This window comes from Carya illinoinensis, chromosome 1 (assembly GCF_018687715.1).
Source record: "Carya illinoinensis cultivar Pawnee chromosome 1, C.illinoinensisPawnee_v1, whole genome shotgun sequence".
Taxonomy (NCBI): Eukaryota; Viridiplantae; Streptophyta; class Magnoliopsida; order Fagales; family Juglandaceae; genus Carya; species Carya illinoinensis.
Genome location: NC_056752.1, coordinates 50248803 through 50388185, shown reverse-complemented (window position 1 = coordinate 50388185; position 139383 = coordinate 50248803). Strand labels below are relative to the sequence as shown.

The 139383-nt window shown below is 35.8% G+C and overlaps 15 protein-coding genes, 1 long non-coding RNA gene, 1 other non-coding gene and 1 pseudogene across 28 annotated transcripts in view; 11 read left to right on the top strand and 7 right to left on the bottom strand.

The window, feature by feature from the left end:
- Window positions 1–16965: 16965 nt before the first annotated feature.
- On the top strand, window positions 16966–18006 carry LOC122303285. Its single transcript, XR_006240646.1, has 3 exons — window positions 16966–17156; window positions 17401–17496; window positions 17950–18006. It is a non-coding gene; the product is annotated as an uncharacterized LOC122303285 (long non-coding RNA).
- Window positions 18007–24389: 6383 nt separating this feature from the next.
- Window positions 24390–28809, bottom strand: LOC122281677 (transcription factor bHLH87-like). 3 transcript variants are annotated; one of them, XM_043093410.1, is made up of 4 exons: window positions 28696–28809; window positions 28433–28535; window positions 26588–26766; window positions 24390–26440 (listed from the first exon to the last, which is right to left on the bottom strand). In XM_043093410.1, exon 4 carries the CDS (start codon window positions 26371–26373, stop codon window positions 25006–25008), a length of 1368 nt encoding a protein of 455 aa, XP_042949344.1. In that variant the 5' UTR covers window positions 26374–26440; window positions 26588–26766; window positions 28433–28535; window positions 28696–28809; the 3' UTR covers window positions 24390–25005. The 3 variants fall into 3 exon arrangements, with proteins under 3 accessions (XP_042949344.1, XP_042949352.1, XP_042949353.1); XM_043093418.1 differs by lacking the exon at window positions 28696–28809 and having other exon boundaries at window positions 28433–28640; XM_043093419.1 differs by lacking the exons at window positions 28433–28535; window positions 28696–28809 and adding an exon at window positions 27034–28416.
- A 4205-nt stretch (window positions 28810–33014) lies between these two features.
- LOC122281641 (protein EARLY FLOWERING 3-like) lies at window positions 33015–39505 on the top strand. Of its 2 annotated transcripts, XM_043093347.1 has the most exons (5): window positions 33015–34102; window positions 34649–35670; window positions 37073–37124; window positions 37248–38295; window positions 39366–39505. In XM_043093347.1, the coding sequence occupies exons 1-4, from the start codon at window positions 33878–33880 to the stop codon at window positions 38265–38267; spliced, it is 2319 nt and encodes a 772-aa protein (XP_042949281.1). In that variant the 5' UTR covers window positions 33015–33877; the 3' UTR covers window positions 38268–38295; window positions 39366–39505. The 2 variants fall into 2 exon arrangements, with proteins under 2 accessions (XP_042949281.1, XP_042949273.1); XM_043093339.1 differs by lacking the exon at window positions 39366–39505 and having other exon boundaries at window positions 33016–34102; window positions 37248–38422.
- LOC122300849 (putative F-box/LRR-repeat protein At5g02930) lies at window positions 38676–42151 on the top strand. Its single transcript, XM_043111775.1, is given in 5 exon segments — window positions 38676–38742; window positions 39366–39656; window positions 39659–40566; window positions 40693–40883; window positions 41661–42151. Coding segments are annotated over 4 exon segments (1428 nt in total). The 3' UTR covers window positions 40855–40883; window positions 41661–42151.
- Window positions 42152–45379: 3228 nt separating this feature from the next.
- On the top strand, window positions 45380–49039 carry LOC122300841 (protein FAR1-RELATED SEQUENCE 5-like). The gene is made up of 7 exons (XM_043111762.1): window positions 45380–45442; window positions 45540–45662; window positions 45784–45858; window positions 45939–48047; window positions 48135–48239; window positions 48318–48398; window positions 48959–49039. The coding sequence occupies exons 1-7, from the start codon at window positions 45380–45382 to the stop codon at window positions 49037–49039; spliced, it is 2637 nt and encodes an 878-aa protein (XP_042967696.1).
- A 3943-nt stretch (window positions 49040–52982) lies between these two features.
- Window positions 52983–56660, top strand: LOC122281657 (IAA-amino acid hydrolase ILR1-like 4). Its single transcript, XM_043093374.1, has 5 exons — window positions 52983–53593; window positions 53781–53906; window positions 54496–54810; window positions 55658–55786; window positions 56001–56660. The coding sequence occupies exons 1-5, from the start codon at window positions 53234–53236 to the stop codon at window positions 56406–56408; spliced, it is 1338 nt and encodes a 445-aa protein (XP_042949308.1). The 5' UTR covers window positions 52983–53233; the 3' UTR covers window positions 56409–56660.
- A 505-nt stretch (window positions 56661–57165) lies between these two features.
- On the bottom strand, window positions 57166–61232 carry LOC122281668 (annotated as a pseudogene).
- Window positions 61233–66252: 5020 nt separating this feature from the next.
- Window positions 66253–70359, top strand: LOC122281652 (putative F-box/FBD/LRR-repeat protein At5g44950). The gene is made up of 5 exons (XM_043093360.1): window positions 66253–66271; window positions 66357–66432; window positions 67113–68562; window positions 68650–68823; window positions 69886–70359. The coding sequence occupies exons 3-5, from the start codon at window positions 67183–67185 to the stop codon at window positions 70135–70137; spliced, it is 1806 nt and encodes a 601-aa protein (XP_042949294.1). The 5' UTR covers window positions 66253–66271; window positions 66357–66432; window positions 67113–67182; the 3' UTR covers window positions 70138–70359.
- A 353-nt stretch (window positions 70360–70712) lies between these two features.
- LOC122281660 (jacalin-related lectin 19) lies at window positions 70713–72882 on the top strand. The gene is made up of 3 exons (XM_043093386.1): window positions 70713–70881; window positions 71396–71632; window positions 72379–72882. The coding sequence occupies exons 1-3, from the start codon at window positions 70879–70881 to the stop codon at window positions 72709–72711; spliced, it is 573 nt and encodes a 190-aa protein (XP_042949320.1). The 5' UTR covers window positions 70713–70878; the 3' UTR covers window positions 72712–72882.
- Window positions 72883–73718: 836 nt separating this feature from the next.
- On the top strand, window positions 73719–81469 carry LOC122281622 (anoctamin-like protein At1g73020). Of its 2 annotated transcripts, XM_043093301.1 has the most exons (16): window positions 73722–74909; window positions 75505–75574; window positions 75672–75787; window positions 76263–76389; window positions 76475–76575; window positions 76675–76766; window positions 76881–76985; window positions 77096–77365; window positions 78827–78959; window positions 79055–79168; window positions 79271–79338; window positions 79454–79584; window positions 80003–80085; window positions 80183–80290; window positions 80621–80779; window positions 80904–81469. In XM_043093301.1, the coding sequence occupies exons 1-16, from the start codon at window positions 74736–74738 to the stop codon at window positions 81039–81041; spliced, it is 1989 nt and encodes a 662-aa protein (XP_042949235.1). In that variant the 5' UTR covers window positions 73722–74735; the 3' UTR covers window positions 81042–81469. The 2 variants fall into 2 exon arrangements, 1 of the variants encoding a protein (XP_042949235.1); XR_006230268.1 differs by lacking the exon at window positions 80904–81469 and having other exon boundaries at window positions 73719–74909; window positions 80003–80104; window positions 80621–80759.
- Window positions 81470–86295: 4826 nt separating this feature from the next.
- On the bottom strand, window positions 86296–89016 carry LOC122281629 (60S ribosomal protein L28-2-like). Of its 2 annotated transcripts, none has more exons than XM_043093317.1 (4): window positions 88864–89016; window positions 88606–88771; window positions 87168–87331; window positions 86296–86727 (listed from the first exon to the last, which is right to left on the bottom strand). In XM_043093317.1, exons 2-4 carry the CDS (start codon window positions 88751–88753, stop codon window positions 86587–86589), a joined length of 453 nt encoding a protein of 150 aa, XP_042949251.1. In that variant the 5' UTR covers window positions 88754–88771; window positions 88864–89016; the 3' UTR covers window positions 86296–86586. The 2 variants fall into 2 exon arrangements, with proteins under 2 accessions (XP_042949251.1, XP_042949259.1); XM_043093325.1 differs by having other exon boundaries at window positions 88606–88761; window positions 88864–88997.
- Window positions 86916–87007, bottom strand: LOC122293847. Its single transcript, XR_006237373.1, has one exon. It is a non-coding gene; the product is annotated as a small nucleolar RNA R24 (small nucleolar RNA).
- Window positions 89017–92643: 3627 nt separating the features above from the next.
- LOC122281600 (uncharacterized protein At1g51745-like) lies at window positions 92644–98614 on the bottom strand. 5 transcript variants are annotated; one of them, XM_043093260.1, is made up of 6 exons: window positions 98498–98614; window positions 98314–98423; window positions 98173–98238; window positions 97663–98013; window positions 95318–96363; window positions 92644–94205 (listed from the first exon to the last, which is right to left on the bottom strand). In XM_043093260.1, the coding sequence occupies exons 4-6, from the start codon at window positions 97854–97856 to the stop codon at window positions 93097–93099; spliced, it is 2349 nt and encodes a 782-aa protein (XP_042949194.1). In that variant the 5' UTR covers window positions 97857–98013; window positions 98173–98238; window positions 98314–98423; window positions 98498–98614; the 3' UTR covers window positions 92644–93096. The 5 variants fall into 5 exon arrangements, with proteins under 5 accessions (XP_042949194.1, XP_042949184.1, XP_042949203.1 ...); XM_043093250.1 differs by having other exon boundaries at window positions 98173–98423; XM_043093269.1 differs by lacking the exon at window positions 98314–98423 and having other exon boundaries at window positions 98498–98593.
- Window positions 98615–102870: 4256 nt separating this feature from the next.
- On the top strand, window positions 102871–108567 carry LOC122281595 (RWD domain-containing protein 1). Of its 2 annotated transcripts, none has more exons than XM_043093236.1 (11): window positions 102871–103038; window positions 103261–103315; window positions 103420–103487; window positions 104341–104371; window positions 104520–104589; window positions 105159–105216; window positions 105849–105977; window positions 107635–107726; window positions 107910–107994; window positions 108173–108251; window positions 108398–108567. In XM_043093236.1, exons 2-11 carry the CDS (start codon window positions 103270–103272, stop codon window positions 108472–108474), a joined length of 735 nt encoding a protein of 244 aa, XP_042949170.1. In that variant the 5' UTR covers window positions 102871–103038; window positions 103261–103269; the 3' UTR covers window positions 108475–108567. The 2 variants fall into 2 exon arrangements, with proteins under 2 accessions (XP_042949170.1, XP_042949160.1); XM_043093226.1 differs by having other exon boundaries at window positions 102872–103038; window positions 103250–103315.
- A 539-nt stretch (window positions 108568–109106) lies between these two features.
- On the bottom strand, window positions 109107–125270 carry LOC122281582 (NADP-specific glutamate dehydrogenase-like). 2 transcript variants are annotated; one of them, XM_043093204.1, is made up of 16 exons: window positions 125011–125270; window positions 123484–124114; window positions 122229–122358; window positions 121917–122118; window positions 121402–121488; window positions 121249–121308; window positions 121073–121159; window positions 120684–120755; window positions 120447–120502; window positions 120060–120145; window positions 113783–113873; window positions 113534–113691; window positions 113350–113441; window positions 112076–112156; window positions 110554–110627; window positions 109107–109598 (listed from the first exon to the last, which is right to left on the bottom strand). In XM_043093204.1, exons 2-16 carry the CDS (start codon window positions 124043–124045, stop codon window positions 109523–109525), a joined length of 1914 nt encoding a protein of 637 aa, XP_042949138.1. In that variant the 5' UTR covers window positions 124046–124114; window positions 125011–125270; the 3' UTR covers window positions 109107–109522. The 2 variants fall into 2 exon arrangements, with proteins under 2 accessions (XP_042949138.1, XP_042949147.1); XM_043093213.1 differs by having other exon boundaries at window positions 123484–124101.
- Window positions 125271–127961: 2691 nt separating this feature from the next.
- On the top strand, window positions 127962–135837 carry LOC122281562 (ubiquitin carboxyl-terminal hydrolase 6-like). The gene is made up of 18 exons (XM_043093167.1): window positions 127962–128118; window positions 129573–129718; window positions 130020–130055; window positions 130147–130254; window positions 131217–131317; window positions 131443–131569; window positions 132115–132174; window positions 132289–132356; window positions 132632–132682; window positions 133141–133249; window positions 133500–133588; window positions 133997–134066; window positions 134298–134378; window positions 134495–134596; window positions 134687–134735; window positions 134859–134978; window positions 135074–135148; window positions 135448–135837. Exons 1-18 carry the CDS (start codon window positions 128109–128111, stop codon window positions 135501–135503), a joined length of 1458 nt encoding a protein of 485 aa, XP_042949101.1. The 5' UTR covers window positions 127962–128108; the 3' UTR covers window positions 135504–135837.
- Window positions 135838–135970: 133 nt separating this feature from the next.
- On the top strand, window positions 135971–139288 carry LOC122281568 (UPF0496 protein At3g49070). Its single transcript, XM_043093180.1, has 3 exons — window positions 135971–136211; window positions 136281–136357; window positions 136921–139288. The coding sequence occupies exons 2-3, from the start codon at window positions 136309–136311 to the stop codon at window positions 137916–137918; spliced, it is 1047 nt and encodes a 348-aa protein (XP_042949114.1). The 5' UTR covers window positions 135971–136211; window positions 136281–136308; the 3' UTR covers window positions 137919–139288.
- Window positions 139289–139297: 9 nt separating this feature from the next.
- LOC122281573 (dof zinc finger protein DOF3.1-like) overlaps window positions 139298–139383 on the bottom strand; it is a 4417-nt gene continuing 4331 nt past the window's right edge. Inside the window, exon 3 of the transcript XR_006230264.1 lies at window positions 139298–139383. This exon is cut by the window's right edge and continues 48 nt beyond it. The gene's annotated coding sequence lies outside the window, so the exon portion shown is untranslated.

Sequence of the window (139383 nt, the reverse complement as noted above, 5' to 3'; positions counted from 1 at the left end):
TAAGAAGACAAAATTAAAAATAGAAAAAAAAAAGGGGAAAATAATTTGGAAAGGGTATAATAGATTAATCACTTTCTAAATATTCATTGAAAATATTTATTGAGATTTTATAAACTAATTTGAGAATGTAAATATATATATATTGTGCTAGCTGGCAACTAATATATATTTTTTCTAATAAAGTGATTTCAAGAGAATGGTTGGGTAAGAGATTTCAAAAATCATGATGTGTTTATAAAAAATCGGTTGATCACTTGCAATCTCCTAACTTGAGAGTTTTTATAATTAGAGTATTGATTTGTGAATATCTGAAGACTCGTTATTTCTGGATCCATTTTTGAATGGTAGGGCAACGATGACACCGAAGTGCTTCTTTAGTACAACATTAAAGAAAAATAAAAAATGTATTTGGGAAATAAATAATAAAAATTTTATGTACAGTTACTTTTGCATACTCTTCTACACATTCTATTGGTATAATTGATTGTGTATTAAAAAAAATTGATCCAACTAACATATAAGTGAAATGTGAAAAGAGTACATAAAAATGATTGTATATAGTATTACTTAACAAATAAATATTTTCTATTCTTTTCCTCCAAAGGAGCGCATAAACCGGTCATTTTTATACAATTTAATAAATTGATTGTCAATTTATACCCGAAGGCCGGCCATGGTATTAATTGGTGTTATATCTTATTATGAAATGACAATCAGAAAGATATACTTCTTTGTCTTCATGAATTTGTCATAAATTAAGACATTTCTTGCGATAAAGATTCAGGTAAAATGCTCGAATTCTATGGCATTAAGAATCTATAACCTCAAAGAGCAATGATATTGGAGTAGCCATTTATTCTAGTTAATTATGTTTTAAGTTATTCTCATTTTTATAAACATTGGAATATACATTGAATAGATGAACTAGACTTTAACCATAGTGGTTCAACGGATATGTTGAGATTTGAGAAGCCTCTATTAGGAAAATAATATAATATTCTTATTTTCTTTCTTTGGTTTTCATTCTTTAATAGTATTTCCATTTTCTTGAGTGTCATTGGTAGTTTTAGGCACATTTTTATTTGTAGCACCTTTCTCATTCTCTTCCTCTATTTTTAGGCTGATTAATGGATTTTGTGTATTTTTATGCATAGATTGTTGGGAATTAAAAAATAAAAAATAAAAAAAAGGCATTAAAAAAGGAAAAAAAAGCATTAAATTTTTTTATAAGATATTAAAAAATAATAATATTTTTATTATTATAAAGAATGAGGTAGCTAATATAATATATAATTCAAATTTTGATTAATTTGCCAAAAAAAAAAAAAAAAGTAACTTATTAGCCAATCATTTCTTAAAATTATATCTCAACCAAAATTTTAAAATTCGTTCTATTCCAGTTGAAATGTCCGAAATTGAGGTATCGCAGATTTGCAAACCCTACATTTACTCCAAGTTGGTGGTGCCATTAGCCATTCATTTCGGCTCAACGGCATTGCAACTCAAAGCTTTGTCCACTCCAGTCACATATTCCTTTCCATTTAACTTAGATAGAAATTATAAATGCAGGATTTGAAAAATAGAAACATAGAAAGTATGTATACAAAATGGTAAAGGAAAATGGAGTACCTGAAATCGAAACTGCTTGAATCGATATCGGTTTGCAAAGGTTGAGTTTTGAATGTGAAAACCTAAAAGAAATTGAGTTATGAGGTGGAGAACTTGATGTGTGGTCTTTTTTTTTTTTTTTTTTTGGGGGGTGGGGGGGGGGGGGGGAGAAGAGGGGCAACGAATAAAAATTGCAGAGAAGGCCATTAGAGAGAAGTGAAATGTTTTGTAAAAAAAATAAATAAATTAATGATTAAGAAATTGATTTTAACTGTTTTGGTGTAATTTTTTTTTATTTTTTAAAAGTATTTAAATATATTAAAAAATATAAAAAAAACTTTTGTCTAGCGGATGCCCAGCTGTAAATGCTGGGCGGTACAGTAGCCCAACCCATGTTTTTTTTCCCTGTATATTTTTCTAAATCAGATATATAGGCTTGTTGTTGTAAAATAACATTGTAAAATTGTATGACCACCTTGAGCTAGCCGTCAAATGCACAGTGCATAGTGCCAGCATAGTACTGCATAGTAACTGGCATAGTAAATGGCCGACATCGCACAGTGTGCATAGTGCCAGCATAGTACTGCATAGTAACTGGCATAGTAAATGGCCGACATCGCACAGTGCGCATAGTGCCAGCATAGTACTGCATAGTAACTGGCATAGTAAATGGCCGACATCGCACAGTGCATAGTACCAGCATAGTACTGCATAGTAAATATGCACAGTACCAGCATAGTACTGCATAGTAACTTGCATAGTTCCCTTTGTACGCCTATATATATCGTTGAATTCTTTAAGAAATTCATAAGTTTCATAACTTCTCTGAGTTCTATCTCTCTCTCTCTCTCTCTCCTTTCGATAGTTTAATAACACGTTATCAGCACGAGAGTTCTGACGATTTTGAAGCTAATAGTCCTCTACTTCAAGTAAGTCTTTCAATATATTTTTTTATAGTTTTCAAAATGAATATGAAATATTAAACATACTTATGTTCTTGATTTATATATGTAGAAAATGTCAAATCTTACAAAATTGGAATTCGTTGCTCTTGACATTTCTGGGAAAAATTATTTATCTTGGATCCTTGATGCTGAGATCCATCTGGATGCAATGAACCTGGGAGATACAATTAAAGAAGGAAATCAAGGGTCCCTGCAGGACCGTGCTAAGGCAATGATTTTCCTTCGGCACCATCTTCATGAAGAATTAAAAACTGAGTATCTAACGGTGAAAAATCCACTTATTTTGTGGAATGATTTAAGGGAGAGATATGAACACCAGAAAACTGTAATCCTCCCAAAAGCTCGTCATGATTGGATGCACCTGAGGTTGCAAGACTTCAAGAGTGTTAGTGAGTATAACTCTGCACTCTTTAAAATTAGCTCGCTATTGAAATTATGTGGTGAAAAAGTCACTGATGATGACTTGTTAGAGAAGACATATACTACTTTTCATGCCTCGAATGTGCTCCTGCAGCAGCAGTATCGAGAGCGAAAGTTCAAGAAATATTCTGAACTTATATCTTGTCTTCTATTAGCTGAGCAGAATAATGAGCTTTTATTAAGAAATCACCAGTCACGTCCTACTGGTTCTATATCATTCCCTGAAGTGAATGGTACTAGATTTACATCATTCCCAGAAGCGAATGGTGCATCTTTTCAAAGAAAAAGAGGGCGTGGACGTGGTAAGAAAAACTATAGAAGTGGAGGTCCTAGAAGTGACCACACTAAAAGGGAAAATAATAGATATACACCGTACCACCAGAAGTGGTTCAACTCAGACAAGGGCAAAGGTCCTCAAAATAAATTTGTAAAGAAATATGAAGATGAATGCCATAGATGTGGTATGACTGGACATTGGTCTCGTACCTGTCGTACAGCTAAACACTTGGTTGACTTATACCAATCTTCCATAAAAGAAAAAACAAAGAAATTTGAAACAAATTTTGCTGAACCATCATATGCTTTAAATTCTATAGATGGAGAAGATATTACAAGTCTTGATGTTTCTGATTTCTTTGAGGATTCTAGTGGTAGAGTTGATCATGGAAGTGTTCCTTTTTAATTAATGTATTTCCTTTATATTATTGTAAAATATTTTTATTCTGTAATGTTTTTTTTAGTAATGAAAGTTTTATATATTTTGTAGAATCATGAGTCTTATTGATGAACTTTCTATCTCCGAGATGAATAATAAAGATGTATGTCTGGCTGACAGTGCTACAACTCATACAATTCTTAAGGATAAAAAATATTTTCAAAATCTAACATTGAGTAAAGCCTATGTTCATACCATCTCCGGTTCATCGAATCTAATTGAAGGCTCCGGAAGAGCTTATATTGTGTTGCCTAATGGCACCAAATTTTGCATTGATGATGCTCTATTTTCTTCACAATCCAGAAGAAATTTATTAAGTTTTAAAGATATACGTCGTAATGGTTGTCATATTGAAACCATTAACGAAGACGATAAAGAGCATCTTCTCATTACTAAAATAATTTCGAGCCAGAAGCTCGTATTAGAAAAACTGCCTGCCCTCTCATCTGGATTGTATTATACAAAAATGAGAACAATTGAATCACATGTTGTAATGCACCAGAAGTGCATTGATCCTAAAATATTTATGACTTGGCATGATCGCCTTGGACATCCGGGATCAATAATGATGAGACGAATAATTGATAATTCGTATGGGCATCCCCTAAAGAATCAGAAGATTATCTTACCCAATGAATATCCATGCTCTGCATGTTCTCAAGGTAAATTGATTATCAAACCATCTATCTCAAAGGTTGGTTTTGAATCTCCATCGTTTTTACAAAGGATTCATGGAGATATATGTGGGCCTATTCAACCATCAAGTGGACCGTTCAGATATTTTATGGTTTTAATTGATGCATCAAGTCGATGGTCACATGTTTGTTTACTTTCCACTAGAAATGCTGCATTTGCTAAACTTCTTGCACAAATAATTAAGCTACGAGCACAATTCCCTGATTATCCAATTAAAACTATTCGATTGGATAATGCAGGAGAATTTACATCTCAAGCTTTTGATAATTATTGCATGTCAATAGGAATAGATGTTGAACATCCAGTTGCCCACACACATACTCAAAATGGTTTAGCTGAATCATTGATTAAAAGGCTTCAGCTAATCGCTAGACCTTTACTCATGAAATCAAATCTTCCTATTTCTGCTTGGGGACATGCTATAATTCATGCAGCATCATTAATTCGAGTTAGACCATCAGCATATCACAAATATTCACCATTACAGCTTGCATTTGGTCAGCAACCAAATATCTCTCATCTTCGTACTTTTGGATGTACTGTATATGTTCCAATTGCACCTCCACAACGTACAAAGATGGGCCCTCAACGTAGACTTGGGATATATGTTGGGTTTGATTCTCCATCTATTATCAGATACCTTGAGCCTCTTACAGGGGATATGTTTAAGGCACGTTTTGAGGATTGTCATTTTGACGAATCCATTTTTCCAACAATGGGTAATGAGAAGTCGGTGCCTGAAGCACGACAAACATTGTGTAAAGAGAAGTCGGTGCCTGAAACACGACAAGAAATTACTTGGGAAAATAAAGCTCTTTCCCAATTTGATCCTCGTACAAAAGAATGTAATCTAGAGGTTCAAAAGATTATTCATTTGCAAAGTGTTGCAAACCAATTACCGGATGCATTTACTGACACTAAAGGTGTGGTAAAATCATATATTCCTGCTGTTAATGTTCCAGCAAGGATTGCAGTCCCTGAAGGACAAGTTGCCAAAATAGCAATAGGCGAGTCTAAGATACGCCTGAAGCGTGGACGGCCTATTGGTGCTAAGGACAAAATTCCTCGAAAGAAGAAAATACAAAATGAATTTGGTACTCCTGAAGAATCCATACCAACACAGGCCATAAGAGTAATTGATGCTCATGAAGAGAGTAAATCTCCTGAGAAAGAACCTCCTGAAGAGGTATTTCATGAAATGTCTTCCCTTGAAGAGGGACAGGTACCTGAAAATAACGAGATCTCGATACATTTCATGAATACAGGAGAAATTTTGAATAGAAATAAAACTGTTGTCGACAACATATTCTCATATAAAATGGCTCTTGACATTACCAGAAGTAATGAAGAAATTGAGCCAAGAACTGTCGAAGAATGTCGACATAGAGATGACTGGCCAAAATGGAAATCAGCTATTGAAGCTGAATTAAACTCGCTAGCAAAGCGAGAGGTCTTTGGACCAATTATACAAACACCAAAGGGTGTAATACCCGTTGGATATAAATGGGTATTTATACGTAAACGTAATGAAAGTAATGAAATTGTGCGATATAAAGCACGACTTGTTGCACAAGGTTTCCTGCAGAAACCGGGGATTGATTATGAGGAAACATACTCTCCTGTTATGGATGCAATCACATTCAGATATTTGATTAGTTTGGCAGTTATAAAAAGATTGGATATGCAGTTGATGGATGTGGTCACCGCATATTTATATGGATCATTAGATCATGACATATATATGAAAATCCCTGAAGGATATAAAATGCCTGAAGCTTCTAATCTGAGTACATCCAGAAGTATGTATTCTATTAAGCTTCAAAGATCTTTATATGGGTTAAAACAATCCGGACGCATGTGGTATAAACGCCTTAGCGAATATCTATTGAAAGAAGGATTTGAGAATAATCCAATATGCCCATGTGTTTTTATTAAGAAATCAGACTCCGGATTTGTTATTATTGCGGTTTATGTTGATGATCTAAATCTTGTTGGAACTCCTGAAGAGATCAGAAGAACTGCTACATATTTAAAGAATGAATTTGAAATGAAAGATCTTGGCAAAACGAAATTTTGTCTCGGCCTGCAGCTCGAGCATTTGCCAAATGGAATTCTCATTCATCAATCAAATTATACAGAGAAAGTCTTGAAACATTTTTACATGGACAAAGCTCATCCCCTGAGTACTCCAATGGTTGTTCGATCACTTGATGTGCAGAAGGATCCATTTCGTCCTTGTGAAGACAATGAAGAAATTCTTGGTTCTGAAATACCTTATCTCAGTGCAATTGGAGCCCTGATGTATCTTGCAAATTGCACTCGGCCTGATATTGCATTTTCAGTTAATTTACTTGCAAGATATAGTTCCGCACCAACTCGAAGACATTGGAATGGCATTAAACATATCCTTCGATACCTTCGAGGTACGGTTGATATGGGATTATTTTATCAATATGGTTCAAGTCCACAATTAGTTGGATATGCAGATGCAGGTTATCTTTCAGATCCACACAGAGGTAGATCTCAGACTGGATATGTATTTACTTATGGAAATTCTGCTATATCATGGAGATCTGTCAAACAAATACTATCTGCTACATCTTCAAATCACTCAGAGATCATTGCAATTCATGAAGCAAGTCGAGAATGCATTTGGTTAAGATCAATGATCCAACATATTCAAGAAAAGTGTGGTCTTCCAGTGATTAATGATAGTCCAACAACTTTATACGAAGATAATGCTGCTTGTATTGCTCAAATTAGAGGAGGATATATCAAAGGTGATAGAACCAAACATATTTCACCTAAATTCTTTTATACTCATGAACTTCAAGAAAAAGGTGAAATTAAAGTCAAGCAGATACGATCAAGTGATAATCTGGCAGATTTATTTACAAAAGCATTACCAACTGCAACATTTAAGAAGATTGTGCAGAACATTGGAATGCGGAGACTTGAAGACCTTTTATCATGCACTTTTCAGGGGGAGTAACGTCTTGAAGACTTATGCTGATTGTACTCTTTTTCCTTCGCTAAGGTTTTATCCCACTGGGTTTTCCTTCGCAAGGTTTTAATGAGGCAATCTTAAAGCATTTTACGGTATACATGAATATTGTACTCTTTTTCCTTCGCCATTGGTTTTTTCCCACAGGGTTTTTCCTTGGCAAGGTTTTAACGAGGCATATTCATTATAAGTGGTCATCCAAAGGGGGAGTGTTGTAAAATAACATTGTAAAATTGTATGACCACCTTGAGCTAGCCGTCAAATGCACAGTGCATAGTGCCAGCATAGTACTGCATAGTAACTGGCATAGTAAATGGCCGACATCGCACAGTGTGCATAGTGCCAGCATAGTACTGCATAGTAACTGGCATAGTAAATGGCCGACATCGCACAGTGCGCATAGTGCCAGCATAGTACTGCATAGTAACTAGCATAGTAAATGGCCGACATCGCACAGTGCATAGTACCAGCATAGTACTGCATAGTAAATATGCACAGTACCAGCATAGTACTGCATAGTAACTTGCATAGTTCCCTTTGTACGCCTATATATATCGTTGAATTCTTTAAGAAATTCATAAGTTTCATAACTTCTCTGAGTTCTATCTCTCTCTCTCTCTCTCTCCTTTTGATAGTTTAATAACACTTGTGACTTTTTTGGGAGACTGGATGGTGCAATTTATAAGAAGATCATGACAGTTCAAATGGTGCTTGAAGTATATCATACAGCGAATGCAATTTTTTTCCCTTTTATAATAAGGGTTGGCGTTTTGAGTTTGCTTAACCTCGTCTAGATTTGAAAAGTATGTAATTTTATTATTATAAAATTTTTAAATTTTTACATAAAATATAATAAATAATTTAATTTTTTTAAATTTTTAAATAATAATAATATTTTATTTAACTCCTTTCTTTAATATAAAACCATCACATTTCATCTCTAAATAGAAACCATAACTTATTTTTTCCAACATTAACCTTTACTCATATTTTTCAATCAGTTTCTCAATTACGTATAATTTTAAGATTTAAATTAATATTATTTTAACATATAATTTATATATTTAATATCTATATCAAAATAATAGAAATATTCTATTCTAACGACTAACACTTCAACTTCAACTTCAACGAATTTCAAACTTTTCATGGTAACAATATTAGTTCCTAAGAAGATGTGATATTTGCAAAGGGTAGGTAATGTGACGTCATTGACTCATCACTGTAATGTCATTTCCATCCAGCTGTTACTAGGTACCAATTAATTTCTTGCACAGAAGTCAATGTGCAGAGTTGAACAGACAGACAGGTATTCTGACCCACGACCCACAATTTGTCACATATTCTTAGACAAATACATCTATATTTTAATTAATTAAAATATATTATCTAGTTTCAGCGACGAAGGACAGTAAAATTGGATAATATAAATTTATAACTCCCTCAAAATATCTCCATGCCACTCGTCATTTCTTGCCACTTGGACGGCTATCTATTTTTCGCCTTAATATCTATTTTTTAATTGCTGAACATTGTCAGCTAGCGAACACTTCATCTTTGATGAGAAAGAAAATCATCTGTATTCTGATTACTAGTCAACAACAACTCACAACCTTCATCTTTCGGCTAAAAAATAACCTACGTACGTACCTAGAATGGCATATGCATATATGTTATGTTGTAAAGACTCATCTGTGTGAAAATATATATATGTATATATGCTTTGTATAGGATGCTAATAAATGGGTAAACCTGCAGATGTTCTTGAAAGTTCCATTCTTTTATCAGCACCTTGAGATATTCAATCATGGGATCAACTGGAGGAAGTTGTGGTTCTCCTGCTTGCTGGCCTTCGGGTACTCCTTTCTCTGCCTCTGCAGTGTGAAGGGGAACATAAGTCACATAACCTTCGGGAAATGACGGTGCAGGGGAAGCTGGAGATCACTGCCCCAAACAGAGGGGAGAAGATCTTTCTCAGTGACAATTGACAAACGACGAGACAATTTAACCAATTATATTGGCAGGGACAAACATGACATCTTTCCTTTGCTAGGACAATAGAATAAGAAACTCCCTATCGTGGTCTTGCGTTCCTAGTCTCTGCTTCCATAGGCAGGCATCGTTTGTCAGGTTTTAGCCGATAGAGAAAACGAGGAAGATCATCCCTACTGTAATAAATCGTGATGAACATACAAATGACTCAATGGGTTACCGCCATACACACAAATTCAAGTGCTATTCACGAGTTGAAATGATTTCAAGTATTTGTATCTTTCAATTATATTGTCACAGTGGGAGAACTTTATCTAGGGATGAAGAAATTAGTTTATTTGCGTTGTAAAGAATGCGAGAATATGATCTACAGATTGCTTTACATCCTTTAAATCAATGGTCCAGGGCTGTTTGCCCGACCCGACCCGAAAAGTGCACGTTCCAAACTGGCCCGAATAAATGGCCTGCAAGCAAACCCGATAATCCGAATAACCGATTTCAGTTCTCGGAAAAGAGAATTTCCAACCCGACCCGTTTTTATTTTATATTTTAAATACACCTTTCTGTAATGGCAGTCAGTGTAGACTGTGCAGTTAATGATCGACGTACAATTCATCTACATTTTTTTTTTTTTTTTTTGTCATCTTCTTTATTTTATATGGCCTAACGAGCAATAGTTGTCTAGTACTTGAGACTAGTACTTGAATTTGCTTTAAGTCACGTCGATGATTAATGTAAATTCATCTAATTTTTCTTTTTGTCATCTTCTTTATTTTATATTTACTTTTCTTCCAAGTGGTTATTACATAATATTCAAGAAGATCTCTTTAATATCAAGCATTCGGAGAGTAAGATCTGAAATTCAAATAAAACTCAAAAGAGGGATGTTACCTACAGTTCATAAATGTAAATAAAATGTAAATAGTGATACAGAATGAATAAAAAAAAATTATAAAAATAATTTTTTTTTTATGTGGATCTTATATTAATTTATTTTTTTTAAAATGACTATACGCCGTTTGCACAATCACGATTATAAATATCATTTTTCAAACTTAAAATATTGTTTACTTCTTTTTCCTTTATTATAATTAATAATTGTTCCATCATCTTCGAGTCGGCAGAGAAATATTGGAATAACTTTTATCTTGAAATTGGCATTTTCTTTATGTGATCACTTTGCTTTAAAATGAAATATTTTAATATTAATATCATTTTATATATCATTTTAAAATAATTGATATATAAATAAATTATATTATAAATATATATAAATTATATTTTAAAATAATAATTTATATATAAATAATTTATACATAAATACATATATATATAAATTACAAATAATTTGGTATGAATTGGAAGTCAAAAAATGAATTTATAGTTTGAAAAAAAATATATATAAAGGTCGAAATACCGGCTGGTACAGACCAAAATATTGGTAGGTATGACTGGTATTTGGAGTGATACAAAACAGGTTCAATACCTATACCGAACCAGTGGCCTGTACGGCATATTTTGGCCGTACTGGTCTGTAACAGCCCGCTAGAAATTCAATTGTGAAATTTCTATTAACTTTAGGAACCTCGTGAAAACCCCATAAGTTTTTACGAATCCATTAATCGTATAGGTTTTTGTCTAACTACATAGTTAGTGTTATTATTTACTATGGTATCAGAAGTGTGTTTTTGATTATTGGAGATAGTTAGAAGTGTCAAAATGTATTATGGTCTGTACCATTAGACTCGGAGGGTTATTTAAAATCTTATGGCGCAATAACATTTTTTCATATTTTCGGTCAAAACGTCTGTTCAAAACTGTAGATATTATTGGATAAAAAAAAATATCTTGAGGTAATTTTCATGAATATTATTGGGTAAAAATATTTTGAGTTGATTTTTATAGATATTATTAGATAAAAATATCTTAAGTTGATTTTTTGTAGATACTATTGGATAGAATATTATGAGATAATCTTTTATGGATATTTTGGGTAGGAGAAAACTACACTCAACTCTCAACTCCAGCCTCATCTCTTCCATATCTCATCCATAAGTATCTCCAGCCACCTCTCCCCATGAAATTATCTTCATTTACACTTTCCATTGAAAGAATATCAAACACTCTCTCTCGGACAGCTTTTAGGAGATCTTTTGCACACCAATTTCGAAGCTGTTGTAAGTGTTTTATCATAAAGTCTCTTTCATATAAGTTGTTCCTTTTTTAGTCTAGTTTACATGGATATCTTATTTGCCCCATTTGAAGATCATTTGGTCAGTCAAATATTATGTAAACTATAAAAAGGTCATTCTAGGAGATAAACTGGAGAATATGTTATAGTTTGGAGTTTTTGACCAAGCTAATGGATAGATATTGGTCCGAAATTTTTATGGAGTATTGTTAACATGTATATATGACTATTGGTTGAGGATTTTTGCATGATTAAAGGTTTTGATGAAAGATTTTCTTAGATTTAGAAACTTAGAAACTGGAAGAGGAAAAACAGTTTCTGTTTTGAGAAAGTTTAACTCTTTGGTGGTCTAAACCTATTCTAATGACTTTGAAAATTTTATTGGAGGACCTTAAACATCTTATATACATGTTATATTATTATTTTGAAGATATTTGATGTTAGTTTCAAAGATATGAAATTTTATGCAAAGAGATATTCAGATAAGCCAAAGTGTGGATATTCTTGGCTAAATTTATGTTTTGGTTAATTTCTAACCATGTGATCTTGAATTAGAAGCTTATATATGTTTTAGGACATCTTTTTAAACCATGTAATGGTTTGGTTTGAAGATCATATATTTATAAGTCATAGATCAAGAGATTTATCAAAACTAGTTGAGGAAAAAGTTTCTGTTTTTGGACTAAGTGTAAAACCAAAAACTTCAAATGTTATTTTGTGATTTTGGTGACTTTAGTTTGATGATTTAAAGCATGGTTGATGTTAGGATGATATTATGAATATGTTAGAAGTAAGATTTGATTTTTGAAATTCTTGGAGATGTTTTGATTTAAGGTCAAAACTTGTGATTCAAGTGCTTGGATCTTTTTACAAAAAATTTTGGTGTTGATTATTAGCTTTTTCTAAATGGATGTTTTAAGTATGGTTTTGAACTTAGGATTGGAAGTTGTTTGTTGCAAAATTTTGGTTTAAGCATGAGTTTTGAAGTTGGAAGGAATTGCAACAAAAATCAAGGGAAATGGCCTATGGATGTTTCGTCCATAGTGTGTTCTTCATAGTTGTGTTTTGTTTTAAATTTTTCTGAGTTGATATTTAAGTTTAGGACAAAATTTATATGAGGAATGTAAATTTTAGAAACTTTTGGAGTTAGTATGCAAAATCCTTAAGTTATGGGTAAAACGGTCATTTTCCCACATGTAGAGAGTAAAATGAAAATTTTACTCTTTAAGTTAGTATTTTCCATATTTCAAATATTTAGTGATTTAGTTCTAACTTTTAGAATCACTAATTACAGTTCCTCGTGATCGCACTTGAAGTTTTATAAAAAACGCGGAGATCGAGGTAAGTTAGCTTTTAACTTACTAGCAGTCTACTGTGTATGTGTGCTAAGTAAAGGAACTGCAGTGTATGTATGTATGTTATCATATATGTCATGTCATGCCAAGTTATCACGTAATTATCTATTATACATAATTTATTCTGTCATCAATTTTTATCTGTTACATAATATATTCTGTCATGTATTACTGTACATTACAAGTATGTCATGTTAAATATGCTGTCTATTATATGTTATGCCATGTTACGAAATGTTTCTATCTCAAGTTGGTCATGTATTTCAAGTTATGTTCAAATCACGTTATGTTACGTCAGGGCTCCAGTCCTTTCGTTTTCCAGTCACGTTTCATCTTGAGTACATTCAGTTTGTGTAGAATACATGGGGCCACAACAACTATGGAGTATGTATTTAACAGCATTGTGATGTGTAGAATACATGGGGCCACAACAACTGTGGAGTATGTATTTACACGTAGAATACATGGGGCCACAACAACTGTGGAGTATGTATTTTTCATGTTAATTCAAGTTTCAGAGTAAGTTCATACTAAGTTAAGTTTCAGATCAAGTTCATGTCAAGTCAAGTTCAGTTCATGTTTCAATTTAAGTTATGTCAATTATGCTATGTTGTACGCTAAGTTATGCTTTAATTATTTATGAATTTGATTATACATTTATGCTTTTACTGTCATCCATGCATCATTAGCATGTGTGGAAGGTTTTTGTTAACTTGTTGAGATTTGAAATCAAATCTCACTGTGGTAGTCCCAACTACCATTTCCCTCGAATGGTAGATCTTATTACAGGACCTGAAGGAGGATCAGGAGCTGACCAACTAGACACAGTCGATTGAACGACGGTGCGTCGTTAATGTTAATATAGTAGTTAAATTACTACTTGTACGATGGAGTTGCATCTCCAGTACTTTTGGATTATAACTATTTTGGACTAGTGTTGTGATTTTAGTTGTTCAATAGGTTTTTATGTATGGAGTATGTTTTAAGCATTTGAGATATTTTCAATTTGGTGCATAGTATTGCTAAAGAAAAAAAAAATTATCCGCTGCGAATATTGCATATTGTTAGATGCATGTTAAGAACATTGCATCTTATATGTCATGAACGAGGGCAGGTAACCTTTTGTTGCATGTCTCGACGTTTCAAATTTCCGTTCGATCCCAAATGGAATTTGGGGGCGTCACATGGTCGGTATGGTACGGTATTGAAAACCATGCTCTCATGTCCTTCTCTGGTGTTTTGGATGCAAATTTCGAAACTTTATTACACGAATTTGCATTAGACATTGTCTTTTACATTGAAAATTTTTCATTGCCTTCATTTTCCTTCAAAAGATTTTCGCAAGTATAATATTTAAATAATAAATTTCAGAAAACAAAAGTCCAGAAAAAGAAGACGGATGAAAAATCAAAAATCGGTTAATAACCCAATTGTTAAATGGAGGGGCGCCCACGTGGGGCAGACCCCTCCTTCACTCTGTCTAACGCATGGCTTTTAAGCCATGCATTTTTTGCTTATAACGCATAGCTTAAAGCCATGCGTTTCTATTAATTAAATGGCAGATTAAGGCTGGCCTTTAAGGCCAGCCGTGTAGGGGGCTATATAAAGTTTCTCTCTTTTGATTCTTGGGAATAATCGGTATTTAGTAAAAGACTCTCTCTCTTTTATTCTCTCTTAAAATAGTATTTAGATTGTGAATTTGTTAAAATGTTACTCTAATTTTATACTACGTAGTATGCTTTATCATTAAGTAAAAATTTTTGAGATTTGTCGATTTGAAAAATTTGTAAAATAATTTTATAAACTGAACTTGAGGTATTTTCTGTTATCCTTTCTAACACCGATTCCGAACCTTTTTATTAAAGAGAAATACTTTTTGCAGTTGGCTGTAAAAAAGTGAATTAATACGGGACCTACATGAAAAAAAATTTATTTTTATAACTTTTTTTTATTTATGTAAGTCCCCCTGATAGGGGTGTTCAAAATTCCGGGACTTCCGATTCCGACCGATTTCCGCTCCGATTCCGACTCCGGCGGAATCGGAATATTCGGTACTCGGGATCGGAATCGGAAGACTACCGATTCCGACTCGGAAGTCGGAATCGGAATCGGTACCCAGTTGGTTCCGAATTCCGAATTCCGACTTCCGACTTTTTAAAAAAAAATATTCCAGCTGCAAAACGACGTCGTTTTGCAGCTGGAATATTTGTACAAGTAAAACGGAACGGCGTCGTTCCATTTAAATGGGAACGACGCCGTTTTGAGGAACCACTTATGACTTACCTCAGCCGGACACAGCTCACGCCTCACAGACCTCCATTTTGCCGATCTCCATTAAACCATTTTGCTCCACAGAGGCACAGACCTCTCAGTGCTCTCACGCCGCACGCCACACGAAGCCGCCGCCCCCCACCGTGACTCCGTCCGCTGTAGACTGCCATCGCCGCCCCCCACCGTGACTCCGTCCGCCGAATCCGACCAGTTTTCTCCAAAAGGTAAAAACTGGTGACTTGTGTAAATTGTAATGTGTATTCCGAATTTAAAATTTTAAATGGATTAGATTGGATGTATGGAATTTTTCTGTGAATGCACTGAATGGTGAACTGAGTTGTGAAATGATTATGTATTGAGGAACTGTTTTTCATTTTTAGTATTTTATTTGTTTGTGATTTTGGCCATTGAAGGCAACCTATTTGTGGAAATGTCACAAAGAAACGGAATAGGCTTAATATGAAGAAATTTTACTGTGTGAATTGGAGCTTTGATAATACATTAGCTAAAAAATACTTTTACACAAAGAAACGATTTTTTTGATGTTAGATGTGGTCTCATTAGGAAATTTGAAGCGTGATAATGAAGGATATAAACATTGTGGCAATTATGTTCTTTTATAATTTTTTTCTAAACCCATGACTTATTTTTTTTCAATTTGTAATTAAAGAGTTGAAAATATTGAGAATTTGATCTCTAGATATCTTTTATAAAGGAAACGACGACAACCGTCATCAAATTGCAAGATTATTAATTTCAAGGAAAGTTACTTAACTCATAGCACATGAATGCTTCTCCAAATCCTATTGGTGTTAGTGTAAATTCCACAAGGAATATGTGGCTAACAGATTTGCATTGGTGTGAAACCCCCTCATGTGACATTCAAATGGGAATTAATGATGTTCTTGTGGATGGTCCATTGGAAGATTGTGAGGATCTTAATAATAAAATGTGTATATAAAGTGTGCATAGGGTATAAATGGTTTTGATTATTTCGACTGAGAGCAACATAATAGCAAAAAGGGGATAATTGAAAAGGCATGAGGTAGAAAAATCCTTAGGAAATTGGGTGTGTATTGCATGATGGATATGCTTAACCCCATAGTTGTTCGTGCTCAGCTGTGCTTATTAATTACAATCAGGCAGGCTAGGAGAATTGTCGAAAAGCCAACCCTTCCCCCTTGTTCATTTCAGAAACCCAGACTCATAAATGTGTTTTATGGTGGCTCAATTGAAGTATTATCGGCCTATTCTAATATACTTCAACCAACACCAAGTACCTTCTTCTCTGAATAATATGCCTATACCTATGCCTATGCTTGGTGTTGCTAGTTGCCACCTCATTTAAAGTGTGTTAGAATTTTCAGGTATCATGTTCTTTCCAGAGTTATGCTCCATGTTTTTCAAGGCCATATTAGGATTTTTCTTTTCTTTGAGAAATATTAGCTTGGTCAAGTGCATGGTAAAAAAAAAAATGGAAATCATGTTAATGTAAAAGAACGTACTTACATCTATTGCTTTTTCTATAATTGGTTGGACCTAGTGCCAGTCATTTCCGAGGTTGTTTTGATAAGACTTCCCCATTATTGTCTTTGCAAGATTTCTCTAGTTGTATATATTAATTGGTAAGTTGGTTAAATTATGCATTAAGATCAATAGTTTTTTCCTTTTTTATTCAAGTTCAATTGCAGTATGACAAATAGTTAGATAATGATTACTTGAGGATGGTGCTTATGTGCATTGGCATCTGCAGCTTTCACGTTTGAAAATCAGGACACGAAAGCCACATTCATTGCTGAAGCTTGTTTCCTGTGGAAAGTGTCTCTCAACTAAGTCTCCGAGATGATACAAAGAACAGAATTTTGGATGGCTTGGAAGGATAGATCGTGCCACCTCATTTGCATTATTAATGTGTAGAGAGGTTCCTACTGTTTACTAGGTCAGTTTCTTTGTCAAATCCGTTATCATTGAATAAAAGTATGATTTATAGGTGATGAGAAATTGTAGGAAATAAATTAGATCGTGCAGCTCTATTAAATATATAAATTTTTCTGATGAAGAAACGAGTTTTGTTCATTGAGAAGTTTAGAGCTTGAATACTATCTTTTTTTTTTGGAAAGGTGACTGTTGGAATGTTGTATTTGAGCGCCTTTTAATTTTTGATGCTTGATATATTCTGCCAGGTTTGGTCTTTGGTGAGGAGATTCGATCAACCACAGAAATACAAGCCATTTATCAGTAGGTGCATCAAGATAATTGGAGGGGATCACAGACTTAGGGTATTAAATCTCTCAATTTTCTTATTTAACTCTTTATTCACTTGCCAAAAAGAAGAAGGCTCTAGAGCAAATATGGACTCATATCATACAAATCAAGCTCTGGTGCTCGAATGTTGCTTACAAGTTTAAATAATGAGTTGAGAAAATTTTAAATCAAGGTTAGTTTTAAAAAACTGACAGTTCATGGATTTAGTTATAATTATACAAATTTCAATAGAGTTATGCTGATATGAATCAGTCAGCTCCATGGGCTAAGTTTGAGGATTCTACATGGAGGGCTATTATAACCTAGGATCTTAGTAGGATACGTTAGATCCAGTTTGCCGTCTAGCTTGATATTTTAGTTTGCCGTCTTACATTCAATCAAAACTTGTATTTTCATTGTTTTTTTGGGTATCTGAATGTAAGACGATAAACCATGCTTATTAATTTGGTTTTCTATATATGTGACAGATTTGAAGCTATGGAGGAAGAACCATATGGGACCCCAGAAGAGGATCAGGATGCCACAATGCCGTCTCGGGCGTCCCCAACACCGAGATCAAGACCCTATTCCAGAACACAAACTTCATGTGCAAGTAGTCGATTCCCAATGCCGGTAAATATAGAAGATGAAGATACATTTAATGAGGAGGCTGAGATGGGTATTGGGGATGAGCCGGATGTACCACCTCCATCCGCGAGTGCCAAGCCACCACGTCCACGATCAAATAAAAAAAGATCGTGGACGTGGGAACATTTCACCAAGGTTGACGGTGATCCCTCGGAACCGCACGCGGCGTGCAACCATTGTGGCCAAGAAGTTGGATGTCATTCAAAGAAACAAGGCACTACTGGATTGATATCACATCTAAATGGTTGCCAGAGGTATAAGATAGCGAAGGGATTGGCGGCCAAAGATCAGACAACGCTGAGTTATGAAACTTCTACTGCGACTGATGGTACGCAAGTTAAGAAAATGACCATCCCTCAATACAGTGAGAAGTTGTTGAGAGATGCGCTTGCCGAGATGATCATTGAAGATGAGATGCCTTTTATGACAGTTGAAAGAAGAGGGTTCCGAAAGTTTGTCAAGCTCATTGAGCCACGATTCCCAATGCCGTCACGGTATACAGTGATGCGGGATTGTATGAAAAGGCATTTAAAAGAGAAGGCTGAGATGAGGCAAATGTTTGTGAGGACTGGCCAGAGAGTCTCATTTACGACTGACACATGGACGTCTATACAGAATGTTTCATACATGTGTATTACAACACACTACATTGACAGTTCATGGATTTTAAAAAAACGGATTATTGGATTCAAAGAAATCAGTGATCATAAGGGTGCATCAATTGGGGCGGCAATGGATGATTGCTTGAAAGATTAGGGAATTCAGAAAGTTTTGTGCATTACAGTTGACAATGCTAGTGCCAATGATACTGCAATTGAATGGTTCAAGCGGAATACGAGAGTGAGAGATGATGTCATCCGGGACCATGAGTTTATCCATGTTCGTTGTTGTGCTCACATAATCAACCTGATTGTGACTGAGGGCTTAAAAGAGGTTGATGATTCCATTACAAAAGTCCGCAACATTGTGCGGTATGTGAGGGCTTCTCCCCAACGGCTGAAAAAATTCAGGGCAATAGAAGAACAACTTGGGATAAAACATTCACGGACGCTGTGCTTGGACGTTCCCACTCGATGGAACTCTACATATATGATGTTAGATGTGGCACAGAGGTACCAGAAAGTATTTGAGCGGATGGAGGTGGAAGATGGGGGCCTTAAGTATGCTTTGCTGGAGCCTGCCGGAAAGGGGCTCGGTCCGCCGGACACACATGATTGGACGAGTGTAGGATTTTTTGTTACATTTTTGCAGATTTTTTATGATATTACAATGAAAATATCTGGATCCGCATACACGACTGCAAACTTGTGGTTCAGTCAGATCTCGACACTACACCATCACTTGGAAGATGGTTGTGATGACCCTAGCGGACTTCTATCTGGTATGGCTCAGAGGATGCTGTCCAAATATAATAAATATTGGGGGCAAGTTGAGAAGATAAATAGATTACTCTTTGTGGCTGTGATCCTTGACCCCCGATTCAAGTTGGCCGTGATAGAATATTGGGCAAATTCCGTCCTTGGGGCAATGAAGGCTGCATCGTTTGTTACATCGCTTAAAACTGATCTCGATGACTTGTACTTCCATTACAAAAATAGTGGACAGCCTTCATCTTCAGCGGGTACCTCACACGTGACTCCGACACCTCCCTCTGATGACTTTAGCCCAGTAGGTGCATTGCCTCGACGCCGTCAGAATTACGACATCATGAATGAGTATCATCAGCTTGTTGCGTCGAAGAATATTATGGGGTGTACTTCAGAGGTTGAACGGTATTTTATGGAAGAGGTCGAGGCACCTAGTCCTGCATTTGAGATATGCATTTGGTGGAAGGCTAATTCCGTCAAGTATCCAGTCCTTTCCCGTATTGCCCGAGATGTGCTAGCTATTCCTATTACGACGGTTGCATCTGAGTCGGCGTTTAGCACTGGAGGTCGAGTGTTGGATGCTTTCCGGAGTTCTTTGTCATCGTCAACTGTGGAGGCTCTCGTTTGCACACAGAACTGGATCAGTGATACACCCCTTGGACTAGATAGCATTGGCATTGACGATGAGAGCTATAGGCTTGAAGATGGTAACCATATTTTACTTGTTTTTTTATTATTGATTATTTTAATTGTTTTTATGATTATACTAATTTATTTAATTTATATTTTTTTATCATTTCACAGATGTAATTGTGAACCCCAGTATAGTTGCTGATGACTGATGGAGTATGGATAAAGATAAGTTGATATCAGAATTAACTTATTCCGTCCTTGGTATTAATGGTAATTAAATTTTACTTTTAATTCCGTTTCAATTTTCTGAATCAATATTTGGTTACATTTATTGATTGAATTTTTTTTTATCTTAATTTCAGGTACTTCAAATGACCAACTACGATGCTGCAAATGATGTTTCTTTTTTGGTTGAATCAAAATGTTTGTTCTTATGGACTGTTTAATCAAACTTTGAACTCGGCTGTTATTTCTATTATTCATTGTTTATGATCTTCTGAATTATGTATAATATTAATACGCAGATCGGTATGCAAATTCATTTGTATGTAATAAAACTCATGAGCCGAAAATGCGAAGGGAGCTAGCTAGATCATGAGCCGCCTATATATATAGTATATACACACACACAGATATCTATATATATATAAGTACTATATCTCTCATAATGCAAGTTTGATTAATTAGTAAATTAATCATAAATTTAAATTAATATTATTTCAAGTTAAAATTTACTTTTTGATTAATCACATTAAACTAATACATAAATTAGTATATAATTAAATTTAAAATAAGATAAAACCTATCATACTAAAGAAGTCGGAATTCCGACTACCGATCGGAATTCGGAATTCCGACTGGAGTCGGAATTCCGCCTCATCGGAAGTCAGAATTCCGATCGGTAGTCGGAATTCCGACTTCCGAACAGAGGCGGACTCCGATTCCAGTCGGAATCGGAATCGGAGCTCGATTTCGATTCCGACAAAAGTCGGAATCGGAAGTCGGGGTTCCGATTCCGACTTAGTCGGAATCGGAGCACACCCCTACCCCCTGAATATAAAAAAAAAAATTATAATTTTTTTTTATTCATTCTGTACAGCCGACTGCACGCTGACTGTATTTACGGACTGTATGTAACGAAGTCCGCTGGGCTCGGTCTCTTTGACAACCTTCGATTCCAAGGCTGCAATCCACTTTCAGCATCAACTGCCTCAGAAATGAAAACAAATAATACGATAACATCCACATGAAAAACGGAGAAGATTCCACAATCAAAACATACTGGCAACTGCATGCGAGTGCCAATTGACCACCCATGCTTTAAGAGGCAAGCTTGCCAAGAATATAGGGCAGTTCACTTTCAGCGCAATGCGATAAATTAAAAGAGCTTTGTTACATACAGTCGACAAATGCAGTCGACGTGCAGTCGGCTGTACGAAATAAATTAAAATAAGTTATAAATTTTTTTTTTTTATATTCAGAGGGACCTACATAAATAAAAAAAGTTATAAAAATAAATTTTTTTTTTCATATAAGTCTCGTATTAATTTATTTTTTTACAATTAACTACACACTGACTGTAAAAAAATATTTCTCAAATTAAAAGGATGATAACTTTTTAGGGACTGTACGATATACAAGGTATGACTAGACTACTTTAAGCCCAAAACCCACCAAAATCAGGAAACGTTGCTTGCATGGGATCAAGCATTCCGACACAGTAGTTACGTAGTACCCAAACACGTGTATTCCTGGGTACTTTTTTTTACCCAAAATAAAAGAGGTATTCCTGGTTTCCTTGATCGAGAGTAAATACATATCTTTGCAAGCTTTGTAATTAAGAAAACTAGAACATGTAGTGAAGCCAGGGATCAATTTGTTCGAGAAATTCTATATTAAACATACGTGCATATATGTTTACGAATTCTGTTGTCGGGTAGTATATCAAACAGGCCTAACCGAGAAAAGTGAAGCTTATAGTTTAGGAGTTCTTCTTGAGATAATCACAGGTAGACCTCCATGGCAAGAAATTATGAGAGCTAAAAGTGATATTAAAAATAAGAAAATTCTTTAGTTATAAAGAGATTACATAAAAATAAATTTATAAATTAATGTGGTTTGATATGGTATATCAGATTATAAAATTATTTTTATTATAAAATAGATATAACAAATTTGATCATGAAATCACATTAGTTTGTGAGTTTATTTTATATAATCTCTTTATATTTGTAATAATTTTATTAAAAATATCATAAATTCAAGATTGCAGGAGATTACAACATTGGCTTTGCCTGGAGAGTTGTTGAAATAGCAACGATTCTTTTGTCTCAAACTTGCTCAAAAGGCCAAAGAAGAGTAAGGTAGCAAGGAGATTAAGGACTTGTTTGGTTATATAGATGAAATGAAATGAGATGAGATGAAAAATATGTGAATAATAATGAGATATTTTGTGAATAATAGTGAAATAGTTTAAGTTAAGATATTTTATGGGGTGTTGAAAAATTAGAGAGAAAAAATTAAATAAAAATACTATAAAGTTAAATATTATTAGAATATAATTTTTTAACATTATTTATGTTTTGAGATTTGAAAAAATTAAATTATTTTTGTGTTTTATTTGTAAGTTTGATAAATTTGTAATGATTTGATGAAAAAATTAAAACGTTGAAAAATTTAAAAAAAGAATATATTTATCATTCTCAGGCACCACATACCACACTCATTTTAATTTTTTTTTTTCCACATAACAAGTATATGTTTTATTAATGATAAGTAAAACAATTTAATTAGTTGAACAAGAATAAAATTAAAAAAAAATTAAAATATGTAAAATTTATGATTTGGGATAATGAGTACCATCTCTCAAATTTAAAATTTAAAATTATTTATATTTAAATATTGTCTGAATGTTGAAATGAGATGGATTAAAATCATCTATAAAACCAACCTGACCTAAAGGAGTACTGTTCGACCACAGCACGAGCGGAGGAGGGACATGAGAGTCAATCGAAAGATCCAATCCAAATGACAGACATACTAGGCCTTAAACATAAGTGAAACGTTGGGGCTGATAAAGAGTCCGACATTACTGCATAGTGGGCCTTGGGCCTTAACAAAAGAGAAACAAAAGTTAGAAGGAGCATGAGTGCAGAGAACTAGTTACAATTGCGAGAGGAGACTCAAGTGTGACTATCCAAGCTATCAACCAATCCTCCCCCGTCCAAGAATGGATACTGAGCCCTCTCATCAGTGATATTCATCATCAACTCCATTACTCCAGTCTTTAAGTCATTGACAGCGAGAAAAATTCATCGATCTTATAATCAATACACTCATAACTTAGCACAATGGGCGGCAACGTAAGCCTTTGTTAACATTCCTCTAATCCACATTCCCCCTTCTCTGTTGAGGTTTCATAGGTAAAAAGACCCTCCCCTCTTATCTGTATAATTATTCTTTCTTTTATGTCTTTTATTGTACCTCGGACTTTAGCTTTTATTTATAATATTACCATCTTGCAGGGAAAAAAAAAAGAAAATGCAGATAGCTGTAACCAATCACAATAAGACATCTGTAATGTGTACAGTTAGAGAGATGCCGTCTTCTAAATAAGAGCTACTTTGGGCAGCTCATGAGAAAATGTAGCTGTCCTGATCAGCAAGCAACTGATCTGCATGACAACTGTATATGTTACAAAGTCATATCTCTTCCACTTGCGAAAGCCAACAAAACATGAATGTGTAAGGTGTTTATAGCACACGCAAACTTCTTATCTTGAGGCCTTTTGTTGAATTATAGTAGAAAATCCAAGCGGGAGATCTGCTTTCTTTTCACAACAGATTCTAAATTTAGCAAACAATCCCAAAGACAATAACCTCTTTGATCCAAACAAAACCAAACTCTTTCCAGACCCAAAAAGACCCCCATTTTAAAGCTCAGACGTCATTATTTAGGGTTCATGCCTCAGAGACTGCAAAGAGTGCAGCAGAGGTAGGGGTTTTAGATGAAGAAAACATATACAAGTAATAACAAGTAATAACAAGGCTGTGAGATTTATGATCTCACAGAAAAACTACAAAATCTTTATTTTAATGAATAATATCATAGCCACCAGTTGGATAACCAATGGAAATTTTGGAGTTATTAAATGGAGAGAAGGCCAGGGCGGCCGGACAAAAAAGAAGCATAAACACGTGCTAAGCAATGAGGCTGGGGTGATTTTCAAGGGCACGCTTTGGGTTGAATCAAGGAGACAGGACCACTGCTGGGCCTCACAATTCTTAAGAAGAATGTCTTTTGCATTGATTAGCTAACAGATTACATTAGAATAACATAAATGTAATCAACAAAGTGAGCTTTAACTACATAGATCACATTAAAATAATTGATTATACAACAAAGTGACAATCACTTTCTTGCCCCTCAGCTTAATCATAAGCAGTATCATTGCTAAGCCTTTCTGTGCAGAAAAAGGGTCATGAATGGCTTGACTATGTTCACATGATTAATTGCCACTTCCACTATGATTATCTCTTCCTTCAAAAACAAAACATAATAACAGTGGAGGCAGGAAAACTACTAGGAAGAATGGCACAGCCAGAAAGCTCTCTCGCTGCTCTTGGGTGGCGGGTCTCTTGATGGAGATAATTAAAAAGCAGCCTGAGTTTTGAACTCTAGATCACAGATATATAATAATCAGAACTTTGATCATGTGGATCACATAGATTAGATTTTGTGTTTTTGAGTAGGAAATGGGATTTGGATGTTAATCAATGGTGCTGAAATGATGATGGATTTGATTAGGGGTCTTTGGTTAAATTTTCTTAATGTCCTTGAAGGGATTTGATAAATACCAATGATTTTTTTTTTCCCTCTTCTGGATAATAATATTTTTCAACTCTTTGGATGACGATGGATATGATTAGGGTTTTGGAGTGGGAAATAGGTTTGCATGGGAAAAGAGGGATTGAAAGAAAAGGCGAGGTCTGCAGGGGGGCAATTCATCGAGTCAAGTTTCTGGCCTAGATTTTCCAGTGCTTTGACTTGTGACCTGAGAAACTTGAGGTAGTTTGCAGCCTCATCAAGCATTGATGCAGTGTCCATCTTGTTCCCACCGGGAACCAGTTTCTGCAAAACCCTAATTCTCTCACTGATCCTCTCCCTCCTTTGCCTTGCAGCCACAGTTTGCGGATCCGATGATATTCGGACATTCTTCCTCTTGGGCTTCTCCACCACATCCAAACCCAAGTTCACTGGTCTAAAAGCCGCAGCCCGATAAATCATCTCCTTCATTTGTGCAATGGCCTCTGGATCAGGTTCCTCGACGGAAGAGGATACCGATGAACTTGACTGTTGGAAGTTGATGTTGGATGTGCTGGGACCCTTCTCTGATCTGGGCTTCTTGGGTTTTGCCGGATTCTCAGAAATGAGTTTAAAACCCCCTTCTGTAGTAGTAGAATCACTTTGAAGAAGATCAAAACTATAATTTGGACCAGCTTTGATCTCACTTTGATCATTGCTAATCTTTGTAGAACCATGCTTAGATTCTCGAAATTGTCCATGGTTTCCATAAAGATCCGAGGAACTTTGCGATACTCTCTTGTCAATCTCGTTTACAGGGCGGCGCATGTCTTCTTTTATTGCATTGGAAGCACCATTCTCGCACTCTCCTGATGAAACTGCACCAATAGAACGAAGGTTCCATAAATTTCTGCAGTCAGAGAAAATCGTGGAAATCCCCTCATCTTCGGCCGACGTGTCTGTGTTGCTAGTAGTAGCTGAGAGCAAGCAATCCAACGACTCAACAGAGCATGTCGGCACTGGAGGCCTTCCATTTTGTAAGCCATTGACCTCTTGGGATTGATTTGCCATGCTAAAATCGGCATTTAAACCGCTCGAAGGATTCATTGTACAAGGCCTTTTGATCATCAAAGCGGAAGGACATAATTCAGATGTTAAATCTTCTCCCCAATGTGTCCCAGCATCTGCTGCCAATCTCATAGCTTCTTGGCGGTCGGATAGGTTCATGTTCGACAAAAACTTCATTGAATCCGATATGAGAGTCGGTGGCCGAACCATTACGCTTGCTATTTCAGAATTTGTAAACACATGCGATGTTTGAGCCTCTTGGAGCGCCTGGATAGGATTGAAAACGCTGGAGTTTTCGCTGGACAAAACCAAGCTTTCTTGAACCCTGTGTTGATACCACGAGGATGGTGTGTTTGTAACAACTAGTGATCCATCCCAACCCAACGCGTCCATTGATAACAGAAATGTTCGAAATGAGAAAGATATCTTACAAAGTTAAAATGATGAAAAGTTCCAATACCTGTAAATCCATATCGTGGAGGAAATGAATATGAGACCAAATCAGAGATCGAAGTCTATCTATATTCTTCAAATATCGTTGCAATCGATCAGAAAGCATAATAAAGAAATTAATTTGAATTATAGCCTTTTGTAAGACATTACATACCAATTCCAGGTTCAGCTCCCTTCCAGACTGCAATCAAGGACAGGCCAACTGAACATAAAATATTTTTTCTGTCTGATGCCAATAAAAGAAAGAAATTGACCGAGCCTCAGCTTTATATCACCTTTTGCATAAGCCGGTTCTGGCACTAAGCACTTTCTTTAATCCAATACCACGAAAAACTGTTATCAGAAAAACAGAACAACCAATGCAAACGTCAGTTTAAGAACCCATAGTTTGTCCTGTACCATATATGGGGACTATCGGAAAGAAACTCGAAGGAACTGCTTCAAGAAACCATGTAAGAGAAAACAATGGAAAATAAAAGCATCCCATAAAGAAAAACAAGAGAATTAAGAGTTCCTATCACGGAATCGAGTTTCTCTGATTCAAGTTTTACTCAAAACAGAAGACTCAAAGGAAAGACAGCAAACGAAGATTTGTTTTACCTTGAGCTGCCATAGAGGACCAATATTGATACAGTGCTTTGTTTTATATATTGAATGGTATATATGCTTATATAGATGGGAAGAACAAATCATCCAATTTTATAATGCAACATATATTGGTAACAGTACTTAAACATGTTAAATATTAGAAAAGGAGAAGCCTAATAAAATATAGTTGCAACTGTTGAAAGAAGTGTAATGGGTTTGAAAAAGATAAGGCTTTTTAGTCAGTTTGGTGGGTGTGTAAGAGTATATTTTTGCAGACGGGGGGGAGCATGATATTTCAGAGAAGAATTTTAAAATATTAATTAGTTTGATTGTTTAATATATATTGGTATACGTATTCTTTAAGTGGGGGAAACTCTGACCTCCTTTTGTCGCTCATGGTATTCCATGCGCACTGTAAAGTTTCAATAAAACTGCAGTGAGAAAGAAAGCATCTTTTAACAGAACCACTTTCTTCATGAAAGGAATTCCCTTAATCATAGTTTTAATCATAGCCTTTACTGCTTCACTTTCTGCTACAGTACTGTTTACTCGATGAAGATGTGCATGGTACCAATCTCTTCCTAATACCTCATGATGGCATGTCTTGAACGACTTTTAGTTCATATATATAGACTGTATGGAGAGATGGGATGAGTTTAAATCTTATAATTAAACAATATATTACCTAAAAAGGCACAACAAATAATGAATATGGTGTGACAAGAATTAAAGTGAGCCATCTTTTGTTCGACTAAATATAGGCTTTGTGCCCAAAAAGTTACCATTAATAGGGTAGTGTGCTTGTCTGTTTCATGTGTATGCTTCGAAGTGGGGAAGTAGATACATGGCAGATCTTTTTTAAATTACAGACTTATCTCGTTAGAGAAATTCGAATTCTGCCATGTAATGGTTGCAGCCAATCTAAAGTCCTATAAAACAATGTCATCGAGGTCACCCTCGGGTTCCCCCGTCTAATATTTGTACCGAGAGCTTCTACTCATAAATAACAGCCATTCTTATCATGTCAATCGCCCGAATAGAGTGTCATGTGCATCGTTTTGCAATATATGGTTCTCTGATTTCCACCGCTAAACAGATTAAATAGGTAAGTAACATTGGAGATGATGAATACATGTTACAACCATTATAACATATAATATATGAAAACTGGAAGAGGATCTGCAGGTATGATTCTCAGGATCACCAATTTGAACATAAAACTCGAAGTGGGAGGTTTAGCATGATAAAAAAGATGTTTGACAGGCGAGCAAAGGTGGCAGGTAGAGAAGAAGATAGCATTATTAGCAGAGGCAAGTTGCTAACAGGATTTTGTCTCTTCAAAACCTTGGTTTTTCGTTTTCTTTCGACTTTATCATACCAAAAAGAGAGAGAGAGAAGTTCTGAGACATACCCACATGCGACCCATGATTACAGCTCACTAATGGGTTCCCCTGGAAATTTGCTTATATATAGCAATCTCTTATTGTCAACTCTCATGTTTTTCTTCACCACCTCTGCAGATCAAGATATAAATAAGGGAAACTCAGATTTCCTGCAAGAAATCCTCTGAAAATCCATTGAGAGAGAGAGAGAGAGAGAGAGAGAGAGAGCGGAATATAGGAAGTGAAAATTATAACAACAGATAAAAGAGCTTCTTAAGTTCATATTCCTAACCTTGACCACCTCTTCTTTCGTCTCTTTCTTGGCCAATTTGAGTATCCCAATTCGTATATCACAAAATATTGGGGGGGGGGGGGGGGGGAGAAAATAGAAGATTTCATAAAAGATAGTCAGGAGAAAATGGAGACCTGATTTATATAAAGACTAGTGTCGATAGAGACAACTTAACGATTGCGTTAAGAGTTGACTCAATGCTGGGCGATTTGTCTCCAAATTTTGACCCCATTCCTATTTAAGTTCGAATTAGAGATGTCAATAGGACTTCAGGTTGGAAAATAACACATGGACTTCTTTTTTTCTTAATTCTATTCCTGGATTATTCTACATGTATCTATTTTAGTACATGCTATATGTCTAATCACTCAGAAATTAAATTTGTATTTTATTTTTTCTTTTATTTTTTATTTTTGAACTCAAATGTGTATTTTATTGACCGTGCAAGAGTGTAATCTGTTCTTGATTTTTAAATTGGTGAATTGGGAGACACAGCATATCAGAGTAAAACAGGGCAATATATTTCTTCCAAAATTTCATAATAATTATTTTGTCAATAACTTTATAATTTGACATAACTTCATATAATATATTAAATATATTTTATAATAAAAATAATTTTATAATTAAAAAATTTATTAAATCTTAATAAACATGTTTGCATGAAGGAAGGTTAAAAAGGAAAAGGACAAAAAAATGAACAAGAAATATTTTTAACGATTTTCTCAATAAAAATAAAATAAAAAATCCCTTTCTCCTTATAATTTATTCAAATATTCAAAAACAAACTCCAGTGTCTGTGTGAATTTAACTCAAGCTTTGTCGTCAGAGAATTCCCAGGTGGAGTAGATGTGAATAGGTGAACAAAAATCAATGGGAAAGACTATTAGTTCAAATTTTAGTGGGCCCCTCTGTTGGGCCTTGTGGTGAAGAAGTGGTCCCCCCTCTCTCTCTCTCTCTTGAATGTCAAAATCGCAATTAATGCCATCTGCACCCTCCCGCGTTATTTTTGGCTGTTCTAACGAAAGAAAAGGGGACGTGCTCAAGTTGTCGGCTTATACAATTTCTCCTGCGATCGATTCGGTTCGGCTCGGCTCGGCGACCATCTCTAGTGTCTACTCACTTTGCCTCTTGTGGTCCCTTCTAACAGGCTAAAAACCTGAACGAACGTTTAGGGGCCCACCGTTTCCCCTTCTTTCTTCGTATTATTATTACGGCTGACACGTGAACTCAACGCTTCTATTCAGATGTGGCACTGCACTATTGGCTGGACAAGTGATAGGATAGCATCCTCCCACGTGGGAAGGCGAAACGGTGGAGCTGTAACTGGGACCATTGACTGGAAAGAAGTTCAAAACTCCGTTCAATTTAGCATTATCTTCCATGACTCCAATCAGGTTCTAGCCCTCTCATTTGATGTAGATGTTGATGTTGCACTCCATATTCATCCTTTATAGTTTTTTCTTTCTAGTTTCACTGTTTAAATGCAAAAAATAATTTATAATAAGTGTCGAAAATTACGTCAAATGACATCAGTTTAGAAATTAAATTTATAATTTTCTTTTATGTAATTTAATGATATTTTCCACTCATGAAAATATGTCCAACGTTCGAATTCTCTTTATATAAAACACAATAAAAGCAAACAATAATACGAGTTTCATGTTGGCATACCAAAAATGGATCGGGGCATTTGTTCATGTTATCGTCAAAAAACCATCCTCTATTATTATTATTGATAAATTGTGGGACCTAAACCTCGTATCAATTATAGTCCTTTTCACTCGGAGATAACATATGGAGGGAAGTAGTAGGACATTGGACTATGGTGATCCGATGGACCAATGTGTACACAGAAGATAACCACATTAAGGTAAAAGCATGGCCCAAGTGTCGGGATTAGCCTAACCAAAACATGGCCCATTGCCAACGCTAAAGAACAATATTATTAATGAATGCTATTTGACACCTTAAACTTGTAGAAGATAATAGATATGTCAAACGGGCATTGGGATGGTGTCGGCACAGACCAGATAGGGGGGACGGATGTGACCGGTGACCACCACACCCGAAGAGGAGGAATTTTACAGCGACAATGCCGACTTGTCTTGGTCGATGATGTCGATCACTGCCCACTTTGGATGGCAGTAAGGTTCCTCCAACGTATGTGCAGTGCATGCACACAAGTTTGTCACATTCAATAAATTAGCATCGCCTCAACAACTCAAAAGGCTTAAAGGCCCATTGAAATTATAAATTAAAATAAAATGAACCAACCCGTCTTTTTCCTTTCTTCGTTTGCTAGAACTTGGTATAAATAATGGTGGAACCCGACAAAAAAAGAAGAAAAGAGAAGGATAACCATCCCTGGACTTCACAAGCTGGCTTCCTTGGGGAATGATGCTGACTGCTGAGCTTCTCATCAGACACCAGGCCCACTGCCCTGATCCATCACTGGAGTCTAGAGCATAACATTATTTGGTTAGGATCTCGTTGATTCTATTTTGTCTCAGTCTATGCTCAGCCCATAATAAGAGTGGCTTTGCTCAGCCCACCCAACATAAAATTCCTTAATATCTAAATCACACCCATTAAGTCACTAGATTTCAGAAAAATAAAGTTTGTAGATTAACGTGATTTGTTAAAAAAAAAAAGTTAATAATTTTATATCACAACAAATAATAGTAATAAAAGTTGTAAGAAACCAGAAATCTGGCGGCCCATACCAAGGATTTTGTGTTAAGCAAGCCCACGGCTACGGATCAAAGAGGTCCAAGAAGATACAGGGGGTTGGGCGCCCACTATCACAAGCAAAAGCCACGTCCAAAAGGCTCAATAATCAACACCCAAAAGCAATAAACTTAAAAAGGAATACCGTAAACTGGTAAAAGGCACACGACCAAAACTCCACAATTATACACACCTTCTGGCTTCTGTACCGCAATATAACTTTGCAACTCCATCATTCATTAAACCGAAATTTATATTTTAAATCAAATTATATTACATGAATGATATGTAGCGTAAAAACTTTCAAATAATATTTGATTGGAGTCTTATTAGTTTTAGACAAACCCTCTCTCATTCTCACCTTATTTGCAAGAGTGGCTGGCATCTGAGCCACCATGGCTAGGCCCAACTTTCATCGGCTATATCTATTTCACTGGACCTATCTCTCTTCGACCCTTTGAAAGAGACGAATAGATAGTTTTATAGTGTAGATAAGTTAACACTTTCATTCTGTCGTTTAATGCTGTATTATTGTGATTATTTACATTATCATTGCTTATAATGATTGAGATTTTTGATTATACGAGAGTATCACATGTCTAAAATTATGTGATAATTATTTTATTCTTATCAAATAATATTTAAAGATAATAAATTCATGAGTCTGTTATTATTTTTATATATTTTTTATGTATTTTACTGATATGATTGGTCAAAGCAATTATTTATATTAAAAATAAAATGATGCAGCCACTCATATTAGTAAGGTAGAGAAGGATTACGTAAAAATGACTGCACATAAATTTTTTTTTGTGAATTCATATATCACCAATCAACAATTAAATTTTAAAAAAATATAGTAAACTAAGATTTATTTATTGATAATATACCACCAATTAAAATTTTATAACATAACTATTAATAAGTTCAATGTTTCCTTACCAATTTTATCTCTGTTTGCTTAAGTTTCTAATCCCCACCAACCCATACTCGGATACAAAATTGTACAGTGTCTTTTACCCAAAACGCCATGCAAATTGCATGTTAGTTTCAGTAATCACGTAAAAATTAAAATATTAGTTTCATAAGAACAATCCCAATAAAAAAATAAAAGAAAGCTTCGCTTTCATATCGAATCTACGGGGCTCTAACTTCAATCTGAGTCTTCCTGTAAGAGTTCGCCCATGATTGAAAGTGCGCCAAACCCTCGAATCTCTATGGTTGGACAGTTTCTGCGCCTGAGATTTTTCGTGGAAAAACAAAAGCAAAACGATTGGACAAATTTGGAGAGAAAAAAACAACGTGCGGTCGTAAAAAGCACACGACCACAGGGCCACAAACTCCATGTGAAGGGACTCTCAGTTTCTGCCCCATACTTCCAAGAATAGAGTTGTCTCTAGGATTTCAACCAGATCTTTACCGGCACATATTATTAATTATTGAACTCTTGAATTTTTAATTACCTGTGCACACAGTATCAATCATTTGATCTGAATAATTTTATCAAAGTTAATATCTTTATTTGTTTTTTAACGTACTTTTACTCTCCACAAAGCCTATCTGATAACCGCGAAGTAGATGAGTTGGCAGGATCTTGGGAGTTAAAAGGTAATGTAGGATTTTGTTGGAGATGGGGCATTTTCTAAAGGGACTTGCATTTCTATCCACTTGGGTCCCATATTGCCCACAACTCTCTTTGTTATTTTTGTTGGTTCTCCACCTTTTTCGTTTATGAGATCCTCTCTTGTGCAATTCCATGAAACCCTCTTCTCCCGCAGAATCTATCTTTCCCGTGTATATCTTTTTTATTCTCTCTCTCCTTTCCTGCTTTAACTTCGCTTTACCTCCTCATATTCCATGTTGGGTCGACAACTTTCGTGAGTCTATTGCTGTTCTTATCTGATTTTCAACTGAAGTTTGGTTTTTTTGGTCTCTCTTGAGATTGGTTTTGATTACTTGAAAACTTTTGCTTCATGTAGCAAACTGGTTTTTCGTTCTCTGTTCTCTTTTTGGTTTACAGCCAAAAATTTCTGATTTTGTGAAGTGGGTTGGTTTTGGGTTCTCTTGAATTTTTGTTTTCCCACTAATTCTTCACCATGCTCTTTCTGCTGCCAGTGGATTTTTCAATGACACTTTCTACTTCTTTGGGGTGTGTTGATATTGTGAAGTTGTGAATTCTTCAGATTGATTTATTTTGCTTCCCGGGGAGGTCAATTCTAGTTTTTATGGTTGAATTTATCCCAAAGACTTTGTTTTCTGAAGCAAGTTGATCCTTTGTACATGTGGAGCTGTACTTGGCTTACGAAACATTTAAAGTATGCACTCTGGGCAGGCAGGTTTTTCGGTTTGTGACTGTGGGCTTTTTGGGGGGAAAATGGAAATGGGATTTTGATGTGAAGTTGATGAATGCATTAGCTTTTCTCAGTGGGGATAGTGGCGAAGAAAGAGGAGGATGAGAGGGGGAAAATATGAGGAAAAGTTGACCAGTCCTATGTTTCCCAGGCTTCATGTAAATGATACAGAGAAAGGAGGGCCAAGAGCACCTCCAAGGAACAAAATGGCTCTCTATGAACAGCTCAGTATTCCTTCTCAAAGGTTGACTTCTGGATCAGCATCCGTGTTGCCTATCTGGCCCAGTAACAGCAGTAGCTTGACTCCTTCGATGTCATCGAGCCATGTGAGTTCATATAACTTATGCCTTTCTGTTCTTAGTATCAAGTCATAGTCTACGTAGACAATAGGTTTCCATCCTATAAAATGATCCAAATATACTTGTGGTTGTTTAGCATGTAATCAAGGGAAAGCCTTATTTTTTAGATCTATGCCGTTATATGTCATTTAATTCGAATGAAATCCATTCTGTCTGATTGAACTGACTTTTTAATACTGTTACTGATCTGCCCCTGCCTCATCTCTCTATGGGTATGTTTTCAGTCTTCTTCGTTGGTTGTTAATTGATTCAATTGACTTGGAAGAAATAGTGTCGTTTGATATTTCTGGTTGCTCATGGAGAATTATGGATTTATATTTTATCTTTCCTTCGTTTCTGCTCTGGGTTCTTCAAGGTGGCCTTGCATGTGGCATAATTCTATCATTTATCACTTTTGATTGAAAGTCTCACTGCCTTTCACTAAAATGAGTTTTACTGAAAACGGCTAGACGATTTTGCATATACATGAATACATTTACTTGTCTGATAATGCCAAGTGACTCATCATTGTAGGTTGGTGTCCACCAAAGGTGTATGTTAACTCCGTTCTGTAACTCCCCTTCACCTTCTCGTCTGGCCGAGAATCCTCATCCTTCTTCTCTCAGTGGGGGTAAGTTGAACACTGTGATGGCAAGTCATGAACAGAATTCCCTGAAACCTACATGTTTCCAAACTTTGGATGCCACGGAGCTATCATCATCATCAACTTCCAAATGTGAATCCTTTCGTCCATACAATTTTTCCTGCTTTAAGAAATTCTCCTCAAAGAAACTTGGAGGTGAAGATGATAGAGATCTAACGTCTGGGCTAGGTATAACTCCACATTGTGGCAACTGTCAGTACTGCAGAGATCAGGAAAAATTCCCTCCATTGAGCTTAAGCACTTCAGTGAAACTTCAAAATGCTTGTGAAAAGCAGATAAATGGAAATGGCACCATAGATTTAAAGTGGATGGGATTCAAGAGGAAGCAAGCTGGAGATAATACGAAGGTGTTTAAGGGCAATGTAGCCCCTTTGGAAAGGTCTGCTCCAATCACGTCAAGCAAAGATAAGAATTTGGTTGATACGTCTTCTATCCCATTGGCTAGAGTTAAAACTTCTGAATCATTAAAGAGAACACGAGAATCTTCCAATCAAGAAGACAGAAGCAGTTTGGTACATAACTTGAACAGGCTAAAAGATACAAACTCGCAGTTTCATAAAGCTTGTGTCGCTGTGCAAGACAGAACAGCCTCCGGAGATGACATTGTAAACCCTGGAATAGGCGTAGGTACAGAAAATGTTTCAGAGTTGAGAAGCAAATCATGCTCAAGTCCATCACGTGGAGATGAATGTAGAAGCATTAACGGGCTTGTAAATGGCAATGAGTGTTCTGAAGATAAGAAATGCAGGTCTACAAAAGTGGCGAGCATTCATGATAATGCCTCGGATACCTATGTGGTGGAATCTATGCCAAATTTGAATGTTTCCCCCGATGATGTTGTTGGAGTGATTGGTGAGAAACTATTCTGGAAAGCCAGAAGAGCTATCATCAAGTGAGTATCTCTTGCCTGGTGATTGCTATGTGCATTTACTTCTGCTTATCTGTATCCAGTTATTCATGGTATGGTTTGAAGAATTTGGTAAATGGTTGCCAACTCTTCTACAACTTGTAGGAAGTTTCATAATGGATGCATCATTTCATTCTGATATTTTTCCTGGTTTTCATAAAACTCTCTCTCTCTCTCTCTCTCTCTCTCTCTCTCTGTGCACAAATCATTGGACTTTCTTTCTGGTAAGTAAACCAGTGACATAATAGAATTACAAATAGCAGTAGTTCCAATTTTCTCCTTCTGGAAATGCGAGAAGTAGGAATCTTGGATTTAAGTCACATCACAACCATTAAATTTCTATTTTTCATTTGAGCTTCTTTGCTGTTCTCATTTGTGCAATTTACTAAGAATATTGTATAGGAGTCATATTTTATCGGTGAATTTGGTCAGGCTGCCGATCTTGCTTCCTTGATTCACATAAACACATTGGCTTTACACCTCCAAACTTAATAACAATGAAAAGATCTTAAAGAAATATACGCTAGGACGATGACTTATTTTGTAGATGTCTAAACATTGTGCCTCTTATCCTCTTATCCTTCAGGGTGTCAGCTGGGCTGATGTGAACCTCATATAAGCTCTTTCAATGTTGCAGGGAGGGATCTCTTCCCCAGTGGCAGCATGTCTTTTTCTCACTTTTTTTTGTTTTTAATAAGGGGGATCATCTGATGATTAATTAGCTGGATATGAACACTTACCTAGTACAGTTTAGCAAACGGTATCCTGCTCAGCAATTCCGGTGCTCTGCAGAACCTATTCATGGGCCAATAAAATGGTGTTTCTATCTAGTTCAACAAATATTTTATTCATGTTTCAGCCAGGTTCTGGGGATCCAAAAACATTGAAATGATCTAAAAGAGATAAATATTGTCATCCATCAATACCATAATTCATAATATATAAGAGCATTTTGAGTGGTCAGATAGTGACAATCTATCTTAAACCGTAGCCAGTGTTAAGCATATGGGTTTCTAAGGAGGGCTTAATCTTGTTCAAATTGCTATTTTCTCAATCATCAATCTAACACTAAAATTAGAAGTCAATTTTGGGATTTGCAGATTACAGCTTCTTGTTTTGGGCATTTGTCAGTCAAGATCATTCTTCAGCTCTTTTTAATCAGCGACGTTCCATTGCCTTTTTGCCTTTTGGATTAACAGTTGGCTTTCTATATTGGTTTTGCGAGACTAATCTCTCCTTGTTGGTGTTTTTGCCGTTCATTGTTGATCTTGATGAGACCATAAAGTTGATTCTGTCTAGTGTCACCTTTTCTATGTAGTTCCTTTCTAAATTTTTATGATTGCATGTTATTTAGTCTTTGATCCAACTTTTATGTTATTATTTTCAGTCAACAAAGAGTGTTCGCAGTGCAAGTGTTTGAGCTGCATAGACTGATAAAGGTAAGCTGGTCATTGCCCGGTCAAATTGCTTAGCTGTTTGTTCACTTCGATGCATTCGACTCTTACCCGGTTTATTCCATTCACTTTGTGGAAAAGATTCACATCTCTTTCAAATTGGTACAGGTACAAAAATTGATTGCTGGGTCGCCAGATCTATTGCTTGAAGATAACCTGTATTTGGGCAAAAAATCAATACAAGTATCTCCAGTTAAGAATTTGCCGTCTGCACATGTTCCAGAAGCACCTGCTCCCCTGATTGCTAGAGACAGCGATCATTCTCTGGAGTCAAACCCCAACATTGAATATGCAGACGAGAATGTAGTTAGAAAGTTTCCACTTCCTTCTATCAAAAATGATTCCAATAAAGGACTTGTTACCACACAATCTAATAATGGGTTTCATTCAGCAAATCCGCCTTTAGCTCCTGTGGCTACAAATACCAAGCCAGCCCCATGGTATTTCCACCCTCCGCCAGGAAATCAGTGGTTAGTTCCTGCCATGTCCCCATCCGAAGGACTTGTTTACAAGCCCTATACAGGGTCCAGTCTTCCAACTGCAGGTTTCATGGCACCAGCATATGGCAACTGTGGCCGCGTGAGTCCAGGAAGCGTAGACTTGTTAAACACTGTTTATGGTGTGCCAGTTTCTCGCCCAGGTTTTGGAATTCTCCCGGGTTCACCTCCTTTAGGCCAGTCATACTTTCCTCTGTATGGCATGCCACTTGTCAATCAATCTCTATCCAGTTCAGCTGTTGAGCAAATGAGCCCGCTTGCTGCAGCTCAGTCAAATGGGCAGAACAATCAGGCATCGGCTGGGGAAATAAACTTCACCATACCTCATCAAAGCTCATGCAACATGTCTGGCAATGTATCTCGGGTAATCTCAGGTCAAGTTGGGAAACTCCCTGCATCAAAAGAGAGTGAGTTACAGGGAAGTACAGCCAGTAGTCCTTCTGAGAGGGTTATAGGGAATGCACTTCCTCTCTTTCCTACGACGCCAACAGTTCAGGCTTCAGATAAAATTGCGCAAAATAGTGAGCAGCGGGCACAAGTGATAAAGGTTGTGCCTCGCAATCCTAGATCAGCAAGTGAATCAGCATTCCGCATATTTCGGTCAATACAGGAAGAAAGAAAACAATTATGACTAGTGTCTCGTACATGGCTATCAACTAGTAAGTAGTAACCACTGAGCCGTATTGAGCAGGACTTGAAAAAATTGTTATGCTCGTATTTGTATATGTAATCATTCTGTTTCTAATCAATGCTGCAAATATATATTTTTGAGAGATTGAAAAGCTATCAGTTTTCCAAGCGAATTTGAGTTAGCTTGATTAACCATTATTTCCCAAAGGTCTAACGTTGTCGTGTCATCTTACTATATCTTTTCGTAACTGTTGAATATCGTCGTCCCAGAAACATGTATTACCGTTACTTCGGACCAAGATATTTTCGAGTCCATTTTTGGCGCCTTCATCAAGCCTTGCTTAAAATAGTTTTTTAGGCAGTTTACTTCTTCGTCGGGTGACTTCCCTATAACAGATGCATCCCAGTAATGACCTCACTTCAAGATCTTTGTACAGATGAAATCTGCCTTTTCACACCCATCTTTCCCTTTTCAGGTTCAGGACGAATCTTAATCCGATATATTAATAATTATTTCCCAGATCATGGAATTGGAGGGTAGAAATATTGTAAATTGATCGAGTCAACCAACTCCTTTTAAGAGAGAGACCGGGATTGAGGTTGTTGACTTTTGAGAGGGCTACAGATTGATTCATTTTCTGCAGCTGCTTGTTAGATCATTCGAGTTCAAAGATCATTCACGAGTAGTTTTCTCGTACTTGCCTTGGGATAGTTAGAACTATCCCATCAATCTGTAAGATGAGAACTATGCTCCTTAATTCTCATTTCGCTCTTATAGATTGCATATTTATTTTCGAGTTGCGGATATATGTCTATTTTCATCTTTCCTTTCGACTATGAATTCTTTTTTCTGATAGTTTTTCGATTTCGATTTCGGTTCGTTAATTACTATCAAACAAACGCCACCCCCCAAAAATCAGAAATATTGGAATCTTTATATCCATTTGTAAGTTTGTCTTTCTAAACAAGCTTTATTATTATACCTAAATGTTTTGATCACTCAAGTCTACTTCCATTTGGCAGTCACCATTTGGTGCATTTGGAAAAGCTGTTTGAAACCCAATTCCTCTTTTTCCCCCTTTTCTTTTCTTGGTAGCAGGGCTATCCTCAGCTGCAGGTGATCACTTGGTGGGCAGAACTGACCCAATTGATCGGATATCAGAATTGCCGGAGCCCATTTTGCAACAGATTCTGTCCCTCCTCCCCATGAAACAAGGACTTCAAACCAGTGTATTATCCAAGAGATGGAGGCACGTGTGGACTAATTTCCCGGTTTTGGAATTTGACAGAACCTTCTTCGACTCAAAGTTTTCCATTCATTCCGACATTAGGGAGAGTATCCCAGAAAGACCAAGGAAAAGAGACGAACTATTTAATTTTGAGGACAAACTCTACTAATACACCGCAATTTCAAAGGCATAAGGAGGTTTACACTTGAAATATCCTTCCATGATCCGGAATTGGCGTATCTCTTTGACAGGTGGATTGGCTGTTTGTTAGAGAGTAATGTTTATGAGCTCAAACTTGGCATTCTTCTTTTGAGAAATGGAGAATGGTATAATCTACCCGGGGCTGTTCTAGCTGCAAAATCAGTAACTATGTTGACACTTTCTAACTGTAAGTTGAGGTTGCCCTACAGTGACATCAAGTTATTGTCTTTGAAAAAGCTGTCTCTAGTGGACGTTTATATCGAAGATGAGATTTTTCAAAACTTGGTCGCTAAATGTCCTATGATTGAGGAAATGAATTTGAGTGGTTGCTGTGGATTGAAAAGTTTTGAGGTTTTTGGTCTACTCAAACTTAAGTCAGTTGAGGTGAAAAACAGTCGTGAACTCGAGGAGGTTGAGATGCAAGCACTGATTCTTCAATCTTTTGAATACAGTGGGCGGTATAAGCCGTGTGAGATCAACTTGGCCCCATGTAAAAGTTTGAAAACTTTGAAATTATGTATGGCAGCCATAACAGACGAGTGGTTCCATGACCGTTTGTCTGAATTTCCACTCCTTGAGAACTTGGCCCTCAGTGATTGCAGAATGTTGGAAAGTATAAGAATCTCAAGTCGTCATCTTAAGAGATTGCTTTTACGTAGATGTGACTTCCTTATTGAAGTCGAGATTGATGCTCCTTGTCTGTGTTCATTCAAGTATAATGGTGATACAATACCCTTCTCATTAAATTCTCCAGCTCTCTTACAATCTGACGTCCATTTCTACCTCAAGGCTTGGTATGTTCAAATGATCGAATTTCTGTCCAAGTTTAATCATTCTAAAGTATTGACTTTGCAGAGTATCACAGGCAAGGTATGCCAAGATTAGTAATTTCATTCGTTTTGATTTAATTCCTTTCTATCCTTTTAAACGAGTTGTTTAATTTTGATATGTATTAAGATTCTAACATTTTCCTGTTGGTTTACCTTACTTGAGAAGAATATGGTTGTTCCAAACGAACTGAGGGAAAGCCTACTTCCCCCATTGTATAATGTCAAGCATTTGAAGCTGAAGATACATAAGCCTCTAATGAGTTGTGCAACAGAAGAACTTGGGAGAGCTTGCTTTGAATTTCTCCCCACCCAGAGACTTTATTCATAGAATCTGGTTTTGGCACAAAAACTTTTAAGGTATCAAACACTTTCATAAAGCCTGGCATTTAGCTTTGGATTCTTCTCCGCATTTTATTCTTTCTTCATACTAGGGAAAATAGGATCAATAAGCAACAAAATCATCAGTGTGATTAAAATCTCCTAGATTCAAATAAAGAATAATGGATACGAACTATTAACCCTTGTTCATCCTACTCTTGAACCATTATTGTATCCCCTGTTTCAACCCTTACAGCCACAATCTATAAGTTTAACGAGAACTAAAGGCACAACAATGATCTAAACGTTAAAACATCCAGACTTGCTCGTTCCAACAATGAGTTGTAAGCTATAGGAACTGATATATGAATGTTCATTTGCAAGTGATTAACTGTTTAGCACGCTTTGAAAATTGCATATATATATATATATATACTTGTTTCGGGAGGCTTTCTTTTGATTTTCTTTTTCGTTCTTTTGATTCACAGTGACGTTATTATCATTGCGAATTCCTATAATTTGTTGAGTATATGTTTGACCAACTATTTAAGACCACTTCATAGAACATGTGAGACTACTCACCATGGTAGATGCCAAAAAAATCACAGTGATCACGGCCACAGGTTTTATGTACTACCAATATCACTAGAACTTTTCCAAAACCTTGAAACAGATTGCTGAAGAAAAATATTGAATCCTTCAATTATTTTGACATTACTTTGCTATTTTTCTTTGAGGACAAATGGTTGGCATTAATGACTTGTTTGTTTATTTGCATCTTCCTCTTGCTCTTAATTTAAGTTCATATACAAGCAGGTGACAGAAAGAGGAGAGGACTCTTGCGGTTGCAGATCGGTTCCTATCATATATGGTGGAGGCACTGCTTACGGGAAATTGAGGTCGAGAATGTTAGCGAGGCTGAAGAAGGCAACAAGTTGACTAAGTTCTTTTGGGAAAATGCAAAGATATTGGAGAGGATAGATGGCCTAGACTGTGAGCTTTGAATCATTGAATCAATGGAGGCTGTGTTTCAGTGTTGGCCTTAGGTAATGAACTCGAAGCAGAATTTAGTGGACATTGCTAGAGTGTGGGATTCGCAGTGCCCGAAATGGTTATAAGGAAGGGAATGGGCCCTGTGGATTGCATGGGCGGGCTAAAACAGTTCGTGGGCTATCTTTGATGCTCTTATTTTGGTACATTTGAGGATGTTATATTAGTTAGTTTGATTATTATTTAATATTTTATTATTATTTATAAAATATTTGTGATCATTTCACTATTTAAATCACTTAAAACCTCACGTTCAACTTTTAATTTAATTTAAGAAATGATATTTATAATTATAAAATACATCGCTGTAATTTTTAAAAAATAAAAAATAAATTTAAATTTTTTATAAAATATAATTTTTTTAATAATAAATTCGACTTTTTTTATAAATATCTATCGTTACTGTTTAACTTTTGTGGCAAAACTGTCGTACGATTGGACGATGGAAATCCAGCCAGAAAGTAATTGTACCTTAAACAATTTTGTGAAGTTGTCTTGTCCCAATCTGTTACGGCTTTTTGTCACCGCCAACGCGAGCTTGGTTGTCACTGTTTTACACGTGGCATTAGTTTAACTTGTATGACCAGATAGAACTTCACAAACAGCTCATGCACGAGGCCCCGTGGATTTCATGTGTATGAACCATGGAGTAACAGATCAGGTGCGCGATCAACTTACTGGTTAGACAAGTTCCAAGACCTTTCTTTTCGTCATTTACGTAATTCTTAAGCCACCCATTAGTTAAGAAATTATTGGAAAATGGTTATAACTTACGACAATAACTATAAAATTCTATTTTTATTTTCTAAGAATTAATGAGATTTATTGTTAATATGAACCATCTCATCTCATTTTATATAATTATTATAATTTTTTTAAAATTTTTTATGTAAAATATAATAAATAATTTAATTTTTTTAAGTTTTAAAACAAAATTAAGATTAAATTATTATATTATAACATATTTATTTGACTTTCAATAAAATATTTTATCTTATTTAAACTATGTAATTAAAAAAAATCATTTTTTTATAAAAGATAATACATTATTTGTATTTAATATTATTTTAAAATATATAAAAAATAATATTTATAATCTTATAATGTGTAAGTCTCGTACACTATTTTTTTTTTAAAGTTGGTAAATAAAGGAAGCAAATGAAAAATTTATTTTTTTAATAATGAATTTTCTTAATTTAAATAGTAGTTCTGTTGATGAATTTTGGGTCTTTGTTTGCTCAAGAAAATCAATAGTAGTGTTGACCCAACCACATAGTAGTAGTTGGCTATTTGTGATTGTCATTCAATGTTACAACAATTGACTCTGGATATTTTGATTTAAATAAGAATCAATCAATTTTTAAATAAAATAATGGATGGTACTCGTTTGGATAAAATAAGAAGTATTTTGACTAATTCACTTGTCACACATAATATAAAATTGCAAACATATATTATTTTTATATTATACATTTCAATTAAAATGGAGAAGATCCATTCTTCTCCCTTTAAAGGATGCTATTCAATAATGTCTGCTTTAACGACTCTCCTTCTCTCTTAAGCGAACATTTGAATGTGGAGATACTTTTTATGGGTTGAAAGTAATTTCAACATGTTTTTCATCTTTCAAATAACAGTAGTGCTACGTACCCCCGGGGAATAACCCCGCCGCGGCCCCGGGGCTGACGTGGCTATCAAAATATTAATAAAAAAATAATAATTATTATTTAAAAAGAAAAAGAAAAAAAAAGGAAAGTAATGGAGAAAAGTAAACGGGAGGGGGGGGGGGGGGAAATTGATTTCAGTACAACTGCAGAAGCTCAAACTCGCGCAGAACTAAGGGAAACTTGCGCATAGCCTATACGTGGAAGCTGCAATCTCGCCAAGCAGCTTGAACTGACATTTTATCTTATTCTTCATCTGCATTTGTGGGTAAGAAAATATTTTTAACTGGATTTTTATGTTGTGCTTTCATCTGCATTTGTGGTTTCAGTATGTTGGTTTGTAACTGAGTTTTTAGTTGGGTTTTTAGCTCGATTTTTAGCTTGTTCTTCATCTGCATTTGTGGGTAGAGCAGCGTCTTTTTTACTGGGTTTTTATGTTGTTCTTTCATCTGCATTTGTGGGTTCACTACGTTGGTTTGAACTGAGTTTTTAGCTGGTCTTTAGCTGGGTTTTTAGCTTGTTCTTCATCTGCATTTGTGGGTAGAGCAGCGTGTTTTAACTGGATTTTTATGTTGTTCTTTCATCTGCCAATGAAAATAAGAGAATGATTTTTGCAGTAATTTTTATTTGTTCCGGGTTTGATATGGGTTTCTCATTTGTTTGTTTGTTTTTCCCCTTTTTTTTTTTGGGTATTTTTTATTGCTTTTGCTGTCATTTGATGACCAATTTCTCATGCCAAAACACTTTCTTTGTACATGCAAATGCTGGCTTTCATTTCTGTGCTATGGGAAAGATGTATGAATATTGACAATTTGTTTTGGAGGCACTCCCCTGATAATTTTTAATTTTTAAAAGTGTTTAAAGATGTTTGAAAAGTATTTAAAATAAATTTAAAACTCAAAAAGTGCATTTGCACTTATCGGTAAAGCCATCCCTTTTTGGATGCCCATGCCTATTTTCATTTTTGGAATGCCAAGAACTAATGTTTGGCATTACTCCAGGCAAAGATTAATGGAGTTAAGGGACGGTAGAGGTTAGCCTTTAAGACCAGTTGTTAGTTACCAAATGATGACTATTTAAAATCAATCCTCATTTCTATATTAATGATGATATTTAGTTCTTTGGAAAGTACATTCAAAGACAGATTCTTTGTGAAAAAACATCTAGGTTGTGGGGATTTTGATTGTCTCTAGTGTATCTATGTGGTACACTCAAGCACCATATAAAGCCGAACTAAGATCAATGGGAGATTTGTACGTTGGATTTACTTATGGAATAACTACAAAATATTTTTTAGGAGATGTAACATTGATATAGGAGCTAGATTTGTTGTTCCTAGCGAGATAAAGCCTCTGTTTTGTTCATGATATAAGCATGACTATTTTTTGTTGATGTGTATATTTATTGAAAGCTAGGCACTACTCATATTTCCGCTTATATTTACGCCCATGCGTTTCAGCCTCTCTTTGTTGAGGAGAATGATATATCACCACGTCTTTTTTTTACGTGTGAGATTTCTAATCATGCATATTTTTTCTAATCTCAATATTGTGTGTTAAAACTTGAGTACACGGGCTTTTAGATTTCAGGCAATTAATATTTGGAGTTCCACATGTTCATGGTCATTTTAACATTGTCGCATCTCTTTATGGTCAGTATTTATTTTTTGCTACTTCCATAAACATGTACTATGAAAATATCAGATTATTGACTGAAAATAGTAATTGAGGTTGTTACTTGTAGTTGCAATTAAAAAGTATTTCAGATTTCAAAGTTATGTTGAATTAATTAATTGGTGCCAGTTCTATTATATTTTAGGGCATGGAAAACGAGAATGAACAGCCAACTCCGCATACATTATCTAGCTCAAATCCCCCATCCGAGGTATGTATGTTATATAATAGAAAAAAGCAATTACGTTGGTACTGTTGATAAATTTTTCCCAAAATACACCTAAAACTTTATCTAATAACCCTGTTAGGCCATACCATCAACTAGTCAAAACATTCCAAATTACATGCCTGGTTACTTTGGACCAGTGCCTACGTGGTCACCAACTTTTCTACCATATCCGGGTGGTAATCAATATCCAATCAACATACAGGTACTGATAACTGATTAATCTGGATTTATTCTTAATACGTTGGCTTATTTTCAACATATGAAAAAATAATTCGTCGCCTAATTGCAGCATTTTAATTAATGCCTTTTATAATTTTTTGCAGAATGCTGGTTATTCATTTCAACATATCATGGAACATCCAACTCCTATCAGCACAAGCTCTGGCACGAGCAAAGCAGTTGGTTCAAATCCAGATAATAAAACTGATGGGGGGAATCTGAACAACCTTCTGGATCTGGTAGTGGTGAGAAATCTCAGAATGTCCAAGTGGTTGATGATGATTCGATTGAGGAGCCAAAAACGGAAATGGAGTTTAATTCCTTTGAAGAGCTATTAAGTTATTATAAGGAATATGGTAAAAAATGCGGCTTTGGTGTGATGACAAAACGGACTGAGAGGGAAGAAGATAATTCTGTTAGATACGTCACTCTTTCGTGTGCCCGTGGTGGGAAGGCCCGGAATAGGACGTTGAATATTGCTAAACCACGTCCGACAGGAAAGACGGAATGTAAGGCAAAGATTAATGCCTTAAGGCAAGATAGAGTGCTTCGGTTGACGACAGTACATAATATCCATAACCATGGCCTCAGTCCAAAGAAATCCCGCTTCTTTCGGTGTAATAGAAAAGTAAGTGATGCCGTAAAAAGGGTCCTAGATACAAATGATCAGGCTGGCATCCGAGCGAATAAGAGTTACGGATCTCTCGTTGTTGGCGCGGGTGGATTCGAGAATCTCCCATTTTTGGAAAAGGATTGTCGTAATTATATAGACAAGGCAAGACATCTACGACTTGGCGCCGGTGGTGCTGGAGCGCTCCGACAGTATTTTTTGCGGATGCAATACAAAAATCCTGGGTTCTTTTATATGATGGATATAGATGATGACGGGAGGTTAAAGAACGTCTTTTGGGCAGATCCCCGTAGTAGAGCAGCATACCAATATTTTGGTGATGTGGTCACATTTGACACCACATACCTAACGAATCGATATGGGATGCCTTTTGCACCATTCGTTGGTGTAAACCACCATGGACAATCAATTTTGTTGGGAGCAGGGTTGATTTCTAGCGAGGATACCGAGACTTTTGCGTGGTTATTCGAGACATGGTTGCAATGCATGGATGGTAACGCTCCGAAGGCTATTATCACTGATCAGGATAGAGCGATGAAAAATGCAATCGCAATTGTCTTTCCAAATACCCGGCATCGTTTTTGTCTTTGGCATATACTAAAGAAAGTTCCAGAAAAGCTTGGTTCATATGGTTCGTACAAAACGGGAATGAAAAATGCATTGATGAAATGTGTATATGACAGCCAACAGCCAGATGAGTTTGAAAAATGTTGGAATGAGTTGCTTACCACTTACAACTTGCATGAGAATGCGTGGTTGCATAGCCTATACGTTGAGCGTCAACATTGGGTGCCGGCTCTTTTGAAGGCATGTTTCTGGGCTGGAATGAGTACCACGCAGCGAAGCGAGAGTATGAATGCATTCTTTGACGGTTATGTACATTCTAGGACAAACTTAAAGGAGTTTGTTGACCAATTTGATAACGCGTTGAAGAAAAAAATTGAGAATGAAAATCTCGCGGACTTTCAGTCATTTAATGTCACTATCCCCTGCATATCTAGATCTCCGATTGAAAAGAGGTTCCAAGAGTTGTACACGATTGCTAAGTTCAAAGAAGTTCAGCAGCAAGTCAACGGTATCATTGACTTGAATCCGAAGTTACATAATTTTGTTGGTGCCGTAAAGACATATATGGTTGACGATGAAGTTTGTTTGGAAGATTTCACTAAGTTGGTTAAATATTTTGTGGACTTTAGTGAGATTGATGCAGTTGCAACGTGCTCTTGTGGATTATTTGAGATGAGGGAGATATTGTGTCGGCACATTTTGGCCGTGTTCAGGTGCAACGATATTAAATATTTGCCGGAAATGTACATTTTAGATCGATGGAGAAAGGATATTAAAAGGCGATACACTTTACTTAAAAGTAGCTATGACGAAGGGGAACGACGGCCAGATTCTAATAGATATTCAAGTCTGTTAAGTATCTGTTATCAGATGATTACCCATGCAGCAGGTTTGAGTAAGCATACTGAGGATGCGAGAGCTAAGTTACTCGTAATGATTGAGCTTTATCGTGCGAATGAAGAACCCCCATCGATGACTCAAGTTGGTTCCAATGTTGATAGTACGGCAAATGCCACTACGGTCGGTGGTGCTGGGGAAGTACACAGTCCACGTGTGGTTAAAGGAAAAGGCAGACCTCCATCTCTAAGAAGAGCATCCAGGATGGAGATAGAAATGCGGAAAGCCAAAGCAAAGACAAAGAAAGCACCAGCAAAAGGGAAGCGTAAAGAGGTGCATATATATATTAACTCCAATTAGAATTTCTTTTATAAATGAATTATCGTATTAAAATATTTTTTGATGTCTCGACATTTTTAGCGAGGAGGAGGAGACACCCAAGTCACGGAAAGAGAAGATACGCCAGCTGTGGAAGTATGTCGGAATTTGTTTGGCCCATCTCTGATGGATGTGTCTAACAAGCAGGTATGTTAACATTTTTACGTTATTATGGGTTCGATATTAATTATTTGGCTTTAGCATATTGAGTTTAAATATCAACAGCCAATTGGAGAAAGCGAAAGCGGTGCAAATGTCATTATTGGAACTCAGCCTCAAAAAATAATGATGCAGAGTCAGGAAAGCGTAAGTGATCTTAACTCATTTGCAATGTTTAATACTAATTCCTTGATCCAATATAATATTAATATAATGTTTAAATATATTAATGTTTAATATATTTAATAAGCGTAAGTGATTTGTGGTATTATTTAACTCCAATGTAAGTGATCTTAAATATATTAATGTTTAATACCACATTAATATATTTGTTGTTTAATATTTACAGATGCAAATTGACTTGGATGGCTCACAACCTTTGCAATGATCGGTTTATTGGTGTTTTAGATTCAGGAATTTGTGGTATTATTCTATGTTGGGTTGTATTGGAAAAAAATTGTCAACTATTGAGCTTTATTGTGTGTATTTCATTTTCGGAATTGTTGGAAAGAACTTGCACAATTTGTAGGATTGTTAAAATATACAGGTATTTGGATGGGTTTTAGGTTGTGAAATTTGATAAAAATCCGAATTTTGAGGTGTTGGAATGCATGTTACGTTCTTGAATGAAATTAGAAATCTCAGGTGTTATGCCTTTGTGAGGTGCTGGAATAAATGTTACGTTACTGTGAAATTTCAAATCTCAGGTGTTGTGCCTTTGTGAGGTGCTGGAATTCATGTTTTACGTTAGTGTGAAATTACGCTTATCAGGTGTTGTGCCAAAGTAGTTGGTGCTGGAAATTACCCTTGAAGAGGAGGAGAAAAGTTTTTGTATTTCCCTGTAAGTAATATTTGTGAAACAGAATTTTTGTATCAAGAGTTGTAAAAGGGGAATATTGTTCTTCATTCACTACTGACTCTATTTTGTACCAATATTACACATTGTAAAATAATCATTTGATTAGGTAATAGAGATATAAAACTGCTAAACAGAGTTTGGAAAAGTAGTTGTGTATCATGCTCCCATTGGAATGAGTAGTATTATCATATCAATTTTCTAACTACTTGTAGTTGTAATTGTTTATTATATGCTATGGGCAAACCCGAGCCATATCAACGTGTTCAGCATGAATGGTTTATGTTGTGACCTTACGCATTTGTAAGTCGGGCAAAAACACAACGGATCGTATTCAATTTTTCACTTGAATAAAAATTGTAAATACATCATTTGCCCAATGTTGATTACTTCAATAAGAGACAAGCTGCTGGAATACAGGTGGTTTCATTCCCAACCTATAAATACACCTAACCAGCCTTCAATCCATTTCTCACCAACTTTTAAAAAACACTAAATACAACATTTGATGACCAATACCAAATAAGAGAAGCTGCTCAACTACCAGTTCAATCCCACAAAATAAATACACCAGGTTACAGCCGATTCAATCCATTTCTCACTTGTCAAAAAACACTAAATACAACATTTGCTAATTCTCCAATACCAAAATAAGAGACAAGCTGCTAAATACCAGTCCAATTCCATAAAATAAATACACCTAAACAACAAAATAATACCACAAAATAATACACATGTACAACTTTAATGCCTAAACATAGAACTAGTAAGATGAAAGCTAAATTACTTATATAACACTAGGTAACATGCATGTAAAAAGGCAAAACAACAATAAATCCAAAGTAGGGAAGCTAAACGCCTTATTTTAGCCTCTTCTGTAGCATGCACCAACTCCCTTTGCATAACCTCCTCGCGATTATTGGATAGTACTATCTCCACCCTCTCAAGGCGATCCACTATCTTACGCAGCTCCATCTCTCTCTTTTCGAGAAGCTCAAGTATTTTCTCAACCTCTCTCTCTTTCTTTAACAGAGAGTTGGCCCTTTCTCGAACTTGTAACTCAGTCACTTCATTACCATCCAACCACTTGAAAAACTTACAATATGGTAAGCCCTAATAAGTCAAAAAAAATATGAGGTGCTGATGAACTGTTCATTATAAAGGAAATTATATATTGTGAAATTATGTTAGGCTTCTGATTAGTGTAGTTATCTGGGTATTGTATTTTGAACACCCTAAGAAAGGTCGTCTGGGATTTTTTGCAGTGGTTGACCATTTCAAAGTGGCTTCAAGCTCGCAGAAGCACAATGTTTTACCCAAAGTACGTTTGGGAAAAGATGAAGAAGATATTGATGAAGATGATGATGACATTCTGAGATGAACCCCCATCAAAATATTTGAATAACAGTTGCATAATGATGGAATAAAATTAAATAGCATTTTGGTTTGAATTAATTACTTTAATTGCTCTGCCCTGCCCTAGGAGATAAAATAGAATGCAACATTCAGTTAACCCCCCTAAGTTACAATCCCTAAGTTCTAACATTGTTTTTTTTTCTCATTTTCCCTATAATATCTGCATCTAATAAAAACTAAAGAAATCTAATGCAGTTGGTCAAGCCCAAAAACAGATTGTAAGGTACTTTGATGAATCCACAACCAAAAGATTCATCAAACAAAATAACCCCCTAAACCGAATCCAAATTCCACAAAATCTCCAAATCAAGTAATGAACACTTCAAATATCTCCATTTATTTAGAAAAGAAACCAAAAGTCAGTAAACTGGCATGCTAGCAGAACAATTTATGCAAATAATGTAGATAATAATAATTCATACAATGTATGCAAATACTGTATATAAAAATTTTGGTGTATACATGGGTACTAATGTATAAATGCCCTTTAATTGCCCTGACATATTGTAAAATATGCTTGTTACAACCCAAAGTACAACATGGCAGACCCATTTGAAATTGCAAATTACCGAAATAAACCAAAACATCAACATTCAAAATCTAATCTAAAAAGACCCAGATCAATTCAACATAGCAATATGATCCAAGCAATCCACCAAGCAATCCACCAACCAATCATACACGCACAACCCTTCATCAGTAAGCCAACCAATCCAGTTCTATTAAAAACAACCCCCCAACAGAACCCCACACACACACAAACACATTTTACCCAAAGTTGCTTAAAACTTTATTCCTCTCAATCCAAATGTCTTTAAAAAATTAATCTCAACAATCCAAACATCAAGGAGGATATTATATGTTCTTGTAATATCTAAAGGTAACAAGTCAACGATATGTCTGTAAATAAAATAGAAAATTGGCAGCCATGATACGCCTCCTTTCATTATAAAATTAACACCTACTTTGGGTAAAATGAAGATAGTCTAAAAGCACCCGAACAAAAAGAGAAATCTCAACCACTAATAACTTGAAATCCATTTTTTCCTTCAAGTTTCTAATTCAACAAATTCCAAGAAAATATTTGAAACTGAAAAAACATGGAAATTTCCGTAGCGCAAATCTAAGAAAAAAAAATTACACAAAACTAGTGTAATATGTCAGCAACCTAAAATCAGTGTACAGGTCGGTGCAGATCTAAGCATATAACTAGTACAATCGGGGGTTTAGCAGGAAACTTACCGTGACGTGGCCGTAGATCTAGACGTAAGGAGACTCGCTCGGTGCAATGGGGAAGACGAAGAGAAAGACAAGATCTGGGTACGGGTTCGTTTCGTGGGTTGATGGAGACAGATCGATGGAGAAGACGAAGAGAAAGACCAGATCTGGTTTAGGCTTCGTTTCGTGGGTTGATGGAGACAGATCGATGGAGAACACGATTTCTAGAAGAAGAAGAAGAAGAAATGTTGGTGAAGATGATTTCTAGGGATGGAGAAGGAGGAGAAGAAGAAGAAGAAGACGAAGAAGAAGAAGAAGAGTGTTTCGGATAAGAGATGAGAAAGGAAAGATGAGAGGGAGCATTTGTGGGTTAGGGTTAGGGTTCGGGTGAGATGAGAGGGGGGACGAGATAGAAACAAGGGTGGGATTTGTGTTTGTGGGAGAAGGCCACGGAGCAAAATTCAAAACAAAATGTAAACGGCGTCGTTTACATTTTGTTTGGCTACGTAGGACCCGAGGCCGCACCGGGGACAGACCCCGGTTGCATATAGAGTTTTCCTTCAAATAAGGAATATCTTGTTTAGCCAAAACTTTTGAAATGATATCCCTATTTTCATCATTTACTTTTACTTTTATTTTTACTTTTATGCACGTCTTGATTTTATTAATTTTTTAATATATAATAATTATTTTAATTAATTATATTAATAAAATATATAAAAAATCCATAAAAATAACTGTATATTATAAAACTCATTTTCCGTTTTACAGTGCAAAGACAATATTTTTGCGCACACTATTTTTTATAAAGCTTCGGCTGCTCGCTATCAAAGTGGGTCAAGTTGGCGCAATGGCAATCCAAGAGGGTTCCACTCGTAAGAGGTAATGTTATTCTCAACAAGACAAGTGCTTTTTTTTCCCCCCTTTTAACATTGATTTGTCACGTGACATTTGAACTTCCTCCAATCTTTTCAATTCCTTGACATTTTAAGATGATAGATATTTAAGACAAGCGAACCCACACTGAAATGGGATAACAACGTGGCTGTCATATCAACCAGATAAATAAATCTAAAAACGTTTCTGTTGTCACTGTTCTTTCATTTTTATTTTTTCAACTTACGTTTCAAACATTCCTGATTGCTGTTTTAATTTTTCGCACCCTGGAAGAAGGTACGTAATGGGGGAACCTTAAAAAAAACATGTTGAAATTAGAATTTAGCACGTGAATTGAACTGTGACTGATTGTTGCAGCCACCACCGCTTTAAAACCCACAAGGGTGGCCTGACCCGTCTTCTTTAGTTCTTACACATTGCAGCACGAGTCTTGCATTCTATTTCTGTAATTCCACATTTTCCTCATTATAAAACTGTGCTTCACTTTCGTGCTACTTCCTGTATAAGAAGTACTTCAAAAACCCACGCCACTTTATCGTAAACAAACATTTTTCTTCCTTGTACTTCCAAGCCCGAGCTCACTTGCAGAGAAATCATGGGTTTCTTCAAGTGGGTCTCCTTGATTTTCATTCTTAACTTGTTTGGTCCGAGGTCCGCTTTCTCAGATTCTTCTTCGACCTCAAATGGGCTATCAGAAATCCCCAAAAGGTTTCTCCAATATGCCAAGAAGCCGGAACTGTTTGATTGGATGGTGGGAATCAGAAGGAAAATACACGAAAACCCAGAATTGGGTTTTGAGGAGTTTGAGACTAGTAAGCTTATCAGAGCAGAATTGGATAAGATGGGTATTCCCTACAATTACCCAGTTGCAGTTACTGGTGTTATCGGCTTCATTGGGACTGGTGGAGCCCCTTTCGTGGCCATAAGGGCTGATATGGATGCTCTTGCTATGCAGGTTCGATTAGATTTTGATTATTCATTCAATATAAGCAGGATGTATGAGTATAGTTTATTGTTGTAAGATTGAGTGATTTGTTGATATTTGAATATGTAGATTGGGAATTTGGCAAGTAGGGATTATTCTGTGATATTCGAAAGATTTTGTTTTTGCTATTTGTGTTGACCGGGTCTTGAATTGATAGGAAATGGTGGAGTGGGAGCATAAGAGTAGAATTCCAGGGAAGATGCATGCTTGTGGGCATGATGCCCATGTTGCAATGCTTCTTGGTGCTGCAAAGATCCTTCAAGAGCATCGTGAAGAGTTAAAGGTCTGTTGGTCCATCTTTGCTTCTTAATTTCATATCATAACCAGTCAGGAGAAAAATGCCGATTTGCTCAAACACTTCTTAATGGATTCATTTATGTGTCCATGCATCGTTTTAGAGTATTAAACGAATCTCTTGCCCGGCGTGTATCCTGCCATGAGCGTTTTAAGATCTGTAGATGGTCCAGCTTTGCAGAGTATGAAGTTTTTTTCTAAGTTCTTATTTCAGAATTTTATATGGATTCGCGATCGGTTTTAAGACGCATCATTTTCCAATATGTATGGAGTTTATGACCAATTGCTAAGGGGAACAGTTGCAGTGAGATCATTGTTGGAGAGGGGCTCAAAAGTGCCGATAACAGTTGTAGCCATTAGAAAAGAATATCTAATTCTCCATTCAACAATAAAGTATAGTTTGTTACTTTCGTATGGATACCATCTGCAAACTTTCTCTCCTTCTTCTTCTACTTTGCGACCTAATTAGAGATTGAAAGCGCAACTAATAACCCAAAACAGTCACTTATTGCTCGGATGGTGAATTATGGTTCTTTATCCCCCTCTTATGCTTACCGATATCATACAAACACTTGCAGGGAACTGTTATACTTGTTTTCCAACCAGCCGAGGAAGGTGGTGGAGGGGCCATGAAAGTAATAGATGCTGGAGCATTAGAGAATGTAAATGCCATCTTTGGCTTGCATGTTGCACCTAATCTACCTGTTGGTGAAGCACACTCCAGAGCTGGTCCCATAGGGGCTGGGAGCGGCTTCTTTGAAGCTGTAATAAGTGGAAAAGGAGGCCATGCAGCCATTCCTCAACATTCAGTAGATCCAGTATTGGCAGCTTCTAATGTGATTGTTAGCTTACAACATATTGTTTCACGTGAAGCTGATCCACTGGACCCACAGGTACATCTGATATTTCTCACGTTACATCTATTTCTGATTATCTCTCATTTTTCCTTCTGTTCAAAGTCATAAAATCTTGGTGTATTTTGTAAAATAAAGATAAAAAGGGAAGTGGGGGAAGGGGTTGACATTGCATCCATTTTGTATATAACGTTATTGTTATTATTGGAAGATTAAAGTTGCTGAAAGTCTGAAACTCAATTAAAGGCCATTGGATAAATTTATTCCATTTTTATTCTTGAAAGTTGATCAAAGATTCATACCATATTGACATGCCTGCAGCAGTTGATGAATGGGTAATAACAGTAAAACTTATCAGGCAACATTATTTTCAAACATGAGATATGTAACCACAAATAAGTAATTGAAGACTCCAATGATATCGGTATATTATAAAAAAAATCGTTGAAATGCTTGTTGAAGAAAAAAAAAAGTGAGGGTCTTATATGCTACTTTAAGAGACAAATAATACTGGTATGGGAAATTAGGCCACTAGCTATTAAACTTACAGGCTGTCAAACTGGAGTTAATTCATGCATCTTAAAGGTTTGGACCCCATCTTTTGACTCAGCTTTCAAGGGTACTAACACTGGGTGATGGCTTTTTGTAACACAGCTGTATAATTACTTCGAATGAAAACATGTCTTCTGATCTCATTAACTCCTCATGCGGTCCATTATATTTAACCAAGTTGTTCCCCCTTCAATTAGCTCGGAGAGTCTCATTTTTGTGGATAATCCATGGCACTAGCTTCTTCTGTTACAAAGTTTTTGTGCATGTCACGCATCAAATTTCCACAAGATATATTGTTCTTATGATAATTTACAATTGTCCTATGTCTTTGCAGGTAGTTACTGTTGCGAGATTCCAAGGAGGTGGTGCATTCAATGTTATTCCGGATTCTGTAACAATTGGCGGCACCTTCCGCGCATTTTCAAAGGAAAGTTTTATGAGACTCCGGCACCGGATTAAGGAGGTACCGAAGTTGAATGATGTATCATCCCGTATATGGCAAAGTCTTATGTCACATTGGTTGGAATTGATAATGAAAAATTCATAGCTAATAAACTCTCAAGAAACAGTTTTTCATGCATATATCTCTAACTTGGTTACTTCCTCTGTAGCTTACTTCCCATGCAATGCGCCCTGCCGTCTCTTCGCTATAACAAACCGATTTGCTTCTTCAACAGGTTATCACAGGGCAGGCTGCCGTGCAGAGGTGTAATGCAACTGTGAATTTTTTCACAGAGGAGAAAAACTTCTTCCCTCCAACCGTAAACAATAAAGGTTTGCATGAGTACTTCTTAGATGTCGCTGGGGATATGCTTGGTACCCACAGAGTCAAGGACTTGAAACCGCTGATGGGGTCAGAGGATTTTGCATTTTACCAAGAGGTAATACCTGGATACTTCTTTTTACTCGGAATGGAGAATGGGACACGTGGACGGCTAGAATCATCACATTCACCATACTTCCGAATTAATGAAGATGCATTTCCATACGGTGCTGCTCTTCATGCATCATTGGCTGCTAGGTATCTGCTTGAATTCCAACAGGAGGTTTCCGTTTCAGACAGAAACTATCATGATGAGTTGTAAATGTTTGTTGACCATCTTGTTACCTGTTTGAATTCTATACGGGCCTTGGCACGACCAAATTTTCACCAGGCATTTTGTTTATATTTGTAACTGCTTCAGTTGTAGATGACATGTTTTGAAATCAGGTCATCTCCGTCAAATACTTTAGGTTCATTATGTCAGCACTTTTGATTTCATATGTTTAGCAAGAGTCATCAATATGTCAGCTTATCCATCCGGTTGAAAAAGAAATTGATATTTTGACATCTTCAATCGCAAGCATTTCACATCCTACAAGCATTCTTTTGACTTTCTTGAGTGTCTTTCAAAACTTTGAATAATGCAATTAGAGTTGTATTTTAAAAAGATACAAGTTATATATATATATATATATATATCATTCCACTGGCTACTTTGTATCTATTATTTGCATTGCTTACGAGTCATGAAATGTATCACAGACTCATTTTAAGTAAGTCTCACAAAACTTATTCAATCATTTCAATTCACTACTATTCATAAAGAACTTAGCTCAGTTCAACTTAACATCCAAACGCAGCATAAATGTTGTTCTTGCAGCCAACAAGATGGAAATGTGCATGAAAAGTACTTGTTAATGAATACTTTACAGATGCATTACCAATTATCTCACGTCAAGGAATACGTTTTAGATTCAAAATATGATGCGATCCCATGGCTAGAAAGGTCGTCAACTAATTCAAGCCAGTTGCTTCTTGTAATGAATAATCTGCATAGGTATGGTGCTACGAACTCCGAATTTAATAAATGAACTCATAACTAAAAATCTTCTTCAATTCGAACATATCTTAATAAAAAAAAGAAAGAAGAAGAAGCTCAAGACATGTTTTTAATGGATCTCGACACTTCCAAAAAATCTCATAAAAACCTTGCATCCAAAAATTCCACAGTTGACTGACAACTCAATAGACGTAATGTATATTATGCCTGAGATCTACTAAGATAATAATTTAGGTCATAACTAAACCTACACGCTCCAACAAACATTCACCAGAACATGCATCTCAAAAGCCGAGCATTTATCAGAAGCCTAGAAGTTTGGAGGAAAATTCCAATAGAGGATTCAAAGCACTTGGGGCAAACTTTCTTGCAAAAAGGAAACAAAGTGACGAGGGCTGGTTATTGTAAAGGCATGTCTCACTCTCAAAAATCTTGAAAAACTCCTCCTTGATATCTGCCTTGCCAAATGTAGCAGGGTGAGCACCACCTCTTGACCAGTCCACATAAGTAAGGCTCCTGTTTGCCAAAAGATGTGGAGTTTGGATGCTCAGCATTGTCTGGAAGTAGTGCTCATCCACATAGCATGCCAGTTGGCAAAAAGTTTTGAATTTAGGGTAGTAAGTGGTGTCTTCGATTATCTTAACTGCAAGTTCTCGATTTACTTCAAACCACTGATACCCTTTACGCCAGTCAGTGAGGTTGACCTCAGGTGCCATGTTCTCATCATAGCGCCCTCTCCCATAGGGTCCAGGTTCATCAATCAATCCCATAAAGCTATACCTGGATTTTTGATAAGTAGCAATAAACAATGCTGAAGTTGTGGAGAGGAATTCATGCCTCTGAAAGGAGGACAAACCATTCATTTGAGATATCAAGCAACGCATTAGCTAGGAGTCTCCTCTCAGCATCACACATACTCATTATTCCCCACTCTGCCAACTGCTCAGAAATACCACCACAGAAATATGAGTGGATTTAAGTTTCCAACAAGGAAAAACATGCTGATCCTTTCTGTTTTATTTTGCCATTTTTTCATGAAAGAAAACGTGCTGAATAAAAATGTGCTCAAGTAGCTATTGAGAAACTGGAAAATCTTTAATCTTGCTAATCATCTTTTGTCATTACGCCACGCGCATAATTGCCTCCCCCAGACATAAAAAGCATACAGACTCAGAAGCTTCACTAGAAACTGGATTGCTAAATTAATTTTGTCAATCAAACTGGACTTCAAAAGAAAATGCTCTAGTGAAATCAGCATAAACTGCTAAAATATGGGAATAGCATTGCAGAACAGTAAATAGCTAATGGTGTAAGATATCTGCTAGTTGGCGAATTCACCTGGAGAGAAGGCAATTTATAACTGAAATATTTTCTCCCCGTAAAAGTGCCATTTTCACCGGTGTTATTCAGTGGCAATAAGCGTCATCACAGCCTGGTGAATTCTTAAATGTAGAAGCAGATAGCCATGACAACGCATCATTGGAGATACACTTAAAACTAAGAGAAGGGGTAGGCTGGGAATGAATGGACAACCACTACAAGTATGCAGCATGGTCCACGACTTTTTATTAAGGTTACCAATTACCTCCCACTCAAATTGCTAAAACCACAGCAAATTATTATCAGATGCAACTAAATTCAAGGTTGGATGGACAAAACCTGCTCTGACATTTTATTCCATGAAATAAAACCATGATTAAAAGACACTGACACAAAGGAGCACAGTCCCTGCCTTATGCTCAAATTATATGCTTGTGCTGAGTACTGTTAGCTATTGCCAATTATCTAGCACTCCAAATCTTGGACCAACAACATAATTATTGTCAGGCCCAACTCAATGACGTCCACTCTAAATTGAAGGTTGGATTGATAAAACCTGCTCTGACATTTTACTCTATGAGGAACAAAACCATGTTTGTAAGACACTTGCACAAAAGAGTGGCCTCCACCATACGGTCAAATTATATGCTCTCACTAAAAAGACAAAAGATTGGATGTAAACAGGGAATCTCCTCCTTTACTAATTGAGAATGGTTATTCCAGATATTTGGGTAGATCAACTGCAAGGGCCCATTTTCAATTTGAGCCAGCTAAACCTTTCAACATTCAACTAGGCTAGGATCTTTCAAACTATATGACATCTATCAATTCACTGAGCACTAAATGCCCTTATCCGTGCAGTTGATAGTCTTCAACAACAATGCTGAAACATCTCAAACCAAATCTAAAATGGTCTTATCACCTATCAATGCTGTATTTAAAATTAACAACCATACAATCACTTTACCGTTGACCAAAATAAGAGAGAGAGACGTGTCCACTTGGAAGTAATATTAAGCACATACTTAGCAATTTATAAAGATGGAAGTCTCTAGCATTCATGCAGAAACAACGCAATTTCAACCAATTACACGCTTTCCTTCGTCCCAAAATTCTATAGCTGAAGGCTCCCTATACATCTCAGAGGATTATTTTTCATCAGCATCGGATCCATGTCAATTCAAAAATTATGAGGATGCTTAAGAGTCGTATACAGAGTTTTCAACACATGTTCCGTAGAAGAATAATTTTGATGGCAATTAAATAAAATGTTTTTTTTTATGAAAGAAATGTAGAAACTCATTGCAACCGATATATATTAAAAGCTGAAAGGTTATGATACCTGGCTTGGGATTTGTCTCCTGTAAAAAACGGATGGTGTAAAACTGGCATTGTAAGATGGCAATGAATGAACATAGATCGAGTAAAGATCCTCATTCCCCTTAAAGAACCGCTCCCAAAGAGGTGCCATTGGCAATTGCCCCTTTGTCAAGAACATGAAGGCAATCTTGGGAACTCTCTTGAATGGATAAGTCTTTATCCGAGGAACAGATGAAGCCCGCCACAACAGTTCGGTGTCATTCATGGTGTGCAACAGATTTGATGGAGGTCTGATCTAGCTCTCTATATTGGTCAGCCCTTCAAAGCAAGACTTGAGAGTGGACTCTGCAACCGGAGCAACAATCTGAACTTTGAAATATCGGAGCAACAATCTGAACTTTGAAACATCGAATCATATACACGCTAACGGTAGAAACCCCAAGACCCAGAACCAAAAATATCATGAAAAATTGGAGGGCTCTCGAAGGCAGAGTCCTAGATTGATTTGTTCTCACTGAACTGGCAGGGTCCTTGCCTTCCTCCAATGCCATCAACTTTGATTGCATCTTTACCTCGATTTCCAGTCAATTCCGGCCTCTGGGTATCATAATTTCACAAATCCGGTACATTAAATTTGAACATTTCTCCCATTGGCAATGATTAAGAAGTCTGGTTTGGGTTTTTGGTTTACATCTAGAATCAAACACGCGTATATAGTATCTTATAAATCACCAGGACCGAGATCAGTCCAAAGAGGCCAATAAAAACCCAACCCCTCACTATATGGGTACTTCCCAAAAAGGTGGCAGAGTCGATGCCAATGTGGGTGCTAACGGTGTGGGCTATATATAAGATTCGAGTTAACCCCAAAGACGTTTGAGAAATAAATATATTATCAGTTCACAGTCTTCGTCCTTGCAACAGCTTTCGTTGAATGTGGAATTAGTGTGAAGTGATCGGAGAGGTTAAAGGGATTTCGATATCCTTGTTTCTGTCCTTTACGTTGAGATGTTTCTTGAAAACAAAAGGAACTTGAAAATGTGAGGGGAATAGAGACAGAAGGGTGACAATAAGTAGGGTGGCCGTGGAAAAACCTAGTAATGGGATCGTGGTTTGCTCGCGGGTCTTGTCGGATCCTTCAAGATTGAGGAGCCTTGACAGGGTCGGTTCATGGTGTGTCCGCGGCCAAAGGCATTGCGTGCTTTTGCGATTTGTGGAGCGTGCACTTCTTGGCATTGGTTTACCGGCTGATAATGGGAGAGCCAGAGAGAGAAAATAACTAGGAGCCGGACGCGGTCAGAAGTACCGAGTGTCTTGTTCGAAGCTTTTATCCAACAGAGGCAATCTGAACCAGGATGCATCACGCATGCCCACTTTCCATCGTTTTAGCTGACTGAAAAGGTTTTCTTCGAGCTCAGTTGCGGAATTAGATTAGAAATTAAGGGGATGTTTTGGAATTTTAAAAAAATTGTATTATTTTTTATGTTTTATTTTAAAGTTTACAGGAAAGTTGTGAATTACAATGATTATAAAAATTAAAAATTTGCAATTAAAATGTGTTTAAAATTTAATGATATTTATAAAATAAACTTTTAAATAAGGGAAAAATATAGTTGCAAGTACAATTGGACACTAATCTGTGCACCAATGTGATGTGATTGATCAAAAAGTAAATTTTATTGAAAATAGTATTAATTTAAATTTTAAATATAAATAAATCAGTATTGATACATAGATTATTGCGTAACTGTGCTTGTATGTAGCAAAACTCTTTAAATGAGATAAAATGTTTGTGCTTCCATATAAACCCTAGGGAACTCGAACAACCTTCATGCATTGATTCACGAGGATAACCTGCTGTGCTGTAAAGTAAACTAGGATAATGATAACGAAAGGGAAAATTTTTCGTTTTAGAATGTAATAGTTTTTATTTAATTAGTCTTCTTAGTGAAAAATTTAAGAGATTAATTTATTTATAAGTAAAATAACATATCTAATAAAGTAATCACATGATATAATTTAATTTAAAAGACACAATTTAAAATTTAAATCTTACTAATCAAATTTTACTATTTTAGTGTGGTTTTTAAATAATTCTCATCACATTACAATATTTAACAAAAAATTGCAAGAAATAGTAATGAATAATAATACATACAGTCATGCAGTGTATAAGTATTATACAATTGTTTTGAAAAAGAGTATGATTTATTATTAAAAAATAAATTTTTTTATGTAAGTCTTATATTTATTTTTATTTTTTTAAATAATCTTACAGTACTTATATACTCACCACTATTATAATTACTGTTTATCTTTCTATAAAATGATTTAAAAATATAAATAGTATATTTACAAATTGAGATAATGAGGTACAATAAAATACTAGTAAGGGTAACGTGCTGTGCCCAATTGACAACAAAAAAATCATAATAAATTATAAATGAAAAGGAAAATATGGAAATTTAAATAAATTTAAAATATATCACAAATTTAAAACGTTGAACGAAACATAATAAAAAGAAAAAAAACTATGGACTTTACTTTGAAATCTTTATGATTGAACCATAAATATATCTTATTTTAATTCACCATTAAGAAAAATTATTTTTACATTTAATTAATATAATTTCAAATTCATCCTGTCAACAATAGACATGATAATCCTTATGGATATGAACTTCACCACATGCCAATATATATTTACAGAGTCTATTCTTGGTTGTTGGGTATATCCCTTGTCCACTAACCTTATTTTATATCTTTACAAAATTTTGTCAACTTTGAATTTTCTTTTGAGAATCCATTTATAACCAATAAATTTTTTATCTTTTGAAAGATCTGTTAACTCCCAAATATTATTTTTGTTTATCGATTCTATTTTATCTTTCAAGGCCTCAAGCTATTTATCAGAATTGATACTATTAATTGCCTCGAAAAAAATTTCAGGATTATTTTTTAAATTTTTCACAATGGTATTTAGTACATAATAATCTTGAAATAATATCAATGGTTATAAATTTTTTAACTCCCACTATTTGCAACATCAAGACCTAAAGATTGATTTTCATCTGACTTTCTTTTATTTTTTTTATTCTGTATCTAAATAATATCATAATTTTCATTGTCAAACTCTATGGAGACCTATTGATTCTCTAAATCATTTAATAAATCTATTTGATCAACTGGAGTAATAAGATTTGTATTTTTCAATAAAACAACATTTCTACTTTCTATCAATTTTCCACTTCTGTTTTCTACATACTTAATAAACCTACATTCCCAATTTTACTTTTCAATTTATCCCTTAGTGGTATTGGGAAAAGCACTTGTACCTTACAATTCCACATTTTGAGTTTACTTAAGTTTGATTTATGTCACGTCTATATCTTGTAAGGTGTAAAAAGTTTTGCTTTGGTTTTAACTCTATTTAATATATTTGTCATAGTCAATAATGTTTCACCTCAAAATATATGTTGGTAGATCAACATGCCATCATTGATCTCATCATATCCAATAAAGTTATATTTCTTCTTTTTGCAATACCATTTTATTGAGATTTATATGACATAGAATAAATGTGTCTTGTACTATTTAATTTGTAGAAATCATCAAAAGCTTCAAATTCACCTCATTTATTACTATTCAAATCTTTAATGGGTCTACCAAATTGGGTTTCTACTTTTATTTTATATTATTTAAAAATTTCAATTGTCTCAAATTTATGTTTGACTAAATAGATATACCCATATACTATTAGTCATCAATGATATTAATGAAGTATTACATTTCTCTATGGGTTTTAATTTTAAAAGGTTTAAAGACATTAGAATGTATAATTTCAAATCTTTGCAAATATCTTTTTTTTTTATAAGTAAGTAAATCTTTGCAGATATCATGGAACGGAAATTAATTTGATTCTTTTATACGGAAATTAATATCACATTTTGCAAATATGAAATTTGTTATTAATATGGTATATGTTATTAAAAAAATAAATTTGTTTAAAAAAATATTTACGTTTCGGATATATCTAAACAAGTAATAAAATAGAAATTATTGATAAATCAATAAAATAATATATAAATAATCAACACATAAGTAAATAAAATCTTTTAAAACATTAATTTTTCTTTAAGATTTTATTTCTATCAGATTTTATTTATTCGTTTAAAAATTAGATTAATTTTTTGTAAAATGTATTTAGAGCGCAGACGAAGCCAAAAAAAAAAAAAAAATTCAACCTACCCAATACCCATTACTTTCTACGATGCCGTTTAAAGGGTGGTAAACTAATTTTTTTTTTTTGCAATTCATTCTATGTCTTTCTGTGCTCTGCGCCGACTCATTCACCGCAACTTTTCTCACAAACGCCTCTCTCTCTCTCTCTCTATTTTTCTCTTAGTGCGGCCAACACCAACAACAGGTAAACGAAGTAAACAAAACGAAGACGATGGCTGTGTGAATTTTTTTTTTTTTTTAATTTCTTTGTTTATTTCTTACTTCCAAGCTGTATGGGTGTTCGAGTTGTGTTTTTTTCCTACTGACTGTTAAAAAGTCAATACCGTTTGCGTCGTCCTCTTCACTATTGGCAGTGTATTTTTCTTACTAACTGTTCCAAAGTTAGTAACGTTTGCATCGTCCTCTTCACCATCGGCAACCACAGACTGTTCCCAAGTTAGGATTTTTTTCTTTCCTACATGTAATCTGGATGTAAATCATGTATATAATACCACTACTGTTATTTGCGGCATGAGTTATTGATTTATAACTCTAGTTTTTCATAAAAACCTTCCGAAAACTAAGTTTTTTTTTTTTTTTAAAAATTTCTTCGTAAATCTGGAGAGCGTCGGGGTATTGGAGAAAGTTAAGAATTTTTTTTTTTTTAATTTGTTCATAAATCTGGAGCATTGAGGCATTGTTTTTGTGGGACGAGCGATTGATTTCTAAATCTTGTTTTTCGTAAAAACCTTCCGAAAACTAAGTTTTTTTTTTTAAATTTCTTCGTAAATCTGGAGAGCGTCGGGATATTGGTGTTTGTAAAATTGTTAGTTTTTCAGCTGCGTGTGAAATTTGTAATTCTGGATTTTTGTTGTCTTCATAAATCTGGAGTACCTTTGGGGAGATATGATTTTTAAAAAAAAAATTGAAAGTATAATTATTTATTAATATGTGTATTAATTTATTGTAATTGATTAAAAAATATATTTTATTTAAAACAGTACTAATTTAAATTTTAAGTAGAAAGAAATCAGTATTAATACGTAAATTAATATGCAACTTTACTTATATGTAATAATAATTTTTTTTTTAAATTTCTCCATAAATCTAAAGTGTTGTGGTGTTGTGAGGTACTAGTGTTGGTAAAATTGTTAGTTTTTCAATTGTATGTAGAAATTGCTGTTTTTCTTGTGGGTTTTTTTATTAGTCTTCGTAAATCTAGAGTGTTGCGAGGCATTCGTGTTTGTGAAATTTGTTCTTCTTTCTCGTGGTTTTTTTTTTTTTAGCTGTTAATTGTTGGGTTTTTGAGCTGTTAGTTGTTCTGAGCTGTTTGGTTTTGCTTGCATGCGAAATTGGTTGATCATTTGCCTCATGTGTGGTTGACTTGGGTAGTTGATGAACACATTTGTGATATTAACGTACACATTCAGCAGGCAGGACGGAAATGTAGAAAATAAAACAGGGGCAAAATTGGTAACAAAATTATTATACGAAAATACTGTTACTCCACTATTCACATTTATATATAGTAGAAATTTTATAATTTATTAATACCATTTTATAATATTAATTTTACAAGATTTCTTTCTACACCAAAACTTTCCCATTTCTGGCCGGGTAGGGTTTCTTCTTCCGAATGCTTGCGTAGCACGGTTTCAGTAGGTAGGATTGATAATATGTTACACGACTCGTTAATTCGATACAAATATGACACGATAATAGTGGATTAGAGTTTAATTTTAATAGGTTTGAATCAAAACAGGTTAATCTGTTAAAACTCGTACTTGACGGGTTGATAACAGGTCAATCTGTTATAACACGTTAAAAAATTTAAAATTATAGATATATCCTTATACCTAAAAGTAAAATTATTAGAATTTTAATTTTGATATTTTTATTATTTGGATTGTTATTTTAGACTTGTAGTTAATTTTATAATTTTTATAAATATTATAATTTTAATATTTATATTAATTTATATTAAATTTAATTAGGTCAAATAGATTAATTTTAAATATATTCAATTTATTTAAATAAATATTTTGAAACGAATCATATTATATTGTATTAACTTATTTTATAATATTTATTAAGAAGTCAAAATAAATTAATACGATACGATCTGTTTTATTAATCGATCGTGTTAGGATTTAAAATTTTTACACAATAAATTTAACAGATTAGATTAATATTTATTTATATAATATAATATACATAATGTAGGACGGCGCGAATACGTTAAGACGATTTGACACCATTTATCGGTAGGTACGTTCTTCTCCTGTTTATAGTTTCTGGTTTCGGCCACCATTATCTAATTTTTGAATTCTCTCGGTCTCTCACTTTCAGATTCATTTAGGGTGGAAAAGGAACTCCTTGTTGCGGATATTCATGCAAATACTCCCGTGTTTATAAATCTCAAAAGGTTAGTACCCCAGATTTATTTCGAGTAGAATAGGAAGGCCCTGTTATTGGTTTAGGTTTGTTTGTTTGTTTTTTTTGTTTTCTCCCGGGTTCGATTCTTGGTTTTATTTTGAGGCGGAGTGATCTTAAATCTGGGATGTTATTTGGGGCGGGTGGAACGGATGAATACGGTTGTGAAAATCCGTCTGCTCTGAGCGCATACGGGGCTGTAACTACGCCCTTAGGTGGGTAGCCGGGTGGAATCAGATTAAATTAAGGTGACTGGGCTGAGTCCGCCCTTTGGGGACGGTGCTATTGAATACGGTTGGTGTTTTTCCAGTGCTTTGTATCTGATTAAAGGGGCCAGAAGCATGTAAAAGTATAACGTATTTAAATTTGCTTTGAAATATTTGGGCAAGTGGGTCAATATTTGAGATTTATCACTAATTACGGTTAGGAACTAACGTGATATACACATATCTGTTTCTGAAACCAAGTTCAGACTAGCAACTTGTGTAAGATATTCTATATAAGCTCTATTTTATATGATTGGCTAACCATTTTACTGTGATAATTTTGAATGTGTGAATTGCAAAGTTCTTGGTGGTGATCATATTAGTTTGAAGACGGAATCCTCTCTTTAAAACAGATTGGGGATTATTTTTTCATGGAAATTGTTTTTTTTTTTTTTTTCTAATTTAGCATAAGACTGCTGCAAGCAAAGCACATTCTGGAAGTGGATAAGAAAGATCTTGGAGTCCTTCAGAAAAGTATGAGGAAGAATCTATCTACTGGGAAAGAGAAAAAAGAAACCATCGCTGTCAATCAGAGTACCAGCATAAATGTGGTCTCACAGGCACCTAGTGTACAAAGAAAGCGAAAGAGAACTAGTTTCAATAATGTTGATGGGAGTGTTGGCCCAAAAAAGAAGCATGGTAGAAAAGATTTAAACAACCTGCACCAAAGAGTTGAATCCATGAATCTGATCACCCAGTTGCCTGTTCACATCATCCATTACATCCTCTCTCTCCTTCGTAATACAAAAGATGCAGCTCGAACCAGTATCTTGTCCAAAAGGTGGAGAGAGCTATGGACTTCATTCTCCATTTTGAAATTTGACCAACACAAGATTCAAAAAGAGGGAAATCTGGATTTGAAGAATGAGAACTTCAAGGACTTCGTAGACAATTCACTGAAGAGACACCTCGAGCAAAAACTAAGTATATGTAAATTGGTTCTACGTATTACCTCTTATGATTTAGATCTGGCCCTTCATATGGATCAGTGGGTTAATTTGGCTGTCGAAAACCACCTGAAAGAGCTAGATCTCCACTTTTTCATCGAGAAAAACATACATTACACTTTGCCCCAGTCTGTTTTTGCTGCAAAGACATTAACTGGATTAAGGTTATATGGGTGTAAGTTGAAATCTTGTGGTTATATTAAGCTTCCACATCTGCAAAAACTTTATATGCGACAAGTCGTCATTGATCAACAGACAATCAGGAATATGATCTCTGGCTGCCCTTTGGTTGAGGATTTGAGATTCATACACTGCACAGGTTTGAAAGATCTGCAGGTTTCGGGTCTTCTAAAACTTGATAGGTTTGAGATGCACCATTTCCATGGAACAAGAAAGGTTGAAATTACTGCTCCAAATCTTTTAACATTTTGGTATTGTGGGAATATATCCACACGCTGTGAAATTGACTTGGTTGCTTGTGCATCTTTAAAAAGATTGACGTTGGAGGATGCCTACATGACAGACGAAGTTTTTCAAGATCGGTTTGCTAGTTTTCCTGTACTTGAAAAATTGGAGTTAAGCAAATGCCATCAATTGATGAATATAACGATTTCTAGTATACGGCTTAAACAACTGGTCTTGAGAGGATGCAAAAATCTGATGGGGACTGACATAGACACTCCAAATCTTTTTTCTTTTGAATATAAGGGTAATAAGATGCCCTTCGACTTTACAAATCCCTTGTGCCTAAAGCAAGCCAAACTATCTTTTGAACGAGTAGGAGTACAGAGAGCTAGCCTTGAATTCCAGCTTGGAATTAGCGATGCTATATGGTTTGATAGATTGAGACAATTTCTTAAAAAGCTCAAGCACTCCAACGGATTAAAATTGGTTGTCCGCTGCAAAAAGGTATTTTTCCTTTTAACTTCTGGAAAATTATGATTATTTATGTACTTACTAAATCTGACAAAATTTCCTGATTGCCACTGAATTCAGAATATCATTATTCATGAAGAATTGAGAGAAATCTTGCTTCCTCCGGTTTGCGATATCAAGCTTGAAATTGTCAAACCATCAACACGCTTTGAAGATCTATTAGATCAGTTGTTGAGGACATGGCACCCGGAGACCCTGTCGATAGTGTCGTCTTCCAACAGCAACTTGCCTAAGGTGTGACAATATCTTACTACCTGTAACCTTATTACACATTCTATATACCGTAAAAATGCTTAAGCTGAAGACTCCCTGTGTACGGAGATTGAATCCCCCTCCCCCCCTTCTTTCTCTGCAAGGAGCAAGAGAATATTTTATATTATAATTTTTAGGAGTTTAAAAAGAATCTCCCCCAACAAGGGATTGAATCCCCCCCCCCCCTTTCTTTCTCTGCAAGGAGCAAGAGAATATTTTATATTATAATTTTTAGGAGTCTAAAAAAAATTTCCCCCAAACTTTGTTATTAGTAACAAGGGGACGGGGGTTTACCTTTCAGGGGTTGGGTTTAAAGGGCCCTGCCTTGGAGAGGTTCCCCGACATTTAGAGGTAAAAAGAAAAATGGAGAAGAAGATCTCATATATCGAAATAAATATTCAGATTTCTTTTAAAATTTAACATATAACCCCAAATGTTATAAGAAGTGACTTTTCTTAATAATTAAAATTTTGGTCCAAGAAATTATAGAAGGAAAAACTAATATATCTTTTAGAAAAAACTCATGGCATGTGATTTTTCTCTATTTTCCCTTAAGCCATCTTCAAGCTTTTTCTCGTTCTCTTGTACTTTTCTTTTTCTACAATGCGACTCTTTTACATTTTACCATAAGTTATCTTTAAAACATTTTCTGGTTAAAGAAGGAAGGCTCTTATTTGTAATTTGCAATTAATTTTTTTATTTCTGTAAATGTACACATGTATTCTTGAATTCATAAATATATTGATAATAATTTTTGTCTCTTGAACTGTGTTAATAATGTTTTCTGGTATTGGATATATAGTATAATATACGTTATAAAAAATCATACAAAAATGTTCAATTATATTCAGTACTTAGTCCGGTCTCCTTAATGATGAATTTTTTGGATCTCCAATAGCTTGTGTGTGGTGTGTATATTGTTTTTTCTCAGAGCATGTCATGTTAAAACTTTTGCCTAACTGAACATGCACTATGAAAGAAGAAACTCAGAAAATGGCTCTTCTTGTGGGGGCATTTTGTAACTGCATTCCTTTTCTTTTGCAGTTGGCATATCAAAAGATGAAGTACAGACAAAAGAATCCAAGCTGCTGCACATACAACACTCGAAGTAATAGATGCTGGCGGCACTTTCTGAAGGATGTCAAGTATGAAGGACCTGCTAATAGAAGAAGGACATCTAGCTGGATGGCTTGGTTGAGCTCTGAACGGAAGTCACTCAGAAAAAATACTTGGTTAGACTCACCTCCAACTGTGCGGTACCAGACAACTACTTTGGCATTGTTTTGGAAATCTTGATGAATAGGAAGCCAAAGCTCACTTTATTTTAAGCAAAGTGGCGTTTCCTCCCACCTTAATTAAGGGTTGGAAGGTGAAGTCGCTTTTCCAATCCCGTAAGCCTTATTTTTTATTGTTTATAACTAACAGTAGAAAAAGCTGTACCAACGAGAAGCTGAAGACCAATGTTTTTAATTCAACTCTTTTTTGAACTTGGAAATTGTGGTGTATGTTCATTTTGTATTTCTGGTGAGCATGTGAACTAATGACTAAAATTTGCAATTTAACAAGAGAATTGTCATATTCGTAAAAAAGATGGAACTTTACTATCTGAATTAAATTATATAAGATTCACATGATCTTTTTATGAACCAAATATTTATTTAAAATGAATGCTTATAGCTATGATGATGCAAAATATTCTAGATCTTCAGAAGGTTGAACAAATTAGGGGGTTTTGAGCAATTTTGTTTAAGATTGTTATCTTACTTAAAAAAAGTACAATTAATTAAGGCAAGGATCTTTTAGCTTTATAAACTTTGGAACCAAAATATAAATGTCAAGCAAAAGCATAATTCCTAGTCTTTTGTTGGAGTGTTGGGAATTGAATCAGATGCTGCTAAGATCTATCTATCACTCGTTATCTTTACTTAGCATCATTCTCCCCCACAACCCACAGCCTCTCCTGTAGCACTTCTTCGCTCCTGTTAAGCTCTCAAGTCAGCATCTCTTCGTTCCTCGTTCCCGTTCATATCAATTTATATGGTAAGCAAGTGTTTTTTTTTTTTTTTCCCTGTAATTGTCCTCGTGTTTTGCTCTTTATGGATGAGTTGTTATTCGCCTGGGTGTTAGGACTCTTTGAAAAATTGTTTTTTTGTGTCGTTAGAAGGTAGGATTGAAATCATCTTCAGTCGATCGAGAGCCCCCCCCATCTGGCCAATTTTAATTTAGTCGGTATCTCCATTTTTAACGTGATGAAGCTATATATCTTTAGCCGGAGCTCGAAATCATGCCACTTTACAACATTTTAAAGTCCATTTCTACGAATAATTTTGTATAATATCTATCAAGTTTCATGATTGCAAACATATGCATATTTTTGCACATTCAACTCTCTCTCTCTCTCTCTGATCATGGTGTCAATGAGTGCAAACCCATCTTTTAAAGACAATAAAATATCAAAATTCGATGAGTTTTGGTTTTTTATTTTTTTGAAAAAAACATAATATAATTTAAAGACGTGAGTTTTCAATGAGAAAATGGTTAATTGGTTTTATAGGAAAGTGAGAACACTGAGAAGGAGCCTGCAAATGGAAAAAAGAAGAGCTTAATATCGATGGGACCATGGGGTGGAAATGGTGGGACCAGCTGGGACGATGGGATCTACGATGGAGTGAGAGAAATCAAGCTCGTTTATGATCGTTGCATCGATTCAATCCGTGTGGTCTATGATAAGAATGGTAAACCTTTCACAGCAGAAAAGCACGGAGGTGTTGGAGGCAATAAAACGGCGGAGGTTAGTTGTTTCAAGATTCCTTGCCCCTATTCCAATTTTGAATTCTCCCTCGATCCTCAACCCTTTTTTTTTTTGTTAAAAGAAAAATAAAATCTTAACATTTTTCAGTAATACATTGGTGTGAGTTCAAATGGACGTCTCCGCTACTAAATAAATATGCCTTCATATTGTAATTGACTCGAATTTTTGTTGGAATTGATGTCTAAACGAGAAACAGCTCAGTAATTAATTCATCATGTATACAATATTAATTAATTCTATTCCATAATAATAATAATAATTAAGTAGATACTCAAATCAGAAGATAACATCTTGTTTGATTACGTAAATGATCAGATGAGATGAGACAAAAATTGGAAGTTGAATAAAATATTATTAAAATATTATTTTAATTTTAAAATTTAAAAAAGTTAAATTATTTATTAAATTTTATATAAGAGTTTGAAAAAGTTATAATGATGATATGAGATGGTTTGGTAATTTTGTGTAATCTCTAAAGACTTGCTTCTTCCATAATTATACTTTATATGCTTTTGAATTCTACATGAATGATGTGATCAGTAAAACTTTGAGGCCATAAATAACGAGAAATTATTAGATAATTATAGAGTATTATCAATTTTATTACAATATGTTATGATGCGATGTAAATATTGCATCATCAATACTTCAAATGTAGCTAAAAATTTTTAGAATAGAAGAACTGCAAGAGTAATTTTTTTAATTTTTGCATCTATTCCAAGCAGATTAAGCTCCAATACCCACACGAGAAACTGACAAGCGTGAGCGGGCACTATTGTCCAGTGGTGAGGGGTACGAGCTCAGTGATCCGATCGCTGGCATTCAAAAGCAACAAGAGAACCTTTGGGCCATTTGGGGTGGAAGATGGGACACCATTTACTTTGTCAATGGATGGAGGATTGATCGTCGGCTTCAATGGTCGGAGCGGTTGGTACCTTGACGCCATTGGCTTCCGTATTTCCCGTGCCCAAACTCCACCATTCTGTCAACGGGTTCTCAAGGCCCTTCATCTGCTCGCTTGCACTCGTTCTTCGGTCCCCAAAGACGACGAAAACTAAAGCTCATCACAAGTAGTACTAATTAAAAGCCTGGTGGTGCTCTTAAGCTTGTTGCTTGGAACTTTAATGTTATGTATTCCTCGGAGTCTCTTAAGTCCTCTCTACAGCATATACATTAATTGTGCAACTTTTAATTGCTCCAAAATGAAGTTTGAGAAATTGGGCAACCAAGCTTCAGAAAAGTAATTTATTTGCTAATAATTTTTTTTTTTCACATTTTAAATTCAAAACACAACGAAAATTCTAGAGGATGTCAATTCATTAGTGCACCAATCCTCCTCTAATGTAGAACTCTCCTATTTGGATCAAAACCCATATTTTGATCCAAAAACAAGAAATGAACAAAAAGAAATCTTAAATATCAAGATAAATTAGGAGTAATATTATATATAATTTTAGAGTGTGCAGTTCTCGCATACTCTATTTAAAAAAAAAAAAGATGATCTATTATTAAAAAAATAATTTTTTTTATAAATTTTATATTTTAAAAAAAGTATGTAAAAACTGTAAATTAAAAGACTACAAATATTATTTCTCATATATTAATAACTAAGTAAGGACATCACATCCATATTAATAACTATCGACCTAGTTGGCTAGTCATAACGCCCACGTTATCGATGTTAGCGACCTTGCCCATGCAACCACGTTGCATCATAATATTAAGAAGAAAAGTTTAACTTATCATTTCTACGTGTTATATATAATTTTTTTTTATTAAATATGTAATATATGGATGATAAATAAAAGAATTTAATTAGTTTAAGAATAATAAAATAAAAATAAATTTTAAAAATTTTAAAAAATATAATATATAATGTGTGAGGATGATTAACAAATACGTTAATAAGCAGATAATATACACTACTCATAACGCTTATAGTGCGTGCAATATTATTTGATGTGATGACTCCGCAATCATACAACGGAATCGGACACCCATATCTTATCCTGTTTCACCAAAACCCCAAAGACCATTATTAATTGGAGAACCAATCTTGACGGCTGAAGGAGACTGAATGACTTCCCTAGAGTTCCACGGGTCTCACATTCGAGCCCAAGACTGTGATACAGGATCAAGCTCAAGAAAGCCGCATCAGTGCATCCAATCACATACGCCACGTGTGCCAACCATGCTGTGCTTTAGTACCAATGGGGTCGCTGTATCATGGCTATTAATTCCTTTATTCCGCTTCAACGCCATGCTTCGAATTTAATGGCTGGAGTCTTAGCAAAAAGAGAACCCGATGCCAAAGAAAAGAAATTAATGGCGTTTATCACTCACCGAACAATTCCCTCTCCGTGTTGATTGCTTTGATTGATTGTTTACTTAACTTTTACCCGAAATCTCAAATCTTGCAAATTGCATGGAAGTAGAAGGGGGAATGGAATAATATATGGAGAGTCAATTTGCCATTTTAATTTTGTACGGGTACCGATGATGCCTAGGCAGTCGTATCCAGTGACTCCATTCAAACGATCATTGTACCTTCCGAAAATGCAAAACAAACCGCCAAACCCATAACCCACGCGCACGCTTCCTTCCCTTGTCTCCCTGAACGTCTCTTCCTCGCAACAGCTCTTCCCTCGTTCTCGATTACTCAGACACCTGCTTTCTCTTTCTCACTCTCTGTCTGGGTAACTGCAGTTATCTTGTCAAGGACCTAAATCGCCGTATCGTCAGAAATTCGTCCGTTAGGTTGCTGCGAACTTTTGGATCCTAAACACAGGCCCACCCATGAGTTTTTTCGTCTGAAACACCATGTCATTGGTTATTTGGTTGGTTAAATCTACATTTGATCCCAGAAGATCTGAGCCCTTGTGGGAATTTGATGTAATTCGACGAGAAAGATTACATCTTTACTCGATTTAAGCACCATTGGTTAGCAAAATCGGAGACCCTTTGAACTATTAGTTGCAGAAGAAGACTTGGTGTTTGTTTTCTTTTTCTTTTTCTTTTTCTTTCTTTTTTTTTTTTTTTTTTTTGGGTGGTTCGAGGGTGAAGTGGGTGACTGGCATTTGAAATGAACGGGCACGAGGAGGAACAAACTGCTTTTGAGATCGGGGTTGTGGTTCCGAAGAGGAGTGCAAACGAAGAAAACGAGGATTGTGATTGCGTGGGGGTTCTTGTTGATGAGTTCAGGAAAGCGGGTTTGATTGTTGAGAGAGTCCAAGGCATTGCTGATGAGTTTATCAAGGTTTGGTTTTTAATTGTCTTCATAGCCCCCCTACAGTTGTATTCCTCGTCAAGTCGATTCACTCTTTTTAATTCATCTTTCTTATGCCATGTGCCGACTCATGCCTTTACACTGCGTCATGTTACTGAATCTTATGACAGTTTTTCAAGTCTTTGAAGAATTTTCTTTTTTGGTTCGTGGGTGTGGCTAATTAGGAAGAAAAATTATTTGGATCTACACATTTACACGTTCGTGTCTTGCTGACGTAATAGTTAAGCGTTACTTGCAGTGGCGTTAATGAAAATAATCTTCCACATATTTCTTTAACCTTCCTTCGGGGGGTTTTTTTTTTTTTTTGGAGAGAGAGAGGAGGGGGGGAGGGTGGGGTGTGTGTGTGTGGAGAAGAGTGGGTGATTAAGGGACGGGGGGTGAGAGTGTGGGAATCAGAGAAATGTTGTTTGGAGTCTAGGCATTTATGGCTTCCTGCCGAGTAGAGAAATTTCACACAATTGGACACTCTTACATTATTTTACTGTATCCTCCTTCTGGCTGGCCTGAAGTAAATTAAGTTGATCTCTTTCTAATTTGAGATGCTGATTTTAGACCTTTATTTCAGCTGGCAGCACCTTTGGAAACTTTGGGGAGGGCTGCTGCCGAGTTACAGTTAAGGAAAAGGACTCATATTGGTAATTATCATGCAGTTTCTTTCACTTTTCTTTTATTTTTTTTAAGTGCAGTTTTTATTTTCTAGTAGAGATAATGTATTTACCTAATATGTTTCAGGGATGGATTTACAATTTGAATGGGAGGAGGTTGAAGCTTTTGTGAGACAGCCTGATGGTTCTTTGTTCAGCTGGTGTGAGCGTTTTCATTGCTACCAGCACTTGATATATGGGATTGTGAGTCATTGTATATATACCAATCTATCGTATTCTTGTGATCTTTTCTTACTTCTTTGATTCATAGATTTTTTTCCTCTACAAATAGGCAGATATAAGTTTAATATGTGAAGGCGATTGAGATTGCAAAAAATGTGTCCAACAAAAAAATTCATAAATTTTTGTCTATGAATAGGCATGTATGATTTTAGTATGTGGAGGCAATTGATTTCACCAAAAATGTCTTCTTCTTCTTTTTTTAAATCACTCTATTTCTTTTTAAATCCTATCAATCTGAGTATTTATTACATCTCAATTAACCATCATCAACGTTTGTCTTTGTACTTTAGTTTTATTAGTTGTCATGGTTTTGTCTTTTCAACTAATTAGGCTATATTATATAATGTTCTGGAATAATTTTTTATGAGAGTTGTTTATCAACAGACAGTTTGAACATTGCATCTCAGTGAGCTGACGTACTTAATTAACTTTGCAGGTGAACAAGAGCCAGTCAACTGTAACATTGAAATTTGAAGGAAATGAGTACCATTGGAAAGCTGGTGAAAATATAGTTCAGAAATTGGAATCAGAGCATTTTGTAAAACAAGTCTTTCCTTTGCATGGTATGTTAGCATATCACCAAATCGTGTGCTTACTGATCTCACCTTAATTCCAAAGTAAGATACTGAGATGACTTTTGGTTGATAGATGAACTAAAGAGGAAGAATCTCCTTAAAAGTTGGGCGCTGCACTGGTGGAACCTTACGAACCAGCCAATCGATGAAATTTATTCATATTTTGGGACAAAGGTAAGTGTAACTGCAGTATTAGTTTCTTTTTTTACTTTTTTTTTCCAGTTATTTTGACATGATTTTGCTAACTTCCAAAGAGGTATTAAAATTGTGTAGATTGCAATATACTTTGCTTTCCTTGGAATGTATACTCAATGGATGCTCTTCCCAGCTGCGTTTGCTATCGCTTTACAGCTAATTGATTTTGGGTCGGATACTCTACCTCTTAATGCCTCGGCACGGTGCTAATTTTATTCTAGTTTGGAATGTGGTACAATATTGCTTTTAAATAAATAAAGTGCTTGCTTAAATGTCTTTTTCAGGTCGTTGCGGTTATTGGTGCTTCCTGTTTTCTTCGTAGGCATAATACTATGGGCTGTAATCTTTTCCCAGTTCTGGAAACGAAAAAACTCTGCCCTATTAGCCAGGTTGGTCAACTACACATTGGTTATTAGGTTCACATTCCAGAATTTATTTTTTTTGGGGTCAATTATATGTTGGTGCCCTTCCTTTCATTCTGTTTGGGTTCACTTTGTAGGTGGCAGATTAGTTATTCAGTTGCAGTTGACCCGGGATATAAACTTCTAGGCATGGAGTGGAGTTCCCTACAGTCACCTGGGGAACTATTAAGAAAATGGGGGACTGATAAAACAAACGAGAAAGAAGTGTACCAAAAAAATGAGTGGTTTGGATATCTTATGAGATTCAGGAATGATTCTATATTCATCTTGAGTATTATATGCCTTCAGTTGCCATTTGAGTTGGCCTACGCTCATCTTTACGAGGTTATCGGGTCTGATATTATGAAGTAAGAATCTTGGTCCTTTGCATTTATGATTTTTTTTCAACTTATTGAAAGGAATTATTTCGATTGTTCTTATCTTACCCGATTCAAAGGTTTTCTGCTATAGGTCTTGATGGAGCTTCTGCTCATGATTTTCTGTTTTCTTTTTCTTCTGCTTTATAGAATGTAACTTGGTGTTTCTTTTGTATACTTCCTGTGTACATTGGCTTTGCCTATTACATTCATTCAATAAAATTTCATTTTACTTATAAAAAAAAAATAATTATTTTGATTGTTCTTTTGGCACCTAAGGTTTCTTCTAGTCCTTACTCCCATGGCCATATCTAGTAGATTAGCTCTCTCATACCTTCATTGTGTGTTTATCTGAATTTAAGACTGCATCGACTCATTTTAATAAGTCAATATGATCATTTTCATCTCTCAACTTTTCCATATCCACGTAAGATGATGATGCTACCACAAACCACCTCTATGAAGCTTCCTTTGGTTGAAAAATATAAGTGCATCTATACAATTCTAAGATTGTTTCCTATTTCGTAGGGTATTTCAATAAACCGATAGAATAAATAATATCTTTCTTTCTTCTTTTAAAATTAATAGAAAAGGCTTTCCAATGGCTAAATATAAATACTGGAATGTTGCTTAGTTTAGTACAGACCAATGAACTGAGTGTGTGATTTCAAATAGAGTAAATTTTGATTAATAGAGTAATAAGTAAAATGTTTGATGTAAGGCATAAAGTAGTAACGTTTACAATTTTATGATTGAAATATAAAATATACTGAGATTGTTGTCGGTTTCTGCTTGTGAATGTATTTAGGTGTTTCTTTTATATACTTCCTGTGTACATTGGTATTACCTATTTCATTCATATTAATAAAACTGTCTTTCTTACTTATAAATAAATAAATAAATAAATAAATAAATAAAACATACCGAGATGCACCAAAAAATACATTAATTTCAAGACCAGAAAAGGTTTCATAAGGTCAAAAGTTCCGTCGAGCAGCTTGTCGCTATGTCATAGTAGATTAAAACACTTGGCCGGGATCAACTTCTAGATCATATTGCTCTAGTGCAGAACTTAGTAAATTGATAAATGAGGAAAAGAGCTAGGCGTTTTACAACCTCCCATTATAAGAAAAAGACAAAGATCTAGAAGTTTTGTCAGGGTAAGGTCCAAAACAGTAGCCATCCGTCAATTCCTTTTCATGTAAATGCAGATTATTATAATTTATAAGTTGCTATCAAGTTCTCTTCAAATATCCTTGTCAAATCATTTCAATCTAGGTCTAGGTTCTCCACATGAAGGGAGTGGATGTATAAATCCTAACGAGTGATTTTCCCCAGCTTTTCATAGTAAACATTTTTTTCCACTTTTATGTGTTGTATTAATAGCATGAAGATCTCACGTCACGCATTAGTTACATGAAGATGACACTATCTTCTGTTTTTGTTTTTCAGGTTTGGGCTGACAGCCTTTTATATTCTTTCCATTCAGCATTTTACAAGGGTGTGTGGTAAGATATCGGTCAAACTCATTAAGCATGAAAACAATGAAACAACAGAAAAAAGGGCTGACAGCTTGGTCTATAAGGTATTGGCTAGAATTTTAACAAGTCCCTTCAGGCTTTTACTGTCCCTTGTGAGGATATTATTTCGTGCAGTTCAAGACCTTTATTGCTCTTGCAGGTCTTTGGTCTTTACTTCATGCAGTCATATATTGGAATTTTCTATCATGCCCTCTTGCACCGCAATTTTTTGACTCTCCGTCAAGTCTTGATTCAGCGCCTCCTTGTGTCTCAGGTGAAACAGATTTTTCTTTTTCTTTATCTTTTTGTTCCTTTGAATTTTATTTTTGCTACTTCTGGGCCCTGTATATGCTCTTGATTTGGAAATGTTATACAGGTGTTTGAAAATTTGTTGGAAAATACTTTACCCTATCTTAAGTACAGCTACAAAAAATACCGAGTTCGGTAAGTTTCTTCTGTATGTGTCATCTGTTGGTCCCTTGCATTTTTGGTTAACGCTTCATTTTACCTTCTTTGCACATTACCTGAACATGGGCTGATGCATCCTTCTTGTATCAAGAGACAAGAAGAAACGTGAAAAAGGATTTTCAACAAGAAAGATTCAGTTCACTACTAGGGTAGAGAAAGAATACATGAAATCTTCTTATTCAGCAAGCATTGGTGAGGAGCTTGAGGATGGTCTGTTCGATGGTAATAGTCTCATACATATATAACTGTAGACAAGATTATAGTGCATTTGGAGTCAAATGGCATTCGAAGCAAATTATTTTGTTTTCAAAATATTAGAAAGATGATAATATATTTGTAAAAAGAACATTACTTTTCTCGAGAAGGGTCTGAATTGAGTTAGGATTGCCAAACTGGATAGGGTTGATGAAACATATACTTCATGTGCTGGATATTTTGGGTCTTTCCTTTTCTTGTTCCTTAATTTTCTCAATGATAATGCTGGCTTGTTGATTTGATGTTAACAGAATAACTTGTGTGGTTGGTACACTTGGAAATTAGAACTGTATAGGTTCACTTTCTTGTTCTTTCTTTTAAACAACCATGAGGTTTTGGAGATTGTCCATTTCTTTGACTGATTAAACTCAAAATCCACCTGCAGATTTTTTGGAGTTGGCATTGCAGTTTGGAATGATCATGATGTTTGCTTGTGCATTCCCTCTTTCATTTGCCTTTGCTGCTTTGGTATATAATGCTTTTAGTGGTACTCCCACCATTTTTTCCCTTTTTAAGTTGGTTTTGGTTTTTAGTAAAGTGAGTGATTAAGTTCCACACAATGCAGAACAACATTACAGAAATCAAAACTGATGCATTAAAGCTGCTTACCATGTTTAAAAGGCCTGTCCCTCGTGCTGCCACTACAATTGGAGCTTGGCTAAACATTTTCCAGGTACTTAAATCCTTGAACAAGAAAAGTATTTTAGTTTGCATGCTTTTGGATAAAAAAACACCTCCCCTTGCCCCTTCTTCATTCAGAAGACTTGGGAAAGCATAAACTGGGCATGAACAACAGGATATAAGACTGTTGGGTTCTAACATCAACATTTATAACTTTTTATATAAATATCTTTAAATTCAGAATGCATAAATCATTGTTTCATATGTTCATTATTCCTCAAACTTCCTCATCTTGTCAATTTTACACAAGCTAAAAAATCACCCGTTTCCTATCTACTTTTGCACCGATGCCCTACTGATTCAGAATCTCTTCATATTTCAGTTCCTGATAGTGTTGTCGATCTGCACAAACTGTGCACTTCTAGTATGGTTATATGATCAGGAGGGGAACTGGAGCATAGAGCCTGGACTTGCAGCAATTCTGGTCATGGAACATATCCTCCTGTTGATTAAGTTTGGAGTCTCCCGCTTTGTTCCTGAGGTGATACCCTTTTGTAAAGAATCTTCTTTCCACTTTTCTTCATAAGATTGGAATATTTGTCAGTTGAAATAACACTTTTGGGTTTATATGAGAGAACAAAGAGTATGAACTTTGTTTCTGGCAGGAACCTGCTTGGGTAAGAGCCAGCCGGGTGAAGAATGCCACACAGGCACAGGATATGTGTTCGAAACAGCTCTTGAGAACCATTTCTGTAGGTAAAAAGGTTTTTGGTGTGGGAAGAGAGGGAGAGAGAGGTAAGTGACCTGGACCTTTTCTAGTGCGTCACTCCTGCCTTTTTGGCACAGAAAAACAAAAAGAACCAGAGGTTTAGCCTGGAATAGTTCTTCGGAGCTAATCAGAGTTTTGAATTCCCAGCATTCGTGGTTTATCAGTAGAGGATTCTTCTGCATTTGGGTCAAACTCATTTTAGCACTGGGAGTGTTCTTCTAGGGTGAATGGCACAGCCGACTATATGTTTCCCCTTCCCATTTTTATTATAGTGGTTCTAAAGATTGTGGTCATTGGGATTGCTGCAATGTAAGTACCTGGCTTGATTTTTGAGGGCGGGGTAAAGGTAATTAGTGAAATTTTGTACAATTAGGTAGTACAGCGATGTAAGAAAAGATGAGAAAGGATTATATCAATGTTTGCATTTATCTAGTCATTTTCAGGGTCAGATTTTGCATGCAATTTCTCCCATGGTGCTCAAAATTTTCTTCTCTTTTATGAACCATACTCGAATGATTACCAGAAACCTCAACCATACAATTTCGAATGCCAATTCCAGCGACTTCAAGGCAGCACAAAAAGAGTTCATTTTTCGCTCGATTAAACAGTACATCATGTGGGCTTTAACGATGGAGTAACATCTGCAGGCTTTACCATGTGAACTTGTGTTCTTGGTCTCCTCTTTTCTTTCCACTAGGTCTTTAAAGGTAACTTCAATTTTACGTGATGGATTCATGCAAAATGACGGCTTTTTTTCATGTAATAATGGCAAACATATTCATTTGAGTACTAACCAAATTAGGGGTGTTCATCCGGGTTGGATTTTTATCCGGCCCGGTCCGGAACCCGGATAACCAGGTTCCGGTTACGGGTTTCGGACCGGATCAAATCCGTGCCGAAATCCGCAATTAAAATAACCGGAACAGTCGATCCGGACCTGGGTTCCGTATTCAATACCCGGTACAACCGGGTTGGTATAAAAACAAAATATCCTATGGTCCTACCCAGTCGACGTCCCGACCCCCCCTTCTCTCTCTCTCTCTCTCTCTCTCTCTCTCTCTCTCTCTCTCTCTCTCTCTCTCTCTCTCTCTCTCTCTCTCTCTCTCTCTCTCTCTCTCTCTCAAGCGAAAGAAACTTCGTAACCCTAGCCGCCGCCGCCGTGTCTCACGCGGCCCTTCTCCCCCCTCGTGTCTCACCCGTCGCCTTCATCCTCGCGCCCGTTCCTCCTCGTGCCGTCGTCTCTATTTGGTGGGTCTGTCTGCGTCTTCGTCGTCTCTCTCTCTCACGCCAAAACCCTAGCCTCTTCTACCGATCAAAGCCTCGTTTTCATCCCCGTGCCGTCGTTTTCATCCACGGGTATGTCTTTGTTTTGTTCTCTCATTTTGGGCCTTCGTACTTTGTTCTATAAATATAACAACACGCTCGTACGAAGTAGAGGCCCAATCTGGAACGGTTTCTGATTAGGGCTTCGATTTTACCTGACGATTTATCTCCATAGGATCAATCTCCCAGCTTTAGATGTAGTATTTTGATATTCAAAGTTTTTTACTTTCTCGGAAAAGCTTTGTTTATCTGTTTGTTGTTTGTTGTTTGTTGTTTGTTGTTTATCTGTTCCAGACAAATGGAAAGAAGGGGCGAGCAACACCACCGAAGGTGGTGGCCGCAAGATCAACGAGAACAAGCTCCTCTCCAAAAAGACCCGGGTTCAATCCGGAACCCGGAATCCGGGTTTTACAAAACCCAGGTTTATCCGGGTTCCGGCCCAGATCTGACCCGGACTAATCCGGCCCGGGTTCCAAATCCGGATTCCGGTTTGGGTATACCCGGATTTCTGGGTCGGAACCCGGATGAACAGCCCTAAACCGAATTCCAACCTCAAAAAAGGTTCCATTACCCTTTCAGCCCAATAATCATTTTAAAATAAGAAATGTTATTTCACACACCAAACATATGATTTATCATTTTTATCTTTATATTTAAATTTACATATTAGCATATTTACATATCAATGTATCTTTAAATAAAAAGCTTAAAATAACAAATCATACATTGGTGTGTGTGCGTGGTATAGGAGATGATAAAAATTTTTCTTTCAAAATTTTGCATCAAATATCCTAATGATTTAAATATGTATTAGGATAAAGAAAAATTTTTATTTTGGGTTTTATATAATTATAAACAGCAAAACTTAAAATAGAAAACTCATACAATATTTTGAATTAGATAAATCTTGTGTGCTGCCTGGGCGGTACTACTCAAGTGTACTGTTTAGCAAAAAAAAATTATTTAATGATGAAAGAAGTGATTTTAGGTGTATTGGTGCATTTTTTATTTTTTTAAAAATATTTAAATATATTAAAAAAATATGAAAAAAAAATTAAAAAAAATAAACTGGCGGCACAATAACTCGACTCTTTCGAAGAGTAACACTCTATAACTACCGAAAAAGTCACCCGAATGAAGCCTTTTTTTTCATTCATTTTTTTAATATTTTTAAATATTTTTTTAAAATATTCACTATATCACTTCAAAAAATTTACTTAATCATTAAGTAAAAAATTAAAAATTAAAAAAAATATTCGGTAAAAAAATAAAGCTCCCGAATCGCATTTCTCCTCTTTCGAATTACTGCCTATCCCTTTGGGCCTGATGTATTTTCTTGGTCGGATTTCATACTGATCTGTCATTATCTTGTTCTGACATTAATCTAGGATTTGCGTGGACACTAGGTTTTCGAGCAACGTTCATGGTTGGGTTTTCTTCTTCTCCGTCATATCTACAAGAGTCTTATTACATATAAATAAATTTATATATCCATCAATATATTAATATTATTATTTTTATATTTAAAATTTAAATTAATACAATATTTATTGAAGTATAACTTTCTAACCAATCACACAATACGTATAATTACTTACAATTAGATTTTTTCTACTTACAATATCTAAAATTTACTATTTAGTACAGGAACCTAGTGAATGAGATCACTAATTCATATTCCAACAGTGCCTTTTTCTTTTTTCTTTTTTCTTTTTTTTCCCTAACGAGAAACACTGATTTCGCAATCGAAGAAGGCAAAAAACGAAAAAAAAAAAAAAAAAATCTGAAAATAGACGGCAATGATACAAGATTATTATATAAATATATATACATACAGTACTTCTTCATATCCCCAAGAATCTTGACAACGCATGAAAGCAGGTATATTCCAGGGCTGCGAGTTTCTGCCACATGTTTGGACCCTTCTTTTTTCGTCTTTTCTGTGCAGTATTTCGACCCTTCGTTCTTCATTGAACAGATAAACCCCACCCCCCCCCCCCCCCCCCCGGGGTAAAAAAATAAAATCTTCCATATTTTTTGCTTCAAGTTCTCACCAACCCACCATTTCTGCAAATCATATTTAAAACAACCAGTCTTGAAACGGGTTTGCAATAGAAAGATCATCAACAAAAAGAAACTCAGAGATCGATACTTGTTCTCATCCCGATCGATCGAATATCCAGACATACGAGCCGTAACATAAAATAATAAAATATATAGTTCAACTGCGACGAGAGCTTCCGAATCGACCACTAACCTGGCGGGCGTAAGCCACAACGGCTTTAGCCCACCTCTTGATTTCAGACTTCAACTTGTAGGAATCCATGTCCTTTAGTTGCTTTCCTGGTTCTACTGAAATCTCCCTGAAGGAGAAGCAACGATCAAAGCGTCCGCGCTTTGCAACCTCGCCCTTCTTTACGGATTCACCGTTGTCCAGAGAGTGACATTTCTTTACCGACATGGTTTTTGGAGCTTCTTGGTGGCTGCTGCTGCTGCGGTTTGTGCTGTGCAGCTCTAAGCCTAGAAACTAGTTAATTTGGTGCACGCAATAATAATGGTTGCTAGGAAAAAACATGCGCACTAATTTATAAGGGTTAGATAACTTAACAAGGCAAATTAACATTCTAATGCGTGTGGTCAACCACTTGCGTTGACTTGACTTTTCAACATTACATACCTTCATTCTTTATATTGGGCAAGTTTTTTGTTGTTTTTTTTTATTTTCTCTCTCGGTTAAAAGGGTTGGAGGGAGCAATCAGATATGACTTCTATATCAGAACGTGATTATAGTAACACTCAATCCGCTAGAGAGCCAAATAGGAGGACGGCGAGAACCGCATGCGCTTTCTATAAGTAAGACTTGAACCATAACTTGACTAAGCCTACGAGAATATCAATAATCCATGAGTCAATGAGTCGCTAATAATGTTGAGTGCTCTCCGTCGTTAGATTTAATCCTAGTACCTAATACCTACTTTTAAACTCATGGACCATTGAGCCACCACCTAGACAAGTTTGTTGTTATATTGCAGTACAATTCCTTAATGAAATGATAATATTATGCAGGAAAAAGGGGTTGGTAATAGAGCTTGATTTTTATTAATATTTCTTTTTTTGTTTGGGGATATATATGCTTTTAATTCTCTACATTAGACGCAGTCGTTACACGGATTAGGGAGGCAACTACCAAGGATTAATAATTAATTGTTCATTGGAGGCCGTATTTAATCTTCTACATACATCTAATCTGACTTTATTTAAGTATAAAACCATGGGTGATTTACTATGTATTTTTAAAAAATACGATGTTTTTTTTTCTATCCATTTCTCCACGTAATTTGTTCTTGCTCGCTAAGTCTTGAAACATTCAAGAGAGCTGACCAAAAATATGGAACATGAAGAAGTAAAATAGAATAATACAAGGAATCTATTTGACGTTGTTGATTTGTATTGTTTGTTTATATACCCTTTTGTCGCACGGATTGGTAAACCATATAAATGATTTAAATGTTTTCAAACATCAATAAGGCAAAATGCAACTGAAAAGAAGCAAAATATCCTAAAAATATGTTTGGAAAGTTTAGAAAAAAATATTAAAAAAAGAAAAAAACTACAATTTCATATTATCTTGATTTATTTCTTAATTATTATTATAAACTTGCCCGTGCGAGCGGTCATTGGCACGGAAGTTGAGCTGCCGTGGCAGTGCTTCATAAGTTCATACCGCGCCGCACAACTACGGCCTGCTGGTTAAAAAGATCATCACGACGACCTCCTTTTCACAATTGAATAAAGGTTTTTATCTTTTTGACAACTCAATTGAACAAAGTCGTTCAAAAACAATTTTCTTGTATTGACATCTAACGTATCACAATGTCCAGGGTTTGGGAGGTTGGCACCGTTACAAACGATGGACCAGATAAAAAGTTCATAACTCTGTTTGAATTCACCATCGGTCAATAAGATGAATTAAATCGTTTAGTCATTTATTGCAGGCACTTTCGTATGGCTCGGACCAGAGACTTCTCTGGCGGTAAGTTCAAAACTCGACTACATAAAACAACCATATCGTGTTGCAAAACAATTAGGGGTAAGACGCCGAACCACATCTCTTTGTATATCAAAACTAAGTGGGCACCCCAAATAAGAAGTCAACACAACGAAGATGGAAACAGAAAAAAAAAAAGAATTGAAAATGTGCCATGGGGAAAGAACGCAACGGAAAGGCAGCAAGGCATAATATCAGCTCTCTTAACTCACTTCCTACCAGGAACTTTCACAGCCTGCCTATTCCTCCTTTTGACACCGGATTTGGCAACTTTCAGGCTCCTGTGCACAGCACTCAACCTAGAAAGGGCAGCATGTTTTAGATCTGGCCTGTAGTAGTTATCTGCAACCTGTGAAGAGCAAATAACGATGATTTTAGAAATACAACCTGGCGTTAGCTGTTTCAATATAAATTTACTCGAGGGAAAACCAAAGACTGCTTAAGAAAAAGGTGCATGGGCAAACCATGAATACACATGATTAACAATCACAAAGAATATCCATAACCAATTGAAGCCTTAACTACATCATATACTAGGATGCTCAGAAGCCAAGCGTAACAAGTATATGTCATAGAAGAAACCACATACTATGGTTTCTTCTTATATGTTAGCGGCTCATCACTGCAAAAAAATAAAAAAGTAAAAACCCTCGGGGGAAAAAAATAGATAAAGATCTTGATTAGAGGAAAGCTTCCAGTAAATCTAACAACACTCAGAACTTTAGCATCAAAACATCACTGAGAAGATAAAATACTTGGAACATGTCCAAACCTGACTTCTTAAATTACCTGGTTTGAAACTGCATTTGCCATCCTTCGGAACTCCTTTTTCATGACAGACTTGTGAAACAAAGCCACAGGCTTGTTCTGTTTCTTAGTCTTGGTTGTAGCAAGCAACACAGAACGACTTTTGCCCTCAGGCTGAATGGTAACTGTTTTCTTGTTTGCCAACCCTGAGAAATCCCAATAAAAATGTTTTATTTTTATATAAGTACATTCCAATAGAGAAGTATATTTCAGAAAACACACATAAAGACCCAAACTTTTTTTTTGATAAGTACACATAAAGACCCAAATTACACATGCCCAAACAAAATGGATGGTTCCAGCCTTTTTTTATTGGTAAAATTGATGACTCAAGCCATGTTAGGAAACCCAAGAATATATAGAAGGAAATCCGAACCTTGATACATTCACCTTCGGTTTCAAAACCACAATTTCAGCCACTTCCATGAATTCTGTGAGACTTCCAATTTAAAGAAATAAAAATTTAAATAAAGAGAGAAGCCAAGATTTCCCGAGGCTTTTTTCAAAAAAAAAAAAAATTCATGATGGCTCTCTTTAAGAGTGTGCAAAGAAAAGAGTATCTTTAGCAGTACATGGAGAGAACAAAGGTATCATTTTTGGTCGAGAGGAACGAAAACTACTCCCAGATAACAGACAGAAAACAAATCCCTAGTTTCTCAAAAACACAGCAACAGCCCATTTTCTATACCAAACTACCAATGCAGTTTAAAGCACGCACGCACATTTTCAAAGTCATAACCCCTTAAGGAAACAAAATTTTACATATAATAAAGCAGAAACTGGAAAATTTAACAACTTCAATTTCCTTCATCTTCCACTACTTCTATGTGAGCAAACAGAAACTTTACATTGAAGCTTGAACTAATCAACCAAAATTTAATCTTACAAGATGCACTGACTCCATCTGAGCCCCCTGTTAAAATCTAAATCATTCAAAAAATGTATGAATTTTGAACCCCTTCTACTGTCTTTTCCCTTCCATTCTTCTCATCAACACAAAAAAGAGAAAGACATACACACGACTTTTTTATAACTCTGTTTTAAATGGAGGGTGGTTATATTAAATTTGAATTTAACAAGAAAAATTATAGCATTTTTTTATGAAGTGGCAATATCACTGTGGTTAGTTGTAAAATATAAGTAATAAGAAATATAAAAATAAAATAAAATAAAATCTTATCCGTTCTCTTTTGCTTTGCTTCCCACAGACCAAACAAAAAACCCAAAACGCACTGTTTCCCTATATCTACTCATAAACCAGACAGCCAAGAAAACAAGAACGGCGGCTTCCCTAAGATGCAACGAAAATAAATCCAACACTCGAAAAATTAAATAAACACAACGTAAGTAAAGTCGACATTTTCTGAATCCATCTCCCATTTTATCCGGATCCATAAAGGAAGCGATCAAATAAGCTTACCAGAGTGCTTGTAGGAGTTAAGGTTGTAGAGGTTGTTGCTCTCCTTGCTGAACTGCACGCTCGCCGTTCCTCTCCCGAACTCCTTCACGAGGAATGAGTTGTTCTTCTTCACCATCTCCCATATCAACGGCCCCGGTACTGTCGCCATCTCCGTGCCTGCAAAACGCTACGCCAGATGCAAAACTGCCTAAGATGATATCAAGTTAACCAGATACACACATGCACACACATATACGGAGAGAGAGAGAGAGAGAGTACTAGTGAGGGTCTTGTTTCTGAATCTGAAACGGGAGATTTGGAGAGTAAACGAGAAGGGTTTATGTTGCTATTTATATTGGAACCCTAATTTCCTGCAGTAGCTTGTTGAGACCGGAGGGGTACAGTTCATATCACTTAATTACGCTTATGTCCTGTGCACATTTATGAATGAGAAATGCTACATATCATCAAACACCACACACTTTATATATTAAAATATTATTTTTTATTTATTTTATTCTTATTAAACTAATTAAATTATTCTATTTATCATCTACACACTACATATTTATTATAGAAAAAATAAAAAAAATTAAAATAAATATGGTGTGTGAAGTGTAAAAATGGCAAAAAGATTTTTCCTTTATGAATTTGTCATTTTGTCCTGACCACAGTTGTCGTATAAGCCAAAAAAAGGAAACGGCGCTAAATGTTTCGTCGTTTAACTAGTGACAATGTTTGTACTAGCAAATGTCAGAAGGGATGTTAACAATTATCATTAGTTCACAATTATCTTAATCTTGTAATGTAAGGAGAATTAGATAGTGATAAGATAAGGATGTAGTTTCTACCATTTTCCTTTTAGTTATGGATGATCAATAGACAAGATCAAAGCAATTATGGGTCTTTTCTATTCCAAACTTGCTAGGCACAACTGGCATGTGGAATTGGGGAGTAATCGGCCGTATCTAAAGCTTATGTGAAATTTAAAAAAAAAAACAAAAAGTAAAAATGAAAAATGTAAAAGCAAATAAATTTCTTTCGAAGTCAATCCACGGGTGCAGGAAGGCAGATTCCATTCTTAATCCGTTCCATAATCCATAAATTATGATCTTCTTTTGTAATTAATGGTCCGATCTATTTTTGATATACCACACCCCATTTCTGTACTCGAACCCTCGCCCACCCAAAAAAGAAAGAAAAATACTGGAAGCAACAAAGCAAAAGTGAGATTTTTGATGGATTTACATAGATCCATCTGGGTTTATTCAAAAAAAATTTAAAGGATATGTGCAAATCGAACACTTTACCTTTTGAGTTTGAGCTTTTCATGGATTATTCCACATAATCTAAATCCATTTCTATAAAATTCGAAATCGCCCTCAGCTCACCAGTAAAGCCACAAACAGTGAACAAGAAGACTGAATCTTACTCTTTTTTTCTTGGAAAAAAGCCAACAATGGGCCAGGGTCATGACCTGATTCGTCATACTTTCTATAGTATTCTCCACCTCGATCCGACCTGATGATTTTTACATTTCTATCTAATTTTCTTTCCACCTCTATGAGAAATATCTCAAGTACTGAAACAGTTTGAGATTTCTCATGTAGCAGATAGATATATCTAAATCGCGAAAAATCATCTATAAAGATGATAAAATACTTTTCTCCACCAAAATATTCAGTGGAAAATGGTCCACATATATCTGTGTGAATTATTTCAATAATCACTTTACTTCTTGTGGCACCTTTCTTAGTATGTTTGGTTTACTTTCATTTAATGCAATCTACGCATACTTCAAGATTAGTAAAATCTAAATGCAGAAGTATCCATTCTTTTACTGTACAGGCTCGTCCCTTTTTTTTTTTTGGTTCTTTTATTGGACTGGGCCACATCAGTGGCCCATTGGCCCGTTTGCTTTCTTTTCCTTCTTGGACTGGGCCAAAGCCCACGGCCCATTACGCATTTACTTGAAAACCTAAGTATCATATATCTTCTTCCTCAGATTTCTGTTTTAGCAATGCTGCATCACTTGCAGTAGCAGTTTACAAAAAAAAAAAATTTGCCCACAACGGTGGTCGTTGCCAACGAGGAGAAGATGGCACAGTGTCCTAGCCTCCTTCCTCTGCCAAGGTCCACCTCCATTCAACCCTTTCTTCTTTTTTTTTTTTTTATTTTTATTTTTTTATTAAACACAAAACCACCTCAGTAGTGGGCTTTGGATCCCTTTGCCGCCGTTACAGAGACGCCGGCAAGGAGGTTTTCAACCTCCTCGTGGCGCTTGACCTCCCTCTTAGCCGATGAGAGCCACCAATAGATGGCTTTGAGCGGCGCCCATTCTGGACTATACAATCCCTTTACGCCGCCCCTCAAAGCCATCATACCGTCGACACAGTGTGTTTCGACGATTGGGCTTCTCAGCCCTTTACGCCACTGACGCAATGAGCCACAGTCACCACACACATGGTGGTAAAACTAGACCCAACGGCTAGAAGTTTTTTTTTTTTTTTTGAATAAACAAACCCTAGAAAAACAACATCCATTCGGTTTCATCTCAAAAACAGTTTAGAGTTTGTAAAAAGGAGCAATTTTATATGCATAATATATACAGAAATTCACATATACAATTTCACACACACACATATATATATATATATATATTTCCTATACAAATTATGAATATCAATGCGATAATATTACACAGAATCAAAATTATAATTTTATGCATGTGTGACATTGATGCATAATATCAGTACAAAGAAATATATATTTTTATCTTTCACGACCGAAAGAAATATCAAAGTGATATTCGGCATGTGCAATATTACATCGAGATCATAAAAAATCTATAACTTGTTGCTCTAATACCACATATTAAATATTTTAACATGAACATTAATAAACGGATTTTCGATTTTATATGATCTACAATAATAAACAATGATAAATAAATAAGTATATTTTTCCATTAGTTCGATGAAGAAATGGATCTGACTATGAGGGAAAGATCACCCTAACAACCTTACTTCACAAGTCTCACGATAGCAAAATGCACTCTAATGTTGTAGGTGAGAACCCTTTAACCCCTTAGTACTATTTATAGATTTCTGACCATCAAAAAATCTCAAAGTTTGTATTTGACTATAATTAGAGATACAGAGTTTTAATCTTATCTCTTAAGAGTTTTCTTATCCCATTATCACTCATCTTCTATCTGATAAGTTTGAGTTATTTCAAACTCTATTAAGATGGGTGTATGGGACATAGAGTTTAAATAAAAACTCTTACATATATATCTAGCATTGTCGAAAGGTGTTGGGGAGAAATCTCAAAAATGAAATCCATCATTTTCAAAGTAAGATTTGAAAAGTAGCTTAAATCGTCAAAATGGGTATGAAATCTACCGTTATTAAACATAACTTCAGCTCGCGATAAGGAAAACATATCCTCACTGAAATCTTCACCGTTATCTTCTCCTTCATTTTGTAAACTCTTATTCCTTCTGCATGCTGCATTTTCTCTAGTTTCCATTTCTTATACTTACCAATTATTCTCTTTTGGTGTTGGGGGTGACGGATGATGGATCTGGAAATATGGCAAGGCAAAGGTAAATTTCCTTAAATGCAACGCAGTCGTTTCATTTAATTGATGTGGCTCATTGTGTCAGCCAACTGCCCAACGGCTGTATAGTGTGGTTGCAGAAATCATTTTTCTTTCTATTCATACCAAAAAACAGTGACAGTAAACTTGGACACGGCTTGATAGTTGGATTATGTAATTAAGGCTCTCAATCGTGCTAGTTTTGACATGCACAAAGTACAAATAATAAAAGAGGAGTTTCACAGGCACTGGTCTTGGAATTCCATGAAAAAACAAAAGCTTTACAGAACTTACAATTCGAATGTAAAGGACTCTCATAGCAACATTCACGTTAGGATTTGTCTGCAGACTTGTTTGTACCGAGAGTAGAAGGACGGACTATATCATCAATTCAAGAGAAACTCTCACTCTCGATTGCAACAATATCAAACTGATTTGGGATGCTCAATACAAACTTCATTCTGTGTCACAAAACTGATGAAAAGTACTTGGATTCAAGTAGCCGAAAGAAAGGTGGATTGAGAAAATTACAAATCATGTCCAATAAACAAGTACTCTGGAGTCTGGGGAATGAAGTTATTGCCTCTTAATCAACTTCAACTCAGATTAAAGACCTATATCAGGTCACCAGATCGCCATCTTTACATAATGTTACATTATATACAGAGCCAAAAGCAGCCTCCCTTAAGTGTACTCCTACCAGCTCTACATGGAAATGTCATGACTGTGTACAGAAGGATTCTGCCTACATGGCATATGTGCCACAAACAGAGCACAGTTAAATAAAAGCAGCAACTAGGCAGCTAAACTAATTTTTTTTTTTTTTTTTTTTTTTTTTAAAAAGAAGCCCCCCGAAGATACAAAACCAAAGTTGGGTAGACAACAACTGCAACTCCTCCCCCAGCACCAAATTCACGGGATGCATGATGTTAACGCACAGTGCATTGGCCGTGCCAATCCATTCACTGCTTCATTTATTCTACTGAAGGCTACTTTTAAAGGGATGCACGCTATGACAGGACCTTTGGGCTTTTCTATCACTGGTTTCCGCTCTTCTTCAAACTGCTTGTGACCAGTCAATGAAGACAGTTTCCGCGTCTTTTTAGACAATAACCCAGATTTCTTTATCTTTGATGATTTGGCCAATGAAAAACGTGGTCGCAATGCTAAGTGCTTGGCACTAACTCTTCCAGTTACTGAATTTCGCTTCACAGCATTATGCATTTCACCAACTTCCAGGCTGCACTCCATGCTACTCAAGAGATCATCACAACAGCCATCATACAAAACCTCAACTGTGAGAGGGTGACCAACAATGGCTTTACCATTCAACTTACTCATTAGGGAAACCAATGGAACATGCTGTGGCCGATAGCTCGCTTTCACCTCAATCTTAACATCATATAATGAAGCATCAGTGGAAATATTTCTGGCAGGAAAACCTGGTATCTGATATCTGGAGCGAACCGTAAATCGGGATTGACGAAACGGAAGTGACCTTTGAGGTGTCGAAGTGCCATCAGGTGATAGCTTCACCTCAGCTTTTGGCACTCTAATATGAGAATCCCTCGACACATGCTTGCCCCAGTCCCTGAATCCATCTTCTGGGGCTTCAGCAATCGATTTGGACTTTGGCCGTGAGGCAGAATTATATGAAGTGGGGCCTCCACCAACACCAGTGCAATCAACTTTCTGATCTGAACCTTCCAAGTGCCCTATACCTGCCAAATAAGCATTGGATTCATCATCCATGTCCGCAAGTTTTCTGGAGACCTGTTTTCTATTTTTACTTAAGTTTCTTGAATTCCTCTTTCGTTTTAACTGCCACTTTGAACTACCTTTCTCTATCCTCTGGGTAATATTATTAACGTGAACAGCAGCTGAACTGGTAGAACCAGATTCGTTAAGTCCCTCATGTCTCAAAGATACAGCTTCAGCTGGACTACTCTGACTAGATTGCCTTCCCAGTGCAGCAATGTGAGGCCTTCCAGATGAAACAGACACAGGTATAGGCGAAAGACCTGGCAGAACAGATCATGCGTGAGCACAGAGAAACATTTTTACCCACAACCAGCGGAATGAACAAACAGATTACCACGTTACACTAATAGATAGCTTGCAGGAAGATGATGAGATAAATTATTAGGTAACTCTGACTGTGAAAGTAAAACTTAAAATACTCTGGCTGACTCATGGATGGAAGGCATATGTCCTGTCACCTCTATCCTTCCTCTCATCGCTGGAAACATATATCCAGGAAGCTAATTAATGCCTACATGCTAATACTATCTATCACTGAAATAGAAAATGAAGGTATGTGTTAAGGGTGTAAATTTAAATCCAAAAACAGAAATATAAATTCAAATGTGTCCGCACAGTCGCAAGTAGCATTTACAAACAACATCCATAGCGCCAGATCCAACATCTCAGGAGCTTCATTACTTCCTAGCCATTAGGGCTGATAAAAGTATTTCCAAATTTGTAAACCAACAAAATCACAAACTGTCTTCCCAAATATTCATCTATTTGGCACGCATTCTTCAATCTCTACCAAGAGCATTCTCTCATCACCCAGTATCTTCCCCTGCAGGGCGACTACACCCACCCCACCCCCACCACCCGGGACCCAGTGGTGCAGAACACTCAGACACACACATATCATAGAAGTGCACAAGAGACCAAGCATGCATACTTATCAAGTTTCCTGCTCAAACAATATGTTTACATACATCAACCTTCATTGGACTAAACACCAGGGCTTAATATACTTTCAATTTTAACTTTTTAAGAAAATAGTCTCAGATCCTGGCTTAAGACCCCACTAATTGGTGGCTTAGCAGATGTGAACAAGCATCTTGATGAAACATTCCCATATTCCTCTTTGGAAGATATATTGAATGGCTCATATTTTCAAGAGTGCTATAGTTTTCCTTCTTTTTCTGCCCTTTCTTTAAAATTTCCCTCGCATATTCTTCCCCACCCCCACCCCCCAGAAGGATAATCTAAAATAAAAACAGAGATGAAAAAAGAAGCAAATTTATCATCATTTTGGATGTGTACCCATAATAAAGACAAAAAGAAGAGATTATGTACACTTGATGTTAACGACTTTTATAATTTTACTTGAAAATACCTGCAGAGTGTTTTTCCTCCCCAAGGACCCCAACAAATGGTACATCAAATAACCTATCAGAAGAATCATTCTCCACCAACGCAGTTACACTGGAAGTTTCACTCTCCTTCGTCTTGTAAACGATATCAGAAGCATCACAAGCAAGTTCAGAAGCCTTTAAAGGGACTCCATTCTCACACGAAATCTCAATGCTATCTGAATTCTTGTTAACTGTCGCAGATTTCTTCATATCTTTAGATTCTAAAACCGAAACCCTACCATCAGATATGCCCTGAAGAGGTGAACCACTTGAACTGGGAAGCTGATCACAAATAACTGGAACAAACACCATGGCAGTACTCTCCAAAACCTTCGTTAATGGTCGGCGGCGACTTTTTCTTTTCAAAAATTCATGAACATTCACCACTTGAGATCTCTTTCTTTTAAGTGACAACAAATAACTTTTGCTACCATTGACAGGAATTCCATTAGATATGCAATTCCCACCACTTGAATCACAGAGTGAAGCGCCATCTTGTTGAACTAAATCAAGCACCCCTCCTGTCTTTCTTTTCGACACAACACCCATGCCCAGGTCCTCAAGTCCTCTCATTCGCTTAACTCCTTCTGTTCCATCATCCTCAGAATCATTTGGGGTTCTTCTTCTTATGACAGCTTGCACCTTATATAAAGTATTATGATTTGGCTCTTCGAAAGATAAACCAGATTGAGATAACTCGGGTGCTGAATTTGAGTTATCTTCATAATCACTTGCATCATCATCCATATCCTCATTTTCTTCACCAGAATGAGACATACTAGGCGACTCTCTGGCAATACCAAGGTCTCCTCCTGAATTATCCCTTTGAAAGAAGTCCAATCGATCCTTGCCCAGGCGGACACTCTCAATCTCGAGAGCATGGAGAATCGCATCTTCCCTTCGAGCATATTTAACAGCTTTTTTATTGCAATTAGCTGCAGAAGCCTTTGCTTTTTCAATGCATTCATCATACTCCCCACACCGAAACGCCTTTACCCTCTTGGATTTTTCAAGGTTATACCAATCCCTGTACCAACAAACAAAGAGGGGTTTTGTCAACCAAGTGACACCATCAGTTAAAAATGATAGCAAGGTAATGACATTATAAATGTGTCCCACCCTGGCTTATACACAACAAGTCTCCAATCACTAAAGAAGGGGGGAGGGGTAAGAAATCAATCATCAAGTTAACATTAGCAATTTTCTTACCTATAACTATACTCTCGGAAACTACGTGTGCCGCGCTAAAGAGATAGATTCAATGCATGCAAGAGATAGATTCAATGTTTGCAAAAACAACTCACAACTCAACAGTCAATTTCAATCAACAATATAGAAATAAAGAACTTGGCAAATGAGTAGGAAAACATAGACGGTACCTGTTATGATGAACTATATTGCAACAGATAAAAAATATTGATAGTGGCAACTCGAGAAGCAGTTAAATATTGGTATGAGAAATGGTAAAAAATAAGCTGAGAAAAAGAAGTTCGGGTTTAGTCCACAAAACAAGGTGGAAACGATAAACCACCTCATATCAATTGAATTTCCCTGTTTTCTTTCTTTCCAAATCTTGCGTATTCTTTCAAGAAGCATATAGTTTTTGCACCATCAGTCCCATTACCCAGCAGATATGATAATGAAAGGATACAGAAAGCGGTACAGTAATGGCACCGGCATAATTTTTCCTTACAAAGAGGGTCAAGGTCGATGGTATCCGGCAACTGTTTACCATACCCACCTGGTGCTGAGAGGTGATCGTAGAGGAAATAGCATATATAACAAGGTCAAGCATTAAATTCGGAAGCCAGTTTTTCTGTGTTATTTTTGCTTTTCTTTGGCTTGTGGGAAGGGCCATCTCCTTATGAAGTACGAGTTCGGTAGTTTTATATTTCCTCAAAAAATAAAAATAAAAAGACCCAGACTTCTGCAGATTATCAGAATCTAAGAATATTAGTAAAAATAGAAATCTTGCAAGACTACCTATAAAAATAAAAAATAAATAAAGAAAGAAAAAAACTAGCAGGACTGCATCCTCAGCCCTATTACATAATCTTTGTTTTTTCCGTAAAGATGCATTGCCGGTTACAATGCGTTATTATAACGCATAATAACCACCAACATTGACATCAAGCACTTGCAGAGGAAATTAACCGAACAATTTACCTACAATCATTTAAAAAGCACATCAAAACGCAGTGAATATGAAGCTCAAAGAACACCAACCAACACAAAAACTTAGAGAAACGGAAAAAATCCCAAAAACCCAATTAGCAACCAAGGTAAACAAGAAGAGAGAGAGTGTAAAATAAGAAAGAGCACTCACACGCTTGCGTCCTCGCGACCCAGAAGCTTAACGGGAGTCCCCGATCTCGGCGAAACCAAGGAACCCTCCGACAACTCGTCGAGGCCCATTATACGGCCCGGCCACCACGACCCGTTTCTGCGGCGGACCCAAACCAACCCGCCCACCGACGCATCGATGCCGTTGGATTTGGCCTCACCAGAACTACTCCCCATATCAGGAACAACAACAAACAAAGAACAACTCAAACAACGAAACCCAATAAAAAGGAAAAATATTGTGACCTCAAATAATCAATCTCGGCCGTGTATTCTCAAGTCCCAAAATGGTCCAACGCCTCGGTTTCATGAGCGAATGCCCGGGCTTCTCAACCTGACAACCACGAGCAACAAAACCCAGGAACAACAAATATCAGAAATTCATACCATTGCATGCAACGCAAGACCCAAAAAACAAAATTAAAAAAATAATAATAATAAAGAAAGAAAGAAAAGAGGCAGAAAATTATTAAAAAGAAAAAAGAAAACTCACTGAGGAGCGAGAGGCGCTATGATTGGAGACTTTATGGATGAAGGAGATCTGAGCGGAGAGGAAGAACTACAAATGCATACGGATATATATTAGAAGGAAAGGATCTAACTTTACGTTCTTTTCCAATATTTTTCATCAGACCTTTTCTAAAATCTGTTTCAAATATTTCGGTTATTTATCTGATTTTCTACGATCTTCTCTAGTTGAGTTCCGTCTTAGAGGTTTTCTAAGCCCTGTCTGCGACTGGCAGTCTGCGTATACAGAGAGAGGACGAATGAGTTGCTGGACGGATGAGAAAGAGCTTGGGTGTTCGGATCAAACGTACCTTTTGCTATCTTTTTCGCCGAGGGAGAGTGCGCAAGTGACAGAGGCCAAAGTTGAAAAACCGCTCGGAGATGAGAAATTAGTAAATTACCAGCGGAAGAGTTATTTTTTGTATCGTTTTGGATTGAATTAAAAGAATATAAATAATTTCAGTATTAAGTTCGCTTTTTTTTTTTTTTATACAAATAAATAAATATAAAAAAATTATTTATTTAATAATAAATTTCATTCTTTTTAAAAGACTTGGGCAGAGTATTTCTTTATTTCGTTGTCGTCACGAGACTTTATTTATTAAAAAATAATAATAATGAACATAAATTTAGTTAGAGGTTAGGTTTTCCGTATTCAGTTATTTTTAGAAAAGAGTCGCTGTAGTGCGAGAGGGTGGTGACCGATAAGTTCATAAGGCTGGCCTTTTTTAACATAGTTTTTTTTTTTTTTTCTAAAAGTATTTAAAAAATATTACAAATTTATTTTTAATAAAATTCTTAATAATTAAGAAACATAAAATAAAATAAAATATCAATAAGTGACTTTTGTAGAGCAACATTCTCGATAAATACAGCATTTTCCTTTAAAAAATTAAACTCTTATCATTCTTAATTTATATACATATTTTTATTTTTTTCTTAACATATATTAGGTATTACTATAGTGTATAGATGATGAGTATAAGAATCTATTATTTTTTTTAGTGCAACGGGCTTATTTATTTTTCTAACTAAAATTTAGTTAGAAAATATATATTTGATGAGAAATGATATTTGTAATTGTAATTGTGTAAATGTCGTATAATCTTTTTGAAAAAAATAAATTAATACGAGACCTATATAAAAAAAAAATTAATTTTTTAATCGTGAATCTCACCCTTTTTAAAAGTAACTGCGCAACGTTTGCACACTCCACAACTATATATAGCATTACTTATATTTGATACTAAATAATGATAAAGTTTGGCTACAATATTAAATTTCTATTTTAATAATTATTTATTATTCTTTTATTTTATATATTCAATGGTCATACTCTCAGAACCTAACAATCATATTTATTATTTTATCTAGCAGTCTTTTTATGTCATTTATCATTTTTTAACAGTAATTCTAGATAACAGTTATTTTTATCTAACACTAATTGTTTGAAAATTTAGTCCGACATTATCAAGCATTTATGAAAAACGTGAATGAGTTTAACTTTTGTATCATTTCGTGGAACGCATTCAACTTCTTTTTTTTTTTTTAATCAAACAAAATCATATTTGTCATTAATCAATAAATGTTACACAATCTGTCATTCAAAACATCAATCCAACATTCATCCCCTTGCTGTCGTAGTGCAGACTTGGTTAGCCGATGTACAACAGTATTCCTTTCCTTGTGTGTGAACTTCAAGCTCCACCCAGATGAATTTTTGAACACTATCTTCAGATGTTCTATTAGTTGCTCATACCAAGCAATACACATGTCATTACTGTGAACTACTTTGATTACTACAAGAGCATCTCTTTCAAAATTACTTGGCTAAAATCCAGATAAGCACAAAACTCTAACAGCTTTCTACAAAGTCATACACTGAACAGTAATTGGTTGATTTACAACTGATTTTTGGAAGCATGTTGTTGCCATAATCTGCATCAAAATTCACTTTTACCTTTCCTCTATTTGGAACAATCCACTGCTTTATTACTTCAAGATGTACTATTTTCCAATTTATAATGCTAAAATGCTACGTTATCTTTATTTAAAAATATCAACTTGGAATTAATTGCTTCGAAGAAATAGCAATGGAGAGAGAAGAGAGAAATAATAAAAAACTAAAGAAAGATTTAGGTAAGCTACAATGTGCGGTAAATTTGTTGGAACTGTAGCACAAAAGTCATGCTTTATATATTCCGATTTGGATGATGTTGATGTTTTCTTTTTCTTTTTTTTACTAACATTTTTCCTTACCTATATTATACATATAAATCTAAGCCATTGTCCCACTGTTCAAACATACTATTTCGACTTTTGAAAGATAATATTTTTCATTCTTAAATTTTGATTCTCTACTGTTTGAAATGTATCGATAAAGTTACTCCGTTGACGTAGCCGTGTCCCATGCAAAAGTACACTTCATAGGTCACAGTAACTATTTCCTTCATCCTCTACCTTCAATTTGATAGTTTTGATCATTTCATTTTGAGATTTGCACACACCACATATTATATTTATTTTATTTATTTTAAATTTTATTATTCATAAATTAATTAAATTATTCTACTCATTATTTATACACCACATATTTGATAAGAGATTTTTTTTTCTTTTTATAAAAAAAAAATTATATATAACATGTGATATGAGAATGATTAATAGAATTCCAAGCATGTGCCCGTAAGCTACTTCACTACCAATAAAACACTCCCACACGTCACAAGAAGTGAAAAATAAAGTAAGTTAAACAAAAACTAAAAAGAAAATGAATTTTGCTACACATCCACTTACTGTTCATGTCACACCACAAACAAGCTAACATGTTTTTTTTTTTTTTTTTTTTTTTTTTTTTTTTTTTCCTTCTAAACGCAGGTTTCAATCCTTACCTCTCCCATTTTGCATTTGCAATGATTGCCCCTCCCACATGCGTCTCCCCTCCCTTGTGTTCTCTCCTCCACCAATCTTACCCCACCGTCTGTGGCTGCTTTGCCATAACTGTTGCACTATCGACACATGCAACCAGAGAGCCTATATTTTAGGAAGTCAAAAATAGAGCAAATTTTCTTGCATCGGTCTCAACCCTCCTCCACCATGCACCACTATAGGGAATCACCCTAGCAGTACCATGAAACACCTATTAGTTTTTCCCATTCACACCACCACTATGCAACAACAAAAACAAGAAGTCGAAACAGCAACTCCATGAAGTTCAGCAGTATAAGAAATGAAAAACCAAAGTCACCCACCATCAATCGGCACAGGAAAGTGCTTGGATCATCACAAAGAACTCCGATCAGCCACCTTTTGCCATCTTGTGCCATTCTACTAGACCAGCGTCAAGATCTTTTCTATTCCTTTTGTCGATTCTTTAGTTCTCTTATTCACCTTGTTTTCTCAGCTTCACAATACCATTTGAGGATCATCACCATGTTCAAAGACAGTATATAGTCACACCGCCATAATCCTTAACTCTAACCACCCAGATCCTTCATATTCCTTTGCCTATTTCACTCGAATCTGTTTATGCTATGTAACGAAACTTGAGATTCTATTGGTACAGCCCATATCCTTTCCTTGAACTCAGGGAGAGAGGGAGAAAATATTAGGGGTGGTAATATGTTACACAACTCGTTAATCCAATACGAACATAATATTATAATAATAGATTATGGTTTAGTCTTAATGGATTCGGGTCAAAACAGATTGACCTGTTAAGCCCTGATTACTTAATAGGTTGATAACATGTCAACCTGTTATGACAGGTTAAGAAAGTTAAAATTACAAATATACCCTTATACCTAAAAGTAAAATTGTTAGAATTTCAATTTCGATATTTTTATTGTTTAGATTGTAATTTTGGACATATAGTTAGTTTTATAATTTTTATAAATATCATGATTTTAATATTTATATAAAATTATGATAAATTTAATCAAGTCAAACAGGTTAATTTCAGGTATATTCAACCCATTTACATAAACAGTTTGAAACAAGTCGTTTTGCATCGTGTTAACCTATTTCATAATATTCACTAATTGATCAAAATAGATTGATACGATATAACCCGTTATGTTAATGGATCGTGTTAAAATTTAAAATTTTGACACGATAAACTTAACGGATTTGATTAGTGTTGACTTATATAGTATAATATATATACTTTAACACGATACGAATATGACTCGTTAACACGATTTAACGCTCTTAAATAATATCTCTAATTTAGAAAGGGAGTATTTTACTATTTTTGCCGAGAGAGGGAGAGAGCATAACAGGGAGGGAGTAAAATTAAATCGTAAGCTGGCAATGATGGACCGGATTTATTTCGATTGTTCTACTAAATCGGCTGCCGAGTATATAAAATGCAGGTCAAGGGGGCGCCAAACCTAAGCGGCAGGCAGCGGCAACCCTGAAGATGATATTGGCCACGTGTAGTCTCATGTTGTCATGTATATTCGGTTGAAGTGGATGGAGCCATGGACACAATTTATACAAGTGAGACTAGGATTGATGTCTTTGACGGTACATGGAGTTATTTATAAAAAAAATAAAAATAAAAATTACACAAATGGCAGATTTCATACGGAAAAACAAAAAATTACTGCCGAATTTTTACTTTTTATCTTTTGTCGTATGATGAAAAGTGGCAATACAATACAACAACGTATCAAAAGGCTATTCACAAATAAATAAATTACGAAGCGATAGTAGGGGGGACTGGGGTGGCCGTCTCACGGAGAAAGAGAGAGTGCTTTGAGCTCTTGGAGTCACTGAAATTTTTTGCCGGCGAATCAGAAGCGAGAAATAACTATCGAAAGGCTGTTCATAAGAATCATAACCATGACTGGTATTTAATCTTCCTTCACTCCTTTCAACTATTGCTAGGAAACTGTATTTTCCGAATAAACGTAAGGATTTTTGTTTCTTACGGATCCGTGTTTTCTAGGTATAGCCTTGATATCGAATTGACTCGATGGAATTTATTTCATTGTTAACCCAATTGCGCTGAAGTTTGTTTACGATTATTGTTCTTTTAATATCGATGAACATGTGAACAGACTATGTACAGGAGCAGGCGATGGAAATTGAGGCCTTGGAAGCAATACTTATGGATGATTTCAAAGGTCTGTTATGCTATTTCCGTCTCTGAACTCAATTCCTATTATCATGGCTATTCTTATTTTAATTTGGTTGTTTTGGCATGTAATGTGTCTCCGTTTTGTGACAGAAATTCACTCTAGTGAGAGTGGTTTAGCTACTTCCAATCGATGCTTCCAAATAACGTTATCTCCACAGGTGCATCTTATCATTCTTCAGTGTGGTTTGTTTGATTTTTTATTTATTTTTGTTGGCAGAGTTTATGTGAAGCTCGTTTCTGTTTGATGCTCTAAAACGGCATTAAAAGATATCCGATTGTTTTTTATTTATTTTATTTATTTATTTTGTGGTTGGGAGTGCCTCTCAATGCTAAGTAAGTCGGTAGAATAAGTTTATTGGTGCTATTTAGCCGGTGAAGCTGGACACAAGATTGTGCTCATGCCAACTTTATGAGAAGCAGTGTACTAGAACTACTATCATAAAATCGGGGAACATAGGAATTATGTAAAAAAAGTTATGCATGTATTTCTCACTTCTAAAAGAGTTTCAATCATCATGGACATTTGTTGCATGTATATGACTCTTTTTTATGGGTTATAACTTATAATGATACTTCTATGTTCTTATTGACGATGCATTGTGGGGTGAAGTTTTATGTCTACTATCTTGTAATTCAATAGCTACGTTGATTGTAAATGCGTATGTTCGACTCCATAGATCAGGGTTAATTGTTTGTGATAGAGGCTTGAATTTTATCCTAATCAATGGTGATCAATGAGCTACTTATTTGTACAAGAATGCCTCCTAAAAAAACGTTGGAAAAGAGTTTCTTGGGTTATTTCAGAATCAGATTGAGAATTTATACTTACAGTTGTGCTATTGGTATATTCTTACTTATAAGGAAATCTTATTACTGTTGGTTTTATATGCACTTAGAAAATCAAGGATAACACTTAAAAAAAATTGAGGATACTTTTAAATTTTTCTTTCAACATATTGTCTGTGGCAAATGTATTTCCTTTTATGTATAATATTGCTTTATGTTTAACAGGATGATGAAGTAGACGAGCTGTCCTTTCCAGGTTATTCTTCAGTTATCTTTTACATCGATAATCTTTCCTTCCTAATATGCACTCAAAAAACTTTTGGGAGACTTTGTTTGCTGGTTTACCATTTTGGATGTTGGAAATTTCCCGTGGACATAAACTTCTTCTGAAATTTCTGTTGCAGTTCAGTTGGCTTTGATTTTCTCGCACACAGAAACATATCCAGATGAGCCTCCACTTTTAAATGTGAAAAGGTTACTATGTTCTTCCCGTGGACATTGTTGTGCTAAATAGTATTCTCTGGTCTTTAGCATTTATTCAACCCCAACTTTGACTTGGCTAACTTTGCCATGAACTTGTTGAACTCACCTCTGCTACATTTAAGCATGAAACAGCACACAAGCAACTTTCTTAATTAACTACCTTCATGTTGTGAATCCATTTAAGATTAGTGCCATCATATGGTGGCATCTCTTCTCTGTTATATGCTCCCTTTGATGTTGCTGTACGAATGCTACCTATTTATTATGAATGTAAAAGGTTGGTATGCATTAACTTGTCGATTATCCCTTCTACTAAAAGGTTGAAATTTTATCCGGAGCTTTTAGTAGCTCATCTATAATAGAGATTTCTTTTTTATTTAAAGAATTTGACATCATGTTGCAAATTTGGATAATACAAAGTTATAGATGAATAGCTCTCTGTAATCAATGTTGCCTTATTCTGCTAGATTGCAGACAAGTTACAGCTGTACGAATTGTGGTTCTGTTTAAAAGTAATGCATGATTTCTGTTCCCTAGTGATGGTAGTTTTCATTTTTCAGCTTACGTGGAATACAAATTGAAGATCTTAGAATTTTGAAGGAAAAGCTTCAACAAGAGGTAATCTCTTGGTGTTCTGTACTAGGATATGCAATTAGCAAACATTTGAGCCGACCAAATATGCTTACATTATTTATGTGATCTAGCTTCCTGATAATGCTGTATGGAATATTCCATTCACCCCTTCTGCTTCCCTCCAGCCCTCATACACAGAGTGACTTGAAATGGAAAAGATAAGTCATGTTAAAGACAATGCCATTTAGAATGAGTTTTTTTTTTCCCCATTTTTATGGGCTTCAAATCCTTTTAGAACCTAGGAAACTGAGATTGCATGAAACAGCTGAGGGAAAGCGCTAGTCACATTTGCACCACAACTTCAGAGAAGAGTATTCAATTTGAAGCTTCCCTTAAATCAGTTATAAAGCCCAGTTTCACTCGGTAAGTAGCCATTGTGAGGTTTAACACCTATGACTGCCTTCATAACGTACCCACTCTATGTGGGTTATCCATATTCCCAATGTGGGACTGAGGGTGTTACATTGCATACTAGAATTTATATCGAGCTAAAAATAATGACTGTCAGTTTTGTTGGTTAACATTTTTTCTCTAAGATGGTTGAAATATTCAATAAGTGATGTGTGATTGGACTAGTTATGGATAGCATGTCTTCATTTGTTATTTCCATTCCACAGGCGTGTGAAAACCTTGGCATGGCTATGATTTACACACTAGTTGCATCAGTTAAAGAGTGGATTTCTGAACGATTTTGTCAAGATGCAAACATTGAGAATGCCAATGCTGAAGAGGCTGCAAAAGAGGATGTATGGGTGTTCCTGAATTTCTCTTATTTCTTATTTTTACTGGTTTATCTGTTATATGTTTGCTATATTTTAAGTGTAAGCATAGTTTCTGTTTTCGACATTCCTTAGCAAATTATACCTGTAAATTCTGAAAAGCTTTCACACCCATTGACTGCATAAAATTATATTGTACAATTCTTATATAGTTATCTGTACATAATTGGAGATGCTTACACTCACTGCATGTTGAACTTGTTATTCTTCTAAGTCATATTATGCCTTTTAAGTTAAATTATGGGTGGCAAGCATGCAATGCTGTTTTGTATTAAGGTAGATGCTGGTGGGTGCCAAAAAAAAGGGTGGTGTGAAGTCCAGCAAAGAACTGTAGTGTTAGACTTATAAATATATCTAAGAGTAGGGACGGAAACAACTTATGCTTAAGATGAGGTTTTAGCATAAATAAAGGATGGCAATACCAAAGCAAAGAATATTTTAACTTTATAATACCTTTATTCAACTTTTTCTCTCTGTCTTTTTCCAAAACCCAATAAAACATCTTAACTCAAATTATTTCACTACTATTCACATCTCATCTTATTCTCCAAGCATCCCCTAAGAGGATTTGACAGTCCTTTGTTTTCCTTGGAATAGTATTTAGTGTAGTAAAGTCCTGAAAAAGTTGCTGGAGATAAACCTTAGAAAAAAATATCTTAAGTGGATTTGTGTGGCGAGAGAGCTGTAGTCCTTTTTTTTTTTCTGCACTTGGAGTTCAATGAGAGTCCTAAGAAGGTGATCGACGTGTACTTGAACTGGGAATGGGTGCTTACAAGACATGACAGAAGTTTCATTTTGAATGCTGATCATTTTTTGTATCATTTCGGTCTCCATGTGATTGGAAGGGCCCAGATTCCATGATTTTCTTGTATCTATTTCTAGCTCTTAACTAGGTGTTTTCTCTTGTATACATCGTCTGTACATGGGCTTCGACTATTTTCTACTATTACGAGTAAAATTTCTTTTTACTTATAAAAAAAGAGATTGAATCTTTCTTCTTGCAATCTTTATTATATGAAGGGTCAACTGTCATTAGGAGGGCTTCTATTCCTTCTTTTGTAGATTATATAGATAATTTAAACCTTGGACTGTACTTCTTTAGGGAATCCTGTCATATGCTTCCACTATTTGAGTTTGTTTCGTTCTAAGCTTATCAATTGGCAGCCCAATTCCTTTTTTCCATGTTTGAGTTGTTTACTAATGTGATACCCCATACTGAATAATAAGGGTGGGTAGTGTATGGGATTCCACATTGCTTGGGAAGAAGTTCTTGTTCTTTATAATGGTTCTAACGGGGTTCCAATTGTATCATTGACCAGTCCTTTTGGAATAAAAGCCAAGATGTGGCTTGGGCTTCCCTTTGGGCGTTAAAACTAATGTAGGGCTTAATGGAACTCAACTACCCGTTTATTGACTCGATAAAACAGTTTAGGTTTAGGTTGAATCAGTTTTGTTAACGAACCTGTTTGGAATTCCCTCCATCCTATAAAAGAACAATTCCTCTCTATCTTGCTCCTTATTCAGGTTGAGTTGTACTTGAACAAACATTCTGATGAACCTGGTAGGCATTTGCATAATCAATAAAAGTCAACTTTCACACGCTTGCCCTCCCTTTCTTTTTCAGATAATTATTCCTCATGGAGAACCAGTTACTGTTAATACCTTTCTGGCATGGAGAGAGAGGTATGAAGCAGAATTGGCACTAGAACGAGCCAAGTAAGTTCTCTCTGTTTTTTTTTTTTTTTTTTTGATAAGTTGTGGATTGGTTCCCAAATGATGATATATATCATAAGCTCTTCGGAAATGGATCAAGTAATCTCTCACTCGTCCCTTAAAGGGTATATCTAAATGTAAGCTCACGAGTTTTTCACCACAACACACAAATCCGCTTATTTTCAGGTTAATGCCCGAGTCTGCCCTTACAGCTACTAAGGAAAAGAGGCTCACAGGAAGACAGTGGTTTGAAAGCGGAAGAGGTGTTGCGGTATGTTGCTCTGATACCCTCCCCCCCTTCTCCCTCCCTCTCTTACATGTAGTGGACATCTTAAATTTCTCCAATCTCAGGAGTCTGTAGCATTGCAGAGAACTGCTCATGAAGACCCCCCGAAAACTTAGCTTAGCTTATCAAGAATGAATAATTACGTGACTTTTCTATTTTACAGAAAGGCGCAGCTCCAGTTACTGAAGGATCTGACGTGGAAGATGAGGAAGAGATTGACTTTGATGATGATGATTTTGAAGGTGATTTCCCCCTCTTCCTCTCCATAAAATCCCATGTTTATGATTTGAAGATCATATTTAGATATTCCTTTCAACAAATAAGTAATGTTGATAAGCTTTGTATGCTGAGTTTGACAAAGAAACGTTCTCTCTCTTTGGTGTGACAGATGATGAAGATATGCTGGAGCACTACCTGGCTGAGAAATCTGACTCATCCTCTCATTCTTCCAGGAGAGCTAACTAAGAAATCAATATGGAGCACCATTTGGGATGGATCAATTTGTGTAATTTTTATCACATGTATTTTTGCCTTGTTTATTTTGAAAGAGGGGGGGGGGGGGGGGGGGGGGGGGGGGGGGGGGGGGCGGGGGGAGAAGGGAACGCAGTTTTGCAACCATGATGTTCTTTAATACAAGTGGCGAGCGAATGATCTAAATAGGTTTATGGACCTATCTACCCACCCCCACTCATTGATCCCACATGACGCCCAGGCCGAGAAAGGACTCACCGTCCCTCCAACCCTGCACAGCCAGGACTGCCGTGTGGTTTTTCTTATTTAAAGAAAAATTTTCTGAATATTCTAAAAAAAAAAAAAAAAAAAAAACCCTGTTTCATCATGTATATTTGACTTTTCTGAAAGCCTTAACGTGTTTATGTGGCTACAATGTACCTTATGAATTGTTAGCCTAGAAAGGAGAGGGAGTTGCTGTGTATTAGCTCGAGATTTTTTTTTATTATTATCCAAGATGGCTCGCAGATTCCTAAGCTTTAAATCCAAAACACTTGAGGGAAGGATGAAGCCCAGTACCGATGCACGCATCACTCAGATGCCCGCAACGAAAGCAGGATAACAACACCAGCAATACTACTCCAAGGTTAAACAGCAATTTATCATTTAATTTTATTTCCAATCTATCTAATTAAATATCTCACAAGATTGTAGCCAAAAACAAATTGCTTTGCCATAAAATTGGAGGCCCTGCCTATTCTACCACTAGAACTAACTTCACATTTTTCCTGTATCAAGTGTATCTCAGGGCTCTCCAAAAATTACCCTTTTTCCAAGTCTCAGCCATTACATTACAAATATATTACAAAGAAATATGCAGTGATTTTAACCATTTCTGTCATCGTCTCCAAGGTTTACACCTTGAAATGGATAGGCTGTCATTAGAGTATGATCTTCAGCTTACTGCCAATGACGAGAAACATCTCCAAACACGTTAATTGGTGCAGATGACATAATTCATATGTGGGAAGCATGATAACTGATCGTAGGGTACTCTTCGGTTCTATACACATCCTTGGTCGTTCATTGCTTGAGCAATAGTCATAAAAGCAGAGATGACTGCTCCATGTACCAAAGCTCTGCTTAGACAAGTAAAAGAAGAGAGTAAAAGAAGAGAACAAGAAAAACAGGTCTAACCATCAGATTTGTTATGGCAATGACCCAATACATTAATGTAACTCAGCCAGCCATTATTTCTGCATTGAAATCTTGGAGGCCATGTTGGGTTGATGAACAGAAGAAATCCTTTGCGTTACATGGTTTCATTTGGTCCCAAAAACAATATGTTACAAGCTTAAAAGAATTTAAAGAGCAATAAGGTATTAAACGCTGGACATGATCTTAAACAATCAACAGCACACCATGAACGTGTTTCTCGAACTCAACTCCGTCAAAACCTTACTGTATTAATTGCAAGGCTGTTTAATTGCTAAAACAGTTATTAAATGGTATGCAGTTCTTGAGTAGTTAAATTATATGAGCAGAGATTTTCACCAAAGAGGGCAGAGGAAATAAATTGGTTCAGGTTCTTAATATAATCAATCTCATGATCTTATCACATCCTTGATCATTCATAGCTAGAGAAATAGTAAAAGCAGAGACAAACTGCTCTATGTGCCAAAGCTCTGTTAGACAAGTAAAAGAAGAGAATAGACAAACAGATCTAACCATCAGATTCATTAGTCCTATGCGCTACAGAGTTTCATCCGGTCCCACAAAGAATATGACACAAGCTTAAAATAATTTAAAAAGCAACAAGGTATTAACCCTGGACATGATCTTAAACAATCAACAGCATACGTGGATGTGTTTCTCCAACTCAAGACCATCAAAACCCTTTAACGATACTAAGAGAACTCACAAAATGATGCAATGCTCATTTTCTGACTTGTGTGGACTCTTTATTAGGTCAAATACCAAGCCAATTCATTTGGTAAGATACTTGCGATAAATCATACAAGAGCACAACCAGCTATTATAAACACATAAACAGACAATCATCCCCACAATGGCGTGATATGAGAAAGTACTTACTCAGGACTCTCCTTTTGATAACCAAAATCAGCTGCAGCTTTCAGGGCTCTCTGGTAAGTTTGTTTTATTGCTTCCTGCCAGTAAAAATTGCAAAAGGGAGATCAGAAGTCACTGAAAAAGACAAAAGGAAAATTGCCACATCAGCTCAAGTTCTAAAAACAAAAGGCAACAATCTTCAAAATGGAGCTAGAACAAAGTTCAGACTAAAGTCTCCCTTTTTTTGTCTAAACAAGTAGATCTAGTTATCATTCTCATTAGATCAAATCTGGAGTTTGATTGCATTTTTACCTCTTTCATTTTTTTTATTTATTTTTTTGACCATGCTTCTAACATCCAGTTGAATTGTCTCGTTCAACATCATTGCATTCTCCATTAAAAACAAAGATATGTAGAAACAATTGCCGAATATGACATGATCCCTATGAAAATCTCATGATGGTTTTGACAATTTTATGCTGTAGTATAATGGACATTTTATAGAGTGAGGTCGCTACCACTGTATGGCAAGCTTTTTAATCTTTTTGGGTCAAGTGAGGGTGGTGCCTAGAAAGGTGATAGATCTTTTGGCATATTGGAAGAGGCAGTTTGAGCGCCGGCACAGTGAGATATTGTGGAAGACGATCGCAGTATGCTTGATGAATATGGAGGGAAAGGAATTACCAAAACTTTGACGACACCTCAATACTTTCTTTTTAACTGCACTACCATCAGATGGCAACCAACCTATGTCTCTATAGCTTTACTTTCCAGAGTTTTCTTGCTCTTCCCCCCTCTCACTAGGCATACTTCAATTATGCCCGGCTTTATTTTCTTCTTGATCGTAAATAAAATGTTATTCCTTGTGAAAAAGGCTACCAATGGGTACTTGATACCGTTCAGTTACATGTTCTTGATAACAAACTTTTTCTTTTATGCACATCTCTTCGTGCAAAAGATGCAGGGCCAACTTTTCCAGCATTATTGATTTAGGTCATCCTAAAGTGGGCTTTGAAGTCCTGATTTATCTGTAAAACTTCACAAATAACTATGCTTCCAGTGATACTCTAATATAGTTTTCTGCATCCAGATATAAAATCATACATCCACAAAACATCTTCCCCATTTATTTAAAATTCGTTTCATAATGAAATTCGAACTAAACAAGGTAAACCACTCGGATAAACTAGAAGCACCCAAGTTGGCAATCAATGTCTACACAGATAAGGCTGAACAAAAGAAAGCAACAATGTGGTTCAATAGAGACATTTCAAGGAGCTCATTCAGAAGTTACTTTCAATCTAAATGTGCTGTGGCACTGAAAAAACAGGACTACTATTCATTGGTTTTGGGTCAAATGGTTCTCTGTAAAGAATTCAAGTAATTGGCTACTCAACAAAAATAATTAAATAGACTATGTTGGTTTGGTCAAACTGCGCCAACCCAAAAGAAATGAAAACTGCTGCTTGGTATTTGTGAACTCCTGCAACAATTTCAAGTTAGGAACTTATCCTTAAACCAAGGATACAAATATGTAAAGCCTCACCTGTAATTTTGACTCAAAGTCCTCTGGTGACCAATGCACCAAATTACACTCATGATTTAATTCAAGCTCTCCAGCAACAACCTGCAACCAAGTAGAAGAATAACTCTTATGGATCTCCCTAAAAGATCTAAACCGAGCATTCAAAATATTAGGTTACACATCAGTTCAAACAACAGAAATCAAATCATTAATAAAGATTTAATGATTATGTTTGACATCACTTATCCTCATTTTAAAACTGCATGGGCCTATAGAACTCAGCAAGTTGAAGCACAACTATAACAAACAGAAAATCAGGTACAAAACAATCTTCTAAACTTAATATCTTTGGCCATACAAAGCTTTGCAATTCTCACCAGGCAAACTAAAGCTGCTTACAGTTGACAACACTGTCACAATCACACAATCGATGAGTGATACTGCTGCACTTTTCTTAAAAATAGTTATCCAGGACCAATGTACTTGTATGACGTGTTTCGAACATAATACAACTACTCATCACACCTTGTGCCACTAAAATTCAAGATTGACAATAAATAGCTACTTTTCTTGCATCCAGGAAGATTCACTCATTTGTTGTTCAGAAAGTACTCAACATGACGAGCCTAGTCATTTATGTTTTGTAATTCCTTTCCACGGCATCTCTATCATATAAAGTGGAATTCCCGTAGACAAATGAGAGCCAGGAAAAGAAATGGACATTAGCACCAACACAAGGTACCAAAAGAACAGATAAGAAGAAAACAGCTCCAAGTTAAAAATACATTTAGATATTAAAAAGACATCAACATTCATAGAAACTGAAGTGTCAGACTTTGCACCCCTTATTCAAGATTAAATATGAATCCCATAACTCCATATATTATGAAGTTTTTTACTGGCACCGGGTGTCTAGAAACAACATCCCGATTAATCTCGGGGGTGCATAGGCCCTCAGTAAGGAGTTTTCCACAAGTGCATATCGGGTAATTCAAGAGAAAAATCCCCCAGTTCGATGGCCTCTAGAGATTGTTTGCACTTAGTGGAATTCGAACCTTGGACCTTGGAGGGAGCATACCACTAAGACCAAAGCTTTTACCACTTGAGCCAACCCCTAGGGGTTCCATATATTATGAATGAAACAAGTTGGCCTCTATTTAGTACAACATTGAATGAAAGGAAAGCAAAAGAGTACGCTTCTGATTATGCAAATAGATTTCAACATTGCATTACTCTAATACATTATAATAAGGCAAATAATATTTCATGTACAGATTGGAAAAGTGAAATCGCACCCCCCCAGCACCAGCAGCCATTGCAGGAGCAATAAGAATATTAGCTTTTCTCAGAATGTCAACCGCCTCAGGGGTACAGGGCATGTTTGAACCTAGGATACAAGATTGTTTCATGAATGTTATCAAGAATTACAAATTTTAAAAAAGATAAGAGAGTTAAAGCCATAATGAATAACATTAATACCTTCTACTAGTATACGACAACCTGAATTGACGAGACTAATAGCATCAGCCTGATCAATTTCATTTTGGGAAGCACAAGGAAATGCAACATCACACCTTTCATTCCAAGGTTTTGCTTCATCATAGTACTTAGATCGAGCATAAGTCTTTGAATAGTCTCTGGAAAACCCACATGTATAAACATGGAAGCTTAAAGTTACTAAAGATAGCTATTTGTTAAACAGACATGAAGAGCAAATTGTAGACACACCTCAAACTTCTCTGCTGGGCTTTGATATCTCTCAAAAATGATATTTTCATGTAATCAAATCCATCCTCATCCACCAAATACCCCTTCGAATCTGTTCATTATTTTGTTAGAAAAGTTGTAGTTTTTGTTTTGGATAGGTAAAAGTAAAATTTTATTGACATAAGAGGCATCACAGAAAAGTTGTAGTTTATAAGATACTTATCAGTAATACATATTCATTGCAAAACTACTTACAAAAAAAAATCCATATTCATTGCAAAGTCTTAACCACAGTTCTAATTCCTGAAATCTTCGAAGTAATATAGAATATGTAAGATGCAAAGAATTCTAAGTCCACTTTTACAGTATCAAATACAAAAGCAATCTTGCCCAAGAGTTGATTATTCTTAATACAGTGTTGACCAACCGTTTTCGCCAGGGTAATGTGCCAATTGAGCTTTCATTGATTACCAACTATCTATGCATCACTTAAGTTCCTTTTAGACGAGTTTCCAAAAAATTATGATATTAAACAGTGAAATTCTCAGTAGAAATAACTAATTTGTAATAAACTAGAATTTAGCTGAAGTACATAAACCATCAAAATGTCAAAATTTTCCAGCCTTGTCTATCATCTACATCCACCAAGAATAAAGTACAAGGTTAAAACAAATGCATGAAGATTTTTAGAGCTGTAACACAAAGTTCAAATATGATTGTATGGCATCACTAATTTGTACCAAATGTCAATGGACAGCTTTGCTGTCCATAATCATCTTCTTTCCTTCTATTCTTCTTTCCTTATTTCACATTGACAGAATATATAGTTTTCATATAAGGCTAGACTGCTAGAATCACCTGGCAATTAGTTTCTTTCCATGTATAGCTCTCTTGTAAAGTTCATATATAATATACATATCACTCAAAGGCCATTCGATTCGGCCATTCAAACAGATTCTGACTTACTTTTTACATGGTATCAAGAGCAGGTTGATTTTTTATTTATTTATTTTTTTCTCGGTTTGGTTGTCGCCTGTGTGATTTTTTTCTCCTCTCGGTTTCGTGTGTCGGCGTCTTCTGGATTATTCTCGGTGACCCAACGTGATCTCATTGCTATTTTGTGCGAAAGCTCTCTTGTTTTTTGGTCTAATTTTTCTGGGTTGGAGTTATTGGCACCGTTTGTTCCAGGTTTGAGCTTTTCTGCAGTCTCTGTTCAGGTCTCGGCAGGAGTTCTCTTTTGGTGAACCTCTCGACGCGTCTGTTCCTAGTCTACATAGTTTCTCGGCAGCTTTTGTTTCTATCTCGGCAGCCGCATCCTTCTGGTGGGCATCTCGGCACTTTGTGCCTTCGTTTTATCTAGCCGGTCATTTGTTTCTCTCTCGGTCATTTTGGCATTTTTTTTGTCTGTAGTATTTTTTTTTTGGCCAATTTATTTGTGGCACTTTTGGCACTTCTCTGTGGGTATCTCCCGGTTTATCTTTGATTTGCCTTGTGTCGGAATTTATTTCTTTGTGATGGACTCTGCACATGTGTGTCAAGTTTACGGGCACAAACTACTCTACTTGGGCTTTTCAATTTGAACTTTTCCTCAAGGGAAAAGATATTTGGGGTCATATTGATGGCACGGATGTGGCTCCAAAATACGCCACTGACAAATCCAAAGATCTCGGGGCTTCTCCTTCTTAGGCTGTACTTGATGCTTGAATTATGTCTTGGCTTCTTGGTTCGATGGAGCTACATATTGTTACCAACTTGTGGGCTCATCGCTCCGCTCAATCCATGTGGATTTACTTCAAGAAGGTTTATCATCAAGCTAATGATGCTCATTGCTTTCAGTTAGAACATGGGATTGCCTTTCCATCCAAGACTACTACTCGGTCTTTCTAACTCTTTGGCATGAATATACTGATTTGGTTACAACGGATGTTCCTGTTGCCGCTCTTTCGACTATTCAGACTCTTCACGAGACTAGTCGGCGTGATCAATTTCTTATGAAACTACGCCCTGAATATGAATTTGTTCGCTCCTCTCTACTGAATAGATCTCATGTTCCTTCTCTTGATATTTGTTTTGGTGAATTATTTCGCAAAGAACAACGTCTTAGTACTCAAGCTATTCTAGAGCAATCTCATGGCAGTTTAGGGACAGCAACTGTGGCTTATGTTTCCCAAGGACGAGGATCACCTATGACTTCAAAGAATGTTGTATCCGCCCCCAAAATCGTTAGGCCCAAACATTTCAGACTTCTGTTATTGTTCCTCCTGCAACGACTTCTGTAGCACATGGCTCTTCCTCAGGTGCTTCCTTTGATCTTGCACCTCTTGTAGCAAATTACTGCACACCAGAAATGGTGCAACAGATGCTAATTTCGGCATTATCTGCAATGGGGTTTCAAGGTAAAAATTCTACAGTTCTACTAAACTCTTGTACGTAGACTCAGGGGCTTCTAATCACATGACGAATACTCCCACCACTATGTATCATGTTCGGCCCTATGCTGGTCAATCTGCTATTCAGACTGCCAATGACAGTTCTTTGCCAATAGCTGCTGTCGGAGATACCTCTTCTAAATTTACTGATGTGTTTCTTGCTCCTTAGCTTTCCACGAATCTTATTTATGTTGGTCAATTAGTTGATAACAATTGTGCTGTTAATTTTTTTGGTGATGGTTGTGTTGTGCATGACCAGGGAACGAGGAAGCCGATTGCGAAGGGACCTAAAGTAGGGCGCTTGTTTCCACTATTTTTACCTATTCCAGTACTTTCTCAAATTTCTTCTATTAAGTCTTTTGCTTGTAATAATGTTCCTGATCTAAGTATGGTGTGGCATCGTCGTTTAGGTCATCCCAATACTCAAATCTTATCTCATGTATTGCACTCTAGTTTTCTTGGTAATAAAGAACGTTCTTTTTTGTCTCTTGAGTGTGATTATTGTAAACTTGGTAAAAGCAAAATTCTTCCCTTTCATTTGCATGCTAGTAGAGCTTCCTACTGCTTTGATCTTATCCATAGTGATGTTTGGAGACCTTCCCCGGTTAGTTCACATAAAAAATTTAAATACTATGTGACTTTCATTGATGATCATAGCATATTCACTTGGATTTATTTTCTTCGCTCTAAATCTGAGGTTTTTCGTATTTTCACTGAGTTTTTAGCTTATGTTGACAATCAATTTTCCGTGACTATTAAGACATTATGCACAGATTCTGGTAGTGAATATTTGTCTATTGAGTTTCAGGCATTCTTGGCATCTACAAGTATTATTCATCAACGTTCATGTCCCCCTACTCCCCAACAGAATGGATTAGCCGAACGCAAAAATTGTCATCTTCTTGATGTGGTACGTACTCTCGTTAAATTCCTATGTTCCATCCATGTTCTGGGTCGAGGCTCTGAAAGCTGCTACTCACTTAATTAATCGTTTATCTTCCCAAGTCTCACACATGGAGTCTCCTTATTTCCACTTATTTGCTAAACAACCTAGTTATGATAATCTATCTATCTTTGGTTGTCTATGTTTTGTCCATTTACCTCCTCATGAGCGACATAAATTATTTGCTCAATCTATTAGACGTGCATTCTTAGGATGTAATGTGTGTTAAAAGGGATTTATTTGCTATGATCCTATTTTACATCATATACACATTTCTAGGAATGTTATTTTCTTTGCAAATCAACATTTCTTTCTAGTGTCCTCTGTGCCCTCTTCTTCTACTGTGGTCTTTCCCTCCTTTAAGCAGCAATTCTCAGATTTAAACCAGGTATTGTGTATACGAGATGCTCTTGCTCATAGTCTCTTTTGGTGGCTCAACCGATATCTGATTCGACCATGCTCCAGAATCAGTAAGTTGTAGCACCTCTAGAGTCCTTGGTAAGTCGCTCTCCTCGAGTGTCTATACCTACGGATAGGTATGAGTTTTCTTTTGGCCACTCTATTTCAGCTCTTACTGCTGCATTGTCCAATTTTGATATTCCCACATGATATTCACATGCTGTCAAGCATGATTGTTGGCAACAAGCTATGCAGGAAGAAATTGTTACTCTAGAGGCCAATCAAACCTAGGACATTGCACCTTGTCCTTCCACCATAGTTCCCTTGGGTTGCAAATGGGTTTACTCTGTCAAGGTTCGATTTGATGGGAGTTTTGATCGTTATAAAGCTCGGCGATCAAAACTCGGCTTGTTGCACGTGAAAATAATCAGGAATATGGTGTCAATTATGAAGAGACATTTGCACCTGTGACTAAGATGACCATTGTTTGTACAAATTTTTTTTGATAAGTAATAAGAAATTTTATTAATAAGCATATTCCAGGTACACTGGAGGTATACATGTGAATACACCTATTTAGAATTGTACATTGTTTGTACAATTCTAACTCTTGCTATTTCCAATGATTGGCCACTACATCAGATTGATGTCAAGAAAGCTTTTCTTCACGGGAATCTTAAAGAGTGTATTTATATAAAGCCACCCCCGAGATTGTTTCCCTCTCCGACCTCACGTGTGTAAGCTTTGTCGCTACCTTTATGGTCTCAAACAAGCTCCGAGGGTCTGGTTTGATAAATTTCGAACTACTTTATTACAATTCTCATTCAAGCAGAGCACGTATGACACATCCTTGTTTCTTCAGAAATCAGACATGGGTATTGTTGTTCTTTTGATTTATGTTGATGATATTGTGATTACTAATTCCGATTCTGTTTTACTTGGCCAGCTCAAGACTCATCTCTCTGAGTCCTTTCATATGAAAGATCTTGGATCTCTCACATATTTTCTCAGTCTTGAGGTGCATCGTAGTCCATTTGGTATTTCACTCAATCAACATAAGTATGCTAGTGATCTGGTGGCTACAGCTGGCCTACAGGAGGCCACCTTTGTTGATACTCCCATGGAATTGAATGTCAAGCTTCGCAAAGAGGAGGGTGATTTACTTGTTGATCCTAGTTTATACTGAAAGTTGGTGGGTAGTCTTGTCTACCTTACCATTACTAGACTGGACATTTCCTTTACAGTACAGCAAGTCAGCCAGTTTCTTTAGACCCCTCATCATCTTCATTTGGCTGCAGTCCGTAGGATCATACCCTATGTTCAGGGCACTTATGCCCGTGGCTTATTCTTTCCTACAGGCAATTCTCCTTGACTTACTGCTTATAGCGACACTGATTGGGCCGGTTGTACTGATGCATGCCACTCCATCACTGGTTGGTGTGTGTTCTTAGGTGATGCATTGATCTCCTGGAAGAATAACAAGCAAGACAAAGTCTCTAAGTCATCTACAGAATCTGAGTATCAGGCGATATCTCTTGCTTGTTCCGAAATTATTTGGCTTCGAGGTTTGCTTGTTGAGCTAGATTTTTCTGAGATTGATCCTACACATCTACATGCTGATAATACGAGTGCTATTCAGATCATGGTCAATCCTGTCTATCATGAGCGCACAGAGCATATTGAAGTTGACTATCACTCTATCCGTTAAGTGAAGCATTTGAAGTTTGTGTTATCACTCTTCCACATGTTTCCACTGAACTACAAATTGCTGATATCTTCACCAAAACCCTCACTCGCCATCAACATTGCTTCTTAAGAAGCAAATGATGCTTGTTGATCAACCCGCATCAATTCTTCTTTCCTTCTATTCTTCTTTCCTTATTTCACCTTTACTTAATTTGCGTAGGCTTGTACAGTTAGCATATTGACAGAATATATAGTTTTCATATAAGGCTAGACTGCTAGAATCACTCAGCAATTAGTTTCTTTCCATGTATAGCTCTCTTGTAAAGTTCATATATGATACACAGATCACTCAAAGGCCATTCAATTCGGCCATTCAAACAAATTCTGATTTATTTTTTACACCAAATCACTTGCGACCACTAACAATTTCATGCACTCAACTTATATACCAGGACAAAAAATGACAAACAAGAAAATGCAGAAGGTAAAGAATGATTACAAATGTAAGTAGAAACAACTACTCACCATAAATTACTTGTCTAAGCAAAACATTTAAATATTTTCCATAGTTTCAAGGCAAAATGTGACAAACCAACTTATTTTACCCATTAAAAAAAAAATGTGGCTAACCAACCAATTATGAACAACTATACACATGTTCTTTACTACACATCTAAGGTCCAAATGAAATATTTCAGGTCAACAGTATTCTCTTTGCTTTGAATCAACAGGGGCAGAAAAAAGAAATAAAGATAATTGAAGGAACCCTAGCAATTATTAATTTCATCATGTAGTTCAGGGTACAAAATATTTTGGGGAAAAAAAGAAAAGAAAAAGATACCGGATACCGTGATGGGAAGAGCACCATATGCAATAAGCTTCTCCAGAACATGCAGTGCAATCTTTCCAGAACCACTTACTGCACATCTAGAAAAAATCCATACAAAAAATATTGAAAAATGATGAACTGGAATGACAACCTTGAATCAGGGCCCAAATTAACAAGTTTTAAGCAAAGTGTGAGCATACAATATTCAAAATTTGTATGAACGTAAAAAGCTGGAGAGATCTGTATCTCAAACAGAAAGTTACACCTCCATGAGTCTGTCTAAATAGCGAGAATAAAAATGCAGTATCCTACAGCCAATAAGTAGAATATTCCTAGACTATGCCATCAACTTCTAGAATCACAACCATCTTTGAAAAGTTCAAAAGTTGAGCAAGAAACCTTAATCCTTTGAGTTCTTTGTTCACATCTGCAAGCATGAGCTGTGCAAAGAAAACCTGCAGAAGCATGAGAACTCGTGAACAAGAGAACTTATTATACCCACTAGAGACACTGTGACTGAGAAAAGGGAGCTTCACAGAGATGAGGTGCATAGTCAGCCAGACATGCACACACAATCACATTTATGCACTATCCATGCACACACAGAAAGCATCAAAGAGTTGTAATATGAAGTACCAGCCCATAGCCAGTAGCTTCAGTTCGGAGGCTAGAGCCAGACCAAAATATCCTTGGCCCTGTAAAACTTCCCTGCAAAACATAAGGCATACGCATGAAAACATAAACACAAATCACTTAATTTTCTGTGAAAGAATCATTACGTAAGTAGCAACTCGAACTGCTAGTGGTTGTGATAAATTTAGATATTTGGTACAGTATTTACATACACCTATGTGTAGGAATATATGCACGTGCTTATATATTTATGTAAATAAGAAATTACAAAGAAAAATAATTTTAGAGGTTCAGCTAGAGGATTCACATTGTTTTCTAGTAAGACAGAAAACGACGAGAAAGAAAGATGTAGCAGATATCAGAAAATAGCTTGTTACAGGTGTTTTAAGTACCTGAAAATGACCAGCTAGACGTCTATATTGTCCAAACAGATACCCCATTTCCCGAGTACCAACACCCATATCCTCTGATGGAAGGTCCTAATATGCATGACATTAAATCAGACATAAAGACTGAACATTAAATATTCATTGAAGCAAAAAGAGCCATGGAATCTCCATCTAGTTACCTTGTCAGGACCCAAATAACGATACATCTCATTCATGAAACTTTGGCAAAAGCGCATAATCTGCCAGCTTGTGAAAGAAAATTTTAGAAATTTTGACAAAAGGGTAAAAGTTCCATAGTAGCAGACATTCAGTCAGTGGAATGAAGCTTTTACCTCATTATCACTCTTTCCTTTTGGATCAAAATCGCTTCCACCTGCTGCACCTCCTAGTTTGTATGGAGATAAGGCATTCTTTAAAGTCTGTGGACAAGGAAAAACTAGGAGATCATAGAGCACCCACCAGACACATGTTACTTCCAATGTAAAGCCACATCCTCCTTGACGATAGGACGTTCCATCTAATTTACTTCCAATGTTGGCCCAGACACCCACGGATATATTAAAAAAAAAAAAAACTTCTACTCTTATTACTTATCAAAAAATTTACTTCTACTCTTATTGTTCCATCTAATTGACTTCTACTCTTACTGTAATTATTTTAACTCAAGAAGATTGAACTAAGAATACTACCGACAGAACTTATAGATATTTTAAGTACCACTACTTAAATCACTAAATCAACTTATAAGGGAAGGGAGGACAAACTAGAAAAACTCTTGACAAGAACTTAGCACACTAAGGTACAGGAGAGACGTCAAATAATATGAATATCAGAAATAGTCCAATACCTGTTCAAAACCAAGGAACTTGGCAATACTTAAGGTCATTGATGGATGAAAACGAATACCACCCCTACATGGACCCAATGCTTGGTTAAATTGAACCCGAAAGCCTCTGTTGACATGTGTCTCACCTCTATCATCAACCCATGGCACTCGGAAAATAATAATACGCTCAGGTTCTAATAACCGCTCCATAATGTTGACATAACTGAAACATAAGAAAGCCACTTCATAAGATTTTTCATGAACTTATTGAGGAGTCCTTTTACATCCGATGGTGAAACACAAAAGTAAATACACCATTTTAAATAAACTCACTGAGAATTCTTTGCAATCACTCTTTCTAAAGCATGAACAACTTCCTGCACTGATTGTACGAATTCAACCTCATGAGGATCCCTTTTCAGTGCCGCTTCAACAATTGATCCAGCCGTTTTTGACATAAGAGCTTCATTTTAGGAGAATTGCCAGAACGGGCCAAAAAGAAAAATTGTCAAAAAAACAAAAGAAAGCAAAAAGAAAGAGCTTCATATTGATGTCATGAAGTTATGCGGAAGGTACAAAATATATCCACAAACATCAATTTTTTTGTAAATGTTCAAATAAAATCTCGCACCTAAGTTTTGGTTGCAGAGAAGCAGATGGGTTGAATAAACAGCCTCCAACACATTAATTTAAATTTCTCAACCAATCATTAGAGAATAATTTAAGGATTCTCTTCTTCCATTTTACAGGAGCAACAGAAAACAAACTCATCTATGCATGTAGGGAACAAGGAGTAGGCATGTAGGAACTTGAAACATGCATAAAATGAGTGTTTAGCAATTATGGTCATTATAAATATTTTATCTTCCAAAAGACACTAATTGATGCGTTGAAGGTAGATCTGGCCATGAAAGTGACCATCTTCCAATCACACTGGCATAAGTTCAAGGATAATAACAATCATCACAACCATCACCTGTATCGAGATCTAATTATTTTAGGGGTTGTTTGGATAGTGAAATGAGATGAGATGGTTTTAGATGAAAGTTGAAGTTGAATAAAATATTGTTAGAATATTATTTTTTTAATATTATTATTGTTTTGGGATTTGAAAAAGTTGAAAAGTTTATTATATTTTGTGTGGGAATTTGGAAAAGTTGTAATAATAAGATGAGATGGGTTGAGATGATTTCTCAATCCAAACGACCCCTTAAAAGCTCTATTACCTTGTATCCTTATCCAATGGAACTTAAAAGACTTCAACTCAGAAGTGAGCAATGGATGCCCTGAAGACTGATTAAAGGTACATCCATTTACAGCTTACGTCTAATACCTTTGTTACATCATCCTTAAGAGCAGAAGACAAAATTCATTATGTTCCAAGTTTTTATTAGCACCAGTTCAACCCCTAGAATGTCAATAGCATGATCAAGCATGAGGACCCCCCCCCCCCCAAAAAAAAAAACAATAAAAAAATGAGAATGTTATTTTCCACATAAAAAACTACAGAATATAATTGCCTATTGTGAACTTCTACAGGCTCCAACAAAAAAAAGCCCAGTAAAATTTTGAAAATGATATGACTAACCTTTAACATAGATTGGCTTGTCAACAATAATCTTATCCTTAGAGGCCATCTGGAGACGAAGAGCCTCTTTGTGAAGCAAGCTATTGTTGTGCTCTTCCAGTGCACTCATCTGCATATTCCGACTGCCTTCATTCCCATAGGGGTTTCTTCTATGCTTCCGACCATACTCCCTACATACAGAGCAGAAAATTCTTGCTGTCCCCTCTTTCACATCAACATAAGCCCATTTGTAGGTATCAGCCCATTCCTCTCTCCATCTTTTCACGACCTTCTTCTTCCTTTTTGCAGGTTGCATCTTTAACATATCTTGATCATCACTGGGGAGCTGAGAAACCATTACCATCTGCTTGGTCTCATCCTGCCCTTCTGAAGAAGGTTCTCGGGGTGGGCCACCAATGAGTGGGGTGTTAGCAAATGAAGGATCATCATCCCCATGGCCAATTTCTAAATCTATCTCCTCTCCTAATTCTCTAGCCACTAGGTGATGCCTCTGTGCCTGCTGAATCAGGTTCATATCATCCATTGTGGAATTCATCCCTACTCCACTTCCTGGTAGCAACATTCAGCATGACAGTTTCACCAACACCTTAAAATCCTACGATTTGTTTGCAGTAATACCTGCAGCACTCAACTGGGTAAAAGTGTCCCATTCAAAAGATTAATATACAAATCAATTTATGAAAAAGAAAAAGAAATCGAAATTTTTTTAAAAAATATTTCGCTAACAGGGATTAAAAAAATGAACTCTACCTAATAAGCATTCATAAACATTAATGGACTAAGCATTCATGATTTTTTTGTATTTTTTTCTCCCTTCTAAATTGGTGGCTCTCTTGGATACTTTCCCGTATCCTTGAATTTTGGACTTATTAATAACAATTTCTAACTTACAAAAAAAGGTATCCATCTGACAAATCAAGCATCACATTAATTAAGTGCGATAAAAGATACAAGGGAGTTGACAACAGAAAAAATAAAAAAATACAAAGTAAACCGACCACTGTACACGCATCGAGTGTACGTGAGCCCTTAAAACATAAAAATTCTTGGAATGAAGAAGAAGAGGAAGAGGAGGAGAAGGAAGAAGAAGAAGACAATAATTACATACAACAGAAACATGAGCCGATTCTCCATTTATCCCCCCTTTTAGAGTTTAGCATACAATACAACCCTTTTGGTTTTCACAAACATGCACAAAAATTAGATGTGTTTTAGAGAACTTCTTGGAAACTAAAGCCAGAAAAAGCAGGAAAATTCAATTATAATTTCATTTCTACTGCTCAAATTTCACGGTGTTCAAACCAGTGTCCTCAAAAAACACACCAAAGCCCAAATTGAATCAATTCCCTTATCCAATGAACGAGTCAATTACACCCAAAATTATACAAAGCCCAAGAACTCTTGGACAAGAATTAAGAACTCCAGAACTAAACCAACAATAATCGATGAATCTCCAACACAGACGTTATCTTCCAATCGTAAGGTGACTCTCCCCAGAATTTAAAACAAAGAAATATCATCATTTACCTCAATTATACAACAGAAAAATATGAACTTTGACACTCCCAAGTTGCAGTCTCCGTCTGGTCGTTGAGCACTTTTTAAGTTTCTGCTCCAAAACTCATTCCTTTACAGTTGCGGATTGCTTGAACGAGGAAAACTAGAGAGTGGAATCGTGCTATTCCTGGCTCAGATTCTTGCTCCTAGATTCACTGGTCGCAGGGAGATTGTGGCAGTAGAAAGGGCGAAGCTTTTTTAATTTTTATGTGAAGTTTTCTGCTACATACGCTCAATTATTTCCTTTTATTTATCTATTATTGCTTTTTTCATTTTTGTGCAAATTCTGATTTTGAAATTTTACTGGACTTTTTTGGCGCGTGTATCCCACTACCTATCCTACAGCGGATGAACGCATTGGAGCATTAAAATAGATCCATTATACTAAAATATGGTCACAAATATCATGCATTAAAAATTTGAGGAATGTTGAATATAATTATATAATATAAATATTGTGTATTTATTTTTAAAAAATAAAATTTATTATTAAAAAATATATATTTTTTTTATAAATTTCATCTTTACTCTTCTTTTTTTTTTTTAAAAAAGAACCATGCAACACTTACTTAAGACTACATAAATTATTATTTTTTAAAATCCAAAGGTATAAAAATAGAAAAAGAAAAATTTTCAGTTGCACCGGACCAAACACTTGGCTGTGATTTTATAAGACATATTATAAAATTTCCGGCCCATGGGAATTTTTTTAAATTTTTATGTAAATATTATATTTATCTTCTTCTTCTTTGGCGATATTTTCGAATTATTTTTCGATCGTAAATAATATGATAATTTGAGAAGGTTATGTGTATATTTCTTTTCCTCTTTTGAGTTTACTAGAAGAAAAATACTAGGTTGTCTCGTTAGTCGTTAACTTGCCTCCTCAAGTGCACCGTACCATTAGTCTATTTGTACTTTTTTAATGTTTTTAAAAAATTATTATTAATGCATTTATGTTTTCTTTTTACATTTAAAAAATAAATAAAAATATACTACTGATACACCGAGGGAGCTGAGTAGTGAGTAGCAGCACCGTTACTAGAAAGCCCATATATTGTTTCGAACAACATAAATAAATATGTAACTTTGGTATTATGAAATGGATAATATCTCTATATTCGGTCAGATTTTGATGTTAACCTATCTCTCTCTCATTCGAAATTATTCACCCCCTTTGTTTTGGGAACAAAACGAATTATATAACGGTAACGTCGGTAGTATTTAATGGCATTAACTTAAAATACGCAGGCTTTCAAAGATTTGTCCGTTGTCAAAATAATGATACGTTCAATTATAAAATATACAAATATCGTATAATTATTTTAAAAACGAGTGATATTTATTATTAAAAATTTTATTTTTTTTCATATGAATCTTATATTTATTTATTTTTTAAAAAATAATTATATAATATTTACACATTATTTCATCTCGTACAGCTCAAACAAAAACACCCAAATACTAGATATGTGGAATAGAAAGTTTGAAATTTCTTTAATCCTATGATTCAATCTTTTTTTAAAAATAAGAAAGAATAAAAATCTGAAATCTCTTTTTTATAATTATAATGCCAAAATATTAAGTACAAGCCTCTTGAATTTTTTATTGAAAAATAATATAGTTACTACTCCATTACAATCTATTTACTACTCTTTTTATATTTGATTTATTTTTTAATTTTTTATTTTACTTAATAATTAAGAAAGTGAATATTAGTAAAGTTATATATTTTTTTAATTTTTTCTTAATGATTAATAATGTTAAAAAAATACTTAAAAGAAAATGACAAAAAAAAAATTTATAATACATTTGAGTAGTGGATGGGTAGTAATAAGGTAGTAAATCTATCACTATCCTTTTCTATTTACCTTTATTTTTATTTTTTGTAATTATCATTTATCGTTAGCTGATATCATATTGAGTAGGGGGGCTTTGCCTATTTGCTCTCACTTTCAACGACGAGCTTTAAATGTTTGAAATGGGATCATAGTGACCAAACTAATGCTATCCATACAAATTTACACAATCGCAACACGTGGCCTTCTTCAATCTGAATATCTAATTCACCCTTTTCTCCTATAAAAGAAGGTAACGCCTATTAAACTACTGGCCAAGCTTGATAATGACTCATAAATAAATTAAATTAGTACGAAGCATGAAAATGCAATCTCAAATTCTCAATAGAGAGATTGCGACGGCGACCAATTGGGATGGATGACCACGACCGAACGGTACTTTAAATAGAGAGATTAATAGAAGAAAAAGAGAGGTGTGGGGGAGAGAGATTTTAAAAGAAAACCCTTCACCAAAACGATGTCATATTATTAAAAAAAATTTGGATTTTGCTACACAACCTCCCAACACCTCAATATCTCATTTTTTTTTTAATTTTTTAATATTTTTTTAATTTTTTTTTGAATTTATTCTTTTTAAATTAATTTAATTAATTAATTTATTATTTATATATTAAATATTTGATAAAAGATAAAATAATACAAATTAAAAAAAAGGTGGGGTGTTGGGATGTTGGGAGGTTGTGAAGATTTTTTCAAACTTGGATCCTATTCTAACTTCATCTCCCAACACTCAATTACATACGAGCATTTTTTATTCACTCGTGCTCTTACTAGTGGGATAAAATGAAAAATAATTCTAAAAACTTGTAAATTACGATTATAAATTTGAATTATTGAAAAAATTAATATTGTATTTGAATAGTGAGATGATTTCAGATATTATATAAATAATAATAAAAATATTGAATGATAATGGTTAGTAGTAAATAATAATACAAAATAAAAATAAAAAAATTATGTAAAAAATAATAATAAATTCACCGCCCAAACCAGCCCTGAAATTGGTGACCCGTATTGGGAGTGCAGGAGTACTCAATCCACAATCGGACTCAAATCCGAATCAGGTCCGAATTCGTAATTCTCTATAAAGCTATGAAACTCGCACAGAGCGCTTTCCATAATCACGTTGTCTATTTGCCCCTCCAAGCTTAGCGCTGCAAAACCCTGACATATCTCCCTCAGGATCCTTCGACGTAAAGATTCTCAATCATGATTACAGGTCAGCGACCCTCCCAAGAGTTCCATCTTCAATCTACTATATTTTCCATTTCATTAACCGAGTCCAACATTTGCTGTTTGTTTTGAACATCATTGTTCGCTTTTTGGGACTATTAGAGCTTGATCAATTGGATTCCTATGATGTTTAGGATTTAGGAAATTTCGAAATTTCCGATTTTTAGTTTTGAGTTTTTTTGTTGCTATTCATGTTTACTCTTTTCGGGCTTGAGTTATGGATTTTTTTAAATTTTAGACATGGAATTGCAGCGGACGGTCGATTTGTTATGCGTTTACTTTAGGATACGAGTGAATTTTTCAATACTAGTAATTTAGTACCGACGTATGAAAGCTCTGATGCTTAAGTTAGATTCCGAGTAGAGTAATCCTAGTAAGCAGAAGAATGAAGTGGTTATCAATCATGTTTCCCTTATAACTCGGGCTATTTACTGGTTAGCCCTGGAGCCACTTTTCGAGAGACATTTCCTCCTTCCCTAGATGAACGGGTAGCCTCTTCTCTTACTACCAGCCCCTATACTTGCCCGCTCGTACCCTCTGAACGGGCAGGTGGATTTCCCAAATTCCCAGCACTGTCCAGGGTCCCCGCCCAATCAAACCAAAAACTTTCAAACTGAGTCAAACCCACTGCCACAGTCTGCGCATGGAGACCCACGGCCATGGATCTCTCTCTGCGGCCTGTGCATTGAGAAAAGAATAAACGAGAAGAATAAAGGAGAAAGGAAAAGGAGAGAGAGAAGATGGGCATCTAGGGTTTTTTCTACATATACATGTATAGCGGGTGGGTATCCCACAGGCCACCAGCCCATCATTTCGTTTAATGATACTGTGTGCCATCAAGGTCTTCACATGTACTTTTACTTCAATTTTACTTACAAGACTCATTCTGTTAGTTTTCTTTTGAAATTCAAATTTTGAAATTTAAGTTTTATAATTTTCAGCCTATCAATGACATACATGTGGAGAAGTAAATTTTTTGGAAGTTTTTCTTAAGTACATTTAGCATTTTCCTTAAAGCTAATGTCTCTATCTTTTTGACAACTAATGACCCTTCATTTCTGTTTGGTTTATTTAATTAGATGGTCTTTGCTTTATATCACAATAAATGTCTCGAGTCTCGAGGGTTCATTTTTTCTATATTAAGGAAGGGATTGCTTTCTATTTTACTGTCTTGCCAAAAAATTAAGAGTGGTCTGACTTGATTTGCAAGTCATCACGTTTTGTGATGACTTGTTCACCATCTCGGGCCACTTTACATTGGGCTTTGTCAGCCCATGTACCAACAGAGCCTAATGAATTTTTATTGACCTCCTAAATACGAGGTGAGTTGGTGGCTGATCTAAACCTTTTTTTTCCTTTTTGTTTTCTTATTACTGGTGCTCTGATTTTTTACATCTTAGTTCCCTGTTTCTGATAATTGAAATATGTATATCTTTACAGTCAGTGTAAAATGGCAAAAGGAGCTGTTTAAAGATGTGGAAATTGATACCACCCAGTCTCCATATGTTTTCAAGTGCCAGCTGTATGATCTAACTGGGGTTCCTCCCGTAAGGCAGAAGATTATGGTTAAGGGTGGCTTACTGAAGGTAAATAGATGACTTTGTTTATGATGCTAAAATCAATCCATATCTTGATTTGTGCAAATCTAGTGGATCATACAGTAAGTCTGCAATAAATCACTCTTCACATTTGATCAAAGGTTTCAGTAATTTAAATTTCTTTTTAGTTTTTAAATGTAACCTGGTTGGTCTTGAACTCGCAACATTACCTCCACTCTCAATCTCACTCTTATATGGTGAGGAGGTGCAGTACAAGTGAGAGCTCATTGACTACTTAAAAAAAGAAACCTATAATTCTCAAACTCATTTTGTTTTGGGGGAAATGCAGGATGATGCAGATTGGTCGGCACTAGGAGTAAAAGAGGTGTTTTGACCTTCATAATGCCCTTGCCTCTTATCTTTTTCATACTTCTATATTTTGTTCTTAGGTGATGCGCTGCATTTATTTTGTCTAGGGTCAAAAATTAATGATGATGGGAACCGCAGATGAGATTATTAAGGCTCCAGAGAAGGGACCTGTTTTTGTGGAAGATCTTCCAGAAGAAGAGCTAGTGGTTGCCATGGTAAGATACATTACTCTTCTGTTCTGAAGTATGCACATGTATTTAGAAGTTTTTTAATATATACTTGAGATGTATATTGGAGTTTACTGATAAAAAAAAGAAAGAAGCGATGTATACAGGAGTTGCTTATAAAAATGTTGCATGCAGGAGCAATATTTTTTTAATGGATATATCTGTAATGTTGTTGTTTGACCTCATGCTACAATTACCATATACTTTAGCCTTGCAATTGTATGCTAGTTAGGAACTCAGTTAGGAAAGACAACTTGGAACCATGATGTAGGTTGGATAATGAATATGTTAACAATTGACCTGGATCATGAATATCATGGATCTGCCAAAAAAAGAAATAATTGAAATATTTTCTATATATAAATAAGTCTGGGTTCAATCATCATAACTTCATATTCATGACCAGAAAATGAACCAAATTCTTGGAATCCAACAAATTGGAGCGTAAAAAAAGTTTTTTTCTTCCCTTGGGTATGATGCGGCCACAAAATAAGGTTACAATCTTGAAAATCATGACCACACTGTGCCTATTATGGCATCTTCTTGCCACAACTTTGTCTCTCTTAATTTTCTAGACTTCAAAGACTTTTTGCTCATATTTCTTCTTTTAGCTGTGTGTTTCCTTTACAAGCTCCCTGTTCATTTGGGTTGCTTCCCTTTGCATTTTTGATCAAATGTATTGATTATCGTCATCAACATAAAATGGATTAGTTATCAAAATATTTTTTTCCCTTAATTTGAAATTAGGATATTGTTAATTTTTTTTTACTAACTCAGTATCTTAGAATCTTAGGATAGCCTTTTTTTTTAATAAAATATTTGATTACTTATCCATTTTTTTCCTAATTTATACCAAGTTCGCTTTGAAGGTAATTGTTTTAATTTTGATACTAGTCTTTTCCTCTGCCTTATGAATTGAAATTCTCAGCCCATGCTGTTTCTGTTTCTAGGGTCATAGTGCTGGTCTCTTTAATCTGGGAAACACCTGTTACATGAACTCCACAGTACAGTGTCTGCATTCTGTTCCAGAGTTGAAGTCAGCTTTGGTCAAGTGAGTTGTTTTCTTCAATTATTAAAGGGGAATTGTTTCAGAATGTTTCTCTATATTGCTGTTTTCATAGTTAATTTGCTGCATTTTATGTGACTGGCGTGCATCAATTTGTAAAATCTGATTAGGTACTCACACTCTGGAAGAAGCAATGATGTGGATCAGTCTTCTCATATGCTGACTATAGCAACACGTGATTTATTTAATGAGCTTGATAAAAGTGTCAAACCTGTGGCACCGATGCAATTTTGGATGGTTTGTTCTCTTGTTTTACCCTTTTATTTATTATTGGACACTTTTTATATTTCCTTTACAACCTGGGTACTTGTGGGATTTACTAAGATCCCAAGTGTAGCACCATGGACAGAAAAACCTATAGCATGAATGTGCAAAAAAAATTGCAGAGAACTTTAGTGTTAAGAAAATGACGTAGCGTATGTGTCCTCTGCTTGCACAATGCTATGTGCTTAGGGCTTATAGAAATGTCATGCAGCCCATGCTCTCTATTATTGCATTGCTAGTGCTTTCTATTATTGCATTGCTAAAGTACACAGTTCATTTAACACTTCCTAGGAGTTCTTTCTTGGCTCTGTCTTCCATCTCTGGTGTAGGAGTTCATGAACTTACTCAGCCATAGTTAGGTTTTTTTTGCTAGTTATTTTGACATGCATCAAATTCATCAAATCCCTCTTCATAAACATCACTTTTGGAAAACGTGATCCATGATTGGTTGCTATTGCATTTTTCCTGCTGGCAATGGAGGGAAACCCTATTATGTTCGTTTGTCACCATGTTCGCAGGTGTTGCGTAAAAAGTATCCTCAATTTGGCCAGCTGCACAATGGTGTCTTCATGCAACAGGTCTTAAACTACCTTCTGATACCTTTAAAAAAAAAACTACTTTCTTCTGATTGTAAAATCTTACTAGTTTGATCTGGTGATAAGTTTATCTATTCAATTTTATCTATGTTACAGGATGCTGAAGAATGTTGGACCCAGCTTTTATATACACTTTCTCAGTCTCTTAAATCAACTGGTTCTAGGTATCTTTCCTTTTACTATACTAGGTCCTTGTGGATATCTGGGAACTGTAGTTGGCTGTAGAAAAAATTATAGGAGATTGATTGCTATATACTTCCCTGTGCCCACTCTCCCTTGTGCCTCACTCAAACTTCTTGCATGGCTAATTTTCGCAAAAGGATGTTTCTTCTATAGCACTCTGATCCTTTTTTGTCTTACCGGCATTTATTGGTTTAATTGTTTCCCTTTTTTTTCCTATCAGTAGTGTAACGTAATCCTGTATGACATTCTCTTGCAGTGAAATTCCTGACGCTTTGAAGGCCCTCTTTGGCATTGAACTTGTTAGCAGGTAGTCATGCATGCCATTATTTCATAATTAAACATTGGCTTAAAGCAGTAGTCTTAATTTAGTTATTACTTTCTTGATCTGAACATAAATGAAAGTTTACAAATGATACACATTTTAATGAAATGAACACTTCCCAAAATGCACTTATGGATCAAGAAAGGTGGATTCATATTTGAAAGGAAAAAAGGTGAATTCAAGTTTTTAAGGTAAGGTGAGAAGTTAATGGATATCACTTCCATTTTGTGAAACTCTGATCTATTTTGGGACAGTCCAAAAAGGAAAGCACATTGTCTGCTGTGGGACAGAAATATTGGCTTTCATAGGCAGAATTCCTTTAGTAATTAATCATAAATTGTACCGTGGCATCTTTTTATGATTCACCTAAATAATCTTTTATTAAAACTGGGAAGATTGGTTATTTTTTGTATGAATGTGTTATTTGTGCTGGTGCGAGCCAGGGTGCATTGTCAAGAGAGTGGTGAAGAAAGTTCAGAGACAGAATCAGTTTATTCTCTTAAATGCCACATATCGCAAGAGGTGAACCATTTGCATGAAGGACTAAAGCATGTGAGTATAATCATCGAATTGTGAAGGTCTTTATTTTTGTCCTCTTTAAGCACTTGCAAATTACCGTGTCCATTGGAATTGAGTTTGTGGTGCTCTCTTTGTATTGCTAAATTGAAATTTTGTGTGGAATATTTGGATGTTCAAACTTTGAGTAACAAGTAAGCAATGACTAATTTTTTGACATGGAGATCCTCCACGTTGAGGTGTCGAAGAAACGTTGTTATCTTGTTAATTTTACTGGTTATTGTAGGCTTTAAAATCAGAATTGGAAAAGGCTTCTCCTTCCTTGGGGCGTAGTGCAATTTACTTGAAAGAGTCTCGTATCAATGGCCTACCAAGGTACAACTTACTTCTTCTGATTGTAAATTGTACTTTTTATCACCCACCTGTGGGTAGCTCTAGTGGTAAGGGCAAACTTGTGTGCATGAGCCCCATGTCACAGGTTCGATTTCCCCTGGGATCAAACTGCAATTTAAGTGGGAGGCTGTGGGTTGCTGTGCTAGTCTCCCAGGGGGTTTGGGTTCCATGGGTGAGTCCTAAGGGCTCTGCTGTGGGATGGTTCCCCCGTCATAAAAAAAAAATGTACTTTTTATCCTTTGTAGCATGGAAGCCACCACTGTGTGGTTTTAGGACACGTGGATCTTCCTATTTAATGTCTGAATTATCCTGATTAGAGCAAAAGAAAATCTTTCATTGCAGTTTATGTGAATCCTTACAGTCGATGCAATTTTTTTTTTTTTTCTCAAGGTACTTGACCATTCAGTTTGTGCGTTTTTTCTGGAAGAGGGAATCAAATCAGAAGGCCAAAATTTTGCGGGTAATGCAAGTTTCCTTCTCCTGTATATTGTTACACTGCAGAGGGTGGATTTCTCTCTTTCATATCATTGTGGAAATTGAGATGAAAAAAAGGGAAAGGAAATAAACCAAGAGCTCTCTCTTTTCTGATTATTCTGCATAGTATGGGTTGAGTACAAGTCCACATCCTGCATCTGCCTATTTAAAACTGTCAGTGTCAATGTTACTTAAAAAGACACTTTCCTTGTCTCAGAAAGTAGATTATCCATTGGAGTTGGATGTTTATGATTTGTGTTCAGATGATCTCTGCAAAAGATTGGAAACTCCTCGCCAGGTTTCTGCTTACATTTGGCTTCGATGAACTTTTTGAATTACATCTCTGTCTTGAAAATACTTGATTCATACCTTATGTTGTGTCAGACATTGTCATTTCTGCATTTTAAAATTTAGGTGCTAAGGGACGAAGAAGGCATAAAACTTGGTCTGAAAGCAAGGAAGGATGGTGTGGATGGTGCTGGTTCAAAAAATGATGTCAAGATGTCTAATGTAGAGGTGACTACCCAACCTAGTTATACACGCATGTGCAAACACTTATTTCTATGTGATAACGGGTTTATGATCTGTTCTCATCTTTGCACACAGGGATCATCAAATGGAAGCGGTGAACCATCCAATGCTACATCCCAAGAAGGTACCAAACTTTATATGCGTGTTAGCTGAACTTGGGGATTCCATTGTACAATTAATTCGGGCTTTTGGAAATCTAGTGCATGTGGTTACTCATTTTCGCTGTTTGACTTATTCTACAATGCAGGTGGTCCATCAGACAGGGAAACACACATGACTGGTGTTTATGATTTGGTCGCTGTGTTGACCCACAAGGGTAGGAGTGCTGACTCGGGGCATTATGTTGCTTGGGTCAAGCAAGAAAGCGGTCAGCTCTTTGGAATATACTGTTTGGTACTTCGTTTCATGTGGCTTGGGCTCAATGTAAGCTTTCAACTGATAAATAACCATTGTTGATCTCAGGGAAATGGATCGAGTATGATGATGACAACCCAATTGCACAGCGGGAGGAAGACATCACTAAACTGTCTGGAGGAGGTAAGATTGGAATTTTATTGGCTCGCATGATAGGATTAGTTTGCCTTGGCACATATATGCAGACGGGCAAAAGTTAATTGGAAAAGCATCCATGTTAGTTAGTGTGCCTCCAATAGAATAGGGATACGTTTTGTGAGGACTGAATCAAACCCTTCCTTTTTTTTTTTTTTTTAATCATTTATTCACCATAGGATTTGTCCATCTAGATATGGTTTTTCTCTATTAAGTGTTACTGTTGCAAGCCTGCCCATCATCATCAACCTGTACCTATGCTGAAGTTCCATCTTTTCTTGTTACAGGTGATTGGCACATGGCTTATATATGCATGTACAAGGCCAGAGTCATCCCCATGTGATTTTTATTTTATCCCCATGTGATTTTTATTTTGTCTCTTAGATCCGTTGAATAGGAATTGCAGAATTCTATATTTTTACCAGTGGGGTTTAAAAAGAAGTGTGCTACATACAACCTTCAATTGGATGGTGTATTTTAAATTCTTTATAATTGAATTTTGGTGAAGAAAAAAAAAAGAGCTGCGAGTAATCTTTTCCCACTGAAGTCAGTCTTGACAGAAACTTGTGTGACCAAAGAGATGATGCATTTGTTATTCAAGCCAAGAACAATATATTGTTGGTACCTATTTAGGACTTTTTTGTTTGACTACACTTAAAGTTCAAGTTGAGTCAGTACATCGATCTCCAATGTAGCCAATATTTGATCAAGAAAAAAAAAAAAAAAAAAGTAGCCTACGATTGATTTCTTGGGCTGCATGATCAACCGTGCGTCTAGAAGCAATATCCATATTTTTTTCAAATAATAGGAAGAAAGCTCTGCAATTTTCTGCTTCTTCAAGTATCATCCAATGTTGTCAGGTCTTCACGTGCACTACAATGTCCAGCTTAGAAGAAATATCCATGTTGCTTTCAAGCAAAAGCTATATAAATATTTTATTTGTATCATTTTGCTCTATAAAGGGCCAGCTTTGTGCCCTTTAGTTTCTTCCGCACCAGTAGGAAGAATCGAAGCAAAAAAGAAAAACTTTTCTTTCCAGCTTCTTAGACCGGTTGGTATGTTTAGCTTATAATCATCGTGCTTATTTTTTCAGAAATTCCTTCTCAATTTTTCTCTTTAGGTTTGAACGTTACAGTTAACAAGGCGCCATGAGGAAAAGAATTAGTGCTCGTTTCAGAAAATTTATTTCTTGCACCGGTGAGCATTTTTTTCATTACTAATGTTCGTCTGATTTTTATTTTATACAAACTGGTGGGGGGTTTTGAATTCAAGTTTTCTATTTAGAGAACTAAATCATATACCATCGTACTATCATGCTCTTGGTTGTTCGGTTGATTTCTTAATCACACTTTACGTTTTAAGTTAAAAAAATATTAAATAATTATAATATTAAATAATTATGTTCAAGTTCGGAAATATTTTAAAACAATTGATATGATTGGATTTAATTTATAAGAGATTTGAATTATAAAATTTTTTTTGTAAATTAAATTTTGTTTTCACAAATGGGATAAAGATTAATTAAGATAAAAGTCAAAAATTAAATAAAATTTTATTAGAATATATTTATTTAATATTATTTTTTATTTAAAAATTTGAAAAAAATGAATTGTTTATATTATTTTATATGAAAATTTTAAAAAATTTTAATAATGATATGGGATAAAATGAAAAGTTTTCTAAAAACAAACAAGTTTAAAAATAGAATTTTCTTTCGCAAATTGTTGCTTAATGTAAAAAAAACAAAAAACTGCATGCAGAAGCTGCATCTGGGGCAATCAATAATAGTACTCCGCCCGACCCAGCCGGTTTGAACTTGCGCGAGGAATATGCAAATGCCTTTCGTACAGAGTCCTACGTTGAGTTTTGGGCACGCGTCTTTTCCCTATCCAATGCTGATTCTACCATTCCAACGAATCCAACCACTGCAGCTCGGCTCCCATCCTACCGCCTCTTTGCCGAACACCTCCTCGACCCGGACCAACCCACCATCACTCGTATCCTTGCTTCGGCCAGTATTCAACCCCCTTACCAATCCATTTTATGCGATTATTTTATCCAAACCGCCAATGCTTCTCTCCTATGTGGCCTGCTATTGAAAGATATTGACCGTACACGTGTCATACACCGCTCTCTTAGAACAACTACCCTACTGACCCAGGCCGATTTCGTCAACCCGTTTGTTTCAACCGCATCATCGCCCACTCGGGTTCGGGCTATTCAAGCCAACTGCCTCCGATTATTGAAACAACTCGAGTCAAGCCGTGACAAGGCTCGAGTCCAGCTTCGGCTTGTAAATAGATTAGAACGTGGCTCGGCTGTTTTTCTCGTGGCGTTGACTGCTTCAGTCGCTGTAATAGTCGCAGCTCATGTTATAACTTTACTCGTGGCCATGCCGGGTCTTATAGTGGCTTCACTAGAGTTGGTTTCCGCAAGGGGGCTAGCTCGTGCAATGGCTCAGCTCGATGCAGCCGCTAAGGGGACTTACATATTGAATAGGGATTTGGACACAATAAGCCAGCAAGTGGGGAGGCTGAATGATGAGCTGGAACACATGCGAGCAATGGTTAAGTTCTGGATTGAGAGAAAAGAGGACGAGCTTCAAGCCAATGAAGAAGTGGCGCGACAACTGAAGAAGAATGATTGCAGCTTTAGGCAGCAGCTGGATGAACTTGAGGAACATTTGTATCTGTGTTTCATGACCATAAACAGGGCTAGAAACCTAGTAGTAAAAGAGATCATGCAGCAGCCCGGATGATCAGTTCCAAAACTTTCTTACGGTACACTGATAATTGATTATATAGAAGTGTTATAGTTATGAAAAAATTCCATAAAAATAAATTTAGAAACTGATATAGTTGCATATGATATGTTAAATGTACTTTACAATAAGAAAAAAAAAAAAACTTACAATATCAAACCACTTCAATTTATTAATTTACTTTTATGGATATTCTTTATAACTAAAACATTTATCTTAATCATATTATGCTTTGACACTTAGAAACTTTTATTTCTTACACTGAGTATATTTGCTTTTATCTTTCATTCCCGCGTCAGATTTCTCATGTTCTATTATTTATTTTCTCAAAATTGCAAAGAATCCTTGTGACCTGACTTGGGTTATTGTGTAAAGGATGCATGCACCATGTCGTCCAAGTTTGAATCAATTCAAACTTCAAGAAGAGTTGAGAAATTAGGACTAAATACATATATATAGGGTAATAAAACACGACCTGTCGCTGAAATCAGAGACATCATGTTGTTGAGAAACTGCCGTTGATTAAAGTTTCGGGAACGTACCGTTAACGCAACGCATGCATGAAGGTTTTCATTATGGGTGTGGCGTTGGTGAGGAATGAGTAAGATCACTAAGAGCAGTGTTTCAACCCCACCAAACAAACAAACAAAAAAAGTCCATTGTATATGGTACACGTGCTCATAATAGTAGTTGCGAGCCACCTCAACCTATGTTTCCTTTATCTTTACCTTGAAAATAATGTTGCCCTTCTAGCTAATTATTTAGAGAGAGAGAGAGAGAGAGTCTACCTTGTTGACGAGGTCCTATAATTAAAATTCAATAGGCAACCATTATGACCCAAAATTTAGTGGAACATGCTACCTTAATTCATGGAATATGTAGGGGCTTGAGATTAATCTCTAATTGTGTCTAATTAATGTAGTTTTAGTTGGTAATGGGCCTCTCACAACTCAAAAACAAGAAACTAGCACCAATCAACTGCGCGCCTATAGTTACTGTTCACAGAAAAGCCCAATAAAAAGATATGTATATATACACACATCTGTGTGTGTGTGTGGAGGCAAGCACCTCTTTCTTTATGTTCTAAGCAATATCGTAGCATTTCCGATCTTAAGTTTTTTTTTTTTTTTAAAACAGCCGTTACTTATGGCTCTTCGACCCCACTTACCATCCAATTAAGCCGTTTGATGCATATCATGTTCTTCTCTTTGCAATAGCCATCTGGCTGACCCGTTCATGCCAAGTCAAGCTTTAATATCATCCAATTTGCCCTACTACTTGCTCGAAACTCGCATGAACTTTGACCGAAAGAAGACAAATCTCACAAGAACTTTCTTTATACGTTTAGTACTTTGCGTATAAGGACAATCATTAATAGTGCAATCTTTCGTGAAAAGAAAAAATAATCACCTCCCACGATGCCTTTTTTCTTTTTTATTAGCCATCTCAACCTTATCTGTGA

Bases quoted from the DNA above. Each gene is read 5' to 3' on its own strand.
- LOC122281600 (XM_043093250.1), bottom strand. From the start codon at position 97,856: ATGGGGAGTAGTTCTGGTGAGGCCAAATCCAACGGCATCGATGCGTCG. The intron at 96,364-97,662 runs GTGAGTGCTCTT...TTGTTGGTACAG, and splicing joins GGTCGCGAGGACGCAAGCGT to GGATTGGTATAACCTTGAAA. The intron at 94,206-95,317 runs GTATTTTCAAGT...CTGTTCTGCCAG, and splicing joins GGAGGAAAAACACTCTGCAG to GTCTTTCGCCTATACCTGTG.
- LOC122300841 (XM_043111762.1), top strand. From the start codon at position 45,380: ATGGAAAACGAGAATGAACAGCCAACTCCGCATACATTATCTAGCTCA. The intron at 45,443-45,539 runs GTATGTATGTTA...TAACCCTGTTAG, and splicing joins GCTCAAATCCCCCATCCGAG to GCCATACCATCAACTAGTCA. The intron at 48,399-48,958 runs GTAAGTGATCTT...TTCAAATCTCAG, and splicing joins TGATGCAGAGTCAGGAAAGC to GTGTTGTGCCTTTGTGAGGT.
- LOC122281629 (XM_043093317.1), bottom strand. From the start codon at position 88,753: ATGGCGACAGTACCGGGGCCGTTGATATGGGAGATGGTGAAGAAGAAC. The intron at 87,332-88,605 runs GTAAGCTTATTT...GGGATTTCTCAG, and splicing joins TAACTCCTACAAGCACTCTG to GGTTGGCAAACAAGAAAACA. The intron at 86,728-87,167 runs GTAATTTAAGAA...TGCTCTTCACAG, and splicing joins CAAATGCAGTTTCAAACCAG to GTTGCAGATAACTACTACAG.
- LOC122281641 (XM_043093347.1), top strand. From the start codon at position 33,878: ATGAGAGGGGGAAAATATGAGGAAAAGTTGACCAGTCCTATGTTTCCC. The intron at 34,103-34,648 runs GTGAGTTCATAT...TCATCATTGTAG, and splicing joins CTTCGATGTCATCGAGCCAT to GTTGGTGTCCACCAAAGGTG. The intron at 37,125-37,247 runs GTAAGCTGGTCA...AAATTGGTACAG, and splicing joins AGCTGCATAGACTGATAAAG to GTACAAAAATTGATTGCTGG.
- LOC122281562 (XM_043093167.1), top strand. The intron at 133,250-133,499 runs GTGAGTATAATC...TGGTTATTGTAG, and splicing joins TGCATGAAGGACTAAAGCAT to GCTTTAAAATCAGAATTGGA. The intron at 134,597-134,686 runs GTGACTACCCAA...CTTTGCACACAG, and splicing joins TCAAGATGTCTAATGTAGAG to GGATCATCAAATGGAAGCGG.
- LOC122281568 (XM_043093180.1), top strand. From the start codon at position 136,309: ATGAGGAAAAGAATTAGTGCTCGTTTCAGAAAATTTATTTCTTGCACC. The intron at 136,358-136,920 runs GTGAGCATTTTT...AACTGCATGCAG, and splicing joins AAAATTTATTTCTTGCACCG to AAGCTGCATCTGGGGCAATC.
- LOC122281582 (XM_043093204.1), bottom strand. From the start codon at position 124,045: ATGTTGCTACCAGGAAGTGGAGTAGGGATGAATTCCACAATGGATGAT. The intron at 113,692-113,782 runs GTGTGTCTACAA...TGGGTTTTCCAG, and splicing joins GCCCAGCAGAGAAGTTTGAG to AGACTATTCAAAGACTTATG. The intron at 112,157-113,349 runs GTGCGATTTCAC...ACTTGGTTGCAG, and splicing joins TGGCTGCTGGTGCTGGGGGG to GTTGTTGCTGGAGAGCTTGA.
- LOC122281652 (XM_043093360.1), top strand. From the start codon at position 67,183: ATGAGGAAGAATCTATCTACTGGGAAAGAGAAAAAAGAAACCATCGCT. The intron at 68,563-68,649 runs GTATTTTTCCTT...CACTGAATTCAG, and splicing joins TGGTTGTCCGCTGCAAAAAG to AATATCATTATTCATGAAGA. The intron at 68,824-69,885 runs GTGTGACAATAT...TTTCTTTTGCAG, and splicing joins CCAACAGCAACTTGCCTAAG to TTGGCATATCAAAAGATGAA.
- LOC122281660 (XM_043093386.1), top strand. The intron at 71,633-72,378 runs GTTAGTTGTTTC...TATTCCAAGCAG, and splicing joins GAGGCAATAAAACGGCGGAG to ATTAAGCTCCAATACCCACA.
- LOC122281622 (XM_043093301.1), top strand. From the start codon at position 74,736: ATGAACGGGCACGAGGAGGAACAAACTGCTTTTGAGATCGGGGTTGTG. The intron at 76,390-76,474 runs GTATGTTAGCAT...TTTGGTTGATAG, and splicing joins ACAAGTCTTTCCTTTGCATG to ATGAACTAAAGAGGAAGAAT. The intron at 78,960-79,054 runs GTATTGGCTAGA...TTGCTCTTGCAG, and splicing joins CTGACAGCTTGGTCTATAAG to GTCTTTGGTCTTTACTTCAT.
- LOC122281677 (XM_043093410.1), bottom strand. From the start codon at position 26,373: ATGGACGCGTTGGGTTGGGATGGATCACTAGTTGTTACAAACACACCA.
- LOC122281595 (XM_043093226.1), top strand. The intron at 104,590-105,158 runs GTTACTATGTTC...TTCATTTTTCAG, and splicing joins CCACTTTTAAATGTGAAAAG to CTTACGTGGAATACAAATTG. The intron at 108,252-108,397 runs GTGATTTCCCCC...TTGGTGTGACAG, and splicing joins TGATGATGATGATTTTGAAG to ATGATGAAGATATGCTGGAG.
- LOC122281657 (XM_043093374.1), top strand. From the start codon at position 53,234: ATGGGTTTCTTCAAGTGGGTCTCCTTGATTTTCATTCTTAACTTGTTT. The intron at 53,594-53,780 runs GTTCGATTAGAT...TTGAATTGATAG, and splicing joins TGGATGCTCTTGCTATGCAG to GAAATGGTGGAGTGGGAGCA. The intron at 54,811-55,657 runs GTACATCTGATA...ATGTCTTTGCAG, and splicing joins CTGATCCACTGGACCCACAG to GTAGTTACTGTTGCGAGATT.